General features: G+C 46.2%; 1 protein-coding gene across 4 annotated transcripts; it reads left to right on the forward strand.

Moving 5' to 3' along the window:
• Window positions 1-2,351: 2,351 nt before the first annotated feature.
• LOC142365630 (nuclear cap-binding protein subunit 1-like) lies at window positions 2,352-92,161 on the forward strand. 4 transcript variants are annotated; one of them, XM_075446611.1, is made up of 23 exons: window positions 2,352-2,525; window positions 3,964-4,049; window positions 4,848-4,948; window positions 6,553-6,709; window positions 8,265-8,372; window positions 9,169-9,290; window positions 9,786-9,855; window positions 13,231-13,446; window positions 27,521-27,618; window positions 31,147-31,210; window positions 33,938-34,048; window positions 35,352-35,416; window positions 36,180-36,242; window positions 44,567-44,641; window positions 45,698-45,801; window positions 46,561-46,683; window positions 47,950-48,052; window positions 58,203-58,296; window positions 64,367-64,470; window positions 65,219-65,333; window positions 87,689-87,832; window positions 88,214-88,327; window positions 90,691-92,161. In XM_075446611.1, exons 1-23 carry the CDS (start codon window positions 2,459-2,461, stop codon window positions 90,802-90,804), a joined length of 2,418 nt encoding a protein of 805 aa, XP_075302726.1. In that variant the 5' UTR covers window positions 2,352-2,458; the 3' UTR covers window positions 90,805-92,161. The 4 variants fall into 4 exon arrangements, with proteins under 4 accessions (XP_075302726.1, XP_075302727.1, XP_075302730.1 ...); XM_075446612.1 differs by lacking the exons at window positions 31,147-31,210; window positions 33,938-34,048; window positions 35,352-35,416; window positions 36,180-36,242; XM_075446615.1 differs by lacking the exons at window positions 2,352-2,525; window positions 3,964-4,049; window positions 4,848-4,948; ... (5 more) ...; window positions 27,521-27,618; window positions 31,147-31,210 and adding an exon at window positions 32,693-32,811.
• The last annotated feature ends 52,018 nt before the right edge of the window (window positions 92,162-144,179 follow it).

A 144,179-nucleotide genomic window follows, 5' to 3' on the forward strand; every position in this document is an offset into this window, starting at 1 on the left:
GGAGACCATATCAGGCTAAATATCGGGGGGAAGATTTGAGCCAGTTGGGAAATCAGTATCTACAAAATTATGTTATATCCTTAGGAAAACAATTAGAAAGGATTAGTAAAAATGTTTTGGGTACCAGGGCTAAAGGGTTAGATCACTCGATCCATCCATTTCGCCCTGGAGATTGGGTTTATGTTAAGAATTTTTCAGGTGATCCACTGAGAGAGAAGTGGAATGGACCTTACCAGGTATTGCTGACTACCTTCACTGCAATCAAGATTAGAGAACAACCGGCCTGGATCCATTATTCCCGAGTGAAGAAGGCTCCTAAACCAGGATGGATGGTCAAAAAGGCTGGCGGTTTGAAACTATGATTGCGGTGGTAACTTTGTTAAACCTAGGCTTTTTAGTATACCGCGATCATGACAACTCAAGCTACATGACTGGACCAAGATGTGACCTACAGATATTAGATAAAAACACCCAGATATTGGTCAGCAATAATAGCTGCCTATGGAAAGCAAGATCCAACACTTGTTCGTGCTGACCCCCTTCCATACACACAAAAATTGTACTTGCAGAGATGGGTGGAATGATTATTTGATCAACAAAACTACAGTAGAAGTAGGAACTTGGGATTTGAAAGGGACAGGCGCGATATATATAGATTTTTGTAACAGAACCCAATTAGAAACCTATAGCCCCTCGAACTGGGATTATTTTAGGAATGCACCAATTGGCTGGGTAAACCGCGGAGCATTTTGCAGAGCTAATCTCACAGCCACTGACAGGGCCCTGTAAATTACACAATACGTATTGGTGGCTATGTGGTGATGGCATTAGCAGAAAGCGACTCCCTGCGGGTTGGAAGGGAATGTGTACCATAGGTCATCTAGTCAGCCAGGACCGAATATATAATCAGTCCCAAATACCTAAAGGCATATTAAGAACATCATGGAGACAAGCCAAACGGGAAGACAACCCACTTGTAAGTAGGGGAACAAAATTTAACCTCTTGGCTCCCCAATTTAGAGTGATTGAAACAATTGTTCATGGGAATGATCACACTGGTGGTTTTGGGAATACTTGTTTGCATGTCTCTCAAATGTTTCCTTTGGTGTTGTCAGGGCTCAGTTGAGACATACAGTGACTGGAAAAGGAACAAGATTAGGCACCAAGTAGAAACTGGAAAATACTTTTCCCAGAGCCTTGGCGTGAAAGACTAAAGGAATTTGAAAATAATACCTACAAAAAAGAATAGTGAGGATTCATAGCTTTCTAGCTACAAATCCTCAAAAGAAAAGGAGGGATTGATAGTGTAAATGTAACAAATGTAACATGTAGGGGATGTTATCACTTCAGGTGGTCAGAAACAAGTCTTGGTTCTTTGTGAATATTGGGATGGTTGCAAGACAAGAGACTCCTGAATAATCCCTTTAGGCCCTGGGCCTTGGGAGAACAGGTATGCAAACTACAGAGATAAGGAGGCTGCAGGATAATCTGAAGACCCCTGCTGAGAGACGCCAAACAAACATGTGCGATGGACATTACCATATATTAATGAATTCTTGGAAAAGCCATTACTATGATAAACATTTCTTGGAAATGTAATGAATATGTATGTTAACATAGCATAAATACCTAGTAACTGTGTCTCTTCGGTGCACACGTTTGGAGGAGAGATCCCCCGTGTGCCCGGCGCCGCAATAAAGAATACCTGCTTAATAGTCTGCCGACTATTGAGTCTTCAATTCCGGCTTTTCACGGCATCAACACCAAACGATCAATTCAAGCTTTTTATTTATGACAGAGGTAGCTTGGAAAACATGGAAAGCATTGTCAACATGGGTTCTTATCATTTTCATTTTAAAAAAAGAGAAATTTGAACTTGTGCTAGATGATGTGAGGTGTGAGCCAGATGCAAACCTGCTTATAGCAAGTAACTTTTTCAAATTGTCAAGGGATTTTCTCACCTTGTTACCTTGTTAGATCATCAAAGTTAATGTGGCTTGTGTCTGGGAGCCTACCAGAAACCTTGGGATGTCACCAGACATCAGTAAGGTATCCCAGGGACGGGGCCCACAGAGTGCAACTCACATGTGCAGTGGGCAAAATATAAGCCTTCAAAAGAGACCAGGCACAAGTGAAAGTAAATAAAACTTTTTAATTTAATGAAAAATTCACTAACTTTGTGTCTATTCCTTCCCCTGTCTTAGAAATCATCCGAGTTCTTTGTACTATAGAGAAACAGGTAGAATAGTACTAGCTCTCAGAGAGTCGCAGGAAGTCACGAAAGAGAAGGCAGTAGTTTTTTCCTATTGCTCTTTTACCCCGGAAGAAGATTGAGACGAACAGGAAGTAGGGAAGGGGCAAGCAGAGGAAAATATTCTGATCCCTGTTGTATGGTCTTTACATAGTGCTCTTCCTTCTCCTACTGTGGGTATAGCGTTCCTGCTTTTTTCTCTTTCACATGCAGATTTCTCGCAGGGGCGGTGCTAGTATGTCGCGGCGGCGGCGGCACAGCGACGAGAGCGATGGTAAGCATGGATGGAGCAAGTGAGTTAGTTTCAGGGTCTGGACTCCGCACGCCCTGCGCTCGGGGCCGTGCTATCCTTAGGGCTGGGGGAGGGGCAGGTCTCGGCTGACTCCCCGCGGCGCTGCCTCGCCTTTGGCTCCGGGTGGTGGCGGCTCACCCTGTTGCTCTGTCAGGACTTGTAGGGCGCTCTGGTGCAAGGAATCGGCTTATGTAACTGGGGCTAAAGACTGTCCTGAGCCGTTGCTTTGGTCTCCCTCAAATACAGGGCGCTCCCTGGGTGGAAGTAAACTGATCAGAGCACTCAGCTCTGCATACGTAGTCAGAAGGATGTGTTCTCGCATCTTGTACAGGCTTAATGGAAAACTTTCAGAAAAGATTGAGAGTGTCTCCACAAATGCTGTTTCTCTTAATAATGTAAATCTGTGTGAGCAGAGAGTTGGACAGTTTTGCGACTAGCTTTTTCAGCTTTTGATTGCAAAGATAAACTGGTTTTTAATCACACTTTTATTTTTTTTAATTGCTTTGATGTGCAGTTTTTTCTAAGCTTATAAAAGCCCTAAAAATATAAGCAATATCTTTTTTTTTATGTATGCTGAAGAAGGTGTTATAAAGCACTAAAAAAATACACAGTAACCAGTAACTGTAAAGTATGTTAAGTTTATCTTGCATATACTGTCTTATGCTGTAGCAGAAATGCAGAATTATTTCTAAATAAAATTTGAGACAGCTACAATGTTAGCTGTTTCTACTTCATGGATTAGGTCATCAGTAATATGGCTATACTTTTTTGTTGTTTATTGGGTCAATTTTGAATGCTTTGTCATGACTTTTCTTAGAAGTATGTTGCTGGAATGGTATAAGTATCTAGAGAGTTCTTTTAGAATAAGCAGGTGTACTGGGTCTGGCTGGGATGGAATTAACTTTCTTCATAGCAGCCCATATGGTGCTGTGCTTTGAATTTGTGACCAAAACAGTGTTGATAACACACCAATGTTTTGGCTATTGCTGAGCAGTGCTTGCACAGCGTCAGGGCCTTTTCTTTTTCCCACTTTGCCCCTCCAGTGAGTAGGCTGGGGGTGGATGAGATGTTGGGAGGGGACACAGCTGAGGCAGCTGACCTCAACTGACTAAAGGGATATTCCGTGCCATATAACATCATGCTCAGCAATAAGACTGAGGGGTAGTCTTTCCAAGGTGGTTGTCACTCAGAGACTGGGTAGGCATTGGTCTGCTGGTGGGAGGTGGTGAGTAACTGCCTTGGTATCACTGCCTGCCCCCCTTCTTCATTTATTAAACTGCCTTTTATCTCAGTCCATGAGTTTTCTCACTGTTACTCTTCCTATTATCTCCCCCAATGGGGGGAGTGAGCAAGTGGCTGCATGCGTGCTTGGGTCAAACCATCACAGCAGGCAAATAACATATTTAATGTACTGAAACAGGGCAACCACACAAAAGGAGGAGAACATCTGAGCCATCTGAAATTGAAGAGAGAATTGAATCTTTAATATGCAGAGTGGGAGAGAAGGTACAAATACTATTTCCATATTGTTTTGTGACAGGGTCCTTGAACATAATACATTGTTTTCTTTGTTTTATATGATTTTATGTGTTAATAGAACATTAGTGGTCCAAAAAAAGAAAATCCATTAGAAACTTCCTAGCTGGAAAATTGTTGGCCTCTGCAAAACATGTTTTTTAAAAGAAAATTCTTAATTGCTATCCCTGTGATACAGTGCTGAAGTATAATTAGTGAAGAGGTATCATTCCAACTCTGAACTTTATCATTACTTCCATTTTTTTCAAGGAGTAGAGGGAAACTAATGAGATGTGTACCAAAACCACCCACCCAAACAAACAAACAACAGAAGACCCCACCAGTGTCACAACTGATCTTGGGGCTTGGCTGGGTTTGGTGCTTGTAACAAGCGTAGAAAAAAGGATGACAACAAATATGATGGGTCTTATACATTAATTTAAGCCACATACAAGCTATGTAGTTGTTTCACTCCCCCTGATGTCATTAATATAATGTTTAATTCAGTTACTGAGAGACTTCTGAAGCTGTGCTAACTCTTACTTCCTAGGAAAACACTAGAGCTCCTTGCTGTGGAAAAGTCACAACTGAAGCTCCTCTTAGTCATTTTTGCTTCTTACTTCTAGCAAATGAGAGAAATTGTGAATTCCTAATGGAATTTGAATTACTTCTAATAGCAAGAAAATGAGAAGTAATATTTTGTTTTATCCTATTTGCTTGTCTTCCACTTGTTACTGTGAGGATAGTTGATATACCTGATTGATGAGAAGACACTCTTTTCTTTCTTAGAGTACTTCTTCTCTGGAGAGCAACTTGGAGGGTCTAGCTGGTGTATTGGAAGCTGATCTACCAAACTATAAAAGCAAGATATTAAGAATTCTTTGTACTGTGTACGTATGCAGAAGATTTGGGAGGTGCTCTGTTATCTGTGCTAAATAGAAAAGTTTAAGTATTTGAAGTACTTTAAATGCTGTGAACAGCTTTTAGTTCTTGAACACTGTTATTGCTTAGGGTTTGTCTTATTCCAGGCAAAAGAAATCTGAGGAGAAGCTTAGTCTATTGACTTAGGCATAAATCAAGGCAAATATCCATGTACAGTACTCTCACTTGAAATGTGTATGCAAGGTCATAAGCAGAGTAGATCCCAGAGCTGCTTTCTCATTGCCATGGGATATATGCTGGGTAGCATCTTGTTTCCGAATTGAATGGTCACTAAAGAATACAAAAATCTGTTGGGTGCCACTTCTTATCTGTATATTCCTACTTTTCCTATTCCCCTTTTTAGGGGCTGAGGTGCTCCTCTCTCCATGAACCTACACTCTAGTAGTGGAGAGATGAAGGGACCAGAGGTAGGCTTCTCCCTTGGCTAGCAGCACTTCCTTCCTCTCCCTAGCAAAGTATTGGAACAGAGTTGCTTTGTCTGTTGGGTCACTGGGGATGTGTCCCAGGAGGGGATTGTGTGGGGTCTGCAATAGTATACTGCAATAGTATACCACATTTGGGGGTGTGTGTGGGGGGTGGGGTGGGGTGGTGATGTTTCAGTGCCAGCTTGTGCTATAGCTGTAAGGAAACTTTAAATCCATTTTGTAGTACTGTTCATAAACATAAGTCAAACAGTACATCTGTTTCCCACAACAGCTGAATGCCTTTGAAGGCATGGAGTTAGCTTACACATTTACAAAACATTTTAAGAAAATATGTGGTTACAATAGGACCTAACCTGTCTATTTCTTTAAGACATTATACTGAAAATTGCTTACTTAAGTTTGAGATACTTACAATCAAATTTAACTTTTAAGTGATATAAAATGTTTACATCTCTTATGTAATCTTGTTCTAGTATAATAGAATGACTAACATGCTACACTGAACAAGTTGTCTTAAATGGTATTATTCAGCCATATTCCCATAGAGTATATAAAACACTGGAAAATGAAGCAGAATAGTCAGAATGGTTTCTAATATATATATTTAATTAACAGATTTTTTTAAAAATGACTGATACTTTCAAAACTTGCTGTTAAATTATATATTTTGTCAGTACTTTAAATTATATTTCTAGAAGCTTTTGTCAAATGTCATTCCAATCTGATACCTTATGCCTTTTGCTTCAATAACAGCTTTTGTCCAGATTGAAAGTTTTGCTGAGTTGGATACTGCAGCTGAAAATGTCTTAAAGTGTAGTTGCTATAGATTTTAGAACCTACTATAATCCTAAATGCTTACGAGTTAAAAATAATTAAAGAGAAAATATATTGAAATGTAGTTAAAAGTAGTTTATATGTTCCTAAAGGATTCTAGTCCTAAAAAGGATGTTCTGTAATCTTTTGTCCACAGGACATATAACTAATGTCAGGTTAGCAGTTTACCTTGCTTAAACACAAGAGAAGTGTAACCTATAAAAAGCAGGTTCAAAGATGCTGTGTAAATGCAGTGGTTGGCATGTGATAAATGAACATCTAACAAAATGCTTGTTTTTCTTCATTTAAATCAGTGCACGGCTATTACCAGAAAAGCTTACTATTTACACAACGTTAGTTGGGCTGCTGAATGCCAGGAACTACAACTTTGGTGGGGAATTTGTAGAAGCCATGATTTGTCAGCTCAAAGAATGTTTGAAAGTCAACATGTATAATGAAGCTGAGTACTTAGTAAGTGGAATCTTTCACATCGCTTTTTCTCTTAGTCTTCCTCTCCCCGTCCCCACCCAATATTACTTAGTCTTCCTTTTGACATCCAGAGGTGCTGGAGGTTTTCTGTATGCAACATGGTCTTTTCTGGCATCCCCATGTAGTGCTCCATAGACATGCCAGGAGAAAACGTGTGATATTCCTTCCTAAGGAGATGAAAAATTAGATTATGATTGCAAAACTCACCTCCAAACTATGTGTGAAATTTCCCACAGCCAAATTAACTCTCAGGAAATCAGAGGTTTTCTTTCTCCTCCCCCCCCCCCCCCCCCCCCAGTTTGTTCAGTTTGTTCTGCAGGAGAATCTAGAAGGTGAATGAAAGCTATTCATTTCTACTGTGCTCAGAGACAAATACCATTCCTGTTGGGTCCCTTTATTTATTTATTTTAAAGGCAGCTTATTCCCTTGTGGATAGGTTATATTGGATGGCTGTAATCAGTCCTGTATGCTTATCCTGCTTGTGAGTAATGAAGACCAAGTGGGTAATTTTCAGTGCTGGCTCTTTTTGAAACCACTTCAATTTGATTAGCAGCATACTATTAGTTTGGTGCCTTGTTAAAATCTGACAACAGCAATGTTTTTAAGGGTCTGTCTGTATGAAACTAGTTCAAGTTATGGATAAGTGACCATAGAAATATATTTTGTATGAAAGTCATGTATGAGCAGCATACCGAGATAACACTGATGTGTACTGTTACTCTTTGGATACATGCAAAAAGTGAATTTCCATCTTCGGTCTTGCATTCTCTGTGTGTGTTACTCTGTATCTCTCACCCCCAACAGCTCCCCTGCCCCACCCCTTGCCCACTCCCCATGTCTCTGTCTCTCTGACTCTTGCCCCTGCCCGATGTCATGCTCTCTTGCTCACAGGACCCTGCCCTGTGTCTCATGCATGCTCTTTCCAGCCACTGCCTCATGTCTTGCTGGCTATTTCTTTTTCTGGCTTTTGCTCTGTGTCTCACTCTCTTGCTTGTTCTTTCTCCAGCTACCACTCTGTAATGCACTCTGGCTTGCATCTCACTCATTCTTAGGCTCACGCCCTCTGGCTCGCTCTCATGCTCCTGCTTTCTCCAGTTCCCTCCCTGTGATGTGCTCTAACTATCATGCACTGGATTGCGTTCTCTGTGTCTCTCTTGTTCTTTCTTCAGCTGTCAACTGTTGGTGCCCTCTGGCTTGTTCTTTCTCGAGCTTCCTACCCTGTCATGCGCTCTAGCTAATGCATTTTGGCTTGCACGTTCTTGCTGCTGCTTCTCATGCTCCCACCCTGTGACACATTCTGGCTTGTGCCCTGTGTCTCCCTCTCACTTCTTTCTCCAGCTGTCACTGTGTGTCATATCCATTTCCTCCCCTTCTCTGTTGTGCCCTCTTCTCCCCTTCCCCCTCCCCCTGTGTGTCCATCCCTCTCCCCCCCCACCTCCTTTGAAGTTGAATTAATGCTTATTTCTTTTTGTGTAGATGAATGCAAGAGTATTAATTTAAATATAATTAAAATAACATTTTTCTTGTTATTCAATAGGTTCATTTTCTGTCTGATCTTGTGAATTGTCACGTAATAGCTGCACCTTCAATGGTAGCCATGTTTGAGAACTTTGTGAGTGTGACACAGGAAGAAGACATACCGCAAGTAAGCACAGTAACTGCCATATCAAGTGTTGTGCTGTTTTAAACAATTTCACTTTAACTTTTCCTTTGCTTCTGGCAAGTATATAATACTCAGTGAGTTTTGCCAAGATTATTGAACAACTGTAATATATAGTTAATTTTCAGAAAGATTCTAAAAGTAATATTTCTTCTTTTATGTGTGCACGTCATGTTCCAAATAAAATATAGCATCTTTCAGGTAAGGATATTTTTTTTCCTTGGCTGCCAATCCAGCTAACGCACCATGGACTGTGGTAATTTGGTTTAGCTCTTTCTTTGCTGATGAGTGCATTGCAGTAGCCTAAAGAACTCATAGATCACGTTAAGGTCACTGTAACAGTGATGCACCTTATGGGTTGCATATGCCTACTTTATGGAAGGGTCAATTATTAAATCATTCTGCTGGTAGCTTAGTTCAACTTCAATTTCACTTTTTTTCTTTGTTAAGAGTTTCAAAAGAAATTCTTCAGGAAACTTGGCATTGGTAACTTTGTGATTTAAGTAAAGAGGCTCTGTAGAAGGGTTTTTGTGTGGGTCTCCAAATATACTGTATGTCTAAATGTCTGCCTCTTGAATTATACATTCCTGTTTTCAAACAGCCTCTTGACAGGTCTTCAGGAACTTGAACTGACACACAGTTGTAATCCCAAGTATTGATTGCTGATTTAACTGGAGTTGATCTCTATATCCCCTTAAATACTCCTGGGTTTGCTACTTTTTGCATTGAGACAAATTCAATAAGTTTTTCAAAGAAATCCTTTTAAATTCATTTCCTTTAGGTACGATGTGATTGGTATGTGTTTGCATTTCTGTCATCTTTGCCTTGGGTTGGAAAGGAGTTGTATGAGAAGAAAGATGCTGAAATAGATCGCCTCTTGTCCCACACAGAAAGCTATCTGAAGTAAGCTATAACCAGTAAAAATATACTCTTTCTGATACCTATTCAAGTATAGATCAATAACTTTGGTTATTGTTAATTTAGAAAGGCTCTAAATTCTTAGACCCAAACAACTGAGAGGAAAAGACCCTGAAAAATAAAATAAATGGAGAGGTTTATGAATCTAAACAACTTAAGTGTCACTCTCAACTTCTGTGTGTGTTAAAGATAATATTTTTTGATGCATATACATCTGCATTGTTATGACTAAGCTGCTGATCACCTGTGTCTGTGTGGCTGTCTGTCTGTTTTGTGTGTGTCTTTTTCTGTAAGTGATTTGAGTTAACACTGCCATTGAGACTAGGTGTTAGTGATAATTTAAATGTTCACAAACCTGTTTTTATACTACTGCAGACCTCATCAGCTCAATAGACCAAATAGTAGTACACTCACAATAAGAAAACATTACTTTCTTAGATCAGCTTTTTAAGTGTTAGGTTTTCTTTCCTGTATGAACAGGCGTCGCCAGAAGATTCATGTACCCATGTTACAAGTTTGGACTGCTGATAAACCACATCCACAAGAAGAGGCAAGTAGGCTTTATTTATTTTGTATTGTTTAAAAGAATTATTTGGCTGAAGCGTTCTTTGGAAATTTAAAATTAAAGGTGATTTAAGAAAAAATTAATTCTTTTGAATCGTCTTTATTCCAAATGGATTCTAGGTAAGAAGTTCTCTTCCAAGTCTTGGGTTAAAACTTAGAGCTGCACTGGGTGAGTGGGAGAGCATTTTGTTGTTTGGTGACAGTCCCCTTTAGGAAATGCTGCTAAACAAAGAACAGTCACTGAACATAATATTCTTGGGAAATGGGGTTACAAGGCTCTGTACTAAAAGTACCTTTTGGAGAAGGAAGATGTAATTTACCCATTAAAACGTTTCCCTTCTGCAAAAAGAAAACTTTCAGAGTGTTCTTCCTGCAGTGGCTTTGTTTTTTACAGCTCTAGAAAGTGCTAAACAGATACACACAAATATTATGCAGCACTAATTGCATGCACTTTTGTAATTAAACCAAAACTATTAAAGGGGAGAGGTGGCTGATATGGGGTGTTTTTTCTTTTTACTGAGCTTTTACTTTTTCACTCCAGTATATATCAATGTCTGCCTTGTACTGAGGAGCCCAATACTGGACACAGCACTTCAGATGTGGCCTTACAATTACTGAATAGAGGGGAAGGATCACTTCCCTTGACCTGCTGGCTATGCTCTTGCTGATAAAGCCCAGAATGTGATTAGTTTTCTTTGCTGCAAGGGCACACTGCTGGCTCACGTTTAACTTGTTCACCAGGACCCCCAGGTCCTTTTCTGTAAAGCTGCTTTATGGCTAGTTAGCCTCCAACATATACTGGTGCCTGGGGTTGTTCCTCCCCAGGTGTAGGGTTTGGCATTTGCCTTTCTTGAACTGCATGAGATTCCTGTCAGCACATTTCTCCAGCCTGTCCAGGTCCCTCTGAACATCAGCCCTGCTCTACTTCTATTAACCGCTCCCCCCACAATTTGGCATCTCTTAGACTGTATTTAAATCTTTAATTGTAATATTGAAATAATGTGGGTCTTTTTGTAGGTGGAATGACTGTTGACTGAATTAATATTGATGCAGTGAATTTCTGTATCGCACTTGGACTCCTGGACTGCACTCTGGTGTTTATTTTACTAGTAATAAGGTACTAAAATTCCTTAATCAGGCAAGGAATGGAAGAGACCAGCATGGCTGAGTCAAGACCTGCTGGTCAAACTAAAGGGCAAGAGGGAACTGCACAGGCAGTGGAAGCAGGGACAGGTATCCTGGGAAGAGTATAGGGATGCTGCCCAGTTGTGTAGGGAGGGGGTCAGGAGGGCCAAGGCACAGCTGGAGCTGAACTTCGCAAGGGATGCTAAGAATAACAAGAAGGGCTTCTACAGGTATGTCAGCCAGAAAAGGAAAGTCAAAGAAAGCGTACCTTCCCGATGAACAAGAACGGTGACCTTGTATCAACAGATGAGGAGAAGGCTGAGATACTCCACAACTTTTTTGCCTCAGTCTTCACTGGCAACCTCTCTCCTTGCCCCTCCCCAGTCGATGGACCACAAGATGGGGACCAGGGGGGTAAAACCCCTCCCACTGTAAGGGAAGACCAGGTTCGGGACCACCTGAGGAACCTGAACATACATAAGTCTATGGGACCTGATGAGATGCATCCCAGAGTCCTGAGGGAATTGGCTGATGGAGTTGCCAAGCCATTCTCCATCATATTTGAAAGGTCATGGCAGTCAGGCGAAGTCCCTGGTGACTGGAAGAAGGGAAACATTGGGCCCATTTTTAAAAAGGGTAGGAAGGAGGACCCTGGGAACTACCGACCTGTCAGCCTCACCTCTGTGCCTGGGAAGATCATGGAACAGATCCTTCTAGAAGCTATGCTAAGGCACATGGAGGCCAGGGAGGTGATTCGAGACAGCCAGCATGGCTTCACCAAGGACAAGTCCTGCCTGACCAACCTAGTGGCTTTCTATGATGGAGTGACTGCATCAGTGGACAAGGGAAGAGCAACGGATGTTATCTGGTCTTCTGTAAGGCCTTCGACACAGTCCCTCACAACATCCTTCTCTCTAAATTGGGGAGATATGGATTTGATGGGTGGACTGTTTGGTGGCTAAGGAATTGGTTGGAAGGTTGCAGCCAGAGGGTAGTGGTCAATGGCTCGATGTCCAAATGGAGATTGGTGATGAGTGGTGTCTCTCAGGAGTCCATACTGGGACTGGTGCTGTTTAATATTTTCATCAATGACATAGCGAGACTGAGTGCACCCTCAGAAAGTTTGCAGATGGCACCAAGCTGAGTGATGCAGTTGACACATCAGAAGGCTGGGATGCCATCCAGAGGGACCTGGACAAGCTCATAAAGTGGGCCTGTGTGAACCTTGTGAGGTTCAACAAGGCCAAGTGCAAGGTCCTGCACCTGGGTCGGGGCAACCCCCACTATCAATACAGGCTGGGTGGAGAAGGGATTGAGAGCAGCCCTGCTGAGAAGGACTTGGGGGTACTGGTGGATGAAAAGCTGGACGTGAGCCACCAATGTGCGCTCGCAGCCCGGAAGACCAACTGTTTCCTGGGCTGCATCAAGAGAAGCATGGCCAGCAGGTTGAGGGAGGTGATTTTGCCCCTCTGCTCTGTTCTGGTGAGACCCCACCTGGAGTCCTGCGTCCAGCTCTGGAGCCCCCAGAACAAGAAGGACATGGAGCTGTTGGAGCAGGTCCAGAGGAGGGTCACAAAGATGATCGGAGGGCTGGAGCACCTCTCCTATGAGGAAAGGCTGAGAGAGTTGGGACTGTTCAGCCTGGAGAAGTGAAGGCTGCGGGGAGACCTTATAGCGGGCTTTCAGTACCTGAAGGGGGTCTATAGGAAAGATGGAGAAAATCTTTTCAGCAGGGCTTGTTGCAATAGGACAGGGAGTAATGGCTTTAAACTAAGGGAGGGTAGATTTAGACTGGATATAAGGAAGAAATTTTTTACAGTGAGGGTGGTGAAACACTGAAACGGATTGCCCAGAGAGGTATTGGAGTCTCCATCCCTGGAAACATTCAAGGCCAGGTTGGACGGGGCTGTGGTCTGGTTGAAGATGTCCCTGCTCACTGCAGGAGGGTTGGGCTAGATGACCTCTAAAGGTCCCTTCCAACCCAAAGCATTCTATGATTCTCTGCCTTTAATGTGTGAAATTAGGAGCAAGATTGCTGTTCAGTGTTGTTAAGTTGTCTCTTGGTTTACTGAATCATTCAATGGCTTCTAATAAGCAATTTAAGTAGCTGCTTGGTGTTTTTTTTCTGAATGCAGTAAGGAATTTACCTAAATTTTTGAGAGTCCATATGTCACAGGGAGCTACAAGTTCAGTTATAAAATTCAGCATATCTGATATTTTGTGTCTTTTTCTTCAGTACTTGGACTGCCTTTGGGCCCAGATTCAGAAGTTGAGAAAAGACCGTTGGCAAGAAAGACACATTCTGAGGCCTTACCTTGCCTTTGACAGTATTCTTTGTGAAGCATTGCAGCATAACCTGCCTCCATTCACTCTTCCACCTCACACTGAAGATTCAGTGTACCCAATGCCAAGGGTTATTTTTCGGATGTTTGACTACACAGATGACCCAGAGGTATGTATTTGCTAGGGTGGAACTGAATGTGCAATGAGGGGGGTTGCAAGGCAGTGCTGGTCAAGACGCAGTATCATCTCTCCTAGAATGGTTTTCAGTGTGAAAGTCAGCAGTAATTACATTTTGATACTGCTGGAGAGATTAACTAGATGACAGAGTTAATGCTGACATGTAGATTTTTGAGGTTTAGAATTTAATAAGTGATTTTCAGATGTTTTTGTTAAGGATATGTGTTGAACAGATTCTCTGATGTCTAATAACTGTGTTCCGGTAGTAGCCTCTTCTTCTGTGAGGATGGTGGTTTGGGTTTCCTCAGCCTAGCTGCTTATAGGAACTTTATATGTTGAAGACTATCCTCTACCCATCTGTTCAAATTGATTTACATAGATCATGGAACATAGTGGTTGACATGAGTTAGATCAAAATTCCATCTAGCCCGGTTTCTGTCTCCAGCAGTGGCCAAGAGTAGATGTTTTGACAAGAGAATTTAGGCATAGGGGAAGAAAAAAACAATGCTTTCCCCAATCACTTTTCCACCTGTTAGTTTCATTTGGTGGCCCCCAGTTCTTGCACTAGAAGAGACAACAAACATTTGTTCTCTCCAACCTCTCTAGGCAATTAATCATTTACAAAAATCTCTATCATATCCTGGCTCAACTGTGTGTTTTCTAGGTTGAATGATAGTAGCCTGTCTAATTTTTCCTTATACAGAAGCTGTTCTATACCCTAGGTCACTGCCATCACCTTTTTCGGAAACTTTTCCAGTTCTGCTATACTGCTATATCCTGTTGGGGGAGGGGAGAGTGGCGAGTATGACTAGAACTGCATACGGAATGGAAGATGTGGATGCACTATGAACCTATACAGTGGCACAGTGTTCAGTGTTGTTCCCTATTCCTTTTCTGATAAGTCCAGTCTGTTATTGAATACTGAGATAAGGTTTGTATAGAACTATGTCACAACCAAGTTTGCTTTCCTAAACAACAGAGGGCAGTTCAGTGCTCATCACCACTTTATATGTGAAGCTGGTCTATTTTTCCAATCTGTAGACAAAAATCAACCAGTCATTTTATCGTTATCTTCTGCTTCAACACCCAGACATCAAGTTTCTCAAGTTTTTTTTTTTTTATCTGCAGTTTTTCATTGATGGCCCTTGTTGTTACCAAGTTATTTAAAAGTAGTGTTATAGTTTGGCTGTGGCCAGCAACAAAAGGGCCACACGGCTGATCTGACGCCCCTCCCCTCGCTGGGGTGCGGAGGAGAATAGAAAGAAAACAGGCAAAAATTGGTGGGTCGGGATAAGGGCAGTTTAACAGAACAGCAAACAAAGGGAACAGTAACAACAACGATACAGAAAAAGGGGAATACACAAAACAAAACAGCAGAATGCAGAGAGCAACTCTCAACTCCCGCCCGCCGCCACTGCGTGCTCCCGAGCCGCGACTGCCTTCCCTCCACCCAGCTCCCCCCAACCAGAACCTGGCATGATGGCACATGGTATGGAATACCCTGTTCTGTTTGGCCAGGTTGAGTCAGCCCGCCTGGCTGTGTTCCCTCCTGGCTCCTGGTGAAAATTAACCCTGTCCTGGCCAAACCCAGGACAATATCCACCCCTTCTATACCATCTACGTCATGCCCAGGTCCCCCATTGTCCAGTTGATCACCACCACTTCTCCTGTCTCCAGATATCATTCCCTTAGTCTATGGATCATCACTCTAAAGTGTCCATTGTGTTCATTTAATCCATGACTTCAGGCTCCATCTGTCGTAACGGTCTTCCGTGGCAGGAGAGGTGATGTGTGGTGATGGGCAGTCGCTTGTTGCATCCGGAGCTCATGGCTGATGTATCTGGTGCGGCCCGTGCCCACAGTCTGCAGGTTGGAGATGTCGATCTCAATGAAGTTGCTGGGTGCCAGTTGTTGAAAACCAGGTCCAGTCCCATCATCGCTGTGCTCTGCTAGGTGTTCATCAAAAAGTCCATCCTTCTTTAATCTGGACGATTCTTACTATGATACTACTGGTATAACATGTAACAATTATAATAGTGATAACAGACAGTGACAGGGCTATTTAACAATTAACTTTATACAATTTATTTATGGACTATTCTCGCCCAAAATCAAATCCCCATGAGGTACACATCGGACTTCCCCCATCCTTCTGCATTACCCACCAGGAACACCCAGGTCCTTGAGCAAAAGCAATCCCGCAGGCGGGCTTGCCTTTGCCCGAGGCAGGACTAACCCAGACTGTCTTCCCTAAGATGTTCCGCATGTGCACTACAGGGACTTTATCCCCTTCTACTGGGCGCTGAGGTTTTGACTGGGCAGGACCAGCCCGGTTGGTGGACCCTCTGGTGTTAACCAACCAGGTGGCCTTTGCTAAAGGAGTATCCCAGTTTTTGAAAGTCCCACCCCCCATTGCCCTCAAAGTGGTTTTTAGCAGCCCATTGTACCTTTCAATTTTTCCAGAGGCTGGTGCATGGTAGGGGATGCGATACACCCACTCGATACCGTGTTCTTTGGCCCAGGTGTCTATGAGGCTGTTACGAAAGTGAGTCCCGTTGTCCGACTCAATTCTTTCTGGGGTGCCATGTCACCACAGGACTTGTTTTTCAAGGCCCAGGATGGTATTCCGGGTGGTGGCATGGGGCACAGGGTAGGTTTCCAGCCATCTGGTGGTGGCCTCCACCATTGTGAGCACATAGCGCTTGCCTTGGCGGGTTTGTGGCAGTGTGATGTAGTCAATCTGCCAAGCCTCCCCATATTTATATTTTAGGCATCGTCCTCCATACCACTGAGGCTTTACCCGCTTGGCTTGCTTGATTGCAGCGCATGTTTCACATTCATGGATAACCTGTGCGATGGTATCCATGGTCAAGTCCACCCCTCGGTCACGAGCCCATCTGTATGTTGCGTCTCTTCCTTGGTGGCCCGAGGTGTCATGGGCCCACCGAGCTATAAAGAGTTCACCCTTATGTTGCCAGTCCAGATCCACCTGCGCCACTTCAATCTTAGCAGCCTGATCCACCTGGTGGTTGTTTTGATGTTCTTCAGTGGCCTGACTCTTAGGGACGTGGGCGTCCACGTGACGGACTTTTACAACCAACTGCTCCAGCCGGGCAGCAATATCTTGCCACAATGGGGCAGCCCAGATAGGTTTGCCTCTGCGCTGTCAGTTGTTCTTCTTCCATTGCTGCAGCCACCCCCACAAGGCATTGGCCACCATCCAAGGGTCGGTGTAAAGACAGAGCACTGGCCACTTCTCTCGACTGGCAGTGTCTAAAGCCAGCTGGATGGCTTTCCCCTCTGCAAACTGGCTTGACTCACCTTCTCCCTCTGCAGTTTCCGCGACTTGTCGTGTAGGGCTCCATACAGCAGCCTTCTACCTCCGCTGCTTCCCCACAATGCGACAGGACCCGTCTGTGAGCAGGGCATACTGCTTCTTATCTTCTGGCAGCTGCTTATACAGTGAGGCCTCTTCAGCACGTGTCACCTCCTCCTCTGGCGATGCTCCAAAATTTTTGCCTTCTGGCCAGTCCATGATTACCTCCAGAATTCCTGGGCGACTGCGGTTTCCCATTCGGGCGCGCTGGGTGATCAGCGCGACCCACTTACTCCACGTAGCATCTGTGGCATGATGCGTAGAGGGGACCCTCTCTTTGAACATCCAGCCCAGGACCGGCAATCGTGGTGCTAGGAGGAGCTGTGCTTCAGTGCCGACCACTTCTGAAGCAGCTCGAATGCCTTCATATGCTGCCAGAATCTCTTTGTCAGTGGGAGTATAGCGGGCCTCAGATCCTTTGTATTCCCGGCTCCAAAACCCCAGGGGTCGACCTCGAGTCTCCCCTGGTGCTTTCTGCCAGAGACTCCAGGTTGGGCCATTCTCCCCGGCTGCGGTGTAGAGCACGTTTTTAACATCTTGCCCTGACCGGACCGGACCAAGGGCTACGGCATGAACTGTCTCCCATTTAATTTGTTCAAATGCCTGTCGTTGCTCAGGGCCCCATTCAAAATCATTCTTCTTCCGGGTCACGTGGTACAGAGGACTTACAATCTGGCTGTAATTTGGGATGCGCATCCTCCAAAAACCCACAACACCCAGGAAGCCTTGTGCTTCCTTTTTGCTGGTTGGTGGGGACATAGCTGCTATTTTGTTGATGACATCCATTGGGATTTGACGGCGCCCATCCTGCCATTTTATTCCCAAAAACTAGATCTCTTGCACAGGTCCCTTGACTTTACTTCGCTTAATGGCGAAACCAGCTGTCAGAAGGATCTGAACTATTTTCTCCCCTTTCTCAAAAACTTCCTCCGCTGTGTCACCCCATATAATGATGTCATCGATGTACTGCAGATGTTCTGGAGCTTCACCCTGTTCCAGTGCAGTCTGGATTAGTCCATGGCAAATGGTGGGACTGTGTTTCCACCCCTGGGGCAGTCGATTCCAGGTGTACTGGACGCCCCTCCAGGTGAAAGCAAACTGTGGCCTGCACTCTGCTGCCAAAGGGATGGAGAAGAATGCATTAGCGATGTCAATTGTAGCGTACCACTTGGCTGCCTTTGACTCCAGCTGATACTGAAGTTCTAGCATGTCTGGAACGGCAGCACTCAGTGGTGGTGTGACTTCATTCAGGCCACAGTAGTCTATTGTCAGTCTCCACTCTCCAGTAGATTTTCTCACTGGCCATATGGGACTATTAAAGGGTGAGCGAGTTTTGCTGATCACTCCTTGACTCTCCAGCTGGTGGATCAGCTGATGAATGGGGAGAAGGGAGTCTCGGTTGGTACGATATTGTCGCCTGTGCACTGTTGTGGTAGCGACTGGCACCTGCTGTTCTTCAACCCCCTGCAGCCCCACAACGGAAGGATCCTCCGAGACCAGGCAAAATGGACAGCTGTTTAGTTTCTTCTGTCTCCAAAGCAGCTATGCCAAAAGCCCACTGATACCCCTTTGGGTCCTTGAAATACCCTCTCCTAAGATAGTCTATACCAAGGATGCACGGAGCCTCGGGGCCAGTTACAATGGGGTGCTTCTGCCACTCCTGCCCAGTGAGGCTCACTTCAGTCTCCAACACAGTCAGCTCTTGGGACCCTCCTGTCACTCCAGAAATACAAATGGACTCTGACCCTTTGAAATCTGATGGCATTAAAATACACTGTGCACCAGTGTCCACTAGAGCTTTATACTCTTGTGGATCTGACGTGCCAGGCCACCGAATCCACAGCGTCCAATAAACACGGTTGTCCCTTTCCTCCACCTGGGTGGAGGCAGGGCTTCTCTAATCCTGATCAGAGAAATTGCTGCTCACCTGCTGTAAAAATGACTTGGAGGTCCCTTCCAGAGGATCGGAATCAAGATCAAACTGCCTACCTGGCCAGGAGAGCTGGCTGCTGGAAACTGGAGCAGCATTTTTCCTAACAGAATCCCCTTTTGTGATTGTTTTACCTCGCAACCCATGCACTCGTGCCTCTAGGGTTGAGGTAGGTTTTCCATCCCACTTCCTCATGTCCTCTCCGTGGTCACGCAGGTAAAACCACAGGGTGCCCCGTGGTGTGTAGTCTCTGTATCCTCTCTCCTGAGCAGAGGAACGCTTGCCCCTAATAGCTGAGATGCGGGCCCGCACAGGTGGGGAGTAGGACATATTCTCTTTGATTTGCTGGACCTCCCGGGCCAGTTTTTCCACAGCTGAGACAAGGGAAGAAGAGAGTTTCCTCATATTGCCGGAGTCAGACAGCCACCTCATGCACTGTTGGTGCCTCCTCACCTTTCCAGTTTACAACTGCCAGTGAGTTGGCATATGAGGATGGTGCGCTCTGCACAAACTTCCTCCACATAGATGCTGTGCACTGGACTTCATCTGGGTCTGTGGGTACCTGCTCATCGTCTGTGTCATGGTAAACGAGCTCCCACACAGCTAATTCCCTCAAGTACTGAATACCCCTCTCCATATTGGTCCACTTGCCAGGATAGCATACAAAATCGTCACTGAAGGGGTACCTCTCCCTCACGCCTGACAGAAGTCTCCTCCAGAGGCTGAGGACTTGTTCCTTTTTCCCAATGGCCTTGTCAATGCCCCATTCCCTGGCCAGAGATCCCAGCTGCTTGGCTTCGTTGCCCTCTAATTCCAAGCTGCTGGCCCCGTTATCCCAGCACCGCAGCAGCCAGGTGACAATGTGTTTGCCTGGGTGGCAGCTGAAATCTTTCCGCATGTCTCGCAGCTCGCTCAGGGACAGGGACCGGGTGATGATCTCTGTCTCTGTCTCACACGATGACCCTGGCTCATTGTTATCCTTCCCGGACCGATCTGATTTCTTTGCGTCTTTCTTTAGTTTTACAGGGGCAAGTGCAACCAGCACAGGTTAGTCATTGGGCTCAGTTGCGATGCCTGTGGCTGGAGCTGGAGCAGCTGCCATGCCAGCTGGGGAAACCGAGGCAGACCATACAGCCGTGGCAGTGGCAGTGGTGTTGCTGGTCGGGGTGGCTGTGACTGCCTGCTGGGCTGGATGGGCTCAGGGCCGGCTGGGGGGGGCAGCGCCAGTTGCAGTGCCTGCCGCTTCATTTCCCCCCCTTTCCCCTTTAAGGCACTGAACAGTGTTGAACATGGCTCGGTAGGCATGGGCCAGACCCCAGCACGTGGCGGTGATTTGTGTCTCTCTGGAGTTCCCAGGGTGGCAGCACACTTTTTGCAGATATTTTACTAGTTTGTCCGGATTCTGTACTTGCTCAGGGGTGAATTTAAATAACATAGGGGGTGTCCACTGCCATAGGTACTTACCCATGCCATCCCACACACCCACTTGCTCAGAGGTATCCAGCCCCGGGGCAGGTCTCTGCACGAAGTTGTTAACTACTTGTTTAACCCTAAACAAGACCCAAAACTCATTCAGGAGGCAGAACAATAGGAGCGTGCTGGCCTGAGCATCCCACGGGTACTCGAAATTCTCAAAAGCCCTTAGGACCAGCCTGAAGGAGAGAGGGGGGGTGAAAGAGTGGGGGAAGGTATCCCCTCTGGTTTTCCCCATAGAGTGGGTTCTATTATTAACAGATTCTAAGAAATAGGATCCAAGGTACGGAAATGACCGCAGTGCTGCATGCAAATACAAGCCTAATTTCATGCACAGTGATGTTATCATGTCATAAGTTGGTATCATACAGTACAGCAAAACTGTCATCCTAATCCTTTTCCCCGAGGTAATGAACATCACCACAGGGAACATGTACAGCAAGTACGGATTCAAATACCAGAGCCATTTGATCAAAGACAGAAACTTTTTTGCCGGTGACTATTTAACTAACACAATAAATGCGTATAACAAAAACTAAGAAAGCCGTTTTAAAACACGCTGCCATAATCCCCGCCCCATGCTTCGGCACCAAATTTAATGTTATGATTCACCTGTGGCCAGTAACAAAAGCGCCATGCGGCCACCCCTTCCCCCGCTGGGGTGCGGAGGAGAATGGAAAGAAACAGGCAGAAACTGGTGGGTCGGGACAAGGGCAGTTTAACAGAACAGCAAAAAAAGGGAACAGGAACAACAACTATACAGATAAGGGGAATACACAAAACAAAACAGACCGCAGAACAGAGCCGCTCTCCCGAACCACCGCCGCCGCGCGCTCCCGAGCTGCGAGTGAGTTCCTTCTGCCCAGCTCCCCCCCCACCAGAACCCAGCATGATGGCACATGGTATGGAATACCCTGCTCTGTTTGGCCAGGTTGGGTCAGCCCATCCGGCTGTGCCCCTTCCTGGATTCTGGTGAAAATTAACCCTGTCCTGACTGAACCCAGGACATGTAGGTTCTGCACAAACAGACAGCTGTCCAGGTCTCCGGCTGCAGGGAGTGCCTGAGCTTTGCACTCGTACCGGAGGTCAGCAAAGACAACAGCTGTGTTCGGTGCGACCAGGTAAATGATATGCTCAGCCTGTTGGCAGAGCTGAAAGAGGAAGTGGAGAGGTTAAGGAGCATCCGGGAGTGTGAGAGGGAGATTGACTGGTGGAGCCACACCCTGCCATCCCTGAGGCCAAGGCAGCAGGAGGCGGCTCCACAAGAAGCAGAGGACCCCCTACAGTCTTTCCACCAAGCAGAAAGAGTGGACCCAAGAGACAGGGGGGAATGGAAACAGGTCCCTGCTCGGGGCGGCAGGTGAATCCCCTCCTGGCCTCCGTCATCTCCCCAGTTGTCCTTAAGCAACAGATATGGGGCTCTGGAACGTGAGGGCCAGGCAAATTAGGATCCAGGGGGTTGCCTAGGACGAGTCAGTCAGCCCCACACATTACGACTGCCCCTGTTAAGAAAAAAAGGAGGGTAACTGTCATAGGCGATTCCCTTCTGAGGGAAACAGAGGGCCCGATATGCCAACCAGACCCATCCCACAGGGAAGTCTGCTGCCTCCCTGGGGCCCGGGTTAGGGATGTTGCTAGGAAACTCCCCGGTCTGGCGCAGCCCTCTGATTATTACCCACTATTGGTAATGCAGGTTGGCGGTGATGAGGTCACGGAAAGAAGTCCCAAGGCCATCAAAAGGGACTTCAGGGCACTGGGGTGACTGGTTGAAGGATCAGGGGCACAGGTGGTGTTTTCCTCCATCCCATCAGAGGCAGGGAAGAGCACTGAAAGGGGCAGGAAAACTCACCTGATTAACAGGTGGCTCAGAGACTGGTGCCATTGGTGGAATTTTGGTTTCTTTGATCGTGGGGAGGTTTACATGGCACCGGGCCTGCTGGCGACAGATGGAGTCCAGCTGTCTCAAAGGGGAAAAAGGATTCTTGCCCATGAGCTGGCAGGGCTCATCGAGACGGCTTTAAAACAGATTCGAAGGGGGAAGGGGCCATCACCCAGCTTACTAGAGATGAGCCCAGGTGTGGCATGCCGGGATTGGGGGTGAGATCGACAGCCCAGCTCAAGTGCATCTACACCAATGCACGAAGCATGGGCAATAAACAGGAGGAGCTGGAAGCCATTGTACAGCAGGACAGCTACGACTTGGTTGCCATCACAGAAACATGATGGGTTGACTCATGACTGCAGTGCTGCACTGGATGGCTATAAGCTCTTCAGAAGGGATAGGCAAGGAAAGAGAGGTGGTGGGGTGGCACTGTATGTTAGGGACTGCTTTGATTGTATAGAGCTCGACGATTGTGATGACAAGGTCGAATGCCTATGGGTAAAGATGAGGGGGAAAGCCAACAAGGCAGACATCCTGCTGAGGGTCTGTTATAGGTCATCCAACCAGGATGAAGAGGCAGATGAAGTTGTCTACAAGAGGCTGGCAGAAGTCTCACAATCACTAGCCCTTGTTCTCGTGGGGGATTTCAACTTACCAGACATCTGCTGGAAATACAACACAGCAGAGAGGAAACAGTCTAGGAGGTTCCTGGAGTGTGTGGAAGATAACTTCCTGATGCAGCTGGTAAGTGAGTCGACCAGGGGAGGTGCCTCGCTAGACCTGCTGTTTACTAACAGAGAAGGACTGGTGGGAGATGTGGTGGTTGGAGGCCGTCTTGGGCTTAGCAACCACGAAATGACAGAGTTCTCGGTTTCTGGTGAAGAGGGGGGGTCAGCAAAACCACCACCATGGACTTTCTGAGGGCAGACTTTGTCCTGTTCAGGATGCTGGTTGAGAGGATCCCTTGAGAGAGAGTCCTGAAGGCAAAAGGGGTTCAGGAAGGGTGGACATTCTTCAAGGAGGAAGTCTTAAAGGCACAGGAGCAGGCTGTCCCCATGTGCCGCAAGACGAACCGGCGGGGAAGACGACCAGCTTGGCTGAACAGGGAGCTCTTGCTGGTACTCAGGAAAAAAAGGAGGGTCTACCACCTATGGAAGAAAGGGCAGGTGACTCAAGAGGAGTACATGGGTCTCGTTAGGTCATGCAGAGAAGAAATTAGAAAGGCAAAAGCCCAGCTAGAACTCAGGGTGGCCACTGTTGTAAGGGACAACAAAAAATGTTTTTACAAATACATCAACAACAAAAAGAGGGCCAAGGAGAGTCTCCATCCCTTATTGGATGTGGAGGGCGATATTGCCAACAAGGATGAAGAAAAGGCTGAGGTACTGCCTTCTTCGCTTCATCTGTCCACCTGGACACTTACAAGTCTATGGGGCCGCATGGGATCCACCCAAGAGTGCTGAGGGAACTGACGGAGGAGCTGGCCAAGCCACTCTCCATCATCTATCAGCAGTCCTGCCTAACAGGGGAGGTCCCAGAGGACTGTAGGATTGTCAATGTAACACCCATCTACAAGAAGGGCCGGAAGGAGGATCTCAGGAACTACAGGCCTGTCAGCCTGACCTCGGTGCCGGGGAAGATTATGGAGCAGTTTGTCTTGAGTGCGCTCACGGGGCATGTGAAGGACAGCCAGGGGATCAGGTCCAGCCAGCATGGCTTTATGAAAGGCAGGTCCTGCTTGACCAACCTAATCTCCTTCTGTGACCAGGTGACCTGCCTAGTGGATGAGGGAAAGGCTGTGGATGTCATCTACCTGGACTTTAGTAAGGTCTTTGACAGCGTTTCCCACAGTATCCTACTGGAGAAACTGGTTGCCCATGGCTTGGATGGGTGTACTCTTTGCTGGGTAAAGAACTGGCTGAATGGCCGAGCCCAGAGAGCTGTGGTGAATGGAGTTAAATCCAGCTGGCGGCCAGTCACAAGTGGTGTTCCCCAGGGCTCAGTTCTGGGTCTGGTCTTGTTTAATCTCTTTATCAATGATCTGGGTGAGGGGATTGAGTGCTCCCTCAGTAAGTTTGCAGATGACACCAAGCTGGGCGAGAGTGTCGATCTGCTTGAGGGTAGGAAAGCTCTGCAGAGGGATCTGGACAGACTGGATCGATGGGCTGAGGTCAGCTGTATGAGTTTCAACCAGGCCAAATGCTGGGTCCTGCACTTGGGTCACAACAACCCCATGCAATGCTACAGGCTTGGGGAGGAGTGGATGGAAAGCTGTCTGGTGGAAAAGGACCTTGGGGTGTTGGTCGACAGCCAGCTGAACGTGAGCCAGCAATGTGCCCAGGTGGCTAAGAAGGCCAATGGCATCCTGGCTTGTATCAGGAATAGTGTGGCCAGCAGGAGTGGGGAGGTGATCGTGCCCCTGTACTCAGCCCTGGTGAGGCCACACCTCAAGTGTGTTCACTTTTGGGCCCCTCACTACAAGAAGAACATTGAGTTTCTGGAGCATGTCCAAAGAAGAAAAATGAGGCTGCTGAAGGGTCTAGAGAACAAGTCTTATGAGGAGCGTCTGAGGGAACTGGGGCTGTTTAGTCTGGAGAAGAGGAGGCTGAGGGGGGACCTTATCGCTCTCTACAACTACCTGAAAGGAGGTTGTAGTGAGGCAGGTGTTGGTTTCTTCTCCCAGGTAACTAGCGATAGGATAGGCAATGGCCGTTAGCTGCATCAGGGGAGGTTTAGATTGGATATTACTAAAAATTTCTTCACTGAAAGAGTGGTCAGACTTTGGAATAGGCTTCCCAGGCAAGTGGTTGAGTCCCCATCCCTGGAGGTTTTAAAAAAACATGTAGATATTGCACTTCGGGACATGGTTTAGCAGGAATGGTGGTGTTGGGTGGATGGTTGGACATGATGATCTTAGAGGTCTTTTCCAACCTATGTGCCCTGGGTTCGGCCAGGACAGGGTTAATTTTCACCGGAATCCCGGAAAGGGGCACAGCCGGACGGGCTGACCCCACCTGGCCAAACAGAGAAGGGTATTCCATGGGTTGTGCGGTTTGTGTTGTGTTTTCTCCTTATCTGTATCATTGTTGTTCCTGTTCCCTTTTTTTGCTGTTGTGTTAAACTGCCCTTATCTCGACCCACCAGTTTCTGCCTGTTTCTTTCCATTCTCCTCCGCACCCCGGTGGGGGGAGGGGCGGCCGCATGGCGCTTTAATTGCCGGCCGCAGCCAAACCATAACACTATGATTCTATGATTCACTTGCTCAGAGATGACATCTGGAATGAGCTGCTCCATCACCTTTCCCAGGATGGAGGTGAGGCTGACCGGCCTGTAGTTCCCTGGGTCCTCCTTCTTGCCCTTTTTGAAGATTGGATGGACACTGGCCTTTCTTCAGTCCTCGGGCACCTCTCCTGTCCTCCAGGACCTCTCAAAGATGATGGAGAGTGGCTCAGCAATGACATTTGCGAGCTCCCTCAGCACTCGTGGGTGCATTCCATTGGCGCCCATGGATTTGTGGGCATCCAGATCGCTTAAGCGATCCCTCACACAGTCCTCCTCCACCAAGGAAGGTCATCCTCTCTGCAGGCTTCCTCTCTTACCTCCAGGGCATGGGATGCCTGAGAGCCAGCCGTAGCACTGAAGACTGAATCAAAGAAGGCATTCAGTAACTCTGCCTTCTCTGCATCCTCTGGCACCAGGACACCCACCTTGTTCAGCAGCGGCCCCACATTATCCCTGGTCTTCCTTTTGCTGCTGATGTAGTTGAAGAAGTCCTTCTTGTTGTCTTTGACATCCCTTGCCAGATTCAATTCCAGATGGACCGTAGCCTTCCTCGTTGCATCCCTGCATGCTCTGACCACATTCCTGTACTCTTCCCAAGTGGCCTGTCCCTCTTTCCATATTCCATAGACCTTTCTCTTCCATCTGAGTTCGCTAGAAGCTCCTTGCTCATTCATGTGGGTCTCCTGCCTCCTTTGCTAGATTTCTTGCTCAGAGGGATGCACCTATCCCGAGCATGGAGTAAATGGTGTCTGAATAGCAACCAGCTCTCTTGGAGTTCCCTGCCTTCGAGAACCCTGACCCACGGGATTCCTCCAAGTAGGTCCTTGAAGAGGCAAAGTTAGCCCTCCTGAGGTCCAAGGTTGTGATCCTTTCAATTCATCAGGGTTCTGTTATTTATTTACATGTTTAGCTTGTTGATGTGATTTGCATCTGTGCTCCCTTTTACATGCAACACCACTCCTCTGCCAGTATGCCCTATAGTCGCTCCTGCATGCTGTATACCTTTATGGTTCTTCAGTTTTATGGTGAGATTGCTCTTGCCTAGTCAAAATTTCCACCTTTCTGTGAACAGAGCTGTTATGATAGCCACAATGGGAAGAGCAAATAAATACAGTAATCTCAGGGCCATTTAGTTGTGTTTTCTGGAACATTGATACATAAATGTGAGCACATTGCAAAGAATTAACAGTGTGCTTATGAAATCATTTTATCCTACTTTTTAGGATGTTTCTGGAACTATTTCTTTTGGGTTTTTGGAAGATCATTCTCAGAGCTAATGAAATAGTTATCTTTTGCAAGTATTGTACTTGCTATAAATGTAGGTTTCTGATGCTTTGGGTCTAGTTTTGCAAGGCTGTAAAGGATAATAGGGTACTGGTATGCAATCAAGTTCTTGCAGCTTGAGTTCTTGCATCAGCTGATGCATAGTAACAGACAGTGAATATACAGCTAAGCCACACTGTGGACTAATTATGAAGTAATGCATGTTTGCTAAGCTAGCTATTAAACTATGTTTTTATAACCAGCATAAAGGTAGAACATTGAGATGATTAAAGCTGCAGTGTTTCCACTTTGCAACTGGAACAGGCTGCATTGTCATTTCCCAGATCGCTCTGATCTTCTGTGCTGTAACTGGAAAAGATGAAGTGTGTATTAATACACTCACGATGTATAATAATTTTGTGTAACTTCAAGAAACAAAAGATGCAAAATGTCAATTGTTTAGCATGGTCCTAGCTGCCTAAATATAGAAATACTTAAATCTTGTACATGAAATTAACAAACTATAAATTGCACAAAAACTGTTTCACTCTAAATATGGGTGCAGTTGAAATCATAGCTGGCTCTTTGTTTATAAGATTTTTACATGATTCATGTACAAATCTGGTACGAAAGTCCAAAATATTTTCTTATGATAATGTTGTATTTGGTAACTTTGTACTGAAGTTTGAATCCTGTCTTTTAGCTCTTGACTCTAAAACTTGCTGGTGTTAAATCTCTATGAGTGTCTAATTCAATCTGTTAAGTTTTTTTTTTTATATATATATATGTGTGTGTGTGCATATTAAAAAAATGTGTTTTTCTACAGTGATCTTTCATCAATCTTGATTCCATTTTAATAGGGCCCTATCATGCCTGGCAGTCATTCTGTTGAAAGATTTGTAATAGAAGAAAACCTCCACTGCATCATCAAATCCCACTGGAAAGAGAGAAAGACTTGGTAAGATGCTGCTTATTGTTATGGGTTCCCAGCACTATTTATATACAACCATGGCTTCCCCTAACATCAGGGACCTTCAAAGCCCAGCAGCGTTTAAGTAAAAGTTTGAAGTTCACCATTTCCTGAAGTGTTCAGTGAACTATGGTTGATGGTGTTATCTGGAATAACGTGAGGCTGGAGTATCCTGATCATGGTTTGTTCATGTAATTCAGTAGGGCTGAGGCACCCTGATGATTGCATCCTGGATTATCCAGGATTTCTCTACAGAGGATGGCACAGACCCACTCTTTGCAATGCTGCAGAGACTCTCAATGTGTTTGTACCGTGCTTTCCTGGAGGTATTCAGAAAATGTGTAGATATGGCACTTCGGGACATGGTTTAGCAGGCATGGTGGTGTTGGGTGGATGGTTGGACTTGATGATCTTAGAAGTCTTTTCCAACCTGAATGATTCTATGATTCTATGATTCCAGCACATGCATGATGAGTGTTAAACTGGCTCTGTCTGTAGGTTTCCTGCTGCTCCTGCTTCTTCTTCATCCTATTCTTTTTTCCTCTTTTTGTAATTATATGGAAGAGATAATTGAGCTAGGTCTGCATGGGAGCCAGTACAGTGTCAACAAAGTTTATTATTTAAAGTTCTATGCAGCCATAGGAAATGATGTTGCAACAATGTAGCAAATCTCAATGAGAGACCTTATGGGGAGGGAAGATGGTTTAATTTTAAAATAAAATTGAAGTAAAGCTCATTCACGCTTACCCTCTCAGGCATCAAAACATGAGTGAGTCCCAAGTGGTCTGTCCAGCAGTCGGGCACCAAGATGACTGTATCTGGGTAACCTGTTCAAGATTATTTTAATTGATAAGGGATTCCCACCAGCTACTGAGTCCTCCTCATGTCTCCTGGGTTGTTCTTCATTTGGCAGCTGTGTGCTGGTTTGGGGCCTTTTTGTATGCTTAAGCAGTTGACAAGTGTTTACAATCTTTTGTCTGTCCATCCTGTGTTGGACATCTCTGAGAGTCAGTAGGATTTGCTCACTGTTTCTGTTCTGTATCTCTTTATCTGAGTGTCTTGTGGCTCCTACTCTCTTCTGTTTTCCCACCATTATCTCTTAATGGCTTGAATCTTTTAGTCTGGATGTGGGCTATCACTTCTTTTAGGTTGCCCTTCTTTTCTGCAAGTTGGGTATCCTGATAAGCTGCAGGTAGGGGTGTGCTAGGATCTCGATGACCTGTAAATCTAGGTGATGTTAACATATGCTCTTATAGCCTGTCAGGGAGCCAAAAGAGTAGGGTGCCCTGCAAGGAAAGGGGAGCCAAGGGTGACCCCAGCACAGGCAGGGCAGTGGCACAGTCTGGTGATCGCCAGGCAAGTCTGTAGTGATGAGACAGGGCTGAGATTGAGTCAGTGGGTCAGAACTGGGGAGGTAAAAGCTCATGTGTAGGCATAGCCGCAACACAACTGCAGTGTATGTAGCTCATGCAGGGCCAGGTGCAAGAACCTCGGCTTAAAAGCAGCTCTCAAGGAAAAAGGGTTGGGGGAAACTTCTGCTGAGCATTCTTCTAAGTCATTATTTTAAGGCCACATAATGGATCTGGCTGGGATGGAGTTAATTTTCTTCATAGCAGTCCGTATGGTGCTGTGCTTTGGGTTCGTGACCAAAACAGTGTTGATAACACACTGATATTTTAGCTGTTGCTGAACAGTGATTGCACAGTGTCAAGGCCTTCTCTGTTACTCACTACTGCCCCCTCAGCAAGTAGGCTGGGGGTAGGCAAGAGGCTGGGACACATCCAGGACAGCTGACCCCAACTAACTAAAGGGATAGTCCATACCATATGACATTGTGCTCAGCAATAAACGTTTGGGAAAAGGAGGAGGAAGGGGGAGACGTTCATGGTTATGGTATTTGTTTTCCCAAGCAGCCATTACATGTGCTAAGGCCCCACTTTCCAGGAAGCGGCTGGACATCCTCCTGCTAATGGGAAGTAGTGAATTAAATCCTTATTTTGCTTTGCTTGTGTGTGCAGCTTTTACTTTCCCTATTAAACTGTCATTAACTTGATCCATGAGTCTTTTCATCTTCCTTTGGTTTTCTCCCCATCTCGTGGGAGAGGGGAGTGAGTGAGCAGCTGAGGGTGGAGTGGGGCGTGTGTGGTGTTGGCTGTTAGCCAAGGCTAACCCACCATAGTCCAGCAGCTAAACCTTGTGGGGGGGATGTACTCAGGGCCTTCCTTCCCTCTTTTTCTGGTGATTTCACACCCAGACATTCCTACTAATTTTCCATTGAGGCCAATCTTAACACTTCTCTTGCAATTCTTTTTGCTGCCAGGCAACAACATTCCAGTTAGATTTCTTCATTTCTGCTGAAATAATATCTGATATGGGTAATTGGTAAGCCAGATAATTTACCACAGATATTTAGTTCTCTTGTGCTCCCAAGTAAGAGCCAGAAAACTTGGTATACTGTGCAAAAATTAGGCAGGAATAGTGTTTTTGGTGCAGATATGTGTTGTAGGTTTTTGGTTACAGCTTTTTTGACTCAGCAGAGACTAGAAATCCAGCACTGTTGTTGCAGTTTGGCCCTGGCCAGCAGCAAAGGGCCATGCAGTCACTCTATTGCCCCTCCCCCTGCTGGGGTGGGGAGGAGAATAGAAAGAAAAAGGCAAAACTCGTGGGCAGTTTAACAGAACAGCAAAGGAAGTGAACAATAACAACAACAATACTAATAAGAAGAATATACAAAACAAACAGCAGAACACATGGAGCAACACTCACCGCCCACTCTGGAGCCGAGATTAACTTCCCCCCAGCCAGTTCCCCCCCTCAGAACTGAGCATAGTTTTGTTTGGCCAGTTTGGGTCAGCTGACCTGGCTGTGTCCCCTCCTGGCTTCTTGTGAAAATTAACCCTGTCCTGGCTGAACCCAGGACAACTATTGAAGGAGGGGACTTCTTTATTTCCCCAAAGAAAGTAACACTAGAGGGAGGTTATAAGAAGTGCTAGAGAGCTAAAATTTGAAAAATAACACTTTTTTGCTTTCTATAAGTAGTGGGTGGTGCTGTATTTTTTAATCAATTCATTTGTAACACTAATATATCTTCTGTAGTCCATTAGTTTGATGAGTTGAGAATGACTGGAAAGCAAATCTATTGTTTGGATTTTTTTTTATTTTTCCTGATATACCAATGTAGTTTGTCCTTTAGTGGACAGATGACAGCATCACAGGTCACCATGAGGGTTTATGTAAAACTGTGTTTTGTTTAGCAGTCTGTGTTCAAGCATTGCTTGGGTATGGAGATGAAATATGTCTCTCTCAACCATGGTTCGGGTACTGCTGTTAAGAGCTTGTGCCAGATTTTTTGTATGTGTTCTGTGGATAAATAGACAATTTCAGTCTTTGAGGTCTGCTTATTTTACCTGCTTCATAAGGGTAAACTTACAAAGAATTAAGTATTTCATGTCTGTTCAGTATCTATATCATTTTTGCTGTGTTTCAGTTTGAACTAAATGCATCTGTTATTTGCAGTGCTGCACAGTTGTTGAGCTATCCAGGAAATAATAAGATCCCCTTGAACTACCACATAGTAGAGGTATGTGTTTTACAGATAACCTCTTTATTTCCGCAGTAACAAACACCAATTAACTCCATGATAGATCTATTAAATTTCAGTATTATTTAGGAGTCTGCAGTCTTATCCTGTTGACTTAAAGTGCAGTGGCTTTGAACAGGTTAGATAATAATAATAAATTCAACTATTTTTATTATTACTATTGTTATTTATTTATGTGATGTTTAGGACCCTTGTTCAGGAATCAGGGTCTTATGGTGCAACAGCATTCCAAGTCGTGGTATTTCTCAAGCTGTTCTTGAATGTTTCTCTGTGTTAATCACTCTGATGTGCTAGACTGTCTTGGAGATGACTGCACTTAAAAGATCTTGCAAATAAAAGTTACTTAAGGTAGTCTTTTTTAGTGATCTTGTAAGTTACTTGGATGAATTGTATACCAGTGCCCCTGAAAGGCATTTGTTGTGAAATAGTGGTATGTTTTCTCCTTCAAGTTGGAGGATTTTAAATAACCATAAATATATATTGGAATAGGAATGTAGTTTTCCTCTTGCCGCCTCCATTCAGTGGACTGCTAACAAGATGCAGAGCAGTATAAAACTTGATTCAAAAACTCTTGTCTAAAGTTAAAAGATAAAAAGTGATTGCAGTAATAACAGAAAATTGTCATGTGAAAAACTTAAAAAGAGGTAACTAGAAATGAAATTCAGAGTTAATTGCAAGAAGTCATAAGATTGTGGAATGCTTACCTTAATCAAGATGGGATTAACAATTCAACTTTGCACCAAAACTCCAAATATACTGAATGCCCTGAAGCTTAGTTTTGGTCAGCTTGAGACACTTTCTGTACTCCAAGTTCAGTCAAGAGAAATCTTAGAGTTAGTAAAGTTTTTCTGCCATTAACATCTAAGTACTTTCAGGGACCTTAAAACCTCAGGTGTTTGTACAACTGTTTTACAGAATATTACTTTATGCTCAGTTACACGCTACTTCCAAAAACAGTTATCGTAGATCATGATTAAGCAGACTACTTAAAGGCCTTGAAAAATTATTTGATTCAAAAACTCATCAAGTTTGAAAATAATCAAAGTTTGTAGAGATAAATTTTTTAGAATCATAGAATGGTTTGAGTCGGAAGGGACCTTTAAAGATCACCTAGTACAACCCCACTGCCATGGGCAGGCATATCTTTCACTTCATCAGGTTGCTGAAAGCCCCATCGAACCTGGCCTTCAATGTTTCCAGGGATGGGGCATCCACAACCTCTCTGGGCAACCTGTTCCAGGGCCTCACCACGCTCATTGTAAAAAATTTCTTCCTTATATCTCATCTAAATCCACCCTCTTTCAGTTTAAAGCCATTACCCCTTGTTCTATCACTACATGCCCTTGTAAAAAGTCCCTCTCCAGCTTTCTTGTAGGCCCCTTCAGATACTGGAAGGCTGCTATAAGGTCTCCCCGCAGCCTTCTCTTCTCCAGGCTGAACAGTCCCAACTCTCTCAGTCTGTCCTCAAAGCAGAGGTACTCCAGCCCTCCGATCATCTTTGTGGCCCTCCTCTGGACCCACTCCAACAGCTCCATGTCCTTCTTGCGCTGGGCGCTCCAGAGCTGGACACAGGACTCCAGGTAGGGTCTCACCAGAGCGGAGCAGAGGGGCAGAATGACCTCCCTCGATCTGCTGGCCACGCTTCTCTTGATGCAGCCCAGAATCCCGTCCACTAGTTCTTTAAACACCTGCAAGTTTACTCTCCTAAAATTCAGGGTCTTGACCTTACTCTTCTCCTGGCCCATGTCCCTTGAGATCATGAATTCCACCAGTGCACGGTTATTGCAGCCCAGGCTGCCACCTCTCTAATTAGCTCATCTGTGTTGGTAAGCAACAGGTCCAGTAGTGCTTCTCCTCTGGTTGGGCTGTCTATCACCTGGATGAAAAAGTTATCCTCAATGCACTCCAAGAGTCTTCTGGACTGTGTACAGCTTGCTGCACTGCTTTACAGAGTGTGGGTATGTCATTAGTGCCCTGATCTTCCAGGTAGCCAGGTGGTTTCTCCCCCCCCCACCAAATATGATATGCCAGTATGAAACTTGTATTTGAACATTTGATAATGAACACTTGATGAATTTCAAAAACATGGTCCTATGTAATGTCTCAAGTAGATCAGTCCTTATCTTTTTTTTTTTTTGCTGTTTTGTATCCTGAGGATGGGAGCAGTTTTTGCCTAACAGAGATGCAAATACCCTTATATAACTTTTTAGGTGGGAGTAAAGTAAACACAGTGCTATAAGAAAGGTACAGATGTCACTTTCATGCAACTGTTTTTTCATGTTAAATGATTATCTTTCATTTAATACTTTCCTAGGTCAGGAGCAGATGAATTCAGCTAGCTTGCTCGCTTCCTTCCTTCCTGAGATTCTGCTATAATATTGCATTAGCTCATGCTATAACTCAGTGCAAATTTCTACGCTGTTCATTGTATTTACTAGACATAACAGAATTGTTGCATATTGCTAGTCTTACGCATGGCATTAATCTAAAATGACAGGGGTAATTAAGGAGGCTTAGATTAGTATGGTGAAGAGTTTGCACTATCTTTTGAAGTTCCTCTCTTATTCCTAGAACATGAGTTTGACAGAATAAAATGGCCCTTGTTTTGGTATATAATTGCTGAATGTGTGCATTGCTGTTCTCAAGTTCAGGACTGTGCAGGCCGAGTCTGACTGTGCTCTGATTCTGTGCTTTCCTCCCACATAGGTAATATTTGCAGAGTTGTTTCAGCTTCCATCTCCACCACATATTGAGGTTATGTACACAGCACTCCTCATTGAACTGTGCAAACTCCAGCCTGGCTCTTTACCACAAGTTGTACCCTTTTCATGCTGCACGGAGTATTTTTTTCTTTTGTTCTGTACAAGATGGAATAGCAATAAATGTCAGAAGTAATAAATTTTCCTTCTTTGCATATTTAGCTGTATGAAACTTTGCCAATAACACTGCTCACATGAAGGAATAACACAGCTCAACAGTCATAAATAAAGCCTGCATTCACATCTAAGCCTGTTCTTTAGCTTGCAGACCAGGCAAACTGAGAGACCTTGTTCCAGTTCTTCCCGATTCTTTCTCAGATCTTTCTGAGGAGCCTTCTTGTAGCCAAGGGATGGAATAAATACCTTGCATGATTCTGAGCCCTGTTTTTACATCAGGACAGCTTGTGGAATGGTTATAGTCACATTAAAACCTGGAAAAGGAAAGGAAATTATTAATTTCTTAGATCTTTTGTTTTAACAGTGGTATGAGTGCTCCTAGTCCATTTCACTGCAAATTGTAGTAGATAATTTAAATTAACCTGTTTAAGTTTGCACTGAAATGGACTGGGAGTATTCATAAAGTCAATAATAATCTCTCAGGTCAGAGAGTAGCTAATGGTGAGGAAAGAAGTATCAGCTCCTAGCTAATTCCGAGTGTTGCATTGGCCCCTTTTCATTGTAGTTTTAGACTGTGGCTAATGAGCTGCAGTCACTGAGAACGGAGGACTAACAGACATACCTACTGGTAATTCCATTCCCAAATTTTTATTCTACTGCTTGGAATCACCTAGTAATTGTAACCACGTAGCCTAAACTCTCACGGAGACTACCCCTAAAATTGTGGGGACCTGCTTGCAGTAAGTATCAATAGGGATACAGCAACAAAGGATCAGGGTTGGCTGGCCGTGGTCTTTGGGTCAGGCCAGTGTGGACTTACTTTCTTGAGCTGGAATAATGAGCAAAGATGGTCCATTGATTAGGCAGCAACAGGAGCATGTGAAGCTAAAACTGTGAGATCATAAAAATGTGGTCCCTAATGAGGTTGATGTCCATTCATATCATCAGTGTGCAGTTTTTGTTGTCTCATGGTTGGGATTCTGGCTTCCAGTAAAAGCAGCTAATGGTCTCACTGTAATTAATGGAAGAAAAACAGACTTGGATTAGAGAATAGATGTTACTTATTGGAGAAACCTGCATGCTTCATTATTTATTTATTCCTGTGGCTTTTTCAAAATTGGGTAAGTCATGATATAGAGACAGGGAGCTGTCAGTAGAGAGTTGATGAAATCATCTCTGAAAAATGGAGAGAGTAACTTATGATTTCAGATGCTTCTCTGTTAACCTTAATAAGAAACTTTCAGCTTGCACAAGCCACAGAAATGCTTTACATGCGCTTGGATACAATGAATACTACATGTATAGACAGGTAAGTATATATTTTGGGGACAACAGAAAATGTTTCTCATTTTTCTTGTGCATTGGATATTGATGCATTTTTTAAAAGGATCATCTGAAAACCTTTATAAACAGTTTGGTTCTGTACAAAATGTTTTGGGGGCTCTAGACTTGAGCCATCTAAAGAGAAGGTAAGGGACGGACTGACCACTTGCCTTTCTTCCCCCAGAAATTCTTTCCTTCAAGTCACTAGTCTGATTAGCTACACAGTGCAGCTGTAAAAACTATGACAACTCTTCCACATCCATACCTCCTTCTGTTATGTACTACTTTCTCCTCCCTATTGGCCTGAGGAAAGAAAAGGTTAGAAGTGGGTTTATGGGAAGGTTGTCTAGCTGGAAAAGAGCAGTGGTGTTTCTGTGCTTTGAGTGGTCTGCATTATGTAGAACTAAAATTACTGTGCAAAAATGTGAAAACCTGTAGACTTGCACTAAGTTTTTTTCACTTCTTATTTTAGTAAGTCATTAGTCTCGCATATGCACCAGAACAAGAGAGACTGCACATTCATCTGTAATGGCTGGCTTTTGACTCTCAGTTCAGTCTTTTTGTATGAGTCAACATCTATATCTATTTAATGCATTAATGACTACAGATTGGAGAGTTTGGGCTTACCTTTGAGATTTTCTTATAGATGTATTCTACTTGTCAATTAGGAGGTTTGCGGGGACTTTTTTTGTTTGTAATTTTTCTTTGCAGTTCTGGCATTTAATAGAGCTTTCTTCTTTTAAAAAAAGGTTTATTAACTGGTTTTCCCACCACCTGAGTAACTTTCAGTTCCGTTGGAGCTGGGGAGATTGGTAAGTCAGTCTTTGTCTCCCATCAGAACTTAAACCTTCAAACTTATCCAGCAAATGTCACAACACAGTGGTTCTGTTAACTGCTTTCCACTAACACTTTTGACCCCTCCCCCCCACCTATTTACTATCATTCCTCTGGTAGACAAGGTTGGTAACCTTTAGTCACTATGAAAACGATCCCAGTTTTCTGTAATGAATATCCAAGCAGTACTGTGTTCTGTAAACAATGGAAACCTGATTTGCTTGTAGATTTTTGTCCTTATCATCTCAGTGAGCTGTTTGCAAGCTTTTCAGAAGGGTTCTTCTACTTATCAGTAATTTGCCTTGACCCTCCTTCCCTTTGGCTCCCTGTGTAACCTCACTCTCTGAGTGCCATCCTAACATGATGCCCCTTCCCCTGAATCTTTTGGCTTCTAGCAGGAGCTCCCTGCACACCTTCAGTGCCTAACCATAGCTTTCCCAAAGCCTTGTATTACAGGTACCATGCCTTTTGCTTACTCCCATCCTGTCCTGCTCCCACATATAAAGAAAGATTACTTGGGGACTTAGTCCTCCCTACAGTCTAATTTGTGCAGCCTTCCACCATACCTGCATCCCACAGCCAATGTGCCTAGGTGTCCCTGGGAAGAGGGGTGCAGCCCTGTATGTGATGTGTTACTTCAGATTTACTTATGTCCCCTGTATTGTGCCAATTGGGAGTTGTGCCTTTGCTGCTTATCATGTTTGTTCATGTTGACTGACCAAGTGGGAGCCTCCAAATAGATGTTTTTTCATTGCCTGCATTCCCCTTGTTGGGAACACTGATGTGGATATCTCTCTACCAAGCTGCTAGTTTTCACAAAACTTTTGAGGATATAACTGTCTTTGAGACTTCTCTTTCTCTGAAATGTATTTAATATCAGCTAAGAACCCAAAAATTGTTTGGAGGGAGGAACTTAGTGAAATCATACAAGCTTTGTTTCCTCGGGAAAGCAGTCTAACCAACAGAGCAAACACTGCTTTAATTTTTCAGAGTAGTCATTCAAAAAGTTACCTTATGAAGATGGGATTCCTAAGATTGCTAATGGCCAATAAGGAAATAGTGATAGACTGACTCCTTGTCTTCAAATTGTGTACACTGTAAAACATGAAAGTCTAAAACAATCATCTGCTGACTAGGGAGTAATCTGCTGGTCAGCTGCTGTGGGTGACACCTGTTTAGCTGGTAAGCAGAAATGCAGCTCCCAGAGTACAGAAAACAGAAGCGGTTAGCAGGGCAGTCAGCACACTAGGGAGCTCCAGACAGTGTGGGGCTGTACAGCAATGGTGGTGATGTGCCACAGGGCTCTGTCCCCAGCACTGGTTGGAAACGACACCCCTGGTAAAATTAAAAGCCTTATTCCAGATGGAGCTTTAGAGGAAGAATGTCGCTGTCAAGGTCTGGAGCTGCAGGAATTGCCTGAAGCAGGAGGTAGTGGTGCTTTTGCTTGTGGGAGGTGTGCGCTGGTCAAAAAGCAGAGTCGCCAGGTAAAGGAGCTGTGTAAGGAGGTGAGCAGGCTGTTGCAGCATTAGGGAAGGCAAACGGATCAACAGGGTCTGCGCAGAGACCTTGCAAAGACCAGAGCCTGAGCCATATAGTGCAAGGAAGAAGGGACAGCAAGAAGCTACACTTAAACCAGTGGTGGATGGAGATAGCCAAGATGGGTGAGGTCAGAGACTTGTAACATCTGGAGCAGGAGAAAGGCTCCTTCTCTTCCCTTAGATTTGAACTTGTAGAATCAGTACAGTCCTGTAATAGCTAATGCATGGGAACAGGCTCTGTAAGGGAGGCTTCAAAGCCAGCTGGGCGTGAATTGTGTGTTAGCACCAGGAGGAACCAGTGGATGACAGTGGTTGGAGATCCCTTTCTGCAGGGGATGGAAGCACCCATCTGCTGATCAGACATACGGTTATGGAAGGTTTGTTTCTTGCTAAGGGCCCATATCCAGGATGGTTGTGGAGAGACTGTTAAGACTTGTCTGGCCCTTGGACTATTACCTCTTGCTGCTCATCTACGTGGGCACCAATAACACTGTTGGGGAGACCTGGAATATATCAAGAGTAACTACAGAGCTCTGGGGACAAAGGTGAAGGACATGGGTGGTATTCTCAAACCTACATGAAGAGTGGATGCATTCTGTGAGTTGACATCTGGCTGCATGGCTGGTGTTGCAGGCAGCACTTTGGCTTTTATGACTATGAGACCCTCTGAGGAATAAGGATTGCTAGGGAGAGCCAGGATCCATCTGACAAGGTGAGGCAAGAGCATCTTTACCAACAGGCTTGTCAACCTGGTGAGAATGGCTTTCAACTAGGTATGGTGGGTGATGGAATTCATACCATGAAGTGACACGAGAGAATGAAAAATGGGGTGGAAAGTATGTGGGGCGGGGTGATGGGAGTGAGAAAGCACTTGGAAGAATAAAGCAGGACAAAAGGGTCCCCTTCAAGTGCCTGTGCACAAATGCACACAGCCTGGGAAACAAGCAAAGTGCTAGAGCTCTGTGTGCAGATGGAGAACTGTGATGAGTAGCTGAGCTGTGGTGGGAGAGCTCATATAATCACAGTTCTGTAATGGTTGGATTCAGACTGTTCAGAAAAGACAGGCAGGGAAGAAGAGGAGGGGACTTGCCCTCTATGTGAAGAACCAGATTGAATACATGGACTTCTTCTATGGAATAGGCAACAGGCTGATTGAAAGCTTGTCCGTCAAGATGGGAGGAGAGGCTAGTGAGGGTGACATCATGGTGGGAGTTACAAACTGCCTGATCAGAATCACGAGTGCTGAGGGAGCTGGCAGATGTCCTTGTTGAGCCACTCTCCATCATCTTTGAAAGGTCCTGGAGGACAGGAGAGGTGCCCGAGGACTGGAGAAAGGCCAATGTCACTCCAATCTTCCAAAAGGACAAGAAGGAGGACCCAGGGAACTACAGGCCGGTCAGCCTCACCTCCATCCCGGGAAAGGTGATGGAGTAGCTCATTCTAGAGGTCATCATCAAGCAAGTGGAGGAAAAGAAGGTTATCAGGAGTAGTCAGCATGGATTCACCAAGGGGAAATCATGCTTGCCCAATCTGATAGCTTTCTACAATGACATGACAGGCTGGGTAGATGAGGGGAGAGCCGTGGATGTTGTCTACCTAGACTTCAGCAAGGCTTTCGACACTGTCTCCCCTAACATCCTCCTAGGGAAGCTCAGGAAGTGTGGGCTGGATGAGTGGTCGGTGAGGTGGATTGAGAACTGGCTGAATGGCAGAGCTCAGAGGGTTGTCGTCAGCGGCACTGAGTCTAGTTGGAGGCCGGTAACTAGTGGTGTCCCCCAGGGATCAGTACTGGGCCCAGTCTTGTTCAACTTCTTCATCAATGACCTGGATGAAGAGTCAGAATGTACCCTCAGCAAGTTTGCTGATGACACAAAACTGTGAGGAGTGGCTGATACACCGGAAGGCTGTGCTGCCATTCAGCGAGACCTGGACAGGCTGGGAAGTTGGGCAGAGAGGAACCTGATGAGGTTCAACAAGGGCAAGTGCAGGGTCCTGCACCTGGGGAGGAACAACCTCATGCATCAGTACAGGCTTGTGGCGGACCTGCTGGAGAGCAGCTCTGCGGAGAGGGACTTGGGTGTGCTGGTGGATGACAAGTTGACCATGAGCCAGCAGTGTGCCCTGGCTGCCAAGAAGGCCAATGGGATCCTGGGGTACATTAAGAGGAGTGTTGCCAGCAGGTCGAGGGAGGTTCTCCTCCCCATCTACTCTGCCCTAGTGAGGCCCCATCTGGAGTACTGTTTCCAGTTCTGGGCTGCCCAGTTCAAGAAAGATGAGGAGCTACTGGAGAGAGTCCAGCGGAGGGCGACGAGGATGATGAGGGGCCTGGAGCAACTGACTTCTCTAGTGGGAGATGTATGATTCCTCGCTTCAGTTAGTTTCCACAATATAAGTACCCTGAATACGTATGTGGTTACAATATATAAGTACCATGAATACGTCTGTGGTTAGCTAACAATGTTATTCCTATTTACCATTGCTTAATAGTTAATGATTGGAAACTTAATTGTTCGTTCCTACTAATGTCCAGATAGGTAGGGCTGTGCAAGGGACATAGCAGCATTGTTCATGTTTATGGTTAACTGATTTCACCACCTTGGTTACAGGATCCTGGGATGCATTAGGAGGAGTATGACCAGTAGGTCGAGGGAGGTTCTTCTCCCCCTCTGCACTGCCCTAGTGAGGCCCCATCTCGAGTACTCTGTGTAGTTCTGGGCTCCCCAGTTCAAGAAAGATGAGGAGCTACTGGAGAGAGTCCAGCGGAGGTCTACGAGGATGATGAGGGGCCTGGAGCATCTCTCCTACGAGGAAAGGCTGAGGGAGCTGGGCTTGTTTAGCCTGAAGAAGAGAAGGCTGAGAGGGGACCTTATAAATGCCTGTAAATATCTGAAGGTTGGGTGTCAGGAGGATGGGGCCAGACTCTTTTCAGTGGTGCCCAGAGACAGGACAAGGGGCAATGGGCACAAACTGAAGCAGAGGAAATTCCATCTGAACATGAGGAAGAACTTCTTCCCTCTGAGGGTGACGGAGCAGTGGAACAGGCTGCCCAGAGAGGTTGTGGAGTCTCCTTCTCTGGAGATATTCAAGACCTGCCTGGACAAGGTCCTATGCAGCCTGCTCTAGGTGACCCTGCTTTGGCAGGGGGGTTGGACTAGATGACCCACAGAGGTCCCTTCCAACCCCTAACATCCTGTGATTCTGTAATTAGAAAGCAGTCAGTCATCTTTAAACAACTGGAAGAATTCTCCGAATGACAGGCCCTGTTCTTTGTGGAGGACTTAAACATCCCTGACATCTGCTGGAAGGGCAACACAGAGGGATGCAAGTAGTCAAGGAGATTTCTGGAGTTTGTCAGGAATAACTTCTTGACACAGGTACCGTACGGGCCAACCAGGAGTGACACACAGATTAATCTGCTGTTCACTAACAAGAAAGAATAGGCTTGGCTGTAGCGACCATGAAATAGTGGAGCTCAAGATCCTGAGGGGAGTGAGGAAGGAGAGTAGCAGAGTACAGATCCTAGACTTCAGGAGAGCAGATGTGGTCTTATTCAGGGGACTGGTAGGGAGGATCCCATGACAGACAGCTCTGAAGGGCAAAGGAACTCCAAAGAGCAGCCAAGTCTTTAAGGACACCCTCGTTCAAGTACATGAATGGTCTATCCTGATACTCAGGAAACCAAGTAGGCCAGCTTGGCTAATCAGGGAGATCATAACTGAGGTCCAATGCAAAAGGATGTGCACAGGAGGTGGAAGCAAGGACAGTCTACAAAGGAGGAATTTAGAAACATTTCTTGGGCATGCAGGAACGGTATTAGGAAAACCAAAGCTCAACTTGAATTGAGATCTGCAAAGGACATAAAGGGCAATGAGAGCTTCTGTTGCTACATTATCAGTAAAAGAATAAACAAGGAAAATGCAGGCCTGCAGCTGAATGGGGCAGGTGATTTAGTGACAGCAGAGGTTGCTAAGGTACTGTACTGGGTTTGCATGGCAAGGTTTTGGTAGCAGGGGGGCTACAGGGGTAGATTCTGTGAGAAGCTGCTAGAAGCTTCCCCAGTGTCTGATAGAGCCAATGCCAGACAGCTCCAAATGGACCCGCTGCTGGCCAAGGCCGAGCCCATCAGTGATGGTGGTAGCGCCTCTGTGATAACGTATTTAAGAAGGGGGAAAAAAATCTGCATAACAGCAATTTGTAGCAGGAGAGAGAGGAGTGAGAATATATGAGAGAAACAACTCTGCAGACGCCAAGGTCAGCGAAGAAGGAGGGGGAGGAGGTGCTCCAGGCACTGGAGCAGAGATTCACCTGCAACCTGTGGAGAAGGCCATGGTGAGGCAGGCTATCCCCCTGCAGCTTGTGGAGGACCCCACGCCAGAGCAGGTGGATGTACCCTGAAAGAGGATGAGACCCTGTGGAGAGCCTGTGCTGGAGCAGGCTCCTGCCAGGACCTGTGGACCCATGGAGAGAGAAGCCCACGCTGAAGCAGGTTTGCTGGCAGGACTTGTGACCCCGTGTGGGACCCACGCTGGAGCATGGTGTTCCTGAAGGAAGTTCCGTGGAAAGGGCCCATGTTGGAGCAGTTCGTGGAGGACTGTCTCCCATGGGAGGGACCCCATGCTGGAGCAGGGGAAGAGGAAAGAGCAGCAGAGGCAATGTGTGAGGAATTGACTGCAACCCCCATTCCCCATCCCCCTGTACCGCTCGGGTGGAGGAGGTAGAGAATTCGGGAGTAAAGTTGAGCCCAGGAAAAAGGAAGGGGTGGGAGGAAGGTGTTTTTAAGATTTGATTTTATTTCTCATCCTGCTCTGATTTGATTGGCAATAAATTAAATTAATTTCCCCGAGTTGAGTCTGTTTTGCCCGTGATGGTAGTTGCTGAGTGATCTCTCCCTATCCTTATCTTGACCCACGAGCCTTTCATCATATTTTTTCTCTCCCCTGTCCAGCTGAGGAGGGGGAGTGATAGAATGGCTTTTGTGGGCATCTAGCATCCAGCCAGGCTAAACCACGTCAGGTACTCAATGCCTTTTTTGCCTCAGCTTTCACAAACATGGTCTCCTGAGTCTCTGTGCTTAGAGATAGTGTTCAAGGAGGAGAAGAATTACCAGTAGTGGAAGAGGATCAAGTCAGGAATCTCTTCAGAAATCTCAACCCATACAAATTCATGGGACCAAATGGGATGCATCTGAGGGTGCTGGGAGAGCTGGGCGATTTCATTGTGAAGCTGCTCTCTGTTGTCTTTGAAAGGCTGTGTAGATCAGGAGACGCCCCCGATAATTGAAGAAAGGCAAATGTTGCACCCATTTTCAGAAAAGGCCAACAGAACAATCTGTGGAACTCTAAGCCTGTCAGTCTCGTTTTGGTCCCTGGGAAAATCATGGAGTGAGTCTTCTTGGAACGCATTTCTGAGCACAAGGGATAAGAAGGTGACTGGGAACAGTCAGTATGAGTTTACCAAGGGTAAATCATGCCTGACCAACCTCATTGCCTTGTATAATAAAAGGACTAAATTTGTGGATGAGGGGAGAGCAGTGAGTGTCGTCCACCTTGACTTCATAAAAGCTTTTTATGTGGTCTCCTACAGAAACCTTGTATCCAAATTGGATTGTTATGGTGTAGATGGATGAAAACCTGTCTGGTTTGTCAGGCTCAGAGAGTAGTGGTTAATGGTTTATACTCTACCTGGAGCCTGGTTACAAGTGGAGTACTACAGGGGTCAATCCTGGGACCTGTCCTGTATAAGATCTTTATCAATGACCTGGAGGAGACAGAATGCACCCTCATCAAGCTTGCAGATGACATTGCATTTGGGAGTGCAGTTGATATGCTTGAGGACAGGGCTGTCATTCAGAGGGACCTATTCAGGCTGGAGAAATGGCCTCAGAGGAACCTCCCAAAATTCTACAAGGACAAACACAGAGTCCTGTACTTGGAATGAACTAACTCCCTGCAATGTTGCAGGGTTGCAGGTGGGGGACTGACTGGCTGGGGAGCAGCTCTGCTGAAAAGGACTTGGGGATCCTGCTGGACAATAGGCTAAACAAAAGCCAGCAGTGTGCCTTGGCAGTGACAAAGGCCAAACAGTATCCTGGGCAGTGTCAACAGGAGCGCATCCAGTAGATTGAGGGAAGTGATTATTCCCCTTTACTTGGCACTTGTTAGACCTCATCTAGAGCACTGTGTCCAGTTTTAGCCCCCCCAATACAAGACAGACATTGAGAAACTGGTGGGAGTTAATCAGATGACCACCAAGCTGAGGGCTGCAGCACATGCTCTGTGAGGAGGGGCTGAGGGAACTGTGCTTGTTCAGCCTGGAGGAAAGAAGGCTTCAGGGGGACCTAACAGCAGCCTTCTAATACCTACAAGGAGGTTACTGAGAGGACAAGGCCAGTCTCCTTACTGAGGTGCATGACAGGAGGACGAGAGACAGTGGCCACAAATTTAAACAGGGGAGGTTCCATCTGGATATAAAGCAAAATAATTCATTGTGAGGATAAGCACTAGAGCAGGGGCCCAGAGAAGTTGTGGCATCTCCATCCTTGGAGGTTTTCAGAACTGGTTGGACAAAACCTTGAGTGACCTAGTTTGAATTAATTGTTGACCATGCTTTGAGCAGGAAGTTGGAGTATGTAGCCTCCTGAGATTCTTTCCAACCTGAATGATTTTATGAATTGTGGTTTTCCAGTGAATGTTCCCTACCTGTTGTATTAGAACACAAATACATTTGTTAGAAATTACCATGTGGGTTTTTTTTTTCTTTGATAGGTCAGACTGTCTTACTCAGGACCTTGAGAAGCCCAAATCCAAATTTGTGAGAGAGGTTTTGGAAAAATGCATGAGGTAAGTAAGACTTCCGAACATCTTGCTTTTGTAGTTACGTTGAATTGAAGTTCGGCTATTGCTTCCAGGTAATGATGCATTCCTTTTAATGTGTCTCTTGTCTTAAGCATACATATTTTCTCAGTTAACTTTTTTAGCTGAAGTCTGTTCTGTTGTCTTGCTCAGTTTTGTTCTAGTGTATCTGTTGTAGGGCACTGCTTTTCCTAGTGGACTGGGGGACAAATAGGTGGAGCAAGTGGAGGTGACATCCTTCTAGGTACAAATTAAGAAGGCTTTACTTTTTCTGCCTGGGGATAGGTAAAAAGAGTTGATAACAGGGCAGTCGGGGAAGGAAAAAGAGTTCATGTAATTTGCCGGAAAACAGTGGTTATTTACAGAAATAGGGGGGTTTATTATATCCCTAGTTTAAGATAAATAAGTATCTTGATTGTTCTGGGCATCTCCGATTCTCATGGACATTAAAAAGAAGCTGCAAAAGCACAACAGCTGTCAGGATTAGGCTAATGATTGTGGAAATGGGGGGTATAGGAGAGTGCAAGAGCAAAATGTTCATAGAACCTATGTAATTCAGTATTTTACATGGAACAAGCTTACCTGTTGTTTTGTGAGAGTTTAATATATGAAGTGTGAAATTGTCATGCTGCAAAAAGATTTCATTTTGTCTGTGGCTCCTTTTGATTTTACTGCGAATTTAGTAGAGGAATTCAGTGTTTGTAAGGTAAGTAAGATGGAAGGTAAAATGAAGCCATTTGGTTTAATCTTCCCCGCCCCCCCCCGTCCTGCTTTTAATACCAGTATTTTACCACATGTCCCCGTAGCATCTTAGACTTGTGTGAGGATGAAATTCTAGTATTAAGCATCTACTAGAAAGTTTTGATCGTTAGCTCTTACTATATGTCAGGAACTACCATTGCAATGAGTAAACATTTTGATTTTATATTTTTTTTGCACAGTCCAAATTAAAAAATAGGAAAAATACTTTAAATTAGTGAGTTGAGTTAGCCCTGATGATGATATGCCGTAATAATTCTACTGCTGTGAAACTTACTTTTGTAGGCTTTCCTACCGTCAGCGAATAATAGACATCGTTCCTCCAAGCTTTTCTGTCCTCAGTCCTGCAAAACCAGCGTGTCTTTACAAATATGGAGATGAAGGCAACAGTAAGTATTTAAGTTACTGAAACTTTAATTCCAAGCAAATTGTTTCAAAGCAAGAGAATGTCCTAGCTTGAGTGTCAAGTCACTTAACTTCATGAAGGAGAACTGAACTGAAATAAATATGCTTGATTTTGATCTAGTGCTACGTCTGGATCTTTCTAATCTAAACCTTTTTTTAAGAAACAAAAAAAAGTCTAGCTGTATGAAGTTAAATCACGCTGAGGTGACTGCAGTCTAGGTGCTACAGCATTGCTTTGGTTTGCCAGGAGTATGAAAAAAGAAAATTTCGTTTATTTCCATCATTCAGGCAGAATGAATGTAGCAAGAAATAATATGGACTTGTTTTTGAATGAATGGGGCACTTAATAAAAAATTTTACTCAACAAATTTGGTTTAATGACGCAAGCAGAGATGCAGCAAATCATGTGAAGAATCTGTCATTATCAAAGGCAGAGATAAGTGAGAAAATGCAGGTAAGTATTGTATTTTTGAGAAGCTGATGGAAATTAGAATGGAGTTTTAATCAGGGGAGTTATTTGCCCCTCAACTCTGAAGGTGCTAGAAAAGGGCTTGAATTTGTGAAGAACAGGAAATCCGTTGACGGATTTTATGGAATGGTCATGTGGACAGTGGTATTGGGAGCAGCAAGTTTTGGGGGTAGCTGGGAAGTGTGCATGCTTCTCTGAGTAACACACTGATGTAAAAATACTCATTCCATCCTAGACTTGAAAAGGATTATATGAATTTTCTGTTTTCATTTAGGGTCTCTTCCTGGGTATGCTGTAGCACTCTGTTTAACGATTGCAATTAAAAATAAGGCCAGTAACGATGAAATCTTCAACATTTTAAAAGATGTGCCTAATCCAAATAAGGATGATGACGATGGTAAGGACATCTGATATTAGGGATTGCAAGGTTGTCATTAGTTTTGCATCTAAACCATTTTGCTGTCCTGTAGTTATGGTTTCTGCTGCTAATTGAACTGTATGCTTTCCTTTCTAGTAGTTGGTTTCAATTTAACAAAAAATGGAAGTAACATACAATTGTCAGTGTTTCTTCTGTTCTTGTCATGTACAGAGACAGGTCTGTTCTAGTTAATAGAAGCAACCTGGCCCTTGATGTGGGTTCTGCTAATTATCCACAGAGGTGACATGAAGGATATTTAACATTTTTCTTTGCCTTCAGCATTAGAGCTCATTTCATGGTGTCAGCTTTGTCCCAAAGATCCAGTGCCTTTGTCCCACTTGAGAGCTTGATATAGACCCATAGCAGTTAAAGCTAGCACCCTGGCTATCTTAGCTTTCCCTAGGTCTAAATTAAACTGGCATTCTCACAATAGGACTTTGCTCGAGTTCTTTCCAGCTTTGCTGTTGGTCCAGCCACACCTAATGCTCGACTTCCAAAGCAAATGTGCTCTTGGGGTCTGAAAGGAGTGTGAGCTACAGGTTTGAGAAGTGATCTTTAAAACATAGGGACAGTTTGGGTAATACTGCAATTCTTGTAAGTGTTCTGTTATGCAGGCACAGAGCAGAAGTGAGCCCTTTTTTGCTTGAGAGATAGTATTGTTTTCCTTGATTTGCTATAAAGACCACGTAGTAATTGATGTTCCTTTTCTTACCCGTTGTTGCCAGCAGGTCTACAGCATTGTCCAGGGGATTCAGAACCATTCACCTCAAGTGTCCCGCATCCCCTACACACAATTGGTGCCCCCCTTCCCCAACCATTACAAATACCCAACCTCTGTATTATAATCATCTGTGGCTTCCTCTCTTCTCATCCATTCCCCCTTTCCCATGCTCTATGGCCTGCCTTGTCTCCAACCCAATGCAGACTTCTGCAGCGTCTTCAGCTGTTGTTCCCTGCTTCTCTCCATCAGTGCCGTTTGATTCCACTAGCATGGCTGTCTCTCTGCTGTTATTTCTCATTAACCTGGAACTATTTCTACATGTTTTCTCCATGACAGGTGGAAGTCCCAAGAACTGCACCTTTTAGAAGATATTTACTAACTCCCTGTTCAGCCTTGCAAAATCCAGTCGCTGAAACTTAATTTATTGTTTTAATTAATTTTACAAAAATTATCTTTAAAGATTTTGGAGCAACTTAAAACCTCTACTTGAAGTACTTACTGTTTTAACTTTAAATAACTTGCAGATGAAGGATTCACCTTCAATCCTTTGAAAATAGAAGTTTTTGTACAGACTCTGCTCCATCTAGCTGCGAAGTCTTTCAGCCACTCCTTCAGTGCTCTTGCTAAGTAAGTGTGGTATGCGCGTTATTTTGGGCTTACAGAACCATTTCATTCCGACAGTGAAGTGCCTGATAAAATAACTAATCTACAAGCTTCAGTAACATTTTAGATGCTACACAATGTGATGTGACGGTGTGTTTTGGGCAGAGGCAGTAACACTACTAGTTCAAGACCCGCCTGGACAAGGTCCTATGCAGCCTGCTGTAGGCGACCCTGCTTCGGCAGGGGGTTTGGACTAGATGACCCACAGAGGTCCCTTCCAACCCCTACCATTCTGTGATTCTGTGTGATTCTGTGAAAATTAGGTTACATAGCTGAATGGAGTTATTAACAAGACCATACACATTTTAAGCATGTTGATTGCATTAAGGTGAGGGTTCTGTCTGCTTTAAGTCTCTTGCAAGTACAAAGATACATATCAATTTGAGGTTTTCCTTTCGTCACATCTGGGGATATCAGTGTTCTTCACCTGAGCATGACTCTGAGCACGACTCTGAGCACATCCTTGAATATCTGATTCTACCAGTAGCCCTGTAGGGGTTCTAAAATAGAGACTATTTGGTACTCAGTCACTGCACAGAAGCAATTAGGCCTTTCCTGGAGTTTAATGTTGGCAGAAAGTGCGAGAGGAAACATACATCTGTGCAGTGGAGAATGCTGTAAATGCCTGTTATTGAAATAAAAAACCCAAAATCTTTGTAGCTTTCTCAAATGCAAATGCTACTCTTGAAATTGAGCTGAAATAAATCCCCTTGTAGCCTACAAAGATGTCCTTCAGCCCAACTCTCATCTTGCTTTTGTTTCTAACAAAAGGTATTGCACCATGAGTTAGTTGCTTGCACAAGCATACTGCTGTTGGGTTGTGCTGTTGTGTTTAAATCAATCAGTAACATGCAGATTAGTCAGTTGGTTAAAAAAAACCAAAACAAACAAACAAAAAACGAACGGAGGGGAAATAATTTGTGTGACAATTCATCAACTCACTAAGTGTGTAGATATTTCTGTATGTGACTCCTAATTATGAAAATTTAATCCAGCTAAAATATGAACAGGACATTGAGTTGCTGGACTGTGTCCAAAGAAGAGCAACGAAGCTGGTGAAGGGTCTAGAGAACAAGTCCTATGAGGAGCAGCTGAAGGAGCTGGGGCTGTTTAGTCTGGAGAAGAGGAGGCTCAGGGGAGACCCTATTGCTGTCTACAGCTACCTGAAAGGAGGTTGTAGTGAGGCAGGTGTTGGTCTCCTCTCCCAAGTAACTAGCGACAGGATGAGAGGCAATGGCCCCAAGTTGCGTCAGGGGAGGTTTAGATTGGACATTAGGAAAACTTTCTTTACTGAAAGAGCGGTCAGGCATTGGAACAGGCTGCCCAGGGAAGTGGTGGAGTCACCATCCCTGGAGGCGTTAAAAAACCGTGTAGATATGGTACTTCGGGACATGGTTTAGTAGGCATGATGATGTTGGGGTGACAGTTGGACTTGATGATCTTAGAGGTCTTTTCCAACCTTAATGATTCTATTCTGTGATTCTGTTCTATTCTATGAAGAGAGTTGATAGGAAGTCTTAAGTAATCTTTCTAACAAGCGTGGTGTGTTATGATTCTTTGTGCATACTATTGCAAAGTCTTGAGAAACACCCACTGTGTAATAAAAAATATCCTGGCTAGTGTCCGGATTAGCTACTTGCAAATCTATTACATCCTCATAATGATAGTTTCTAAATCAAACAAATGAGGCACTCTGTCTATACTTTCCTTTGAAAGAGGAAAGTTATTGCTCAAGCCATGGGTTCTCTGTTTTTGGTTTTATTTGAATTACTGAACTTTATTTAGACTTATGAAGTCCACGAGACAAAGAGCTATTACCTGACTGGAAGAAAAGTTGGAGCTGAAAATGGTCACAGTGCAGTGGAGAGCTTATTGCCTGTCCTGGAGGTGCTTGCAAGTGCTTGACTGCTTTGTGATGCTAATGAATTTTATGTTTAGAAGACCCCAAAGAATAATGGGAGAGGAGTACTGCTGCAGCTGGCTTTAAAACATACTTACTATAGTTTGCCCTGCTTTTTTTCTCTCTCATCAAGCCTTACTTATTCTTCCTTAACTGTCCAACAGCACATTATGCTACTAGTATCTGAAGTGCTGGGAAGCCACCGTAGAGTGGATCAGGTGGTTTGTTTCTTTGCTGTGTGTTCTGTATTCCAGAGACTGATGCATATTTTAATGTACAAAGCCATATAGTGTATGCATGGGGGGAACCTTTCCGAAACCCCTTTGGCTGGCTCCATCTGTGAGTTCACAAGCATAATATACTTCAGAGCATCACAGAGACGGAACAACTGGTAGATCAGTTCATTTTAAAATTAGTCATTTGCTGAGCGTCCTGAGGAGCAAGTGATATTGCTTCACGTTGAGTGACTGCATACCTCCCATGAAAGTATCATATCTACTACAGTGTGTTGCAACAACCAGTATGACTCAAAATCAGTTAAGTAGGTGTTTTAAAAAAAATAAAAAAGAATTAAAAAAAAAAATCAACCCACAACTTCCTAAATACACCTAAGCAATATAAAATTAATTCTAGAATATTTTTGGAGTGCATGCTCTTAAAGACGTGCTTTAACTTCTAGAGGACTGACTGCAACTGTTTAAGCAAAATGAGATGAAAATAACTTATTTTTGACACTGCATACTTCATGCTGTTAAACTGTCTCAGTATGAAAGAGGTGGTCATGTGTCTTACTGAATTATCTTTCTATTTATACAACTTCATATACTTTACAAATGTAAAAGCTTGATTTTTGTCTGCACATGGAAGATTTATAATGACGGTTTATAACAAATGATGGTCACTAGCCTATAGTCAGTAACATAAGGAGCAGGACTCTGTGTATTCAGAGCTATAGTGGTTTCACTGCTGCATATCAACAGTGATATCCATAAGGTCAAAAAGAGCCATTTAAACTTTATAGCTACATTACATAAACTGTACTGTGAACGCTGACATAGAAGTCAACTCTACTGGAGTAGATGCTCTCAGTGCTTTCCTCGGTAGAGGGGGGATTGAATAATGGTCTATGGTTATGGAAACACCTATCAACAAAGTCCAAGGCACAAAAAGCAGCAAATTTCACTCTGCCTGCATATAGATAAGCACACCAAGCAGCAGAGTTCTCCCCTGCATTTAAAAACATGAGAACTGTAGCCTAGCTCTGAGGAGTAAGGTTGCCCCTGATGCCGTGAAAAGCCGGAATTGAAGACTCAATAGTAGGCAGACTATTAAGCAGGTATTCTTTATTGCGGCGCCGGGCACACGGGGGATCTCTCCTCCAAACGTGTGCACCGAAGAGACACAGTTACTAGGTATTTATGCTATGTTAACATACATATTAATTACATTTCCAAGAAATGTTTATCATAGTAATGGCTTTTCCGAGAATTCATTAATATATGGTAATATCCGTCGCACATGTTTGTTTGGCGTCTCTCGGCAGGGGTCTTCAGATTATCCTGCAGCCTCCTTATCTCTGTAGTTTGCATACCTGTTCTCCCAAGGCCCAGGCGCCTAAAGGGATTATTCAGGAGTCCCTTGTCTTGCAACCGTCCCAATATTCACAAAGAACCAAGACTTGTTTCTGACAACCTGAAGTGATAACATCCCCTACATGTTACATTTGTTACATTTACAGTTATCAATCCCTCCTTTTCTTTTGAGGATTTGTAGCTAGAAAGCTATGAATCCTCACTATTCTATTTTGTAGGTATTATTTTCAAATTCCTTTAGTCTTTCACGCCAAGGCTCTGGGAAAAGTATTTTCCAGTTTCTACTTGGTGCCTGATCTTGTTCCTTTTCCTGTCACTGTATGTCTCAACTGAGCCCTGACAACACCAAAGGAAACATTTGAGAGACATGCAAACAAGTATTCCCAAAACCACCAGTGTGATCATTCCCATGAATAATTGTTTCAACCACTCTAAATTGGGGAGCCAAGAGGTTAAATTTTGTTCCCCTACTTACAAGTGGGTTGTCTTCCCGTTTGGCTCGTCTCCATGATGTTCTTAATATGCCTTTAGGTATTTGGGACTGATTATATATTCGGTCCTGGCTGACTAGATGACCTATGGTACACATTCCCTTCCAACCCGCAGGGAGCTGCTTTCTGCTAATGCCATCACCACATCGCCACCAATACCCGTCAGGTATATTTACAGGGCCCATCAGTGGCTGTGAGATTAGCTCCGTAAAATGTTTCGCAGTTTACCCAGCCAATTGGTACATTCCTCAAAAAATCCCAGTTCGAGGGGCTATAGGTTTCTAATTGGGTTCTGCTACAAAAATCCATATATATCATGCCTGTCCCTTTCAAATTGCAAGTTCCTACTTCTACTGCAGTTTTGTTGATCAAATAATCATTCCACCCATCCCTGCAAGTACAATTTTTGTGTGTATGGAAGGGGGTCAGCACGAACAAGTGTTGGATCTTGCTTTCCATAGGCAGCTATTATTGCTGACCAATATCTGGGATTGTCACAATTCCAATGAGTGGATCATACCCCGTATAAAGGGAGTCTCATGTCACCTTTTGGTAAGGCAGTACAAATCCAACAATCAAATCTTGGTCCAGTTATGTAGTTCGAGTTGTCGTGATCACAGTATACTAAAAAGCCTAGGTTTAACAAAGTTACCACCGCAATCATAGTTTCAAACCGCCAGCCTTTTTGACCATCCATCCTGGTTTAGGAGCCTTCTTCACTCGGGAATAATGGATCCAGGCCGGTTGTTCTCTAATCTTGATTGCAGTGAAGGTAGTCAGCAATACCTGGTAAGGTCCATTCCACTTCTCTCTCAGTGGATCACCTGAAAAATTCTTAACATAAACCCAATCTCCAGGGCGAAATGGATGGATCGAGTGATCTAACCCTTTAGCCCTGGTACCCAAAACATTTTTACTAATCCTTTCTAATTGTTTTCCTAAGGATATAACATAATTTTGTAGATACTGATTTCCCAACTGGTTCAAATCTTCCCCCTGATGTTTAGCCTGATATGGTCTCCCATATACTATCTCAAAAGGGCTCAAATTTTCTTTGGCCCTAGGTTTTACACGTATCCGAAGTAGTGCAATAGGCAATGCTTGGTACCAATATAGATTCGCTTTTTGGCATATTTTTGCATCTTTTCTACTTGCCCACTGGCTTGTGGTCTGTAGGGCGTATGTAACTGCCAATTGATTCCTAACAGTTTGCTGACCTGTTGCACTACTTCTGCACAAAAATGCGTCCCCCTATCTGAGGAGATAATTGTCGGTACCCCAAATCGAGGTATTATTTCATTTAATAATACCTTCGTTACTTCCCTTGCTTTATTTGTTCTACAAGGGAATGCTTCTGGCCAACCTGAAAAGGTATCCGTAAGTACTAATAAGTACTTGTACCCTCCTTTTCTTGGAAGTTCAGAGAAATCAATTTGCCAATGTTGTCCTGGTATACTTCCCTTCCCAATACCTCCTAATTGTACCCGGTTACCTGTATTGGGGTTATTTTTAAACATGTTTCCCATTGTTGGGTTACTTGTCAGACTGTAGTATACAAATTTTTCCCTATTAATTTCTGATTTAAAAATTTGTACAGGGAGTCCGCTCTCCAGTGTGTCCTATTGTGTTCTTCTTTAACCACCCCCCAGATCTGTTTAGCAGGGATTATAATTCTGCCATCACTTAAGTAGGCCCACCCCTGGGATGGAACTTGGCCCCCTAATCCCTCTATTAATTCTTCATCAGCTTTAGAATACTCAACATTTTCTTGGTCACTCAGGTTTCTATTTCTATAATCTGGAATTAAGGCTAAAATCTCTTGCATTCTCTCTGCTGCCTGTTTAGCTTCAGAGTCAGCCAACCTGTTACCTCTTTCCTGGTCAGTGTTACCCTTCAGGTGTCCTCGGCAGTACATGATGGCAACTTTTGCTGGTAGTTGAACAGCTTCTAATAGTCGAAGGATTTCCTCAGCGTATTTAATCTGCTTCCCTTGCGCAGTTAGTAGTCCTCGCTCCTTCCAAATTGTCCCATGAGTGTGGACAACTCCAAAGGCATATTTGGAATCTGTCCATATATTTATCTTTTTCCTTTTGTTAACTCCAGAGCCCTAGTTAGGGCAATAGTTTCAGCCTTTTGAGCTGATGTTCTAGCAGGTAGTGATTGAGAACAAACTACTTCGTCTGCTGTTGTCACCGCATACCTGGCCTTTCGAATACCTTGTCCGACAATGCTGCTTCCATCAGTGAACCAGGAGTCCTGTGCATCTTCCAGGGGTTCCTCTTTCAGATCTGGTCTGCTGGAGTACACAGTCTCTATGGTTTCTAAGCAATCATGTACCGATGGTTCAGAGATTGATCCGCTGAGAAAAGAAGCTGGGTTCGTAATATTAGTTACTACAATATTAATATTCTCTGATTCAATTAGAATGGAAATTGGGATGGGGAAAGCCAGTAGTTCCCTTTTTGTTGCAGTACAGCTGATATTCTGTGTGAGATCGGTACTGTGATCTTTTGGCCCAAGGTGAATTTTCGGGCTTCCTGAATACTCAAGACCACCGCCGCCACAGCTTGCAGACATCCTGGCCATCCTTTGCTTACTCCATCCAGCTGTTTAGCAAAATAGGCCACAGCTCTTTTGTAGGGTCCCAGCTGTTGAGCTAGAATCCCCAGAGCTATGCCTTGTGTCTCATGAGAAAACAGCCAAAAGGGTTTGGTAACATTAGGCAGGCCCAGAGCGGGGGCCTTCATTAGATCTTGCTTAAGTGTCTGAAATGCATTTTGAGCTTCTTTGGACCAGATCAATCGGGTGGGGTTGTTTTTCAGAAGTTCACATAAGGGTCTCACTATTATTCCGTAATTATAAATCCATAACCAGCACCAACCTGTCAGTCCCAGAAAGGTCCTGAGCTCTTTTACCATCTGACGGAGGGGAGTCCTGCAGATGGCTTCATTCTGTTCTGTTCCTAGTTCTCTTTGTCCAGACAGCTCGCATCCAAGGTAGGTTACCCGTTGCCGCACCATCTGAGTTTTCTGTTGAGAGACTTGATACCCATTTAATCTCAAAAACTTTAACAAACTGATAGTCTACTGTATACAGTCAGGTTTTGTTTCAGTTGCTATTAATGTCATCTACATGCTGTAAAAGGGTTCCATCTCTGGAGGGTGCGTTCCATGCTTCAAGTTCTCGTGCTAGTTGATTTTCAAAGATCGTTGGGCTATGCTTAAAACCTTGGGGTAACACTGTCCAGGCAAGCTGGGGTTTTTTACCCGTGGTAGGATTTTCCCACTCAAATGCAAATAAATTCAGACTTTCTTTGGCTAAAGGCAGACAGAAGAATGCATCATTTAAATCCAATACCGTAAACCATACTTGCTACCACAGGGTGTATGCCCCTAACAATCTTATTCACTTCTCTTAAATCCTGTACTACCCAGTAAGTTCCACCTGTTTTTGTTTTTTTTTTTACTGGTAACACAGGAGTATTGTATTCTGATTCACACTCCACTAGTAGTCCATACTGTAAAAAGTTACCTTGTTTCCCCTCTTTTTCATTTTGTTTTTCTGTTGCTTAACTTCTAAGAACTTTGCTGCTTTTTTTTTTTTTTTTTTCATTTAGAGCAGCAGCTAGCAAAGCAGCTTGTAACTTGATACCTTTCTGTTCTAATCACTTTACACAAGCCTCTGTAAAATCCAGAGGGGTTTTCCTTTGGATTTTTTTTTTTTCTTTTCAATACCGCGTGAAACTTTTCATCTCCAATACTTTTTAACTGTCCACAAAACCGCATCAATTCTAACAACATATCATAATTCAATTAATTGTTTGTGAGGGCATCACCTCCCTCCGAAGCTCATGTTACAATAAAATAACTTCTCAACTTCTCCACCAATCGGTTAACACAACACACACACACACACACAACCTAGAAGCGATCTTTTAAAATGCTTCTGTTTACAAACTGTATCACCTAAGTACAACAATATATACAGGCAAACCACTTCAGTTAACATGTTTATATACATAGAGCTCTTTCAAAACAATATATACAGTATATTGAATACATACCCCAAAACTAGAGTCCCTAAATGATCGATCAATGCCAAATAACTAGAGAACTTGTAACCCCACAATATGTACCAACTTCTAAGTATTTTAAAACCTATCCCCAAATTCCCAATTCAATTCCTAAATCATGCCTATTTTCTTTAAGCAAACCAAACCCCATACATTATTAAGATGTTGTCAAGTGAGGGGTCTCCCCCTACTTTTCCCAATGTTGCCATCTAGATCCTGGGAGAGACTCTCAAAATCCCCCCCCCGGGAAGAACCTGCACTGATACTTAAGAAATCAGAAACCACGGCCCCGATGAATCAGAGTTCAAATACAACAGTCCCAAGTCAAAAACCGGAAATCAGCAGAACGGACCAAACGTTTTTTTCCTATTTTTTTCCTCTTTCTTTTTCCTCTTTTTTTTTTCTTTCTTTCTTTTTTTTTTTTTTTTTTTTTTGACTTATTTGTCTTTCACACAGAGGCTTCATACACAGTCACACAAGCTTTCCAATGTGTTAGAGTACATCCTAAGGGGCTTTTCTTTAAAATACCACTGCTTTGCTGTCCCCCATTTTACTTTGTTGATTCTGTACCTCTGTTAGTCTTTATCTTAACAATTTTAATCTGTCGTCCCCTTCTGTCCCGCTCTGACCACGTTCCAAAAATGTCACAATTAATATTCTGGTCACAAGAAAAGAGGTTCACCGTGCAAGGTGGGTTTTTTTTGGTGGTGTTTTTTTTTGGTTTTTTTTTTGGTTTTACGATGCCTGATGGGTATGTTAACAAGCCAGTATCCGAGATATCCGATATCCGAGTTCAATACCAACAAATCCGTATCGCCAGAAGTACAACTTAAGCAGGTTTCCTAAGCGTACCATACCGAATGTACATTATTACAGAAGTACAAAGCTTAACCTGTGCCTGTACCAACGCACAACTACCAAAAGCACGTTATTACAGAAGTGCAGAGCACAACCCGTGCCTGCACCAACGCACCAATACCCAAAAGTACGTTATTACAGAAGTACAAAGCTTAACCCATGCTTGTACCAACGCACAATTACCAAAAGCACGTTATTACAGAAGTGCAAAGCTTAACCCGTGCCTGCACCAACGTACCAAGACGTACACCCTCAGGCACTAGTAGCCTGGTGTACAGCGCTCAGCGTAGGACGTCTCCTACGACTTACGAGAACTCTCCAAATGACCGGTCTCACATACCAAAACAGAGAAAGAAAGTAAAAAAAAGAATACCTTTACTCGTTTAGATGGTCCTTGTCTGCTCCCGCAGTGATCCGAGTGAGGCGAGGAGTCCCTCCGGGAAATCCCGGGGGTACCCTAGGGAGTCCTGTTCTCAGCGGGTCCTGCAGCCGAGCAGAGCGGGTCCCATCTGGGGTGCCAGAAATGATGCCGTGAAAAGCCAGAATTGAAGACTCAATAGTCGGCAGACTATTAAGCAGGTATTCTTTATTGCGGCGCCGGGCACACGGGGGATCTCTCCTCCAAACGTGTGCACCGAAGAGACACAGTTACTAGGTATTTATGCTATGTTAACATACATATTCATTACATTTCCAAGAAATGTTTATCATAGTAATGGCTTTTCCAAGAATTCATTAATATATGGTAATGTCTGTCGCACATGTTTGTTTGGCGTCTCTCGGCAGGGGTCTTCAGATTATCCTGCAGCCTCCTTATCTCTGTAGTTTGCATACCTGTTCTCCCAAGGCCCAGGCGCCTAAAGGGATTATTCAGGAGTCCCTTGTCTTGCAACCGTCCCAATATTCACAAAGAACCAAGACTTGTTTCTGACAACCTGAAGTGATAACATCCCCTACATGTTACATTTGTTACATTTACAGTTATCACCCCTGAGGCAGGGTTACATTGCTTTTAGAAGTTGTCTTGTCTCTGCAACCTTTTAAACTCAGGACAGCTCTATTTGTGAGAGGGTAGCCTTTCCAGAATTGTTGCAGATTGGCCAAAAGAAAATGTTGGGACCATCTAAACCACTTGCTATGTGTCTTTTGCTTCATTGCCCTGGTCCTAACCCCTCCATTGACAACTTATATTTCTTTAAAGGTTTCATGAAGTCTTCAAAGTACTTGCTGAAAGTGATGAGGGTAAACTCCATGTCCTGAGAGTTGTATACGAGGGTTGGAAGAATCATCCACAGGTAAGAGCATCAATGGGAGATATTTGTTGAAGTTTCAACAGAAAGTCGTGTTAAAATATAAAGCATTACAATTTCCTTTACTTAAAAATGCATTCTGTTGTCTATTTGTATTTAAAAGAATCGAAGTTGTTTTTACTACTGTTAAGTGCCTTAAACTGGACATCAAATTTATTCTCTATCAATGAGGCTTTCACCTTAAAAGTTCAGTGTAGAAGATTTGCAGCTTTGTGCCATACTCTGGTTTACAAGAGAATAACTTAAAAACCAAACGAAACCCAACCCAATCTTGTTTTTCTTCAAAATTTCAGTACTAGAACAGTGTTCTCATGCTTTGTGCTTTTTAAGATGTAGATCTTGTAACACAGAAGTAGGCTGAAGAGAGAACCTGGTTAGAAGGTTAGAAGGCAAAAAGAGAGAACCTGATTATTTAGCACTTCTGTGGTTTTTCACTAGCAATCACAATGACCCACAAAGACCAGATTGGAATCAGTGTTATGCACAGACAGAGCAAGTAAATCTGCTCTCAACCAACGTTCAGAACAAGAAGAATTTGTCTGTGACACTACCATGGTTAAAGTTCATACCGGAGTCTGATGAAATAATGTGCTGAAAGAACTATGAAAAATACCTCAGTTGTTTAAAACGTGCAATTTCTTCACAGCGGTTGTTGTTTCCCCATGTTGTCATCATTTAATAAATGGAGCTCAGTAAGAAACTTGTGTTCAGTTTTTCTGCATTGGTTATTTGGATATTTCTCGCTGGTCTGTTTGTAATATATGGTATTATATATGTATATATATGTGTGTATACATAGAATCATAGAATCATAGAAAGTTTTGGGTTGGAAGGGACCCCTAGAGGTCATCTAGTCCAACCCCCCCGCAGCGAGCAGGGACACCACTAACTAGACCAGGTTGCTCAGAGCCCTGTCCAACCTGGTCTTGAATGTTTCCAGTGATGGGGCCTCCACTACCTCTCTGGGCAACCCGTTCCAGTGTTTCACCACCCTCATTGTAAAGAATTTCTTCCTTATATCTAGCCTAAATCTACCCTGTTTTAGTTTAAAACCATTACCCCTCGTCCTATCACTGTTGTCTCTACTAAACAGATTGTCCCCATCTTTCCTATAGGCTCCCTTTAAGTACTGAAATGCTGCAATCAGGTCTCCCCACAGCCTTCTCTTCTCCAGGCTGAACAAGCCCAACTCTCTCAGCCTGTCCTCACAGGAGAGGTGCTCCAGCCCTCGGATCATTTTTGTAGCCCTCCTTTGGACCTGCTCCAACAGTTCCATGTCCTTCTTGTGCTGAGGGCTCCAGAGCTGAACGCAGGTCTCACCAGAGCAGAGTAGAGGGGCAGAATCACCTCTCTCGACCTGCTGGCCACGCTTCTCTTGATGCAGCCCAGGACACGGTTGGCCCTCTGGGCTGCCAGCGCACGTTGCCGGCTCATGTCCAGCCTTTCGTCTATCAGTACCCCCAAGTCCCTCTCAGCAGGGCTGCTCTCGATCCTTTCATCCCCCAGCCTGTATTGGTACCGGGGATTACCCCGACCCAGGTGTAGGACCTTGCACTTGGCCTTGTTGAACCTCATGAGGTTCACACAGGCCCACCTCTCCAGCTTGTCCAGGTCCCTCTGGATGGCATCCCGTCCTTCTGGTGTCTCAACCGTACCACTCAGCTTGGTGTCATCTGCAAACTTGCTGAGGGTACACTCGATGTTGCTGTCCATGTCATTGATAAATATATTGAACAGCACCGGTCCCAGTACGGACCCCTGAGGGACTCCACTCGTCACTGGTCTCCATCTGGACATTGAGCCGTTGACCACTACCCTTTGGCTGCGACCATCCAACCAATTCCTTATCCACCGAACGGTCCACCCATCAAATCCATGGCTCTCCAATTTAGAGAGAAGGATGTTGTGGGGGACCGTGTCAAAGGCTTTACAAAAATCCAGATAGATGACATCCATAGGTTTTCCCTTGTCCACCCTTGTTGTTACACCATCATAGAAAGCCACTAGGTTGGTCAGGCAGGACTTGTCCTTGGTGAAGCCATGCTGGCTGTCTCGAATCACCTCCCTGGCCTCCATGTGCCTTAGCATATCTTCTAGGAGGATCTGTTCCATGATCTTCCCAGGCACAGAGGTGAGGCTGACAGGTCGGTAGTTCCCAGGGTCCTCCTTCCTACCCTTTTTAAAAAGGGGCACAATGTTTCCCTTTTTCCAGTCACCAGGGACTTCCCCTGACTGCCATGACTTTTCAAATATGATGGAGAGTGGCTTGGCAACTACATCAGCCAGTTCCCTCAGGACTCTGGGATGCATCTCATCAGGTCCCATGGACTTCTGTATGTTTAGGTTCTTCAGGAGGTCCCGAACCTGGTCTTCACTTACAGCTGGAGGGATTTTACCCTCCTGGTCTCCTTTATGCCATCCATCGACTCGGGAGGGGTGAGGAGAGAGGTTGCCAGTGAAGACTGAGGAAAAAAAGTTGTTGAGTACCTCAGCTTTCTCCTCATCTGCTGTTGCCAGTTTGCCGGTCTCGCTCATGAGCGGGGGTACGCTTTCTTTGACCATCTTTTTCCGGCTGACATACCTGTAGAAGCCCTTCTTGTTATTTTTCGCATCCCTTGCCAAGTTCAGCTCCAGCTGTGCCTTGGCCTTCCTGACCCCATCCCTACACAACCGGGCAGCTTCCTTATACTCTTCCCAGGAAGCCAGTCCCTGCTTCCACTGCCTGTGCAGTTCCCTCTTCTTCCTTAGTTTGACCAGCATCTCTTGTCTCAGCCATGCCGGTCTCTTCCCTTCTCTGCCCGACTTCTTACACTTGGGGATCGAGAGCTCTTGCGCTCTCTGGAATACATCCTTAAAGACCTGCCAGCTCTGTTCTGTTCCCCTGTCCCTGAGGACCGTTCCCCAGGGAGTCCTTCTGACTGTCTCCTTGAAGAGCTGGAAATTTGCCCTCCTAAAATTTAGGGTCCTGACTATGCTCTTCGTTATTCCCATTTCCCTCAGTAGCGTTAGTTCCACCAGCATGTGGTCACTGCAGCCCGGGCTACCTCCGATCTTGACATCCCCAACGAGCTCACTCGCATTGGTGACCACCGGGTCTAGTATTGCATCCCCTCGGGTAGGAGTGCTTATTACCTGGCTTAAGAAGTTGTCTTCAATGCATTCTAGGAACCTGCTGGATTGCCTACAGCTTGCCGTGTTGCTTTTCCAGCAGATGTCGGGGTGGTTGAAGTCCCCCAGTAGGATGAGAGCCTGCGAGCGCGAAGCCTCCTGGAGTTGGAGGAAGAACGCTTCGTCTATCAGCTCCTCTTGATCTGGCGGCCTGTAGTAGACACCAACCACTAGGTTCCCTTTGTTGCCTCTCTCTCTGATTCTTACCCATAAGCTTTCGACCTGGTCGTGGTTATTCTTCAGGGACAGCTCTTCACTCTGTAGTGTTTTCTTGATGTAAAGGGCAACGCCCCCGACCCTCCTTCCTCACCTGTCCCTTCTGAACAGCCTGTAGCCATCAAGAGCTACATTCCAGTCGTGGGATTCACCTCACCAAGTTTCCGTGATGGCAATCAGGTCGTAGCTTTCCAGCAGCACGATTGCGTCCAACTCCTCCTGTTTGTTTCCCATGCTGCGTGCGTTTGTATAGAGGCATTTCATCTGAGCTGTCGGCCTCGTTACCTTCATAGCAGAGCACCCCTTTTTTCCCTTGAGATGTTTCATGGGTATTTTCTTGTTGGCACCTGATACCTCAGGCGCCTCCAGCTCCCTTCCGCAAGACTTCCACATTGCTGCAGTGTCCCTCGCATGCTGCTGGGCAACGGGTTGAGGGCTCCTACTAGCCCCCCGTCCCTCTAACCATTGTGTATCCTCCCCTAGCCTGTCGCTGGCAAGCCTCATAGGTTCCCCTTCCCCCTTCACCTCTAGTTTAAAGCCCTATGTGCATATATATTTTATATATTGCATTTATATTATATTATATATATATATCAGACATCACCAAGCTGAGTGGTGCAGTTGACACACCAGAAGGATGGGATGCCATCCAGGGGGACCTGGACAAGCTCATAAAGTCACCAATGTGCGCTCGCAGCCCGGAAGGCCAACTGTTTCCTGGGCTGCATCAAGAGAATTATGGCCAGCAGGTTGAGGGAGGTCATTCTGCCCCTCTGCTCTGCTCTGGTGAGACCCCACCTGGAGTCCTGCGTCCAGCTCTGGAGGCACCAGCACAAGAAGGACATGGAGCTGTTGGAGTGGGTCCAGAGGAGGGCCACAAAGATGATCGGAGGGCTGGAGCACCTCTCCTATGAGGAAAGGCTGAGAGAGTTGGGCTTGTTCAGCCTGGAGAAGTGAGGGCTGCGGGGAGACCTTATAGCGGGCTTTCAGTACCTGAAGGGGGCCTATAGGAAAGAGGGGGAAAATATTTTCAGCCGGGCTTGTTGTGACAGGACAAGGACTAACGGTTTTAAATTAAGGGAGGGTAGATTTAGACTGGATATAAGGAAGAAATTTTTTACAGTGAGGGTGGTGAAACACTGGAACAGATTGCCCAGAGAGGCAGTGGAGGCCCCATCCCTGGAAACATTCAAGGCCAGGTTGGATGGGGCTGTAAGCAACGCGGTCTAGTTGAAGATATCCCTGCTCACTGCAGGGGGGCTGAGCTAGATGACCTCTAAATGTCTCTTCCAACCCAAAGCATTCTATGATTCTATGATTCTATGATATTATGTCTGGAAGTGATTGGTGCCTCAGTTGCATGAGCCAGACTTCCAAAAGTAATCTCATTGAGTGCTGGAGAATCCTTGCATCTTCTACTGGGCCTAAGGCCCATTTTCTAGCGTTACTAAAAGATTACTTTTAATATTCTTAAAAGTCATGTCCTGAAAGAGAGGCAACATATTGTAAAATAGCTTCTTAAATAAAAGGAACAAAAAAAGCATAGATTAAATATATATATAAAATCCTACCTGAAATATCAGCCTTTAAATTCTGGATGGTCACAGCCTCAACTGTTTTCTGGGGCCACAAAGGCTTTAATGTCCTAAAGGGAAACTTTAGCATCAGGATTGAATACGTTCACAAATTCCTATGTCTGTGTTACATGAAGGCTCAAACGACGTAATCTGGATAATGCCAGGAAGAATTTCTTAAGACAAATGCATATAGGAAGCAATCTTCGAAATTGAGAAATGAGTCATGCATTCTCTGATTCGTTCCGTTAATTTAGTTTTCTACCTGAAACTGAGCTTTGTTACATTTCCCTATTCTATTTGAGAATGGATGATTATGAGAATAAATATGTTGCAGGTTGAGTTTCTTGGGTATTTCGGTATGGAGTACACGAATAATTAAGATGGGCCCTTTCTTCTGAATGGCACAAAGCTGTTCTAATCACAGGATAGTTTTTGTAGCTGCCTGCTTGATTTTCCCACAAGCCTCATCGAGATAGGGTCCTGTAGTAAACACTTGTATACAGTGCTGGTTTCATTCTAAAATGAAGAGGTACTGAAGGAAAGAGCAGATGGTTGTGGTTGGGGACTGTTGCAGTCCAAGGAGAGTAGGCTAGCAGTTGCTGCTACCTTATAGTTATGTAACAGGAACGTGTCTTCTGATTGGCTACTCCAATGTTGACTATTGGGACTTGCTTCTCTGATACCTTGCCTCAAAATTCAGTTCTTGTATTTTTGCTCTTGGGAATAGCAGAAGTACTCACTTGAATGAAAAGTGAAGTCATCACTCTCATGAGGAGTAAAGACAGTTTGTTAAAATGTGAATGCATACTTGGCGTGATTGATACAGCTCCCCTAGTCTGAGCATTTTTAGGTTCAGCAAATGAGATGTCTGCTTTAAGCAGTACTAGCTTCCTAAAGTGTTTGAAATCACTCATTAGTTTGACTAATGTATTTGCAAAGCTGCGTAAAACCAAACTTGACTCTAATACCTTTTCATACAACCCAGCACTGGTTGTACCTTAGCCTACAATAATTTCACAGACTCCATGTTGCAGCAGGTAAACTTGACCATTTCTTGTGGTAGGAATGACCATCTTGTCTTTCTCAAAATGTAGATGATTGCTGTTCTTGTGGATAAGATGATTCGAACACAGATTGTTGATTGCGCTGCAGTAGCAAACTGGATCTTCTCTTCAGAACTTGCACATGATTTTACTAGGTAACAAGTGTGGAATTTCTGTCTTCAGTTGCTTTTTATCTGATCTTTTATTTTAAACAGAATCCATTTTTTTTCACTTAAAATAATTGTAGTTTTTACTTTCATTATTTTGCTTTAAACTCTACATAAAATTCTGTTGCTTCCCTAAAACGCATGCTTTAGTATTTTCTGTTGAGCCACAGCGTGCATTTCTATGTCCTGCAAAAGCTATGCTAGGAAGATTCGTGCAAGTAGCCTGTAAGTTTGCCAAAGTGGAAGGAGAAGCTCTAGGACCATTTCTGTACAAGAACTGTTAACCCTGTTGTATAGCTGCTAGCCATGGTGGAGTCTTGGCTTGCACCTAGGACATGTATCCTGCATCACCCTCAGATATATTGTTTATTGAGAGCGGGGAAAATGCTCAGGCCTGGCAGTTTGATGCTAGTAGTGTTGCAGAATGATTCTGAAATAAAGTGCTGGTTTGGTAATTCATTGCAAAGTACAGGTAAGAAGTGAGTGATATGCTTTCTTAATATTGAATGTTTGCTCACTGCAGTAGATGTCCTAGGTAATAATGACGAAATGTTATAAATTTCCCCCAGATCAGTGTCGTGCACTTCTCTATTTGTTTATTAATTTGCTCTGTAGCAATAGAAAGTTGCCCTGTTTCTGGTGGTTTGAATAAGAGTTGAGAGTTATAGCAGACCTGTGCATTTTCTGTCTTGGAACAGTGTGCAATTTACTGTTTTGGGGTCTGCATCTTTCCTAGGTTCTATGTCTGGGAAATCTTACATTCCACAATTCGTAAAATGAACAAGCATGTACTGAAGATTCACAAAGAACTGGAGGAGACTAAGGCAAGATTGGCAAGACAGCACAAAAGAGTAATTTGTTTATTTTCTTTTATACATATATTTGACACTAAGTAACCTGCAGGCTGTCACGTTTCAGACTGACATGAAATTGGTTCTTGGAGAGGCTGAATAAAAACACTGTCAGGAGGCATATCTACGCGTGTTGCCATCTCTGTTACCAGGACACTAAAGCGGACACATTTTTCATATGTTTTTCTAAAGGCTGTTGGAGCCTGAGGATTCAATGAAGTCTTTAAAGAAGTTCACGTGCATTTGTACCATTCAAGGTTATTCTTGTAAGTTTTTGTTCCAACGTGAGCTTCTTTCACTCTGTTTTTTTGAGTCTTGGTTCCTGTTACATTATTGGGTAGCAAAAGGAACAGTCAAAATTCATACGCAAGTTCATAGAATGAATCATAGAAGAATAGAATTCTTTGAGTTGGAAGGGACCTTTAGAGGTCATCTAGCTCAACCTCCCTGCAGTTGGCAGGGACATCTTCAACTAGACCAGGTTGCTTACAGCCCCGTCCAACCTGGCCTTGAATGTTTCCAGGGATGGGGCCTCCACTACTTCTCTGGGCAACCCGTTCCAGTGTTTCACCACCCTCACTGTAAAAAATTTCTTCCTTATACCCAGTCTAAATCTACCCTCCCTTAATTTAAAACCATTACTCCTTGTCCTATCACAACGGGCCTTGCTAAAAAGATTGTCCCCATCTTTCCTATGGGCCCCCTTCAGGTACTGAAAGGCTGCTATAAGGTCTCCCCGCAGCTTTCTCTTCTCCAGGCTGAACAGTCCCAACTCTCTCAGCCTTTCCTCACAGGAGAGGTGCTCCAGCCCTCCGATCATCTTTGTGATCCTCCTCCGGACCCACTCCAACAGCTCCATGTCCTTCTTGTGCTGGGGGCTCCAGAGCTGGACGCAGGACTCCAGGTGGGGTCTCACCAGAGCAGAGCAGAGGGGCAGAATGACCTCCCTCAACCTGCTGGCCATGATTCTCTTGATGCAGCCCAGGAAACAGTTGGCCTTCCGGGCTGCGAGCACACATTGGTGGCTCACGTCCAGCTTTTCATCCACCAGTACCCCCAAGTCCTTCTCAGCAGGGCTGCTCTCAATCCCTTCTCCACCCAGCCTGTATTGATAGCAGGGGGTTGCCCCGACCCAGGTGCAGGACCTTGCACTTGGCCTTGTTGAACCTCACGAGGTTCACACAGGCCCACTTTATGAGCTTGTCCAGGTCCCTCTGGATGGCATCCCAGCCTTCTGGTGTGTCATCTGCACCACTCAGCTTGGTGCCATCTGTAAACTTTCTGAGGGTGCACTCGATCTTGCTATGTCATTGATGAAAATGTTAAACAGCACCGGTCCCAGTACGGACCCCTAAGGGACACCACTCCTCACCGGCGTCCATTTCGACATGGAACCGTTGACCACTAGCCTCTGGCTGCAACCTTCTAAACAATTCCTTAGCCACCAAACAGTCCACCCATCAAATCCATGGCTCTCCAATTTAGAGAGAAGGATGTTGTGAGGGACTGTGTCGAAGGCTTTACAGAAGTCCAGATAGATCAAATCCATAGTTCTTCCCTTGTCCACTGATCTAGTCACGCCATCATAGAAAGCCACTAGGTTGGTCAGGCAGGACTTGTCCTTGGTGAAGCCATGCTGGCTGTCTCGATTCACCTCCCTGTCGTCAATGTGCCTTAGCAGAGCTTCTAGGAGGATCTGTTCCATGATCTTCCCAGGCACAGAGGTGAGGCTGACAGGTCGGTAGTTCCCAGGGTCCTCCTTCCTACCCTTTTTAAAAATGGGCCCAATGTTTCCCTTCTTCCAGTCACCAGGGACTTCACCTGACTGCCATGACCTTTCAAATATCATAGAGAGTGGCTTGGCAACTCCATCAGCTAATTCCCTCAGGACTCTGGGATGCATCTTGTCAGGTCCCATACACTTATGTGTGTTCAGGTTCCTCAGGTGGTCCCGAACCTGGTCTTCACTTACAGCTGGAGGGATTTTACCCCCCTGGTCCCCATCTTGTGGTCCATCAATTGGGGAGGGGCAAGGAGAGAGGTTGCCAGTGAAGACTGAGGCAAAAAAGTTGTGGAGTACCTCAGCTTTCTCCTCATCTGTTGGTACGAGGTCGCCATTCTTGTTCATTGGGAGGGTACGCTTTCTTTGACTTTCTTTTTGTGGTTGACATACCTGTAGAAGCCCTTCTTGTTATTCTTAGCATCCCTTGCGAAGTTCAGCTCCAGCTGTGCCTTGGCCCTCCTGACCCCCTCCCTACACAACTGGGCAGCATCCCTATACTCTTCCCAGGATACCTGTCCCTGCTTCCACTGCCTGTGCAGTTCCCTCTTGCCCTTTAGTTTGACCAGCAGGTCTTGACTCAGCCATGCTGGTCTCTTCCATTCCTTGCCTGATTTCTTACACCTGGGGACTGAGAGCTCCTGCACTCAATGGAAAGCATCCTTAAAGATCTGCCAGCTCTGATCTGCTCCCCTGTCCCTGAGGACCATTTCCCAGGGGGTCCTACTGACAAACTCCTTGAAGAGCTGGAAGTTGGCTTTCCTACAGTTTAGGGTCCTGACTATACTCCTCATCCCAACTCTTTCAGCTCTTTTCCTTGCTCATTCCCAGCAACAGCCATGGTAGTTGCTTACCTCCTCAATCTATGTTCATCAGCAATCAAAAAAATGTTTGTGAGTATTGAAGAGCTATTCATTTATTTCACTGTGGAGCAAAGACATTGTCTGGTATCATGCAATGGACATGCCTATGTTTTTGTTTCTGTACTGTCTCCTAGCTGCAGCTCTTGAGTACTAAGTTCTCAGTCACCCTCACAGTAAAAAAAAGTGTTTCCTTATGTTGAGACACCACCTTCTGTGTTTCATTTTGTGCCCATTGCCTCTTGTCCTGTCACTAGACACCAATGGAAAGAGCCTGGCTCCTCTTCCCTCCCTTCGGGTATTCACAGAATCACAGAATCACAGAATAGTAGGGGTTGGAAGGGACCTCTGTGGGTCATCTAGTCCAACCCCCCTGCCAAAGCAGGGTCACCTACAGCAGGCTGCACAGGACCTTGTCCAGGTAGGTCTTGAATATCTCCAGAGAAGGAGACTCCACAACCTCCCTGGGCAGCCTGTTCCAGTGCTCCGTCACCCTCAGAGGGAAGAAGTTCTTCCTCATGTTCAGATGGAACTTCCTGTGCCTCAGTTTGTGCCCATTGCCCCTTGTCCTGTCGCTGAGCACCACTGAAAAGAGCTTTGCCCCATCCTCCTGACACCCACCCTTGAGATATTTATAGGCATTTATAAGGTCCCCTCGCAGCCTTCTCTTCTTCAGGCTGAACAAGCCCAGTTCCCTCAGCCTTTCCTCGTAGGGGAGATGCTCCAGTCCCCTCACCATCCTTGTAGCCCTCCACTGGACTCTCTCCAGTAGCTCTTCATCTTTCTTGAACTGGGGAGCCCAGAACTGGACACAGTACTCCAGATGAGGCCTCACCAGGGCAGTGTAGAGGGGAAGGAGAACCTCCCTCGTCCTGCTGGCCACACTCTTCTTGATGCACCCCAGGATCCCATTGGCTTTCTTGGCAGCCAGGGCACACTGCTGGCTCATGGTTAACCTGTCGTCCACCAGGACACCCAGGTCCCTCTCCGCAGAGCTGCTCTCCAACAGGTCCACCCCAAGCCTGTACTGGTGCATGAGGTTGTTCCTCCCCAGGTGCAGGACCCTGCACTTGCCCTTGTTGAACCTCATCAGGTTCCTCTCTGCCCAGCTTTCCAGCCTATCCAGGTCATGCTGAATGGCAGCACAGCCTTCCGGTGTATCTACCACACCTCCCAGTTTGGTGTCATCAGCAAACTTGCTGAGGGTACATTCTGACTCTTCATCCAGGTCGTTGATGAAGAAGTTAAACAAGACTGGGCCCAGTACTGACCCCTGGGGGACACCACTTGTTACCAGCCTCCAACTAGACTCAGCGCCGCTGATGACAACCATCTGAGTTCTGCCATTCAGCCAGTTCTCTATCCACCTCACCGACCACTCATCCAGCCCACACTTCCTGAGCTTCCCTAGGAGGATATCTTGGGAGACTGTGTCGAAAGCCTTCCTGAAGTCTAGGTAGACAACATCCACGGCTCTCCCTTCGTCTACCCAGCCAGTCATGCCATCGTAGAAAGCTATCAGATTGGTCAGGCATGATTTCCCCTTGGTGAATCCATGCTGACTACTCCTGATAACCTTCTTTTCTTCCACTTGCTTCATGATGGCCTCCAGGATAAGCTGCTCCATCACCTTTCCCGGGATGGAGGTGAGGCTGACCGGCCTGTAGTTCCCTGGGTCCTCCTTCTTGCCCTTTTGGAAGATTGGAGTGACATTGGTCTTTCTCCAGTCCTCGGGCACCTCTCCTGTCCTCCAGGACCTCTCAAAGATGATGGAGAGTGGCTCAGCAATGACATCCACCAGCTCCCTCAGCACTCGTGGGTGCATTCCATCGGGGCCCATGGATTTGTGGACATCCAGATCACTTAAGTGATCCCTCACGCAGTCCTCCTCGACCAAGGGAAAGTCGTCCTCTTTGTAGGCTTCTTTTCTTACCTCCGGGGCCTGGAATTCCTGAGGGCCAGTCTTAGCACTGAAGACTGAAGCAAAGAAGGCATTCAGTAGCTCTGCCTTCTCTGCACCCTCCGGCACCAGGACACCCGCCTCATTCAGCAGCGGTCCCACATTGTCCCTAGCCTTCCTTTTGCTGCTGATGTAGTTGAAGAAGCCCTTCTTGTTGTTTTTGACATCCCTTGCCAGCTTCAATTCCAGGTGAGCCTTGGCCTTCCTCGTCGCATCCCTGCATGCTCTCACCACGTTTCTGTACTCTTCCCAAGTGGCCTGTCCCTCTTTCCACATTCCATGGACCTTTCTCTTCTGCCTGATCTCCGCTAGAAGCTCCTTGTTTAACCATGCAGGTCTCCTGCCTCCTTTGCTAGATTTCTTTCTCAGGGGGATGCATTGCTCCTGTGCATGGAAGAAGTGTTTTTTAAAGAGCGACCAGCACTCATGGACCCCCCTGCCTTCGAGAGCCCTGGCCCACGGGATTCCTCCCAGTAGCTCCTTGAAGAGGGCAAAGTCAGCCCTCCTGAGGTCCAGGGTTTTGATCCTGCTTATCGCCCTGCTTCCTCCACGCAGGATCCTGAACTCGACCATTTCATGGTCACTACAGCTGAGTCTACCTCCAACCTTCACATCCTCCACCAGTCCCTCCTTGTTTGTTAACACGAGGTCCAGCAGAGCGCCTTTCCTTGTTGGTTCCTCCACCACTTGCATCAGAATATATATTGATATATATACTTGCATTCATATATATTGATAAGATCCCCTCTGAGCCTCCTCTTCTCTAGGCTAAACAGTCTCAGCTGTCTCAGCCTTTCCTCAGGAGAGATGCTCCAGCCCCTTCATCATCTACATGGCCCTTCACTGGACTCTCTCTACTATGTCCATCTCTCTCTTGTACTGAGGAGCCCAGAACTGGACACAGCACTCCAGGTGTGGCCTCACCAATGCTGAGTAGAGGGAAAGGATCACTTCCCTTGATCTTCTGGCAATACCTTGCCTAATTCATCCCAGGGTACCATTAGCCTTCTTTGCAGCAAGGGCATATTGCTGGCTCATGTTCAACTTGGTGTCCACCAGGACCACCAAGTTCTTTTCTGCAAAGCTGCTTTTCAACTGGTTGGCTCCCAGCATATACTGGTGCATAGGGTTGTTCCTCCCCAGGCGCGGGACTTTGCACTTCCCCTTGTTGAACTGCATGAGGCTCCTGCCTGCCCATTTCTCCAGCCTGTCAAGGTCCCTCTGGATGGCAGCACAACCCTCTGGGGTATCAGCCACTCCTCCCAGTTTGGTGTTATCTGAAACATGCATCCTGGGAAGAATATAGGGATGATTCCCAGGTGTGTAGGGATGGGATCAGGACAGCTAAGGCACAGCTGGAGCTGAATTTGGCAAGGGGTGTGGAGAATCATAAGAAGGGCTTCTACAGGTGCATTGGTCAGAAAAGGAAGACTACAGAAAATGTACCCGCCCTGATAAATAAGTCAGGAGATGTAGTGACAACCGACATGGAGAAGGCTGAGGTACTCGACAATTTTTTTTTCCTCCATTTTCACTGTTCCCACATCTCTCAAGTCCCTAAACCTCCAGGCAGGGACTAGGGGAATGAAGTCCCTCCTGTTGTAGGAGAAGATCAGGTTTGAGACCACCTGAGGAGCCTGAACATATACAAGTCCGTGGGACCTGATGAGATGCATCCCAGGGTCCTGAGGGAACTGGCAGATGTAGTTGCTAAGCCACTCTCCATCATATTTGAAAAGTCATGGCAGTCAAGCAAAGTCCCTACTGACCGGAAAAAGGAAAGCATCACCCCCATTTTTAAAAAGGCAGACCCTGGGAATGATGGACCAGTCAACCTCACCTCTGTGCCCGGTAAAATCCTGGAGCAGATCCTCCTGGAAGCTATGTTGAAGCATATGGAAGACAGCAAGGTGATTTGAGACAGCCAACATGGCTTCACCAAGGCCAAATCGTGCCTGACTACTCTAGTGGCCTTCTACAATGGAGTGGCTGCATCAGTGGACAAGGGAAGAGCTATGGATGTCATCTACCTGGACTTCTGTAAGGGTGGTCCAACTTGATACTTGCTACAAGCTACTCACATACTCGTTTCACAGGCACTCCACACTCATGGATCCCCCCCAGATACCAGCACGGACCCTCCGCCCCACCTGATACCCGTGCCTGGACTGAGGGTCTCCTCCTCTCCAGCTAGTCCAGCTCTGGCCACTGGCTCTGAGCTTCTCACTTGCCTCACTCCAGTCCTTCCCAGTAGCTGGTTGTGGGGGCACACACTGTTCCCACCCCAGTGGCTGGCAGATGAAATACCCCCTCCCCACTCCAATAGCTGGCACTGGGACCCCACTCATTCCAGTAGTTGACACCACAGGCTGCGGGGCACCTACACCCCTGGTCTGACTCCAGTTACTGGCACCCAGTCCACTCACACACACAGAAAGGTCTCACCAGGAGCTGGTACTTACTCCTTGCAGCACACACACACGGGATAGAGAGTGAGATTATTCAGAGATAGTTAAGAAAAGATTTAATAAGAAAATAAGACAGATGTGATCAGGCACAGGGCTCAGTCAGACAAGCATACTGGCTGGCCCCATTTTACATGTTACCAGCCCCTTTTATACTCCTTTCTGTCTATGCCTTCTTTGTTCCTCCTCGATTCCCTTCCCCTGCACATTGCCTCATCACTTGGCATAGTTCCACTGACCCACTCCAACATCCTGAACCCTGAGCTTTGCATCCTTATCAGTCACAAAGGCTCAGTTTTCCTGCAATTTATTGATTGTCCAACAGTTAGTGTGACTGACCAGGTTTGTTTCTGGTTATTATCTTTGTTAATGCTAATTGGTCAGGTTTTATGTCTCTGTGTGTTTGCCTCCCTCCTTTTCCTTATCCTCCCAGCTGAGAAAATGAACATTCTCACAATCCACATAGCCTTACCAATTAGTGCAACTGACAAGGTTTGTTCTCATCACGACCTCCTTTGCCATGTTGTCATCGAAAATCCAGGAATAAAACCTCGTAACACCAATGTAGTGTTAAAAGGCAGGCATTCTTTATTGCAGCGCTGGATGCAAGGGGGATAATTCCACCAAACGTGCATACCTCATACCTTTTCCGTGCAGTTTATATAGATCAAAAATATACATATTTATTTTATTCATGCATATTCAGTATTATTCTCTTTGGCGATTGGTGTAAACTTTTCACGCTTCCTACGTAAATGGTTGCGCAGACTCAGTCACCCTCTTCCATTGTTCCTTTTTGAGTAGGTGGTATTACTTGAGTAGGGGGTCAGTGAGTCGGTGGTCGTGATCTCCCCCTGCCATAATTACCTTTTACCTATTAGGCTCGCAAGCTTGGCAGTTCTGGTGAATTTCTTCAGTCCGCTTCACAAAACCACACTCCATCATTTCTCTTGACAGAAACACAATTACCTACCATTATTAGCATTAATAGTTACGTAGAGACTAGACTCTCTGTTCCCAGACCTAATGTCCAGGTGCGTAGGGCTGTACAAGGGACATAGCAACATTGTTCATGTTTATGGTTAACTGATTCTGTCACCCTGGTTACAATGTGTCAGTCAGGTTTGTGTCTCTGTATGTTCTTGCGTATGGCTCCTTTGAGCAGACACCACTCCTACATACCCTTACAATGAAGTGGTCAAGGAATCTGAGTCATACTTTGTTTTGCACAGACCATTAATGAAATGAGTATATTTCTACTAAAAATGTATCAATCAAGGCTCTAGTGTTACAAAAGTTAATGCTAACACAAATGTATAAAAACATGACAAATACTGTGGATCAGGGTTTATACTTTAGGCAATAAGTAGTTTAGCTAGGGTACATATACACAAGATGCAGTAACAGTTTACTTCAGTGTAGACACACTCTAATTATTAGCAAGTGGAAGAAGCTGTTCATGAGGGTAAGGGACAGTTATCCTTGGAGATACTGAAAATTTCACTGGACAAGGCCCTGAACAACCTGATCTGATTGGACCGGCTTTGAGTAAGAGCCTCCATCAGTGGAGCTATTCAAAACCCGATTGGACAATGACCTGAGCAACCTGCTCTGGTTGACCCTGCTTGAGCAGGGGTGGTGGTGGTGAACTAGATGATCTCAAGAGATTCCTTCTAACCTCAATGATTCTGTGATACCATGTGATTCTGAGCAGCATGTTGGACCAGAGACCTCTAGATATCCTTTCCAAACTACATTATTCTATGATCTTTCAGCTCCACCCATGACTCATTCAACGGCACCCCCATCCCCCAGTGCTGTTTTGTTCTTAAGAAGATCAGCTAAAGGGTCCTCTGTGAGTCATCTCTCTTAATCCTCAATTGCTCCAGGATGTGCTGACAGAACAGAGATGTCTCAGCTGCTGCAGAATCTCACCTGGTTCAGGTGGACTGAGAGCTTTTCTGATGCTTTGCATCTGACAAAACCAAAGACAAAGCACTGTATGATCATGCCTCTCTGCTGGCCAGAGGTTTCAGTACCATCTTTGTCCATCACCATCTTGAAACTGTTGTCACTGTGTTATTCTCCAGCTTCAAGGATAGAGACACTGAGCAATCTCATCAGTAAGAGCCACTGTAAAATGCGTTGCTGCCTGAAGTGTTACATTCCTTTTTAGTACCTGACTTTCCTGGCACATATTCTTTGTCAGACTCTCTATTGGGATAAGGCTGCAGCAAAACCCTTTCTGTCCCTGGCACGCACGCCTCCTTGTTGGGTCACTGGAGTCTAAGCCTTCCACTCTGTGATTAGAGGGCTGGTGCCCTCTGCCATTTCACAGCATCAGCTTGAGCAACCTTTCTCACTTGTATGAATCTTATTGGTCTTTCTGGGACTCGTTGTCCCTGGAGCTTTTGAGGAGGACCACCAGCTTGTGCTTACATCTTCATGTGGTTGCAGAAGCTTGCCACAGCCTAGTGGACGTTTTCCATTATCTAAGTCCATCAAAGGGTTCCTTGCCCATCAGTAGGCCTTGCTGGAGCCAGCCTTGGTCGTACAAACACCATATTTTGTTGCCCTTAGGTGAAGCATGTAGAATGACACTGTCGGGTTGTATTGGGCAAATTAGAAATGATGTCCAGTAATGGAGATCAGATTGGTATTGTGATTGAACCGTATATTGTAATTGCTATATTGTGCTAAGTGTAGCTCACATTTGTATTGTGATTTCAGTACATTTTGTGTCACTGTTAAATTAGAAATCCTGTGCAACATCAACTATCTTCAGATAAGTAGATTTGATATCAAACATTATACCCTCCACCCATGGAATAGCTAATAGAACCTGGTCAAAGAATATTGGACTCTGACATCTGGTCATAGGGGATGTGCAAGGAAACTGAGCTCCCATTAAAACTGATTCTGTCACAGTTTCCCTGTGTAACGTCATGCAAGTTATTTCACTCCTTAACCTTCCATTGATCACAAAAGTAATAACACTGCTCTGCCTTTGCAGGACTTGGTCATGACAGGAACCTGAACATGTGCACTGGAAGTGCAGGCCTCATAGCTGTGAGGGCTCTGAACTTTGCAATTGCCCAGTCTCTGCAAAGCAAACCCTCAGTTGGAACTTCTTCATTCCTGACACCTGACAGATTGTATTTTTTTGCCAACTGCCTCTGATTTTCTCCCTACAACTCCAATCCTTGACCCCACATGCTTTCACACCTAATTTTAATTTTTGGGTGGTAGGCACTCAGATACGTCAAAGCCATTTGACAGGCTTGCTTGCCTGTATTTTGGCACTTTCTCCTTCACTTTCGTCTGTTTTCTGTTGTCTTGGATCTTACTTTGCTTGTGGATTTCCTCCAGTGGCATCCTTCCTCTCCAGTCATGGTACTGGCTTGTGTCTGGTTTTCTGGAATGTCTCTTACCCAAGAAATTGTGGCAAGGAATTCACAGTTCTAGAGCCTGATCTCAAGCATAGCAGAAAAGGCCCTACAAAGGGAAGTAGGCAGCTGTTTAGCACTCACAGAGGCCATTGAAAAACCAGCATTAAACAATGCATTAAGAAATCGGGAGTGGAAAGTATTAAAGCACTTGACTGGGAAGATTTCTGGAGTTTATTCACTGTGGGGAATTGTGGCATATGATGGCACAGACTCTGCTTGTGGTGCAAGTGACACAAAGTTTATTTTGCAAGCAGTGCTTTATACATCTTTACCCAGACGTTAGTTCCCCAGGAACTTTCTATCCCGATAAGGCAGCTATTTGCATGAGGTTCTCTATTCTACTTCTGTCCAATCCATTGTCATATCACACACCAGGTCAGCCAATAAGGTTGCTGATCACACGCTGTCCACGCGCTGGCTGACAGTACACAACCGCTGTTTTTTAAATCCTTATTCATGTACTCAGCTCCTTCAGCACATCGTCAAGTTCTGTTTACTTCAGCATTTTTCTCTTCCGTTTATTACAGCAATCTACTTTTGTCCCCGTCCTCTACAGGGACTATTTCAGCTATTAAATCATTTTTGTTTATATCTATAATTTTTATCCATCTCATTTTCCTCCTTGCTTGTTTCCCTGGAAGTTAATGGACCCAAGAACTAACAGCATCTTACACAAACACTTGACAACCGAAAAAGGTTGGGGCTGCTCTCCACATGCCAGCCTTTATTAATTCCATTCAGCTACTTCTGTGCTCTCGGTACTGGCTGGACTCCAGTAGCCAGGGGGTAGATGTATCCCTGGTATGATTCCAACCACAAACAAATAGGAAATCCAGAGTCACATCAGACACTAGTTACAGTTAGGATTGGCACCATGCTTAGGAGCACGGCAGAGGAAATAACTTTTTGTATCTTGGTTTGATAAGTGTACCACAAACATTTACCAGCACTGACACAAAATTTTCTCACCTGCCCTGAGCTTCCCTCCTCCTGATCTAAATCACTGCTTGGAAGAAGAGAATTTTAAAGGTCTATTTTAATTCATTTCAGTAAGGCTTTTACACATACAGACAACATATTGGGAGATAGGTAACGTGCCCCTTGTTAATACAATGGATACAAAGGATTGGCACAAGCCACAAATCATCAGCCCGTCTGAAATGAATTGGTTCAAGGAATAACATTTGAGGAACACACACAGCCTGCTCACTTCTGTTGCAGTTTGGCCGTGGCCGGTAACAAAAGGGCCATGCGGTCGCTCTACCACCCCTCCCCCTGCTGGGGTGGGGAGGAGGATAGAAAGAAAAAGACAAAAAAACTTGTGGGTCGGGATAAGGGCAGTTTAACAGAACAACAAACAAAACGAACAGTAACAACAACAATACAGATAAGGAGAATATATAAAACAAACAGCAGGACGGACAGAGCAACTCTCACCACACAGTGCCCCACACGCTCCCAAGCCACAACTGCCTTCCCTCCCTGGCCAGCTGCCCCACCAGAGCCGAGCACATGGTATCCAATACCCTGTTTTGTTTGGCCAGTTTAGGTCAGCCTGCCCAGCTGTGTCCCCTCCTGGCATCTGGTGAAAATTAACCCTGTCCTAGCCAAACCCAGGACATCTTATTACCATAATTCTTCCAGTAGGCAACACAGCTCCTCCAAGACAGCACACCTCCTGCAGAACAGAGTGCCTTCTCTCCTGGTATGAGAGAGAGGCCCCACGCACTCCCTGCAGTTTGGGACTTGGAAAGGTGCTTTTATCATCCGAAGCTCTGTCTGTGTTAAAACCTCTGCCCTGGCAGGGGCAGCTGCTCCAACAACTTCTGGGGAATCTGCCTTGTGGCATATTACCACCACACCCAAGACTGTGACACTGGTACAAATTCAGCTGAGATGCACTTCTGCACAGACTACTGTACCTGTTGGATGTGTCTATTAGCTACCACCCAGAAGCTGTCTTCTAGGCCTGGCTCTTATATTGGCCTCTCCTGAGCACCTGCTAAAAGTGTGCTTGACCCTCCCTAATCAGGGGACAGCTGCAACAAAGGCTCCATGCACCTTGGAGCCTTTTATAGGACTTTCCTTCTGCAGGACTTTTCCTTATCCAATTACTAGATAGCAGATCTGATAGAATGTACTCTTTTTCTGAAGGGGAACTAGCGTGGTATTTTTATTGTTATGAGGTTGGCTGCCTTTCTGGCCCTTTTTAATTGGAGAGCATCCACTTAAGCTTCATATGTAGTCTTCCAACTTGAACACGCTGGGCTCCAGTCCCTTTCCTCTAGCTGTGCTAACCCACCATATCCATCTGAGTTCTGGCACAAAATATATTTGGTTTTGGCAGTCCTGTGACATCAGTCAGGTTCTTCAATGAAATCTGAGTCCTGGAACAGGTAAATGACCTGCTCAGCCTGGTGACAGAGCTGAAAGAGGAAGTGGAGAGGTTAAGGAGCATCAGGAAGTGTGAGAGTGTGGCCTTCTGATTATTACCCCCTCTTGGTAATGCAGGTTGGCGGGGACGAGATCGCAGAGAGAAGTCCCAAGGCCATCAAAAGGGACTTCAGGGCACTGGGGTGACTGGTTGAGGGATCAGGGGCACAGGTGGTGTTTTCCTCCATCCCATCAGTGGCAGGGGACAGCACTGAAAGGGGCAGGAAAACTCACCTGGTTAACAGGTGGCTCAGGGACTGGTGCCATCGGTCAAATTTTGGCTTCTTTGATCATGGGGAGGTGTACACAGCACCAGGCCTGCTGGCAACAGGTGGATCGCAGCTATCTCAAAGCGGAAAAAGGATTCTTGGCCACGAGGTGGCGGGGCTCATTGAGAGGGCTTTAAACTAGGTTCGAAGGGGGAAGGGGACATCGCCCAGCTCACTAGGGATGAGCCCAGGCATGGCATGCCAAGGCCAGGGGTGAGATTGACAGCCCAGCTCAAGTGTGTCTATACCAACGCACGTAGCATGGGCAATAAACAGGAGGAGCTGGAAGCCATTATGCAGCAGGACGGCTAAGACTTGGTCGCCATCACAGAAACATGGTGGGACAACTCGCATGACTGGCATGCTGTCATGGATGGCTACAGACTCTTTAGGAAAGACAGGCCAAGAAGGCGAGGTGGTGGAGTTTCTCTGTATGTGAGGGAGCAACTGGAATGCATTGAGCTTGGCCTGGGGACGGATGAAGACCAAGGTGAGAGCTTGTGGGTTAGAATTAAGGGACAGGCTCACATGGGTGACACTGTTGTGGATGTGTACTACAGGCCACCTGACCAGGAGGAGGAAATTAATGAGGCCTTCTACAGGCAGCTGAAAGTAGCCTCACAGTCACAGGACCTGGTTCTCACGGGGGACTTCACCCTGACATCAGCTGGGAAGACCATACCGCTAGGCAGGCGCAATCCAGGAGGTTCCTGCAGAGCATCGATGATAACTTTGTGATGCAAGTGGTGGAGGAACCAACAAGGAAAGGCGCTCTGCTGGACCTTGTACTAACAAACAAGGAGGGACTGGTGGAGGATGTGAAGGTTGGAGGTAGACTCGGCTGCAGTGACCATGAAATGGTGGAGTTCAGGATCCTGCGTGGAGGAAGCAGGGCGGTAAGCAGGATCAAAACCTTGGACCTCAGGAGGGCTAACTTTGCCCTCTTCAAGGAGCTACTGGGAGGAATCCCGTGGGCCAGGGCTCTCGAAGGCAGGGTGGTCCAAGACAGCTGGTCGCTCTTTAAATGTCACTTCCTCCATGCTCAGGAGCGGTGCATCCCCCTGAGAAAGAAATTGAGCAAAGGAGGCAGGAGACCCGCATGGTTGAACAAGGAGCTTCTATCAGAGCTCAGGTGGAAGAGAAAGGTCCATGGAATGTGGAAAGAGGGGCAGGTCACTTGGGAAGAGTACAGGAATGTGGTCAGAGCATGCAGGGATGTGACAAGGAAGGACAAATCCCACCTGGAACGGAATCTGGCAAGGGATGTCAAAAACAACAAGAAGGGCTTCTTCATCTACATCAGCAGCAAACGGAAGGCTAGGGACAATGTGGGGCCGCTGCTGAATGAGGCGGGTGTCCTGGTGCCGGAGGGTGCAGAGAAGGCAGAGCTACTGAATGCCTTCTTTGCTTCAATCTTCAGTGCCACGGCTGGCCCTCAGGAATTCTAGGACCCGGAGGTAAGAGAGGAAGCCTGCAGAGAGGATGACCTTCCCTTGGTCGAGGAGGACTGTGTGAGGGATTGCTTAAGCGCTCTGGACTTCCACAAATCCATGGGCCCTGATGGAATGCACCCACGAGTGCTGAGGGAGCTGGCGGATGTCATTGCTGAGCCACTCTCCATCATCTTTGAGAGGTCCTGGAGGACAGGAGAGGTGCCCGAGGACTGGAGAAAGGCCAATGTCACTCCAATCTTCCAAAAGGGCAAGAAGGAGGACCCAGGGAACTACAGGCCGGTCAGCCTCACCTCCATCCCGGGAAAGGTGATGGAGTAGCTCATTCTAGAGGTCATCATCAAGCAAGTGGAGGAAAAGAAGGTTATCAGGAGTAGTCAGCATGGATTCACCAAGGGGAAATCATGCCTGACCAATCTGATAGCTTTCTACGATGGCATGACTGGCCGGGTAGATGAAGGGAGACCCGTGGATGTTGTCTACCTAGACTTCAGGAAGGCTTTCGACACAGTCTCCCAAGATATCCTCCTAGGGAAGCTCAGGAAGTGTGGGCTGGATGAGTGGTCGGTGACATGGATTGAGAACTGGCTGAATGGCAGAACTCAGAGGGTTGTCATCAGCGGCGCTGAGTCTAGTTGGAGGCCGGTAACAAGTGGTGTCCCCCAGGGGTCAGTACTGGGCCCAGCCTTGTTTAACTTCTTCATCAATGACCTGGATGAAGAGTCAGAATGTACCCTCAGCAAGTTTGCTGATGACACCAAACTGGGAGGAGTGGCTGATACACTGGAAGGCTGTGCTGCCATTCAGCGTGACCTGGACAGGCTGGAAAGTTGGGCAGAGAGGAACCTGATGAGGTTCAACAAAGGCAAATGCAGGGTCCTGCACCTGGGGAGGAACAACCCCATGCACCAGTACAGGCTTGGGGTGGACCTGCTGGAGAGCAGCTCTGCGGAGAGGGACCTGGGTGTCCTGGTGGATGACAGGTTGACCATGAGCCAGCAGTGTGCCCTGGCTGCCAAGAAGGCCAATGGTATTCTGGGGTGCATTACGAAGAGTGTTGCCAGCAGGTCGAGGGAGGTTCTCCTTCCCCTCTACACTGCCCTAGTGAGACCCCATCTGGAGTACTGTGTCCAGTTCTGGGCTCCCCATTTCAAGAAAGATGAAGAGCTACTGGAGAGAGTCCAGTGGAGGGCTACAAGGATGGTGAGGGGACTGGAGCATCTCCCCTACGAGGACAGGCTGAGGGAGCTGGGCTTGTTCAGCCTGAAGAAGAGAAGGCTGCGAGGGGACCTAATATATACTTACAAATATCTGAAGGGTGGGTGTGAGGAGGATGGGGCCAAGCTCTTTTCAGTGGTGCCCAGCGACAGGACAAGGGGCAACGGGCACAAACTGAGGCACAGGAAGTTCCATCTCAATATGAGGAAGAACTTCTTCCCTCTGAGGGTGACGGAGTACTGGAACAGGCTGCCCAGGGAGGTTGTGGAGTCTCCTTCTCTGGAGATATTCAAGACCTACCTGGACAAGGTCCTGTGCAGCCTGCTGTAGGTGACCCTGCTTTGGCAGGGGGGTTGGACTAGATGACCCACAGAGGTCCCTTCCAACCCCTACCATTATGTGATTCTGTGATTCTGTGAGAGGGAGATTGACTGGTGGAGCCACACCCTGCCATCCCTGAGGCCAAGGCAGCAGGAGGCGGCTCCACAAGAAGCAGAGGACCCCCTACCCTCTTGCCACCAAGCATAAGGAGGGGACCTAAGAGACAGAGGGGAATGGAAACACGTCCCTGCTCGGGGCAGCAGGTGAATCCCCTCCTGGCCTTCCTCAACTCCCCAGTTGCCCTTAAGCAACAGATATGGGGCTCTGGAATGTGAGGGCCTGGCAAATGAGGATGGGGGTGAAGGTCCATCCAGGGGGTTGCCTAGGACAAGTCGGTCAGCCCCATGTATTGTGACTGCCTTGGCTAAGAAAAAAAGGAGGGTAATTGTCATAGGTGATTCCCTTCTGAGGGGAACAGAGGGCCCGATATGCTGACCGGACCCATCCCACAGGGAAGTCTGCTGCCTCCCTGGGGCCCAGGTTAGGGATGTTGCTTGGAAACTCCCCGGTCTGGTGCAGCCCTCTGATTATTACCCGCTCTTGGTAATGCAGGTTGGCGGGGACGGGATCGCAGAGAGAAGTCCCAAGGCCATCAAAAGGGACTTCAGGGCACTGGGGTGACTGGCTGAAGGATCAGGGGCACAGGTGGTGTTTTCCTCAATCCGATCAGTGGCAGGGAAGAGCACTGAAAGGGGCAGGAAAACTCACCTGATTAACAGGTGGCTCAGAGACTGGTGCCATCGGTCAAATTTTGGCTTCTTTGATCATGGGGAGGTGTACACAGCACCGGGCCTGCTGGAAACACATGGAGTCCAGCTGTCTCAAAGGGGAAAATGATTCTTGCCCACGAGCTGGCAGGGCTCATTGAGAGGGCTTTAGACTAGGTTCGAAGGGGGAAGGGGACATCGCCCAGCTCACTAGGGATGAGCCCAGGCTTGGCATGCCAGGGTCAGGGGTGAGATCGACAGCCCAGCTCAAGTGCATCTACACCAATGCAAGCAGCACAGGCAATAAGCAGAAGGAGCTGGAAGCCATTGTACAGCAGGACAGCTATGACTTGGTCACCATCAGAGAAATGTGGTGGGACAACTCGCATGACTGGAATGCTGTCATGGATGGCTACACACTCTTTAGGAAAGACAGGCCAACACGACGAGGTGGTGGAGTTTCTCTGTATGTGAGGGAGCAACTGGAATGCATTGAGCTTTGCCTGGGGACGGATGAAGAAGGAGTTGAGAGCTTATGGGTTAGAATTCAGGGACAGCCTCATATGGGTGATGTTATTGTGGATGTGTAGTACATGCCACCTGACCAGGAGGAAGAAGTTGATGAGGCCTTCTACAGGCAGCTGCAAGCAGCCTCACAGTCACAGGCCCTGGTTCTCATGGGGGACTTCAACCACCCTGACATCAGCTGGGAAGACCACACAGCTAGGCACATGCAGTCCAGGACTTTTCTACAGAGCATCGATGATAACTTTGTGATGCAAGTGGTGGAGGAACCAACAAGGAAAGGTGCTCTGCTGGACCTTGTACTAACAAACAAGGAGGGACTGGTGGAGGAAGTGAAGGTTGGAGGTAGAATCGGCTGCAGTGACCATGAAATGGTGGAGTTCAGGATCCTGCATGGAGGAAGCAGGGCGATAAGTAGGATCAAAACCTTGGCCTTCAGGAGGGCTAACTTTGGCCTCTTCAAGGAGCTACTTGGAGGAATCCCATGGGCCAGGACTCTCGAAGGCAGGGGGGTCCAAGACAGCTGGTCGCTGTTTATACATCACTTCCTCCATACTCAGGATCAGTGCATCCCCCTGAGAAAGAAATCGAGCAAAGGAGGCAGGAGACCCGCATGGATGAACAAGGAGCTTCTAGTGGAGCTCAGGTGGAAGAGAAAGGTCCATGGAATGTGGAAAGAGGGGCAGGCCACTTGGGAGGAGTACAGGAATGTTGTCAGAGCATGCAGGGATGCGACGAGGAAGGCCAAGGCCCACCTGGAACGGAATCTGGCAAGGGATGTCAAAGACAACAAGAAGGGCTCCTTCAAGTACATCAGCAGCAAATGTAAGACCGGGGATAATGTGGGGCCACTGCTGAACGAGGTGGGTGTCCTGGTGCCGGAGGATGCAGAGAAGGCAGAGTTACTGAATGCCGCCTTTGCTTCAATCTTCAGTGCCAAGGCCGGCCCTCAGGCATCCCATGCCCTGGAGGTAAGAGAAGAAGCCTGCAGAGAGGATGACCTTCCCTTGGTGGAGGAGGACTGTGTGAGGGATCACTTAAGCAAGCTGGATGTCCACAAATCCATGGGCCCTGATGGAATGCACCCACGAGTGCTGAGGGAGCTGGTGGATGTCATTGCTGAGCCACTCTCCATCATCTTGGAAAGGTCCTGGAGGACAGGAGAGGTGCCCGAGGACTAGAGGAAAGCCAGTGTCCCTCCAATCTTCAAAAAGGGCAAGAAGGAGGACCCAGGGAACTACAGGCCGGTCAGCAAAGAGTACACCCATCCAAACCATTGGCATCTAGTTTCTCCAGGAGGATACTGTGGGGAACAGTGTCAAAGGCCTTACTAAAGTCCAGGTAGATGACATCCATAGCCTTATCTTCATCCACTAGGTCGGTCACCTGGTCCTAGAAGGAGATCAGGTTAGTCAAGCAGGACCTGCCTTTCATGAACCCATGCTGGCTGGGCCTGATCCCCTGGCTGTCCTTCACATGCCCCGTGAGCGCACTCAGGATGAATCGCTCCATAATCTTTCCCAGCACTGAGGTCAGGCTGACAGGCCTGTAGTTCCCTGGATCCTCCTTCTGGCCCTTCTTGTAGATGGGTGTGACATTGGGGATCCTCCAGTCCTCTTGGACGTCCCCTGTTAGGCAGGACTGCTGATAGATGATGGAGAGTGGCTTGGCCAGCTCCTCCGCCAGCTCCCTCAGCACTCTTGGATGGATCCCATGCAGCCCCATAGACTTGTGAGTGTCCAGGTGGCCTAGCATGTCGTTAACTGCTTCCTCCTGGATTATGGGAGGTTTGTTCCACACTCTTTCCCTATCTTCCAGCACTGGGGGCTGACTACCCTGGGAATAACTAGTCTGACTATTAAAGGCTGAGGCGAAGAAGGCATTAAGTACCTCAGCCTTTTCCTCATCCTTGTTGGCAATATTCCCCCTCGCATCCAATAAGGGATGGAGACTCTCCTTGGCCCTCTTTTTGTTGTTGATGTATTTGTAAAAACATTTTTTGTTGTCCCTTACAACAGTGGGCAGCCTGAGTTCTAGCTGGGCTTTTGCCTTTCTTATTTCCTCTCTGCACGACCTAACGAGACCCATGTACTCCTCTTGAGTCACCTGCCCTTTCTTCCATAGGTGGTAGACCCTCCTTGTATTCCTGAGTCCCAGCATGAACTCCCTGTTTAGCCAAGCTGGTCGTCTTCCCTGCCAGTTCGTCTTGCGGCACATGGGGACAGCCTGCTCCTGTGCCTTTAAGACTTCCTCCTTGAGGAATGTCCAGCCCTCCTGGACTCCTTTGCCCTTCAGGACTCTCTCCCAAGGGATCCTCTCAACCAGCATCCTGAACAGGACAAAGTCTGCCCTCAGAAAGTCCATGGTGGTGGTTTTTCTGGCCCCCCTCTTAACTTCACCACAAACCGAGAACTCTATCATTTCGTGGTTGCTAAGCCCAAGACGGCCTCCAACCACCACATCTCCCACCAGTCCTTCTCTGTTAGTAAACAGCAGGTCTAGCGAGGCACCTCCCCTGGTCGACTCACTTACCAGCTGCGTCAGGAAGTTATGTTATCTTCCACCCACTCCAGGAACCTCCTAGACTGTTTCCTCTCTGCTGTGTTGTATTTCCAGCAGATGTCTGGTAAGTTGAAATCCCCCATGAGAACAAGGGCTAGTGATTGTGAGACTTCTGCCAGCCTCTTGTAGACAACTTCATCTGCCTCTTCATCCTGGTTGGGTGGTCTATAACAGACTCCCAGCAGGATGTCTGCCTTGTTGGCTTTCCCCCTCATCTTTACCTATAAGCATTTGACCTTGTCATCACAATCGTTGAGCTGTACACAATCAAAGCAGTCCCTAACATACAGTGTGTATTATATCAGTGTGTTGTCGTGGTGGGTTGACCTTGGCTGGCAGTCAGATGCCCACCTAGCCACTCTTTCACTCCCCGTCCTCAACAGGACAGAAGGATAAAAGAGATGGAAAATCTCATGGGTCAGGATAATTACAGGTGATTCGAAGACCTGGTAATAACCTAACAGTACAATGTACACTGTTAAGCAGGTATCCTTTATTACAGCGCCAGGCTCATGGGGGATCTCTCCTCCAAACATGTGTGCCAAACACCCTTTTCATTCCAGGTCAAATAAAATCACAGTACATATATTCATTACATTTCGGAGAAATGCTTAGCCTATTCATGGATTTTTCGAGAACTAATTAGCATATGTTAATGTCTTTCACGCATGTCTGTTGGCGCCTGTGGGTGGTCATCGGGGGTCCTCAGATGAAGACTCCTACTCTTAATCACAGTGTCTGCTGGTTGACCTTTGTTTCTGTGCAAACTCAGTTCTAAGATCACGTATATCACGTCCTTCAAGGTTGATTTGTTCCGGTCTTGTTGTCCTCTTGGTGCCTCTTTATCTCTGTAGCTCAGCGCATCTGCTCTCCCAAGGCCGAGCTGTCTAAGTGGGATTATTCAGGAGTCTCTTACAACCTTCCCAATTATTCACAAAGAACCAAGACTTGCTTTGGTTTTAATTAATCTGTGTGCAATGGTTCTGATGACCTAAAGTGATAACTTCTATCTACATCTGTAACATTCGCTATATTCCCAGGTAGCAATCCCTCTTTTTCTTTTGAGGGCTTGTAGCTTACATACTACAGTTCTCAGCAGTTACAGCATTGGATTATTATGCATGCAAGAATGCAAACTGCAATAATAAAAAGTACTAACAACTGGAAAATATCATTAAAGCTACTTCATTAAAGTTTCATGTTTCTTATTATCCCTTCTATCACAGAGAGATAACTTACCAACTACCGTTATGGGCAAAACAGACTCGACTTGGGGAAAATTAAATTTATTGCCAATTAAAATAGATTTGGGTAGTGAAAAACAAAGACAAAATTAAAACAACACCTTCTCCCCAACATTTATCCAAGACTCAACTTCACTCTGTCATTCCCGACTTCTCTACCTCCTGCCCCTCAGCGTTGCAGGAGGGATGGGGAATGGGGGGTTGCGGTTAGTTCATAACAGTTCCTCTCTGCTGCTCCTTCCTCCTCCCACTTTTCCTCTACTCCAGCATGGGTCCTCTCCATAGGCAGTCCTTCAGGGAATATATACCTGATCCACCATGATCTCTCCATGGGCTGCAGGGGAATCTCTGCTTCAGTGACTGGAGCACCTCCTCCCCCTCCTTCTTCTCTGAACTTGGTGTCTGCAGGATTGTTTCTCATATTTTTTTTTCCCTCAGTTCTCTCTGCTGTGTAGCATTTTGCCCTTTCTTAAATATGTTTCACAGAGGTGCCACCAGCTTCTCTGATGTGCTCAGCATTGTCCAATGGTGGGCCTGTTTTGGAGCTGGCTGGCACCAGCTGTGTCCAGCACAGGGTGGCTCCCGTCTCTTCTCACAGAGATCACCCCTGCAGCCCTCCTGCTGTCAAAACCTTGCCACATAAACCCAATACAGTTTTGAACACTGTTTTAGTCACAAATCCAAAACACAGCACCATATGGGCTGCTGTGAAGAAAATTAAATCCACCTGAGCCAGACCCAGTACATCCTGCCATGGTTCTTCTGTTTGGTTTTGTTTGTTTCTTTCCAGGCCTTTTCCATCCTGGCATTGTCTCAAGTTGATTCAACTTAAGCTTCTAATTCTCCTTCCTTCCAAATTTCCTTCTTGAATTGTATTTATAAAGTAACCAGCCCTCAACAAATAGTACTTGAAAGGCTACAGAGCAGCTTAGGTTGTGCTGCAGACTTTGTCTTTGGTCAATCAAGAGGCCTGTTTATCATTCCAATGGATACTAGCAGAATCCACAGGTAGTCACATCTCCAGTTAGTCGTGTTTCATTTTTATTTACAGCGAGAAAGTGATGAAGATGATGGTGACAATGACCGAAGCAGTGATAGGGAAGATGGACCTCTAGAAGAGCAAATAGAAGGCTTGCAGGAGAGAGTAGAATCAGCCCAGAGTGAACAGAAGAATCTTTTCCTTGTTATATTCCAGGTAATGATGGGTGATGTCTTTGCAGTATCATTTGTATCTTAATCATTTTCTTGGGGTGAGTACATGGGAAGGGATAGATGGGCTTATTCTGGATAAGAATCAAAGAACTGCCTAACTCCCTTAAACAAGAATTGTTTCAGTGTCAATAGCCTGAGAAAACAAGTTCTTTTGATAGCATGCAATTTCCTAAACAAACAAAAGGAATTTTGAATATAAGAAGTTACTCTACTTAGTGTCTCCTAAGTGAAATATTCATTCTGACATTGCCGTTCAAAGCTTCTGTCTGACAAATGTCCCATGGATTCTCTCATCTGAGGCTAGTAACTTATTTTCATCTGAAAAGATTTACTGAACCAACATTCTATTTGTGTTCTTCTACAGCGTTTCATTATGTTGTTAACTGAACACTTAGTGCGATGTGAAACTGGCGGGATTGACATATTTACACCTTGGTACAAAAGCTGTATAGAGAGGTTGCAGCAAATCTTCCTACAGGTAAGTTTCACTTCTTGGTTTGGAAGGCTTTGGGTGGTTGCTGGAAAGAAAAGTTTACATGATTTGAGAGCTGAGCTTGGTCACTTATTTTTACCAGCTCCATTAGAACAGACATGGCTGGCATCACCAGTCTTTTTCAGGGACTAATGTGAGTTTGGGCTGTGTCTGTCTCTGGTTTTGACCCCATCTTTGCTACAGACTTGCTAAATGACTGGAGGGTGAGCTCCTTGATTTGTTTCTTGCACTGTGAATATAGTGCAAAACAATACTGAGATGTGGTTGTAAAAGTAGCTGAGATTTTAGAATCATAGAATCATAGAATGGTTTGGGTTGGAAGGGACCTTAAAGATCATCTAGTTTCAAACCCCCCTGCCATGGTCAGGGACTCCTTCCACTAGACCAGGTTGCTCAAAGGCCCATCCAACCTGGCCTTGAACACTTCCAATGATGGGGCATCCACAACTTCTCTGGGCAACCTGTTCCAGTGCCTCACCACCCTCACAGGAAAGAATTTCTTCCTTATATCTCATCTGAATCCACCCTCTTTCAGTTTAAAGCCATTACCCCTTGTCCTATCCCTGCATGCCCTTGTGAAAATTCCCTCTCCAGCTTTCTTGTAGGCCCCCTTCAGGTACTGGAAGGCCACAATAAGGTCTCCCCGCAGCCTTCTCTTCTCCAGGCTGAATAGCCCCAACTCTCTCAGCCTTTCATCATAGGAGAGGTGTTCCATCCCTCTGATCTTTTTTGTAGCCCTCCTCTGGACCCACTCCAACAGGTCTGTGTCTTTCCTGTGCTGAGGGCTCCAGAGCTGGATGCAGGACTCCAGGTGGGGTCTCACCAGAGCGGAGCAGAGGGGCACAATCCCCTCCATTGCCCTGCTGGCCATGTTTCTTTTTATGCAGCCCAGGATACAGTTGGACTTCTGGGCTGCAAGCGCACACTGCTGGCTCATGTTGAGCTTCTTGTCAACCAGTATCCTGTTCAGGTTCGGCTGCAGCCAGCAACAAAAGCGCCACGCGGCCGCCCCTCCCCCCGCCGCGGTGCGGAGGAGAATGGAAAGAAACAGGCAGAAACTGGTGGGTCGGGATAAGGGCAGTTTAACAGAACAGCAAACTAAGGGAACAGCAACAACAATGATACAGAAAAGGGGAATACACAAAACAAACCAGCAGAACAGAACCGCTCTCTCGGACTGAACCGCCGCTGTGCCCTCCCGAGCCGCGAGTGAGTTCCTGCCGCGCTGCCCCCCCCCACCGGAACCCAGCATGACGGCACATGGTATGGAATACCCTGCTCTGTTTGGCCAGGTGGGGTCAGCCCACCCGGCTGTGTCCCTTCCTGGATTCCCTTCCTGGATTCTGGTGAAAATTAACCCTGTCCTGGCCGAACCCAGGACAATCCCCAAGTCCTTCTCCTCAGGGCTGCTCTCAATCCATTCTCTGCCTGGCCTGTATTTGTGCTTGGGATTGCCCCGACCCAGATGCAGGACCTCACACTTGGCCTTGTTGAACTTCATGGGGTTTGCACAGGCCCACCTCTCAAGCCTGTCCATGTCCCTCTGGATGGTATCCCTTCCCTCCAGCGTGTTGACAGCACCACACAGCTTGGTGTTGTTGGCAAACTTGCTGAGGGTTCCCTCAATCCCACTGTCCATGTCACTGGCAAAGATGTTAAACAGCACCGGTCCCAGTACCGACCCCTGAGGAATGCCACTCGTCACTGCTCTGCACTTGGAGTTTTCTTACCACATGTTATAGTAAGGGTAGGGTCTTGAGAGAACAAGTATACCAAAAGAAGTGCCTCACAAGTGGATGAAAATGTTTGAAATTTATGCATCTGATTATAATGAATAGCTTTTTAGAAATATAATTTGGAACTCTTAGCTCTATACTAAATCTGGCAACAGATGTAAAAAGCCAGTTAAGTAACTGCCTGAAAGCAACAGCCAGAGTAATAGAAAATTATTTGTGTTTACATGAACATAAATTGTGTTTGAGGATGAGAAGCTGCATGGGATTAATGACATAATTCCCCCTATGGGTTAGTCTCTACCCTGATCATAAAAATGACAATGCTAAAGCAAACGTCCTGAGTCCTGGCGTATCGGTGCAGTTGCCTCTACACACTATTCAGAATCAGGATTAGAACTGAGTAACTACAGGGAACCCAGTACTTCTCAAAACAGGATTTCAATGTACACTCTATTCTTGCAGTCAACAGTGATTAATGTATTGTGGAAATTAGATGTGCTTGTTATTCTGGTGAAAACATTTGATCTGTGATACAATATGCTTTGACTCTTCTGCCTGTTCTTGTGTATGAACATGAATGAAAACAACAAAGGTTTATCTTTTTATCTGCAGCATCACCAGATAATTCAGCAGTACATGGTGACCCTGGAGAACCTCCTATTTACAGCTGAACTGGACCATCACATACTGGCTGTATTTCAGCAATTTTGTGCTCTGCAGGCCTGAGGTTTTTCACGTGTTGTTTTATCTGTAAGACTTAAAACCATTTTTCTTTAATAAGAGAAGCTCACCATGGGGAAAGAGGAAGCTCTCTAATTCAGAACAGCTTTCATGTGTTCCTATATAAAGCAATACAGTACTCTAACTAACAGTAACTGGTTTAGCATCATAAATCTTATTAGCTAAGACTGATAGAAGATTGGTGTGGAATAATGTAGGTACTCTTTTAATTTGTCCTTTAATTTGGTTTGAATCTTTACTTTATGATAGTATTTTTGCTTCTTCCCTCTGTCATTTATATGACAACAACAAATAGGTCAAAAATTACAGAATTTATTACCTGTGACTGTTTGTTAAAGTAAATAAATTGCAGAAATCTGAAACAAGATTTGTGGATGTGGCAGAAATGCACCTCTTCAGTGAGCAGTTTGATAAGATCTTGGTAGTATTGCACAAGAAAAATGACTTAACTCTGGGCATGTGAGACACTGAGCTTTCAAAATAGTCTAGAGCATGTGGGTTTGTCTGTCAAACTGACTAGATTATCACAATTTGAAAGAACATGGTTGACAAACAATTGAAATATGTTTTTCAAATGTACTGTCTGGTGTATTATTACAGTAGCTGCAAACAGCCAGTAGAGAAATTTCATGAAAAACTTTTTAAGACTCTGATTCTTTTCCTAGTGTGTCTGAAAAAACATTAATAGCCCCAAAACTGCTCCCAGCTGGTAAATAATTGAGACCTGTTGGCGTGGGTTACGGATCCGTTGTAACGATGTCACCCCAATATGAGTATAGATTGTTCACCTTTATTAGTCAGCAAAACAAGGTTTATATAGCAAAGCAATTACAGCATCTGATTGGTTAGACCCCTAACCATATATAGGCAAAACTACTGCAACTCGTTGTGATTAGAGCAGAGCTGCATCTCGATGCGGAAGCAGTGCTGTGGCAGGAAACGACAGCGTGGCAGGAAGTGACAGTACGGGAAGTGACAGTGCGGCAGGAAACGGCGACGTGACGGTCCCCCTGCTCCAGTGTCCCGAGCTCGTCGCTCTACCTTCCCAACAGGGTTCCGTGTTCGCCGCTCTCAAGGCTCACCTCCGGATCGGAACCTGGGTTGCTCAACAGCACCAAACTATGTCCCCTCTCATCCAGCCAGGACTCCACAACTCCCCCTTTTTGTTTTTTGAGCAAGCCAGATATAGTTGATGAGGTTGTTGATGATGATGAGAGCTGACATAATTTTGGTCTTCAGCTTGCTACCACTTTTTCAGAGGCCCACACAAACTACAATACTAACAGATATAAGAACACAAATGCTAACTGAAGACATAGAGATGTGAAGTGCATACCATAACCTGCTGGATAAAAAGAAAGATTAAATTAACTTGAGAATGATACATACTGATGGTAAATCTGTTACCTAGCATATGGGTGTAGATTGATTTACTTGTATTCAATTCTCTTGTTGGATTTACTTGTATCCAATTTTCTTCCTGTGTGGATGGTGGGACTAAAGTACCGCTTGACCACAACATATCATTATTGTCAATTGGAGGGGATGCATCTCACCGCGTCAGGCATCGAAATAGCAGTGTATCAATAATATGAGCTCAGTAAATTTGCACTTGGGTTATAGGTATACTTATCACATATACAAACATCCATAATATTTAGTATTGGCTATCCATATTAATTACCTAGGTTAAGATCAATGTATTTAGAACTATGACTCATTAACTATATAGGCTAAAATTAATGTACATAAAAGCATAAAGCTGCAAACTTTAGCCCATCTATACCCTGTTGCATCAAATGCTTCTGCAGCCCCGAGAAATCAGAATCCAGATACAACAATCTAAAGTCAAAACCAGAAATAGTCAATACCTGCAGAACTTACCAAACCAGAAGACACAAAACAGTTACTTAGTCCAGACAAATCCATTAGATCACAGAAACCAAATAAATCCATGAGAACACAGAAATACAAACACGGTAACATAAAATCACACGTTCATGGTCGCGACCACACACACACACGCAGGCACACCAAGTTTTCAGCATAAATCCAAATATTGCAAAGACAGGACTTACGATAATATTCAACGTTTAACAGACAAATTCCCAAGCTTCAGTTTCAGGAAGAGTACTCTCTTTTCAATTCTGGATTAGAAAGGACACTTTCCCTTCTCGTCAGGGATATAGCTCAATGCTGTGAAGCTTTTACTATGACTAACAAATAGGCAACAAGAAACAATACTGGAAGAATGCCTTTGCCTTATTAATGGTTCACGCTCAGAACTTTTTGGTCCAGTGATCAGAGGTTCTCCCCGAGAATCCCTCGGTGCCGGCTGGAGGTCCTGCAATCCCTCGGACCATTGAAGTTCAAGAGCAGCGTCCTACCTGGGTACCCAAAATCTATTACTAGAAAGCAGCAAAATAATTAACTTCCTAAAACTTAATGTTGGAGTTCTAGAAAGCAGGCATTCTTTACTGCAGTACTGAACGCACAGGGAATAGTTCTACTCAAATGTGTGTACCGAAAAGACACTCTTACTAGATATTTATGCCATGTTAACATACATAATCATTACATTTCAGCGAAGTACTTATCATTCTCCATTTCTCCCCCCCCCCCTTTTTTTTTTTTCTTTTTTTTTTATATTAATGTCTTTTGTACATGCATATTGGCACCTCTGGGCAGTTGTCGGGAGCCCTCAGGTGAAGGTTCATACTTTTCCTCATGGTGTCTGCTAGTTGACCTTTGCTCTTGTGCAGACGCAGTTCTGAAATCACGTATACCGTGTCCTCCAAGATTGCTTCGTTATACAAAAGCTGTTGTGGGAGATAATTGCCAAATATGCAAGGAATGTATTAATTGGTGTGGGTGGTGCACCCACTGCAGTCATCAGAGTACTTGTGTTCGCTGTAATTTTTTTCAGTGTTCCCTGTGTAATAGGATCATCCAGAGTGGGTCTCTTCTGCTTCCACGTCAGAGGTTGCTCCCTGAGAATGAGCGTGGTCACCTCTGGCATCGGATTCTGCGTTACGTTCTTTCAGCTCATGATATAGCTTCACATATTTTGCTGGTAACCATCGAGGGCCTGTTGAAAGAAGAACACACGCATACCCTCTTCCCCACGTTATTAGTTCTACAGGACCTGTCCATTGCGATTCTCCAAATTCTTTATACCATACCTTTGGTCGAACCACAAATGGAGGGACCATCCCGAATTGACGGTCAGCTGCTGTTGTAAATAATTGATCATCAGAACGATTTTAAAAAAGTAAGTACATATAATGCTTTGTCTAACTGTTCCTGTGGGGTAACACTGCCCATAGGATTCCCCCTTTTTTGTTTATTTAGCATAGCTTTGAGGGTCCCGTGGACACTTTCGACAATGGCTTGTGCAGTAGAAGAATGTGGTATACCTGTAACATGTTGTATACTCCAGTCCTGTAGGAAAACAGAAATTGTCCGTGAAACGTTCCTTTTCTCCCGTATGTGCCGTGGCTACCAGAAATCCTGAGAAAGTATCCACATTAACATGTACACAACGCAGTCGACCAAACATTGATATATATATGTGTAACATCACTTTGCCACAACTCATCAGCTCGTAAACCACGAGGGTTCCCTCCTGCACACGATGATACGGGTGTAATACATTGACAATCAGGGCATGCATGAACATTTTTTTGTGGCTTGCCCCTGGGGCAAAGCAAATTGTTTATGCAAGGAAGAGGCATTTTGATGAAAGAAGTCATGAGATAATCGGGCTTGCTTGAAACTGTGTGGCAGTACTGCTGCCATTGTCAATTTATCTGCTACAGCTTTTTCTTCAGTTATTGGTTTTGGTAGAGTAGTATGTGACTATATATGCATTATAAAATATAAACGTACACGATTTTCTAATTTCAATAGCAAGGAAAAAAAATTGTTTGTTATTGACTTCTCTTATCATTGCATCTACAATGTGTTAAACAATACTCACAACATATGCAGAATCTGCGACAGCATTGAGTGGTTCAGTCGAAAACAATTCAAAGACGTGCAAGGCCACTGATAGCTTAACAATTTGTGTGGATCCTTCAACGACTAAAATAGATGATTGCTAATCTGATGAATGTGTTTGTTTCCACACAACTACAGCTTTATGCATTTTTTCCTTGATCCGTCCAGAAACACTGTTCGTGCTCCTTTAATAGGAACAGGAACACATCGGTGTTTTGGCTGCAATGAAATTTGAGAGAGGGAATGTAACAGCTTATGTTGTGGAAGGGTATAACGTATGTCATTGAAATAATCAGCTAGAGCGGCTTGCAGCAATAAGGATTCACTGTTTAATACCACAAAGTCATCTTTAGCCAGCAGCAGGCAAACAGTATCAACTTGCTGACAGTGATTCCAACCTCGTGCTATTAAGGACACTATCATGTCTACCTTTGTGGTCAATGTTTTCATGGGACTATGAGACAAAAAGATCTATTCCAGAGTCTTCAACTCCTGCGTGTTAACACACCACTGATCGAAATGAGGATAAGGCTGGAAAACAAAACCCTCATAAATTATATACAAATTTGTTGGCAATTCGACATTAATTCTGAAGGTAAAGGCAATTGCAATTCTATCTGAAATCTTTTGTAAAACAGTTTTTGCTTTTGTCATTGATCTTCAGGAAAATAATAAATCTGAGTCCTTTTTGACAAAGTAAATAGAGGGGGCAAGTCTTCAGCTGTAAAGTCAATATTTTCACCTTTCAGCAGAGTGAATAACATCATCTAGATAGAGCATCTGAACCCTGGAAAGATAATAAAGTCCAGCTGTTTGTTCACAAGGAATTCTACTGCAGTAATTGAATTGTATACATTTTTTGTAACCAAGTCCTTGAATGTCAGAAAGATGGTTCTCACCGCGCCACTTCTGGGCTGGCGCGCTGGGATCGAGGGAATGGGGCAGGGGGAGGTGGGGTGGGGGTAAACCGTGCCGCCGGTTGCCTGGGGGGGGGCCATGTGCCCCACCAGGTGTAAGGTTTGCTGACCCGTTCGATGCGGTGACTGCTGGCACGGTGGCTGTACAGCGTCTGAGGGACTGTGCAGTTTTATGTTGGAATTCACCTCATTTTGATCTCAGGTCGGGTATGCCAATTGCTGTAGAGAGACCCTGTCGTACACTTTCGGGATGCCAGATTTTTGCACCCCACTTCCCATTTCTCTGGATTCAAAGGATCGTCAGGTTTTGGCAGATTTACTTCCTGCATTTCTCATGTTCGGTAGGAATTTCGTCATATGCAGGGTTAAATTTCAACAGACTGCTGCTCTGTCCTTGCTTTTGGGATAACAGTGGAGGAGTAGCAGCTGCTTCTAAGACAGTCTCTGTAAGTTTTAGAGCATTTAAAGCTGTATGCGCTGATTCCCAAGTAATGATTTTCTCAGGGATTTTAAACTGCAAGACTGTTCTTTCAAACTTCACTGTAAAAATTTTTTGATGGAGCTTTCGCTCCTTTCTAGGTGACTATCCCATCCTCCAGCGAGCCGGGGGGGGGGGGAAACAGACCTGATTCCTGCTCAGGGTCTGTTGGACCCAGCCCCTGCTCACGGCTTTCTTCAGGTGGTACATTTGCAACAAAAGGACTTTTCTGAATGACACTGGCCATCTTTTCCTCTGCTGTTATTTCATAATAAGGGTCCAGATGTCGCATTGCCTCATCTACCGCCCGTTGTATCCACGCTGATCCCCACAACAAGAACTGAGTAGGAGTTAGCAACAATCGCATTAAGCTCTGACAGTTATATGGGCACATTAAGTCAGCAGAATAAATCCAGGTAACAATTTGTCGAGTGGCCTCAGCTTTCACCCCATATTGAGATATGGTATTATGGGCCTGTTGTAAAATTTTCCAGTCATGTGGTTCCCATTTGCCTTGACCATTAACCTGTACCACAGGACAGACTAACGCCTGTGTACCTCCCATAGTGGTGGCAACGTTCCAGTGTCCATCTAGGATGGCATCCCTTATAACACCGCTCCAGCGGGCAGGTGTGATCGATGCTGGAGGCCCAGCTAAACATTTCGGAGAGGAAGCCTCATTTTCCCGGTGTGGGGGGGTTGGCAACGATTGACATATGCTGGAACTGCAAGCTCATGTCTTGAAGACGCTGCAAAACTGACTGCAACAGATCGCACGCTGTTTTTCCTTGCAATTCGCTCTGGCCGCCATCAGAGGGAGTCGGGAGTGGAGACGCCTCGCTGGAGGGCGGCAACGGAGGATAGAGAGGAGGGGCCGATGTTGCAAGCTGCACCCCAGGAGGGGCCGATGTTGTAAGCCGTGCCCCTTCTCCCGCGCCCTCTGGGGGTGGTACTAGCCGCAGAGGAGGGGCCGATGTTGCAGGACGCGCCCCAGGAGGGGCCGATGTTGTAAGCCGTGCCCCTTCTCCCTCCCCCTCTGGGGGTGGTACCAGCCGCTCCTCCCCTCTTCCGGAAGACAGTCGCACTTCCGCGCCCGACTCCTCCCCTCTCCCCGGGGGCGGTTGTACTACCGCATCCGGCTCACATTTCCACTTGATTTCTTTAGCAGTAACTTCCGGTGGACCACCCCCCTCTTTGCCCGGACCAGAATCACTCTCCGCACTCTCCCGAATCTCGGCAATTGTATTACAGGTGATCCCAGTCATCCCTCTAACGGCAGGTAGCCCGAAAACCCGTGCTAATGTCCCAGGCTTAGGCGCGTGATCTTTCCCGGGCTCCGGAGCTAGCATCTGAGCTGCAGCACACGCCACCTCTCGTTCAGCTTTCATGGCTTTTAAGGTGTGTAATACTGTTCGCCAGAGCTCGCGGACGCCTTTTATCTCCTTTTCTTCCTTTTCCTCCCCCGTTATTGTCCTTTCCCACATTGTCTCTCCTAACTCTTGCCATTCCGAGATGGAAAACAGTAGCGGGGTATCCGCAAAGTGACCCCATCGTTGTCCCAGTTTAATCAACTTCATGAGTTGCTTTGCTGTTGCGTCTATTCCTCTCTTAGAGAGAATACCGACGAGCAATGTTGTCGCAGCCTCTATCTCCATGCCTGCGACCACAGCCTCCACGTTAAAATTTAGCTGCGCCAGGCAGCCCCAGTGTGGCTTAATTAATTCCTGGGAGTCGGCCGTCCGTGTCTGCCCTGCGCCTCTGCGCACAGGCAGGACCCTCCCAGCCATTGTTCCCACGCCCCCCGTCTAGCTGCTCACCGCAGTGTCAGGGATTCCTGCAGGGAAAACCGTCCATCCTCTGCTACCAAATGTTGGTGTGAGTTACGGATCCGTTGTAACGATGTCACCCCAATATGAGTATAGATTGTTCACCTTTATTAGTCAGCAAAACAAGGTTTATATAGCAAAGCAATTACAGCATCTGATTGGTTAGACCCCTAACCATATATAGGCAAAACTACTGCAACTCGTTGTGATTAGAGCAGAGCTGCATCTCGATGCGGAAGCAGTGCTGTGGCAGGAAACGACAGCGTGGCAGGAAGTGACAGTACGGGAAGTGACAGTGCGGCAGGAAACGGCGACGTGACGGTCCCCCTGCTCCAGTGTCCCGAGCTCGTCGCTCTACCTTCCCAACAGGGTTCCGTGTTCGCCGCTCTCAAGGCTCACCTCCGGATTGGAACTTGGGTTGCTCAACAGCACCAAACTATGTCCCCTCTCGTCCAGCCAGGACTCCACAGAGACCAATCAGAGGAAATCTGTCCCGAATGGGGCAGAGTTTCCACTTCAGTATTGCAAAGTACATAAGCTTTGGATACCTTGCACACACATTACTGAGGGTGTTTATCCTGTTATTTTGTTTTAGCTTGTAACTCCTTGGGTAGCTGAGCTTACACTGGATTGGACATATGGGTCAGCAGTGATGCTAAAACCTTTTTTGATGTGGATTGTGGATAAACCAAGTGCCCATCTCCTGTGATTCAGTAACAACTGCTCCATGTCAGTTGAATTTTCTTGCTTTTTAATCTCTATAAATGTGAAGGCAGTGTCTGGCTCCTACACTTTCAAAGAGCATTTCAGAGCTGAAGTTGGTGTGACTTTGCAAGAAACTTAAATTGGGGACATGTACAACCTGCAAATGTAGTAGCCTTTTGTTTGATAAGTTTGAGTTATGCAAATAACATTACTTACATAAGCACTAAGATGGTTGGTATCAGGGCAAGCAATAAGAAAGGCAGAGTGGAGGCATTATCTTAGGTGCTCAGTTCTCTGCAGTAATTCTGGTGTATTTACAAACTCTTTACAGTCTCTGTCAGGTAGGCATTCATACTCAGTGCTATTCAATACTTGAACTAGAAAATGGTGAGCTTTGAAGGATTTTGTTCTATACTGGTTGTTTTTTCCCCCCAAATAAGTACCAAGTAATGCATAATCACTTTCATTCCTACATTAATCAATTGGCATGATACTCAAGTGCAGAAGGCAAAAATTAATTGCTTGAGCATAGATGTAAAGCTTTTGTGTGGTCTGCAGCGATTGGGCACATCTTCAGAATCTTGAATCTGCTACTTTTTTCTTTACCTGTTCTGTGTTCTTTGACTAATTCCTCTACTCTTCTGGAGTCAACCTTAGTATGTTTGTAAATTTGTTTTATACAACGTGTTTGTCAGTCATGCACAGACACTTGCTTCTGTCAATGTAATGGATGCCCTCACTCTGACTGAGTGAACAGTACTTTGGTTCAGGCATCGCCAACAAGTAGGCCTGACTGATATCAGCCCTGCTGTGCAAACCTTGTAAATTGTACTAGGCCGTATCTTCTCAGGAACTAAGGAATCTAGGCCACATCTTATCAGGAGCTAAGAGTACCAGCTTGAGTTGGGACTAGGTAAAACTACAACTGCTACAGCTGCACAGTTGCACATACGCCAAAGAGGGGTTTGACTACAAGTCCATCACTTCACACTATAAATATCTGTAGCCCCCTCAAGCCCGTTGAGCTCTCCTGTATGGCATCAGGCTGCACAGCAATGATCTCCCCCTTGAGCAGGGATGCCTCTCAAGGTTACTCCTTGAGGTTTAGAGACCCCTTACCTGGCATCTGATATCTATAACGAGGTACGCAACATTTTACATTAGGCCTAAAGGTATATTGTACGCTAGCGACATTTATATATCCAGCTATAGCTCAATTATTAGAAATGTAGTAAGTAGCAGAGCGTTTCATGGCTGTCTAATCACCATCTAAATTATTGTTTAAATCATCATTTAATTCATTGTCAAATCATTGTCATATCACTGTTTAATTACCATTTAATTATTGCTTAATTGTCATTTGATTGCCATTTAATTTTCATTCAATCATCAATTAATTATCATTTGATCATCGTTTAATCATTAATAAAACCCTGTTAGTTAACCCCACAACGATGACTTCTCTCAATAATTCACCTGTGACAAAAATTGACGTAGTCGTCAGGATGGTAGATTCAATCACTGACTATTTACAGAGGCACGGACTTAACCGTTCACCTAAATTTTTGGATGATTTGGCAAGTGAAAAGTGGGATAATTGGAATAAGATAAAAGAACAGTTAAACCTCATAAGACGGAAACTGAAAGAGAAGAGAATAACGATGTTCTGGTTTTGGCTACCGCCGGCAACAAAAGCGCCACGCGGCCGCCCCTCCCCCCGCCGCGGTGCGGAGGAGAATGGAAAGAAACAGGCAGAAAACTGGTGGGTCGGGATAAGGGCAGTTTAACAGAACAGCAAACAAAAGGGAACAGGAACAACAACGATACAGAAAAGGGGAATATACAAAACAAACCAGCAGAACAGAACCGCTCTCTCGGACCGAACCACCGCTGTGCCCTCCCGAGCCGCGAGTGAGTTCCCGCTGCGCTGCCCCCCCCACCGGAACCCAGCATGACGGCACATGGTATGGAATACCTGGCTCTGTTTGGCCAGGTTGGGGTTGGGCCAGCCCACCCGGCTGTGCCCCTTCCTGGATTCCAGTGAAAATTAACCCTGTCCTGGCCGAACCCAGGACATTATCCACCCCTTATTCCATACCATCTACGTCATGCCCAGGTCCCCCATTGTCCAGTTGATCACCACCACTTCTCCTGTCTCCAGATATCATTCCCTTAGTCTATGGATCATCACTCTAAAGTGTCCATTCAGTTCATTTAATCCATGACTTCAGGCTCCATCTGTCGTTATGGTCTTCCCTGGCAGGAGAGGTGATGTGTGGTGATGGGCGGTCACTTGTTGCATCTGGAGCTCACGGCTGATGTATCTGGTGCGGTCTGTGCCCACAGTCTGCAGGAGATGTTGATCTTGATGAAGTAGCTGGGTGCCAGTTGTTGAAAACCAGGTCCAGTCCCATCATCGCTGTGCTCTGCTAGGTGTTCATCAAAAAGCCCATCCTTCTTTAATCTGGACGATTCTTACTATGCTACTACTGGTATAACGTATAACAATTATAACAGTGATAACAGACAGTGACAGGGTTATTTAACAACTAACTTTATACAATTTATTTATGGACTATTCTCACCCAAAATCAAATCCCCATGAGGTACACATCGGACTTCCCCCATCCTTCTGCATTACCCGCCAGGTACACCCAGGTCCTTGAGCAAAAGCAATCCCGCGGACGGGCTTGCCTTTGCCCGAGGCAGGACTAACCCAGACTGTCTTCCCTAAGATGTTCCGCATGTGCACTACAGGGACTTTATCCCCTTCTACGGGGCGCTGAGGTTTTGACTGGGCAGGACCAGCCCGGTTGGTGGATCCTCTGGTGTTAAGCAACCAGGTGGCCTTTGCTAAATGAGTATCCCAATTTTTGAAAGTCCCACCCCCCATTGCCCTCAAAGTGGTTTTTAGCAGCCCATTGTACCTTTCAATTTTTCCAGAGGCTGGTGCATGGTAGGGGATGCGATACACCCACTCGATACCATGTTCTTTGGCCCAGGTGTCTATGAGGCTGTTACGAAAGTGAGTCCCGTTGTCCGACTCAATTCTTTCGGGAGTGCCATGTCACCACAGGACTTGTTTTTCAAGGCCCAGGATGGTATTCCGTGCGGTGGCATGGGGCACAGGGTAGGTTTCCAGCCATCCGGTGGTGGCCTCCACCACTGTGAGCACATAGCGCTTGCCTTGGCGGGTTTGTGGCAGTGCGATGTAGTCAATCTGCCAAGCCTCCCCATATTTATATTTTAGGCATCGTCCTCCATACCACTGAGGCTTTACCCGCTTGGCTTGCTTGATTGCAGCGCATGTTTCACATTCATGGATAACCTGTGCGATGGTGTCCATGGTCAAGTCCACCCCTCGGTCACGAGCCCATCGGTATGTCGCGTCTCTTCCTTGGTGGCCCGAGGTGTCATGGGCCCACCGAGCTATAAAGAGTTCACCCTTATGTTGCCAGTCCAGATCCACCTGAGCCACTTCAATCTTGGCAGCCTGATCCACCTGGTGGTTGTTTTGATGTTCTTCAGTGGCCTGACTCTTAGGGACGTGGGCGTCCACGTGACGGACTTTTACAACCAACTGCTCCAGCCGGGCAGCAATATCTTGCCACAATGGGGCAGCCGAGATAGGTTTACCTCTGCGCTGCCAGTTGTTCTTCTTCCATTGCTGCAGCCACCCCCACAAGGCATTGGCCACCATCCAAGGGTCGGTGTAAAGACAGAGCACTGGCCACTTCTCTCGACTGGCAATGTCTAAAGCCAGCTCGATGGCTTTCACCTCTGCAAACTGGCTGGACTCACCTTCTCCCTCGGCAGTTTCCGCAACTTGTCGTGTAGGGCTCCATACAGCAGCCTTCCACCTCCGCTGCTTCCCCACAATGCAACAGGACCCATCCGTGAACAGGGCATACTGCTTCTTATCTTCTGGCAGCTGGTTATACAGTGGGGCCTCTTCAGCAAATGTCACCTCCTCCTCTGGCGATGCTCCAAAATCTTTGCCTTCTGGCCAGTCCATGATTACCTCCAGAATTCCTGGGCGACTGCGGTTTCCCATTCGGGCGCGCTGGGTGATCAGCGCGACCCACTTACTCCACGTAGCATTTGTGGCATGATGCGTAGAGGGGACCCTCTCTTTGAACATCCAGCCCAGGACCGGCAATCGTGGTGCTAGGAGGAGCTGTGCTTCAGTGCCGACCACTTCTGAAGCAGCTCGAACGCCTTCATATGCTGCCAGAATCTCTTTGTCAGTGGGAGCATAGCGGGCCTCCGATCCTTTGTATCCCCGGCTCCAAAACCCCAGGGGTCGACCTCGAGTCTCCCCTGGTGCTTTCTGCCAGAGACTCCAGGTTGGGCCATTCTCCCCGGCTGCGGTGTAGAGCACGTTTTTAACATCTTGCCCTGACCGGACTGGACCAAGGGCTACGGCATGGACTATCTCCCATTTAATTTGTTCAAATGCCTGTCGTTGCTCAGGGCCCCATTCAAAATCATTCTTCTTCCGGGTCACGTGGTACAGAGGACTTACAATCTGGCTGTAATTTTGGATGTGCATCCTCCAAAAACCCACAACACGCAGGAAGGCCTGTGCTTCCTTTTTGCTGGTTGGTGGGGACATAGCTGCTATTTTGTTGTGATTCGAAGATCCGGTAAGAAAAACCTAACAGTACAATGTATACTGTTAAGCAGGTATTCTTTATTGCGGCGCCGGGCACACGGGGGATTTCTCCTCCAAGCGTGCGCGCCAGACACCCTGTTGCTTCAGGTTAAATACAATCACACAGGTAATTATTCATTATATTTCTAGGAACTAATTAGCATATGTAAATATCTTTCACGCATGTCTGTTAGTATCTTTGGGTGGTCTTCGGGGGTCCCAAGATGAAGGCCCATCCTCTTCATCACGCTGTTCACTGATTGACATTTGTTTCTGCGCAAACTCAGTTCTAGCATCACGTATATCATGTCCTTCAGGTTGTTTTGCTCCAGTCTTGTTGCTCTCTTGGTGCCTCCTTATCTCTGTAGCTTAGCGCATTTGCCCTCCCAAGGCTGAGCTGTCTGGAGTAGAGTTATTTAGGAGTCTCTTTTATCCCACAATTATCCCAATTATTTGCTGAGAATCAAGACCACTTTTGTTTCACTTAATTATTTTGTCTAACGACTAAGTGATAGCTTGTGCCCATGTCCTTCCACTACATTCCTTAATGAGAAAACAAGGATTAGTGTAACAGTTATATTGTTAGATCACTATGCATGCAGAAATACAAGTTACAGTACTAAAGACTACTAAAAACTAGAAAATATTAAGGCTTTTTATTATAGTTTCACATTTCTTACAATCCCCTCTATCAGTTGAGGACATCCATTGGGATTTGACGGCGCCCATCCTGCCATTTTATTCCCAAAAACTGGATCTCTTGCACAGGTCCCTTGACTTTACTTCGCTTAATGGCGAAACCGGCTGTCAGAAGGATCTGAACTATTTTCTCCCCTTTCTCAAAAACTTCCTCCACTGTGTCACCCCATACAATGATGTCATCGATGTACTGCAGATGTTCTGGAGCTTCACCCTTTTCCAGTGCAGTCTGGATTAGTCCATGGCAAATGGTGGGACTGTGTTTCCACCCCTGGGGCAGTCGATTCCAGGTGTACTGGATGCCCCTCCAGGTGAAAGCAAAGTGCAGCCTGCACTCTGCTGCCAAAGGGATGGAGAAGAATGCATTAGCGATGTCAATTGTAGCGTACCCCTTGTCTGCCTTTGACTCCAGCTGATGTTGAAGTTCTAGCATGTCTGGCACTGCAGCAATCAGTGGTGGTGTGATTTCATTCAGGCCACGGTTGCCTACTGTCAGTCTCCACTCTCCAGTAGATTTTCTCACTGGCCATATGGGACTATTAAAGGGTGAGCGAGTTTTGCTGATCACTCCTTGACTCTCCAGCTGGCGGATCAGCTGATGAATGGGGATAAGGGAGTCTCAGTTGGTACGATACTGTCGCCGGTGCACCGTTGTGGTTGTGATTGGCACCTGTTGTTCTTCAACCCCCTGCAACCCCACAACAGAAGGATCCTCCGAGAGACCAGGCAAAATGGACAGCTGTTTAGTTTCTTCCTTCTCCAAAGCAGCTATGCCAAAAGCCCACCGATACCCCTTTGGGTCCTTGAAATACCCTCTCCTAAGATAGTCTATACCAAGGATGCACGGAGCCTCGGGGCCAGTTACAATGGGGTGCTTCTGCCACTCCTGCCCAGTGAGGCTCACTTCAGCCTCCAATACACTCAGCTCTTGGGACCCTCCTGTCACTCCAGAAATACAAATGGACTCTGACCCTTTGAAATCTGATGGCATTAAAGTACACTGTGCACCAGTGTCCACTAGAGCTTTATACTCTTGTGGATCTGACGTGCCAGGCCACCGAATCCACACCGGCCAATAAACACGGTTGTCCCTTTCCTCCACCTGGCTGGAGGCAGGACCCCTCTAATCCTGGTCAGAGAAATTGCTGCTCACCTGCTGTAAAAATGACTTGGAGGTCCCCTCCAGAGGATCGGAATCAAGATCAAACTGTCTACCTGGTCTGGAGAGCTGGCTGCTGGAAACTGGAATGGCATTTTTCCTAACAGAATCGCTTTTGTGATTGTTTTACCTTGCAACTCACGTACTCGTGCCTCTAGACTTGAGGTGGGTTTTCCATCCCACTTCCTCATGTCCTCTCCGTGGTCACGCAGGTAGAACCACAGGGTGCCCCGTGGTGTGTAGCCTCTGTACTCTCTCTCCTGAGCAGAGAAATGCTTGCCCCTAATAGCTGAGATGTCTTCGCTCAAGGACCTGCGTGTACTTGGTGGGTAATGCGGAAGTGTGGGGAGACCCAGTGTATGCCCCAAGGAGATTTAACCTTGGGGGAAAAATAATCTGTGATGTGAGTTCTATGTTGTAGGAAGTAATGCAGCAGTAACTACCTGAACCAATGAAGAGTGAGTTTCATTACAAACCAGACGAGTGCAATGATGACCCAAACCAAGCCAGTGTTGGTGCCCAACAATCGCACATACTGCTTCTCCTGTCCTGAGCACCTGTCTTGACAGACGAGGCCCAAGTCATAGCCTGTTTCTGTGAACATCTGGAGAAGTGGAAGAAGCCCATGGAATGGGAGAATAATATCTATCTGTTAAATGATATGGGATAGTAGTCAGCGAGAATGTAGAAATCTGAATGTTGGGTATAAAGATGGTTTAAGTATGTAGTTAAAGTTGTAAGTGTTGTTAAGAAGGGATTTCAGTAATGAGAATTAAATATAATGGGATGATTAGAAGATATGTATTAAATTATATGGGACCTGACATGCAGAAACAAACTTCACAACTCAGAGTTATAAAGCAGGTATGTTTATTGCGGCGCCAGGTGCAAGGGGGATCGCTCCTCCTAACTTGCACACCGAGTCACAAAGCATGAACCTATTTATTACAAAGCTTATCTAGTAGGCTGGACTATTGTAATTATTTCTAGGAATTCATTATCATACTCCACCCCCCCTTTAGCACTTGCGCAGTGTCGTCTGGCGGTCGTCTGTGGGGGTCTTCTGGATGAAGGCTCGTAGTCTTCCTCGCTGTGTGCTTTCACCTTTGACTCAAAAATTCCCGAGTTGTCTGTGTTGGCTGAGTCCCAAACCATAGAACCAGTTTCAGCTAGAGAGTTGCTTCTTACAGACAACACAGTTCTGGTTATCAGTCCTTGTTTCTCTTCGTTTGTCTCCAAGTAGTCCTTGTTAGCTACATTTGAGCTCACAGCAGTCTTTGTTAGCAAGGTTACAAAGAACAGAACTAAACTAAATAACAGTGTTTAACTCTTACCTTAACATAGATGCAAAGTTATATAACAAAATTAAACTAAAGCTATAGCAAAATGGAACTAATCATCAATTTCCCACATCAGACCTGAGTATGATGCAAACGGTATAGAACAAGGGGTGGAGATTGTACTGGGTCTGGCTGGAATGGAGTTAATTTTCCCGATCGCAGCCCTCACAGTGCTGTGCTTTGCACTTGTAGCTAGAAGGGTGTTGGTAACACACCAATGTTTTGGCTACTGCTGAGCAGTGCTCCCACAGCATGGAGGCTCTCTCTCCAACCACCCCCAAACTCCAGAAAGCTGGGGGTGGGCAAGATGTTTGGAGGAGACAGAGCCAGGACAGCTGACTCAAAGTGACCAGTGGGATATTCCATACCATATGATGTCTGCTCAGCAATAAAGGCTGGGAGAGAGGAGGAGGAAGTGGGGGGTATTTGTTATTTATGACATTTGTCTTCTGGAGCAACAGCTATGTGTACTGAAGCCCTACTTCCTGGGAAGTGGCTGGGCATCATCTGCTGATGGGAAGCAGAGACTAAATCTTTTGTTTTCCTTTGCTTCCACACATGGCCTTTGCTTTTGCTTTATTAAACTGCCTTTATCTCGACCCACGAGGGGTTTTTTACTGTCTTATTTTCCTCCCCCCTGTCCTGCTGAGGATGGGAGTGATAGAGCGGCTTGGTGGGCACCTGGTGTCCAGCCAACATCAACCCACCACAGGTGCAGAATGTACTACAGTTACCATATTGATTAACACAAATAAAAGAAGTGAGAGCCTCCACCCTGTGCATTGGGCTTGTCAAGCTGTAAACCAGATCTGGTTAATGTTGGCGATGATTGCTCCTGTGAGAAGGATGAATATTCCTCTGATGATCAATCTGATCTCCAAGGGAGGCATTCTGATGTCATTCCCCATACCATTCCTGGAAAGAGAGTAAATAACACAAGTCTCGGCAGGGTGACTCTGGACTGGTTATCTCTTTTAGTTATTACCTAGGCTATATCCATCTAGCACTAATGTGATGTTTAGCTCTGCTGAGCTATAGTGGGTGAATGCTTATAGCCCTGAGGAAGTCTGTTAAAAATAAATTGTATCCCATCCCAGGTAAAAGCAAATTTTCTTTTATCCTCCTCCTACAGTGGCACCATAAAGAACATATCTTTTACACCCAGTACTGCCATCCAGGGGTGAGAAGCAGCTTGAAGGGGGTGGCGGCCATAAAAGGAGCAGTGTTTGCATTTAACTTTCTATAGTCTATGGTTAGGTGCCACCTCCCATCTGGGTTTTTAACTGGCCATGCTGGACAGTTGTATGGGGATTGCGTTTGAGAGATAGTGTATCTTTCTTCTAAGTCAGTCAGCTATAACTTCCACAGTACCCATCGGGGCAGTAGCAGAGATAGGATCCTGAGGGACATTATTTTTGAGTCAGGCAGTGTAGGTGCAGCTCACAGCAAGAAAACTATGCCAGTTAACTGACGCCCATAGGCAGCTTCTAATTTTCTCTCAGCTAACCAAGGGTGGCCAAAAGACCAAACACTACTGTCCAGCAATTTCCAAATTCGTCCTTGTAATACATCAAAGCCTAAAACATTTTCCTTCCCTGAAACTACTAATTGGTGCCTTGGTATCCTTGTCTCCCTTGGCAATAACAAGTTTACTTTAGCTATGGGGCATATTTCGCTTTTTCTGGTAAATCCAGTTATTTTAACCCTTTGTCAGCCAGGCTTAATGTTAATTCTTTGAGCATTCAAATTTGAAATTATTGAAATTTGAGTTCCTTTGTCAATTAAAAATTTTATTAGTTGTCTTTGGGGGCCGATTGGAACATAAATGTGAGGACCGTCTGTGTTATCCCATTGATAAGCTTCCATAAGGGGGTTTATGAGATGGGGGAAAGTGTCAGGGGTTCTGGGGAGTCTGTCTTACTTACCGGATCCATCTGCTGTCTGTATCAGCTCAGGATCGCCCTGCTGGTGTTGGTTCATCCCACCCCATTTCTCAACTATGATTTACAATGCTATGCATCAAGTCTACCCAGGTCGGGATGTGTCCTGACCCTCCTGATCATTCTGTTCTATGTTTTGTCTTATTTCATCCCTTTTTGCAATGAGGTAGGATTTTAAAACAGCAGGGCTCCCCTTATCAGTGGTCTCATGGCTTGGGGCTCAATGGGGCAGAGATAGAGTAATCACCACGTGCACCCCTGTTGTTCATAGCCTGTTGTTCAGGCTGCTTTTGTAACATCAGTAGAAAGTTCACTGTATCCTGAGGGTTTATGCCCCCTGCCAATACACTACTCAGTGTGTAATATAGGGGCTGGTCCCTCATTCAAGAACACTCCTGGTCCCCAAAAGCCATCTGTTTCACCTTGATCTAACATAATAGGACCTCCTCCAGTTAAGGAGACACTCCACAGATATTCAGTCTCATTTTCACCAGGCTTCCACCCGTATTTTTTGTGCAGATTGGCCAGTTGAAGGGACCCCCATAGAATGGTCTTTCTGGTATTTATCCGGTTTCCCCCTTGAGGCTCAGCAGATACCTCAGTTTTAACAGTAGGGGATACCTTAAATTCATATAATTCAATCTCATTACTAAATTCTTGGTCGGGGTCCTCCCAAATATCTCCATCCCAATATCACAGGGAAATGATTAGCTTACAAATTTTTAGAGGATCTGGGGGGTTGGGGGCCCAAATTATCATGAGTTCTAGTTTATCCTCTACCTTCCTGCGTTTTTCTTTTTCCTCCCCCCGTTTTTTCTGCAATTGTTCTATTTGCAGAGAAACAACATTTCTTGTCAATTTCTTTGTTCAGCCTCATCTTGTAACATTCACATTTCCTTTTCTTTATATTTCTTATACTGACATGTTGCTTCTAAATAATTTTTCAACATCTTGTGTATCGTTTGTCCTGGGTTCGGCCAGGACAGGGTTAATTTTCACTGGAATCCAGGAAGGGGCACAGCCGGGTGGGCTGGCCCAACCCCAACCTCACCAAACAGAGCCGGGTATTCCATACCATGTGCCATCATGCTGGGTTCCGGTGGGGGGGGCGGCGCAGCGGGAACTCACTCGTGGCTCGGGAGGGCACAGCGGTGGTTCGGTCCGAGAGAGCGGTTCTGTTCTGCTGGTTTGTTTTGTATATTCCCCTTTTCTGTATCGTTGTTGTTCCTGTTCCCTTTTGTTTGCTGTTCTGTTAAACTGCCCTTATCCCGACCCACCAGTTTTCTGCCTGTTTCTTTCCATTCTCCTCCACACCCCGGCGGGGGGAGGGGCGGCCGCGTAGCGCTTTTGTTGCCGGCGGCAGCCAAAACCAGAACATTAAATTTGGCGCCCAAGCGTGGGGCGGGGATAATGGCAGGGCTGAGCAGTGGGTGTTAAAACAGCTTTCTTAGGTTTTGTTATAATTTGTTGTACATATTTACTGTGTTAGTTAAACAGTCGCTGGTAAAAATGTTTTTGTTTTTGATCACATGGTTGTGGTTTTTGAATCCATACTTGCTGTACTTGTTCCCTGTGGAAATGTTCATTACCTCGGGGAAAAGGATCAGGATTATGATTTTACTGTACTGTACGATATCGACTTATGACATGATAGCATCACTGTGCATGAAATTAGGCTTGTATCTGCATGCGGCACTGTGGTCATTTCCGAACCTCGGGTACTATGTCTTACAATTTGTTAATAATCAAACCCAATCTGTGGGGAAAACCAGAGGGGATACCTTCCCCCACTCTTTTGCCCCCCCTCTTTCCCTCAGGCTAGTCCTAACTGCTTTTGAGAATTTCGAGTACCCGTGGGATGCTCAGGCCAGCTCGCTCCTATTGTTATGCCTCCTGAATGGGTTTTGGGTCTTGTTTAGGGTTAAACAAGTAGTTAAGAACATTGTGCAGAGACCTGCCCCGGGGCTGCATAGCTGTGAGTGGCTGGGTGTGTGGGACAGCATGGGCAGATGTCTAGGGCAGTGGGCACCCCCGGTGTGTTTTAAACTCACCCCTGAACAAATACATAATCCGGACAATCTAGTAAAATATCTGAAAAAAGTGTGCTGCCACCCTGGGAACTCCAGAGAGACACAAATCACCGCAATGTGCTGGGGTCTGGCCCACGCCTACCGAGCCCTGTTCAACCTGATTCAGTGCTCTAAAGGGAAAGGGGGGGGGAACGAAGTGGCAGGCACTGCGACTGGCGCTGCCCCCCCAGCCGGCCCTGCAGTCCCTCCAGCCCAGCAGGCAGTCACAGCCCCCCCGACCGGCACCACCGCTGCCACTGTCACTGTCGTTGTCCCGGCTTCCCCGGCGGGCACGGCAGCTGCTGCAGCCCCAGCTCCAGCAGCAGGCAATGCGGCTGAGCCCAATGACCAACCTGTGCAGGTAGCAGTCGCCCCTGTAAAACTAAAGAAAGTTGCAAAGAAATCAGATCGCTCCAGGAGGGATGACAATGAGCCAGGGTCATCGTGTGAGACAGAGACAGAGATCATCACCTGGTCCCTGTCCCTGAGCGAGCTGCGAGACATGCGGAAAGATTTCAGCCGCCACCCAGGTGAACACATTGCTACCTGGCTGCTGAGGTGCTGGGATAATGGGGCCAGCAGCTTGGAATTAGAGGGCAAGGAAGCCAAGCAGCTGGGATCCCTGGCCAGGGAAGGGGGCATTGACAGGCCATTGGGAAAAAGGAACAAGTCCTCAGCCTCTGGAGGCGACTTCTGTCAGGCGTGAGGGAGAGGTACCCCTTCGGTGACGATTTTGTATGCTGTCCTGGCAAGTGGACCAATATGGAGAGGGGTATTCAGTACTTGAGGGAATTAGCTGTGCGGGAGCTGGTTTACTATGAACCAGACGATGAGCAGTTACCCACAGACCCAGATGAAGTCCAGTGCATAGCATCTATGTGGAGGAAGTTTGTGCGGAGTGCACCATCCTCATATGCCAACTCACTGGCAATAGCAGACTGGAAAGGTGAGGAGGCACCAACAGTGGATGAGGTGGCTGTCAGACTCCGGCAATATGAGGAAAGTGTCTCTTCCTCCCTTGTCTCAGCTGTGAATAAATTGTCCCGGCAGTTCCAGCAATTCAAAGAGGATATGTCCTACTCCCCACCTGTACGGGCCAGCATCTCAGCTATTAGGGGCAAGCATTTCTCTGCTCAAGAGAGAGAGTAAAGAGGCTATACACCACGGGGCACCCTGTGGTTTTACCTGCGTGACCACGGAGAGGACATGAGGAAGTGGGATGCAAAAACCTACCTCAAGTCTAGAGGCACGAGTGCGTGAGTTGCAAGGTAAAACAATCACAAAAGCGATTCTGTTAGGAAAAATGCCATTCCAGTTTCCAGCAGCCAGCTCTCCAGACCAGGTAGACAGTTTGATCTTGATTCCGATCCTCTGGAGGGGACCTCCAAGTCATTTTTACAGCAGGTGAGCAGCAATTTCTCTGACCAGGATTAGAGGGGCCCTGCCTCCAGCCAGGTGGAGGAAAGGGACAACCGTGTTTATTGGCCGGTGTGGATTCAGTGGCCTGGCACGTCAGATCCACAAGAGTATAAAGCTCTAGTGGACACTGGTGCACAGTGTACTTTAATGCCATCAGATTTCAAAGGGTCAGAGTCCATTTGTATTTCTGGAGTGACAGGAGGGTCCCAAGAGCTGAGTGTATTGGAGGCTGAAGTGAGCCTCACTGGGCAGGAGTGGCAGAAGCACCCCATTGTAACTGGCCCCGAGGCTCCGTGCATCCTTGGTATAGACTATCTTAGGAGAGGGTATTTCAAGGACCCAAAGGGGTATCGGTGGGCTTTTGGCATAGCTGCTTTGGAGAAGGAAGAAACTAAACAGCTGTCCATTTTGCCTGGTCTCTCGGAGGATCCTTCTGTTGTGGGGTTGCAGGGGGTTGAAGAACAACAGGTGCCAATCACAACCACAACGGTGCACCGGCGACAGTATCGTACCAACTGAGACTCCCTTATCCCCATTCATCAGCTGATCCGCCAGCTGGAGAGTCAAGGAGTGATCAGCAAAACTCGCTCACCCTTTAATAGTCCCATATGGCCAGTGAGAAAATCTACTGGAGAGTGGAGACTGACAGTAGGCAACCGTGGCCTGAATGAAGTCACACCACCACTGATTGCTGCAGTGCCAGACATGCTAGAACTTCAACATCAGCTGGAGTCAAAGGCAGACAAGGGGTACGCTACAATTGACATCGCTAATGCATTCTTCTCCATCCCTTTGGCAGCAGAGTGCAGGCTGCACTTTGCTTTCACCTGGAGGGGCATCCAGTACACCTGGAATCGACTGCCCCAGGGGTGGAAACACAGTCCCACCATTTGCCATGGACTAATCCAGACTGCACTGGAAAAGGGTGAAGCTCCAGAACATCTGCAGTACATCGATGACATCATTGTATGGGGTGACACAGTGGAGGAAGTTTTTGAGAAAGGGGAGAAAATAGTTCAGATCCTTCTGAAAGCCGGTTTCGCCATTAAGCGAAGTAAAGTCAAGGGACCTGTGCAAGAGATCTAGTTTTTGGGAATAAAATGGCAGGATGGGCGCCGTCAAATCCCAATGGATGTCATCAACAAAATAGCAGCTATGTCCCCACCAACCAGCAAAAAGGAAGCACAGGCCTTCCTGGGTGTTGTGGGTTTTTGGAGGATGCACATCCCAAATTGCAGCCAGATTGTAAGTCCTCTGTACCACGTGACCCGGAAGAAGAATGATTTTGAATGGGGCCCTGAGCAACGACAGGCATTTGAACAAATTAAATGGGAGATAGTTCATGCCGTAGCCCTTGGTCCAGTCCGGTCAGGGCAAGATGTTAAAAACGTGCTCTACACCGCAGCCGGGGAGAATGGCCCAACCTAGAGTCTCTGGCAGAAAGCACCAGGGGAGGCTCGAGGTCGACCCCTGGGGTTTTGGAGCCGGGGATACAAAGGACCGGAGGCCCGCTATACTCCCACTGACAAAGAGATTCTGGCAGCATATGAAGGCGTTCGAGCTGCTTCAGAAGTGGTCGGCACTGAAGCACAGCTCCTCCTAGCACCACGATTGCCGGTCCTGGGCTGGATGTTCAAAGAGAGGGTCCCCTCTACGCATCATGCCACAGATGCTACGTGGAGTAAGTGGGTCACGCTGATCACCCAGCGCGCCCGAATGGGAAACCGCAGTCGCCCAGGAATTCTGGAGGTAATCATGGACTGGCCAGAAGGCAAAGATTTTGGAGCATCGCCAGAGGAGGAGGTGACATTTGCTGAAGAGGCCCCACTGTATAACCAGCTGCCAGAAGATAAGAAGCAGTATGCCCTGTTCATGGATGGGTCCTGTTGCATTGTGGGGAAGCAGCGGAGGTGGAAGGCTGCTGTATGGAGCCCTACACGACAAGTTGCGGAAACTGCCGAGGGAGAAGGTGAGTCCAGCCAGTTTGCAGAGGTGAAAGCCATCGAGCTGGCTTTAGACATTGCCAGTCGAGAGAAGTGGCCAGTGCTCTGTCTTTACACCGACCCTTGGATGGTGGCCAATGCCTTGTGGGGGTGGCTGCAGCAATGGAAGAAGAACAACTGGCAGCGCAGAGGCAAACCTATCTCGGCTGCCCCATTGTGGCAAGATATTGCTGCCCGGCTAGAGCAGTGGGCTGTAAAAGTCCGTCACGTGGACGCCCACATCCCTAAGAGTCGGGCCACTGAAGAACATCAAAACAACCAGCAGGTGGATCAGGCTGCTAAGATTGAAGTGGCTCAGGTGGATCTGGACTGGCAACATAAGGGTGAACTGTTTATAGCTCGGTGGGCCCATGACACCTCGGGCCACCAAGGAAGAGACGCAACATACCGATGGGCTCGTGACCGAGGGGTGGACTTGACCATGGATACCATCGCACAGGTTATCCATGAATGTGAAACATGCGCTGCAATCAAGCAAGCCAAGCGGGTAAAGCCTCAGTGGTCTGGAGGACGATGGCTAAAATATAAATATGGGGAGGCTTGGCAGATTGACTACATCAGACTGCCACAAACCCACCAAGGCAAGCGCTATGTGCTCACAGTGGTGGAGGCCACCACCGGATGGCTGGAAACCTACCCTGTGCCCCATGCCACCACCCGGAATACCATCCTGGGCCTTGAAAAACAAGTCCTGTGGTGACATGGCACTCCCGAAAGAATTGAGTCGGACAACGGGACTCACTTTCGTAACAGCCTCATAGACACCTGGGCCAAAGAACACGGTATCAAGTGGGTGTATCACATCCCCTATCATGCACCTGCCTCTGGAAAAATTGAAAGGTACAATGGGCTGCTAAAAACCACTTTGAGGGCAATGGGGGGTGGAACTTTCAAAAATTGGGATACTCATTTAGCAAAGGCCACCTGGTTGGTTAACACCAGGGGATCCACCAACCGGGCTGGTCCTGCCCAGTCAAAACCTCAGCGCCCCGTAGAAGGGGATAAAGTCCCTGTAGTGCACATGCGGAACATCTTAGGGAAGACAGTTTGGGTTAGTCCTGCCTCGGGCAAAGGCAAGCCCGTCCGCGGGATTGCTTTTGCTCAAGGACCTGGGTGTACCTGGCGGGTAATGCAGAAGGATGGGGGAAGTCCGATGTGTACCTCATGGGGATTTGATTTTGGGTGAGAATAGTCCATAAATAAATTGTATAAAGTTAGTTGTTAAATAACCCTGTCACTGTCTGTTATCACTGTTATAATTGTTATACGTTATACCAGTAGTAGCATAGTAAGAATCGTCCAGATTAAAGAAGGATGGGCTTTTTGATGAACACCTAGCAGAGCACAGCGATGATGGGACTGGACCTGGTTTTCAACAACTGGCACCCAGCAACTTCATCAAGATCAACATCTCCTGCAGACTGTGAGCTCCAGATGCAGCAAGTGACCGCCCATCACCACACATCACCTCTCCTGCCAGGGAAGACCATAACGACAGATGGAGCCTGAAGTCATGGATTAAATGAACTGAATGGACACTTTAGAGTGATGATCCATAGACTAAGGGAATGATATCTGGAGACAGGAGAAGTGGTGGTGATCAACTGGACAATGGGGGACCTGGGCATGACGTAGATGGTATGGAATAAGGGGTGGATAATGTCCTGGGTTCGGCCAGGACAGGGTTAATTTTCACTGGAATCCAGGAAGGGGCACAGCCGGGTGGGCTGGCCCAACCCCAACCTGGCCAAACAGAGCCAGGTATTCCATACCATGTGCCGTCATGCTGGGTTCCGGTGGGGGGGCGCGGCACGGCTGGAACTCTCTCGCGGCTCGGGAGCGTGCGGCGCCGGTCCTGTTCGGGAGAGCGGCTCTGTGGCTCGTGCGGTTCGTGTTGTGTTTTTCTGCTTATCTGTATCGTTATTGTTCCTGTTCCCTTTGTTTGCTGTTCTGTTAAACTGCCCTTATCCCGACCCACCAGTTTCTGCCTGTTTCTTTCCATTGTCCTCCGCACCGCAGCGGGGGGAGGGGCGGCCGCGTGGCACTTTTGTTGCCAGCGGCAGCTGAAACCAAAACAGGATACAAGGAATTTTACTGCAGTAATTGAAGTATACACACTTTTTCCAACCAAGTCCTTGAATGTCAGGAAGATGGTTCTTGCCGCACCGCTTGTGGGTTAGGCCGGGCTGGGTTGGCGTGCTGGGATCGGGGGGGGGGGGGGGGGGGGCCAGGCCGTGCCACCAGTTGCCTGGGGGGGGGGGGGGGGGCCATGTGCCCAACCAGGTGTAAGGTTTGCTGACCCGTCCGATGGGGTGGCTGCTGGTGCGGCAGCTGTACTGCGTCTGAGGGACTGTGCAGTTTTATGCTGGAATTCACCTTGTTTTAATCTCAGGTTGGGTACGCCAATTGTTGTAGAGGGACCCTGTCGTACACTTTCGGGGTGCCAGATTTTGCACCCCACTTCCCATTTCTCTGGATTTAAAGGATCGTCAGGTTTTGGCAGATTTACCTCCCGCATTTCTTGTGTTGGGTTAGGAATTTCATCGTATGTGGGGTTAAATATTTCAAAAGACTGCGGCTCTGTCCTTGCTTTTGAGATAATGGTGAAGGAGTAGCAGCCGCTTGTAAGATAGTTTCTGCGGGTTTTAGAGCATTTGAAGCTGTATGCACTGATTTCCAAGTAATGATTTCCTCAGGTATTTTAAACTTCAACACTTTGTTCTTTCAGACTTCTCTGTAAAATCTTTTAATGGAGCTTTCATTCCTTTCAGCTGATCATGCTTTTGACAGCTCGAAAAACAGGGGCTAATTGTCGCTCCTCTTTGTTGCCGACCTGCACAGAGTCCCCGATTCTCTGCCACACATCCAAGTCGAACAACCGATCTGTCATTGCTATCAGCTTTCGTCGGTGGTACCACAATAATAGTCCCAATATCTCTCCTTCAGTTAACTTCACATTGGCTCGATCCGCCAATTCCGGCAGGCTTTTCTGCGCCGCCTTTCCAACACTGATACAGTGGAACCCATACTGCTGATATTCACGCCCCCCCGGCGTGCCGCGGATCCGCTCCTGCCTCTCTCGGGCAGCCCGGCTTACCTCGCCAGCCGGCAATCCCCTGCCTTCTTCGGCTGTGGTATCAACATCGGGGTCACCACAATGCCGAGTTTCAGCATCCGTGCAGGGACAGGAATGACTCTCACACATTGATGCAATGCACAGTCAGTTCCCTTTGTTGCTCTGCTTGCATGGTTATATACATTTTTCCATATCTGTACACGCGATCACGCTGATTCTGATAGGCTACAGACATAAATCACGCGCTGTTCACGCACCCCATATTCCCTTATGATTGGTAACTATGCACTAGCACTAATAGCAACAGACCGTCTCCATGTCCTTGAACACATCTTGTTTTTGCTAACCCACATCATGTGCACTATGAGAACTTTCTCAATTGTTGTTCTTAGCTGTCCTTTCCAGCGGCCTGTTCAGTTATGCTAACTGTTTTGCTTAAGCGGCCTAGTCATGCTAACTCTCAAACTACATCGACCCCAACACTCTCCCTAGATGTCCCAGTGTTTCGTGGGCCCATCAAGCTACAAATAGCTCACCCTTACACTCCCAGTCCAGGTCCACCTGAGCTACTTCAATTTTGGCAGCCTTGTCTACCTGTTCATTGTTTCGATGTTCTTCAGTAGCGTGGCTTATGGGCATGTAGGCATCTACATGACGTACCTTTAGAGCCATGTTTTCTACCTGGGCAGCGATGTCCTGCAACAATGCTGCAGCCGAGATGGGTTTACCCCTGCACTGCCAATTGGTCTTCTTCCACTACTGTAGCCCATAGGGCTACATGACAGAGTACTGGCCACTTTTCTCATTCAGCAATCTCTAGGGCTATTTGGATGGTTTTCAGTTCTGCAAACTGACTTGACTCACCTTCTCCTTCAGTGGCCTCAATGACTTGTCGTGTGGCAGCTTTCCACTTCTGATGGTTTCCTACCACACGACAGGATCCATCAGTCAACAAAGCATAATGCCTTTCATCTTCTGATAACTCATCATATGGTGGTGCCTCTTGGGCACATGCCACCTCCTCAGACAATGCTCCAAAATCTCTGCCTTCTGGTCAGTCCATGATCTCTTCCAGGATTTCTGGGCAGTTGAGTTTCCCCAGTTAACCTCGTTGCGTGATCAATGCTACCCACTTACTTCATGTAGTGCTGGTTGCATGATGTGTAGAGGGAGTGTTTCCTTTGAACATCCAGTGTAGCATGGGCAATCATGGTACCAAGAGTTGCTGTGCTTCTGTATCAACAACTTCTGAAGCAACTCTAAACCCCTCATGTGTTGACAGGACCTCTTTTTCAGTCAGGGTGTAGTGGGCTTCTGATCCTCGATACTCCCGGCTCCAAAATCCTAATGGTCAACCTCAGGTTTCTCTTGATGTTTTCTGACAGAGGCTCAAGGTGAGAGCATGCTCCCCAGATGCAGTGTAGATGTACATTTTGCACAGCTGGTCTTGTCTGGACACGCCCAAGAGCTACTGCATGAGCTATTTCCTGTTTGATATGCTCAAAGGCTTGCTGTTGCTCAAGGCCCCACTCAAAATAGTTCTTCTTTCGGGTTACTTGATAGAGAGGGCTCACAAGCTGACTATAATCTGGAATATTCCTCCTCCAGAATCCCAGAAGGCCTAGGAAAGATTGTGTTTCCTTCTTGTTAGTTGGTGGGGACAAAGTTTCTATCTTGTTGATCACGTCCATAGGCGCATGACAGTGTCCATCCTGCCATTTTATTCCCAAGAACTGAATCTCCTGTGCAGGTCTTTTGACCTTGCCTCTTTTTATGGCAAAACCAGCTTTCAGAAGAATCTGAATTATTCTTTTTCCCTTCTCAAGCACTTCCTCTGCTTTGTTGTGCCACACAATGATGTCATCGATGTACTGTAGATGTTCACGGGCATCACCCTTTTCCAGTGCAGTTTGGATTAGTCCATGCCAGATGGTAGGGCTGTGCTTCCACCCCTGGTGGCAATCAATTCCAGGTGTATTGGACACCTCTCCACCACATGAAAGCAAACTGTGGCCTGCAATCTGCTGTCAAAGTAATTGAAAAAAAATGCATTGGCAATGTCAGTTGTAGCACACCACTTGGCTGCCTTTGACTCCAGTCCATATAGGGGCTCTAACATGTCTAGTACAGCAGCACTCAGTGGTGGTGTCACTTCGTTCAGGTCACAATAGTCCACTGTTAACCTCCACCCTCCATCAGACTTTTACACTGGCCATATGGGGCTATTAAAAGGTGAGTGAGTCTTTCTGATGTCTCCTTGACTCTCCAGTTGGTGAATCAGCTCATAGATGGGAGCCAGGGAGTCTTAGTTTGTGCGATATTGCCGCTGGTGCACCGTCCTGGTAGCAATTGACACCTGCTGTTCTTCGACTCGCTGCAATCCCATAACAAAGGGATCTTCCGAGAAGCCAGGCAGGGTAGATGGCTGTTTAATCTTCTCTATGTTCACGGTGGCTACACCAAAAGCCCATCGGCACCCCTTTGGGTCCTTGAAATACCCTCTCCTGAGGTAGTCTATGCCGAAGATACAAGGGGCCTCTGGGCCGGTCACAATGGTGTGCTTTTCCCATTTGTCCTCTGTCAAACTCACCTCAGCCTCCAACACAGACAATTCTTGGCATTCCCCTGTGTCGTAGTTTAACCCATCAGCTGGCAACTAAGCATTAGACAGCCACTCGCTCATCCCTCCCCTTCCCCTCCACTGGGATGGGGAAGAGAAACGGACAAAAGGTAAAACTCGTGGGTTGAGATAAAGACAGTTTAGTAAGACAACAAAGGAAATACTACTACTACAACTACTAATAATTATAATAATGAATATGCAAAACTATATACAATACAATTTTACTCACCCACCAACGACCAATTCACAGTCAGTCCCTGAGTAACAATAACGGAAACCCTGGAAATCGTGAATTTTTTAAATTCCTGAAAAAGTTAGACCTCCCGGACAAGAGAGTATTCAAAATCACGGAAACAAGAAGAGCAGATAGCTTCCTGCCCCCCTGGGGGCATAAACGGAGCATGACATCTGTGGTATGGAGTATTTGGGCCCCTCACTACAAGAGAGACGTTGAGTTGCGGGAGCGTGTCCAGAGAAGGGCAACGAGGCTGGTGAGGGGTCTAGAGAACAAGTCCTATGAGGAGTGACTGAAGGAACTGGGGCTGTTTAGTCTGGAGAAGAGGAGGCTGAGGGAGGACCTTATTGCTCTCTACAACTACCTGAAAGGAGGTTGTAGTGAGGCAGGCGTTGGTCTCTTCTCCCAGGTAACTAGCTACAGGATGAGAGGCAACGGCCCCAAGTTGCATCAGGGGAGGTTTAGATTGGATATTAGGAAAACTTTCTTTACTGAAAGAGTGGTCAGGCACTGGAACAGGCTGCCCAGGGAGGTGGTGGAGTCACCATCCCTGGATGTGTTTAAAAAACATGTAGATGTGGTACTTCTAGCGTGGTATGCCAGTGTCAGGGGTGAGATCGACAGACCAGCTCAAGTGCATCTACACCAATGCACGTAGCATGGGCACTAAACAGGAGGAGCTGGAAGCCATTGTACAGCAGGACAGCTATGACTTGGTTGCCATCACAGAAACGTGATGGGACAGCTCGCATGACTGGAATGCTGTCATGGATGGCTACACACTCTTTAGGAAAGACAGGCCAACAAGGAGAGGTGGTGGAGTTTCTCTGTATGTGAGGGAGCAACTGGAATGCACTGAGCTTTGCCTGGGGACGGATGAAGAACAAGTCGAGAGCTTATGGGTTAGAATTAAGGGACAGCCTCATGTGGGTGATGTTATGGTGGGTGTGTACTACAGGCCACCTGACCAGGAGGAGGAACTTGATGAGGCCTTCTACAGGCAGCTGAAAGTAGCCTCATAGTCACAGGCCCTGGTTCTCATGGGGGACTTCACCCTGACATCAGCTGGGAAGACCACACAGCCAGGCACATGCAGTCCAGGAGGTTCCTGCAGAGCATCGATGATAACTTTGTGATGCAAGTGGTGGAGGAACCAACAAGGAAAGGCGCTCTGCTGGACCTTGTGCTATAAACAAGGAGGGACTGGTGGAGGAAGTGAAGGTTGGAGGTAGACTCGGCTACAGTGACCATGAAATGGTGCAGTTCAGGATCCTGCATGGAGGAAGCAGGGCAATAAGTAGGATCAAAACCTTGGCCTTCAGGAGGGCTAAATTTGGCCTCTTCAAGGAGCTACTGGGAGGAATCCCGTGGGCCAGGACTCTCGAAGGCAGGGGGGTCCAAGACAGCTGGTCACTGTTTAAATATCACTTCCTCCATGCTCAGGAGCAGTGCATCCCCCTGAGAAAGAAATCGAGCAAAGGAGGCAGGAGACCCGCATGGATGAGCAAGGAGATTCTAGTGGAGCTCAGGTGGAAGAGAAAGGTCCATGGAATGTGGAAAGAGGCGCAGGCCACTTGGGAAGAGTACAGGAATGTTGTCAGAGCGTGCAGGGATGCAACCAGGAAGGCTAAGGCCCACCTGGAATGGAATCTGGCAAGGGATGTCAAAAACAACAAGAAGGGCTTCTTCAAGTACATCAGCAGCAAATGGAAGACTAGGGATAATGTGGGGCCGCTGCTGAACGAGGTGGGTGTCCTGGTGCCGGAGGATGCAGAGAAGGCAGAGTTACTGAATGCCTTCTTTGTTTCAGTCTTCAGTGCCAAGGCTGGCCCTCAGGAATCCCATGCCCTGGAGATAAGAGAGGAAGGGAACTACAGGCTGGTCAGCCTCACCTCCATCCCGGGAAAGGTGATGGAGTAGCTCATTCTAGAGGTCATCATCAAGCAAGTGGAGGAAAAGAAGGTTACCATCAGGAGTAGTCAGCACGGATTCACCAAGGGGAAATCATGCTTGCCCAATATGATAGCTTTCTACAATGGCATGACTGGCTGGGTAGATGAGGGGAGAGCAGTGGATGTTGTCTACCTCGACTTCAGGAAGGCTTTCGACACAGTCTCCCCTAACATCCTCCTAGGGAAGCTGAGGAAGTGTGGGCTGGATGAGTGGTCGGTGAGGTGGATGGAGAACTGGCTGAATGGCAGAGCTCAGAGGGTTGTCATCAGCGGCACTGAGTCTAGTTGGAGGCCTGTAACTAGTGGTGTCCCCCAGGGGTCAGTACTCAGCCCAGTCTTGTTCAGCTTCTTCATCAATGACCTGGATGAAGAGTTAGAGTGTACCCTCAGCAAATTTGCTGATGACACAAAACTGGGAGGAGTGGCTGATACACTGGAAGGCTGCGCTGCCTTCTAGTGCAACCTGGACAGGCTGGAGAGTTGTGCAGAGAGGAACCTGATGAAGTTCAACAAGGGCAAGTGCAGGGTCCTGCACCTGGGGAGGAACAACCCCATGCATCAGTACAGGCTCAGGGCTGACCTGTTGGAGAGCAGCTCTGCGGAGAGGGACCTGGGTGTCCTGGTGGATGACAGGTTGACCATGAGCCAGCAGTGTGCCCTGGCTGCCAAGAAGGCCAATGGGATCCTGGGGTGCATCAAGAAGAGTGTTGCCAGCAGGTCGAGGGAGGTTCTCCTTCCCCTCTACACTGCCCTAGTGAGGCCTCATCTGGAGTACTGTTTCCATTTCTGGGCTCCCCAGTTCAAGAAGACACGGAACTACTGGAGAGAGTCCAGCGGAGGGCTACGAGGATTATGAGGGGCCTGGAGCATCTCTCCTATGAGGAAAGGCTGAGGGAGCTGGGCTTGTTTAGCCTGAAGAAGAGAAGGCTGAGAGGGGATCTTCTAAATGCCTATAAATATCTGAAGGGTGGGTGTCAGGAGGATGGGGCCAGACTCTTTTCAGTGGTGCCCAGAGAGAGGACAAGGGGCAATGGGCACAAATTGAAGTATAGGCAGTTCCATCTGAACATGAGGAAGAACTTCTTCCCTCTGAGGGTGACAGAGCCCTGGAAAAGGTTTCCCAAAGGGGTTGTGGATTCTCCTTCTCTGGAGATATTCAAGACCTGCCTGGACGGGGTCCTGTGCAGCCTGCTCTAGGTGACCCTGCTTTGGCAGGGGGGTTGGACTAGATGACCCACAGAGGTCCCTTCCAACCTCTAACATTCTGTGATTCGGTGATTCTGTGATTCTGTGATTCAGGATACGGTTTAGTAGGAATGGTGATGTTGGGTGGACAGTTGGACTTGATGATCTTAGAGGTCTTTTCCAACCTATGGTTCTATGATTCTATGATTTCCATTGGCCAGCTTGGGCTATCTGTCTGACTGTGCTCCCTCCCAGCTCCTGCATACCTGCTTATTCGCTGAATATGCGAGACTGGAAAAAGTCCTTGATTTCATAGGAACAAATGAAAACATCCATGTTATCAACATTCTTGTACTAAATCCAAAACATAGCAACTACTGAGAATAAAATTAACTATCATCTCAGCCGAAACCAGGACACCCTGTCACTCCAGAGATCCAGATGGGTTCTGTGCCCCTATACCCTCATGGCACCAGTGTACACTGTGCGCCAGTGTCTACAAAAGCCTTATACCTCTGTGGGTCTGATGTGCCAGGCCATTGAATCCACACAGTCCAGTATACTTGGTCATCCCTTTCCTCCTCCTGGCTGTAGGCAGGGGCCCTCTGTTCCTCTTCCTGTTCAGAATATTCGCTGTCTGACCCTTGCAGTGCCAGACCAGAAGTCCCCTCTCCAGGATCAAGGGAGGTGATCTCAGTCCTTCTTCTATGTCTGGGAGATTGCTGATTGCCTTCTTGTGTCTCTGCAGCAATTACACTGACAGCCTTCTTGGGTGGCCCCTTCTGTCCTGGGTTTGGCCAGGACAGGGTTAATTTTCACCGGACTCCAGGAATGGGCACAGCCTGGGGGTGGGGGCTGACCCCACCTGGCCAAACAGAGCCGGGTATTCCATGCCATGTGCCGTCATGCTGGGTTCCGGTGGGGAGGAGCGGGGGGCGGGAACTCACTTGCGGCTCGGGAGGGCACAGTGGCGGTTCGGTCCGGTCCGAGAGAGCGGGTCTGTTCTACGGGCTCTGTTCTGCGGTTTGTTTTGTGTATCCCCCTTTTCTGTATCGTTGTTGTTCCTGTTCCCTTTGTTTGCTGTTCTGTTAAACTGCCCTTATCCTGACCCACCAGTTTCTGCCTGTTTTTTTTTTTCCATTCTTCTCCGCACCGCGGCGGGGGGGAGGGGCGGCCACGTGGCGCTTTTGTTGCTGGCCGCACCAAACTATAACACCTTCTTAACAGCTGTCTTCCCCCTCGGTTCGCATACACAGGCTTCCAACTTAAAGGTGGGTTCACCATCCCACTTCCTCATGTCCTCCCCTGGTCATGCAGGAAGAACCAGAGTGCGCCATACAGCATGTGCCTGGGGCCCCCTTTCCCTCTGACTGGGGCAGGAGTGGATTGACTTCGTGGTCTCTGGCTTCATGTGCTGTGGGAAACACACAGATTCCATGATCACTGCTCGAGGACTGGCTACACAATTGGTCATCGGGCAGTGAAAAAAATCATATTGTGTATAGCTTGTTTTGCATATTCATTATTGATATTAATATTTCCTTTGTTGTCTTATTAAACTGTCTTTATCTCAACCCACAAGTTTTACCTTCTGTAAATTTCTCCTCCCCATCCCACTGGAGGAGGAGGAGCGAGTGAGCAGCTGCATGGTCCTAGTTGCCGGCCGCTGGGATAAAGAATAACAGTCCTTTTTGGCGCCCAATGTGTGGCTCGAATGTTAGAGATAATGGCAGATCTGACAAGAGTGTATTAAGGGATTTCTATCTGATAACAGTTGCGGGTCACGATATTGATTCATCTGTTCTCAATAGTAGTTTATTTGATCTGCATCATGCTCCTGTTTTTGCTGTACATATCAAAGACTGGTGTTGGCTTTTGCAAGTTGCTGTACTCTGCACTGACTAGTAATATTTGTTTGCAAGATTTGTTATTAGAGCACTGACCTTGGCTGTAATCTGGTATTTGTGTTTTGTACTGAAGTTATTACTTGTACTCGGGTACCAACTCGTGGAGACAATTAGCAGATATACTTTTTCTTTGCAGAGGTATTTTTTGGAGGAAGTACAGAATGGCACCTTTGCTACCCTCTTCCATGATGTTTCCTCCTTCCTTACAATAACTTTTCAGTACCTTGAACATACTTGGGTAGTTAAAATACTTCTATTGGTATTTCTTATGAATAGCATTTTGGTTTTGTCTAAGATTAGCAAGCACATTAAGAATATCATCTGGAGATCTGTCTCGAGGCTGGATAGTTATGAGTGGCATAGTGTGTGGAGTAGCATGGGCAGATGCCTAGGATAGTGGACACCTCCAGTGTTTTGGATCTTCACCCCTGAACAAGTGCAGAATCCCAAAAAATAGTAGAATATTTGGAAGAATTATGCTGTCACCCTGGCAATTCCAGGGAGACACAAATTATCACAATATGCTGGGGCCTGGCCCATGCCTAGAGAGTCCTGTTCAACACTGTTCAGGACCCTCAGTGGGTCTCTGGATCTGACAACAACATGATGGACACTGCAGATGCTCCAATCCCGGCGACAAGCATTGCAGCTGAACCAGAGAACCAATCTGTGCCGGTATCAGTCGCCCCTATACAGAAGAAGAAATAATAAAAAATTTGGTTCGCAGGGGTGAAGATGAACCAGGGTCATCACCAGAACAGGAGGAAGAACCAGAGGTAACCCGATCCTTATCTCTGAGTGAGCTGAGATCACCAAGGTGAGCACATTGTCACCTGGCTGCTCCGGTGCTGGGATAACGGGGCCAGTAGCTTGGAATTAGAGGGCAGGGAAGCCAAGCAACTGGGATCCCTGGCCAGGGAAGGGGGCATTGACAAGGCCATTGGAAAAAAGGCATAAGTCCTCAGCCTTTGGAGACGACTCCTGTTGGGTGTGAGAAACAGGTATCCCTTCAAGGAAGATATTATATGCCACCCAGGTGAGTGGACCACCATGGAGAGAGGAATTCAGTACCTGATGGAATTAGCTGTGCAGGAGCTGGTTTACTAAGACCCAGACGATGAGCAGTTACCCACAGACCCAGATGAAGTCCAGTGCGTACAACCCATGTGGTGGAAGTTTGCACAGAGTGCACCATTGTTGTATGCCAACTCATTGGCAGCAATGAGTTGGAAAGCAGAAGAGGCACCAATGGTGAATGTAGTGGCTGGTCAACTCTGTTAATATGAAGACAATCTCTTTTTTTCCCTATGGGCCTGTGTCTTGGCTGTGGAAAGGCTGTATGAAAAATCCAAACACCTGTTCGAAAAACTGTTCAAAAAAATTGGATAGGTCCTACTCCCCATGTGTACGGACCAGTGTCTCAACTATTAGGAGAAAGTGTTCCCCTGCTCAAGAGAGAGGCTACACACCATGAGGCACCCTGTGGTTTTACCTGCGTGACTATGGAGAGGACATGAGGAGGTAGGATGGAAATCTTCCTCAACCCTAGAGGCACGGGTACATGAGTTGCAAGGAAAAACAATCACAAATGTGGGCTCTCCCAGGAAAGTTGCTCCTCCAGTTTATAGTGGGCAGTTCCTCAAAGTAGAAGGGTTGATTTTACTTGTGATCCTAGGGGAGGAAGTTCTGATTGGTTTTTACAAGACGTGAGTACTAAGGATGTGATAACCTATGTGTGCACCACGAACCCATTTATCGATAACAATTACTATGACCAGAATTAGGGAGGCTGTGCCTCCAGTCAGGTGGAGGAGAGGGACAACCAGGTTTACTGCACTGTGTGGATTCGATGGCCTGGCACACCAGACCCCCAGGAGTATAAGGCTCTAGTAGACACCGATGCACAGTGGACTTTAATGTCATCAAGCTGTAAAGGGGCAGAACCCATTTGTATTTCTGGTGTATTTGAACTGTACAATGTCAATTGCTATATAATTCTGTATGTCATCACTTCTCTTAGTTGCTATATGTCATATCAAAGGTATTACAGTAAGAATCACCTAGATTAATGAAGAATGAATGTTGATGAAACCGAGAAAAGTGCAGCAGTAATAGAATCAGAACTGGCTTCAGCAGCTGGAGCCCAGCAACTTTCACAAGATCGACATCTTCAACCCACAGACCCTGGACATGGGCTGTGCCAGATACACCAGCTGTGAACTCCAGATACAGTGTGCAACAACCCAACACTACATACCTTCCTTCTGCCCGCCGCACCGCACTGAAGCCTGATCCTGCTCTGCCAACTGAGTGCACTTTGCATCATCTCTCCTTCCCTGAAAGACTGTTATGACAGATGGATCCCAAAGTCATAGACTAAATGAACTCACTGGACATTTTGAAGGATGGGCCATTGACATTGTGATATCTGTGTGTATGTATCTCAAAGACAGGAAAAATGGGGGCAATTTATTGGAAAGTGTGGGACCTGAGCATGACGTAGATGGTATAGAATAAGGGGTAGAATGAAGAACCACCCACTGTAGGAAAAGATCAGGTTCAAGACCATCTAAGGAACCTGAAGGTACACAAGTCCATGGGACCTGATGAGGTACATCCGCGGGTCATGAGGGAACTGGCGGATGAAGTTGCTAAGCCACTATCCATCATATTTGAGAAGTGATGTGTCCTGGGTTCGGCCAGGACAGGGTTAATTTTCACCGGAATCCAGGAAGGGACAGAGCCCGGTGGGCTGAACCAACCTGGCCAAACAGAGCAGGGCATTCCATATCATGTGCCGTTATGCTGGGTTCTGATGGGGGGGAGCGGAGCAGCAGGAACTCACTCGCGGCTTGGGAGTGCACAGCAGCGGGAGCGGATCTCTGGGTTGTGTGGTTTGTTTTGTGTATTCCCCTTATCTGTATCGTTGTTGTTACTGTTCCCTTTGTTTGCTGTTCTGTTAAACTGTCCTTATCCCGACCCACCAGTTTCTGCCTGTTTCTTTCCATTCACCTCTGCACCCTGGCGGGGGGAGGGGTGGCCGCGTGGCACTTTTGTTGCCGGCTGCAGCCAAACCATAACATGGTGGCAGTCTGATATCAGGCAGAAATATTTAGGTCGTAATAATGCTTAGGTCATAGTGATACATAGGGCAGAAATGCTTAGGTTGTAGTGACATTGTTTAATTTAGGCCTGACTAGTCTGCATAAACAATGCATGCCTTACTAACAATTATGCCTTTGAAGAGGAGCTAACAGACTGATAAAAGGGGAACATCCAGCCCAGAAGGTGCCAAAAGCTGGATGACTGCCAAAGAAGCATGAAGTTGACAAAGATCTAGGGTAACTAGGGAAAAGGTAAAGGCAGCAGGGGGAGATCGCAACCACCGACTCAATTCAGAACCAGAAAGACTGCAGCCCCCACCAGCATGCGAGCATGCGTAGCTAAATAAGGAAGGAATATACCTTTAAGATAAGTGTATAACGCAATGAACCAATCAGAATGTCATGAGTAATTTCTTTGTTTTTCTAAGAGTATATAGTTGCTGTGACTCTGCTAAGCGGTGTGCTAGCTTTGTGGAACTATCACCTAGCACCAGTATCTGCGCAAATATGTAATAAAGACAATACCTATGCTCTGTGTGTATATTGGCGTACTGTACACTGGGTAAATGATCCCACTTTTGGGACAACAGTCCGGTGAAGTTACCACTGACTGGAAAAGGGGAAACACTGCATTCATTTTTAGAAAAGGGAAAAAAAGAAGACCTGAGGAACTACAGGCCAGTCAGTCTCACCTCTGTGTCCAGCAACATCATGGAGCAGATCCTCCTGGAAACTATACTAAGGAACATAGAAAGCAGAAAGGTGATTGGTGGCAGCCAACATGGCTTCACTAAGGGCAAATCGTGCCTGACAAATTTGGTGATCTTCTACGATGGGGTTACAGCATTGGTGGATAAGGGAAGAGCAACTGCTGTCATCTGCCTTGACTTGAGCAAAGCATTTGACACTGTCCCGCATGACATCCTTGTCTCTATATTGGAGAGACGTGAATTTGATGGATGGACCACTCTGATGTGGGAAATTGACGTTTAGTTGGATTTTGTTATAGCTTTAGTTTAATTCTGTTATATAACTTTGCAGCTATGTAGAGGTAATGGTTAACCACTGACATTTAGTTTAGTTCTGTTCTTTGTAACCTCACTAACAAGGACTGTTGTGAGCTCAAATGTAGATAACAAGGACTGCTTGCAAGACAAATGAAAAGAAACAGGGACTGATAAGGGCTGATAACCAGAACTTTATTGTCTGTCAGAAGCAACTCTTGTTGCAGCGGCATCAAGGACTCGACCAATATGATCCATAACAGTCAACTTTATTAGCAGAGAATCTGGATTATATAGACAGCACTCAGTTATGATTAGTCACTATACATAAACACTCTATACAGCACTCAGTTATGACTGGTCACTATGCATAAAACATCTATCAATAAAACACCCCGATTACATAAGCAATACTCAAACTATGATTGGTCAATATTCATAGAACAACTGTTTACCTGCAGCTGGCCTGAGAACGATTGTCTTTCCCACAGCCAGCCTGAGAAAGGTCTGTTTTCCCACAGCCAGCCTGAGAAAGGCCTTGAGGCCTGTGCTGATTGAAGCCTGTGCTGCTACAAACCGATCGAGTCCATATTCAGAGTGTCTGGGTTGCTCACAATATGTCCCTGTTTCTCCAGAAACCCTACAAATCCCCATTTTTGTTTTTGAGCAACCCAGATACTGTTAAACGTCTTCTTAACCACCTTTATGGCACAACTTATCAAACATCCAAAAATGAATAGCATGATCCGAATCGTAACCAGCATCGCTATTCCCTGTTTGACCAGATCCAACACCCACTGATGCCCAGATGACTGAGCCAGCCTGTCAGTCTTGACTCTACCTTTATAACGTTCAAATTTTTGCATAGTTCACTCAATTGTTGATGTATCAACTTTGAGTGGTCATACAAATTCATACAACACATTCTTTCAAAATCTCCACACCCATGTCTTTGTGCTAAAAGCAAAAATCAATTGCCACATGATTTTGTAAAGTCGCATATCTAATCAAATCAACATCTAAAACCAAACTCCTTAAGGCCTAAGAAGTAACATTAGTCTTCTTGGTTAACCCACATCCCAATTCCTTCGGGGTAGCTAGAGCCTGAAAGTCTGCAGTCCTGGGAGCTAAAAATGATGTAAAGATTATTTCACCGCTATTCCAAAATTCGATATTATCTTTGCAATATGAGGTAAAAGCGTGAATTTTTCTTTTCTCTCGGTATCATGTATTTCGGTGGCTAATTATCATGATCTGATTTGGTGTTAAAAGCGTTTATCTCCCTAGACTACAGGGACCTTCCTTTATATGGGATGGGATAGACGGCTAAGCATGGTTCCTACAAATGATAAATACTCCATGGGGTAAAGCAAGTGGTTGATTAATCAATTTAAATATGCTCAATGTATTAACGCTCCATGCATGTGTTTGATTTGTCCTTGTATAGCTAAAAAACAAACAAAAGTCCTTTGGTATGGAGTCAAGTAACTCCGTCTCTTGAGGCTCTAACTGGGCCAACGGCGGTTGAACAGTCCATAGGTCCCACATATCAGTGACTGTGCCGTTGTTCGGGGGGACCACATTGGTCAGTGCCGGTAGTATGGGCCATGCATCCAAAGGGACACCGACAAGGCATGTGGGAAAGGGGGTTCCCTGGAGATGCTATGGACAGGCAAATCGAATCTGGTCTTGTCAGGTCTGCTGGCGTGACCCACACACTCATTTTGGTTATGGTGGCTCCCATACTGCTTGCATCCCCCCAATCAAGCTTAAGAGGATCGTTATCATTTCCATCTTATATACCGGTCTGTGTTACAGCAAAACAGTGGATTGAATAGATCTTACTTACGGTATCGATTCTTTTACAGCGAATGCACAATGGTGTTAAGGTACGATTCAGATAAATGTGTTGATTACCATTAAAATAAATCAAACACCTTTTGCGAAATATACAATGGGCGATAATATATCCACAACAGCGCTTACAGACCTAACATATAGACACCTGCGGCCTGGTGAGGCCTGACACACCACTCCTTACAGTCTCAAACGAATCACTTCCCATCAAACAGTGTGTTATCACTCAAAATGCCTTCTGACGGTTCAGCAGGCGCTTTAGAGTCTTTTGTGGTTGGCTGTTGCTTGTCTAGCGCCAGCTTAATGCACTTCGCTGGGAACCATTTGGGTCCTACATCTGTGGAAACACAAGCATACCCGTGCCCCCACATTAATAGTTCCCATGGAGCTGTCCAAGCTCCCGATTGCAAATCCCGTGCCAGCACCTTTGCCTCAGGTCGTATATCAGCATTCTGTAATGACAGAAAATGAGTTAGGATAGGAGGCAATTCTCGAGATGCCGGAAGTGTTAGGTGGTTCCAGCTGAACACGGTTTTGTGCAGACGATCATGTACCCGGACATTAGTTCCTGGGAACTTTCTATCCCGATCAGGCAGCTACTTGTACAAGGGTTTCTGTTCTACTTTTGTTCAGTCCGTAGCCAAATTACACGCCAGGTCAGCCGATGAGGTTGCTGATGATGATGAGAGCTGACATAATTTTGGCCTTCAGCTTGCTACCACTTTCTCAGAGGCCCACACAAACTACAATACTAAAAACAGACATAAGAACACAAATGCCAATTGAAGACACAGAGATGTGAAGTGCATACTATAACCTGCTGGGTATAAAGACAGATCAAATTAACCTGAGAATGGTACATACCGATGGTAAATCTGTTACCTAACATATGGGTGTAGATTGATTTACTTGCATCCAATTTTCTTTCTGGATTTACTTGCATCCAATTTTCTTCCTGTGTGGATGGTGGGACCGAAGCACCGCCTGACCACAGCATATCATTATTGTCAATTGGAGGGGATTCATCTCACCACATCAGGCGTCGAAATAACAGTGTATCAATAATATGAGCTCAGTAAATTTGCACTTGGGTTATAGGTATACTTATCACATATACAAACATCCCTAATGTTTAGTATTGGCTAACCATATTAGTCACATAGCGACTCATTAACTGTATAGGCTAAAATTAATGTACATAAAAGCACAAAGCTGCAAACATCAGCACATCTAACCCCTGTTGCAGCAAATGCTTGCAGAGTCCTGCTAAATCAGAGTCCAAACACAAGAGTCTAAAGTCAAAAAAAAAAAAGAAAACCAGAAAATAATCAATACCTGCAGAACTTACCAAACCGGAAGACACAAAACCTGTTACTTAGTCCAGACAAATCCATTAGATCACAGAAACCAAATAAATCCATCAGATCACAGAAATACAAACACTGTAACATAAAACCACACGTTCATGGTCGCGACGACACACACACAGAGGCACACCAAGTTTTCAGCATAAATCCAAATATTGCAAAGACTTATGAACAGACAAGGACTTACAATAATATTCAACATTTAACAGACAAATTCCCGAGCCTCGGTTTCAGGAAGAGTACTCTCTTTTCAGTTCTGTTTTAGGAAGGGCACTTTCCCTTCTCCCCAGGGATATAGCCCAATGCTGTGAAGCTTTCACTACGACTAGCAGGCAGGCAACAAGAAACAATACTGGAAGAATGCCTTTAACTTGCTGATGGTCCTTGCTGAGAACTTTTTGGTCCGGGGATCGGAGATTCTCCCCGAGAATCCCTCGGTGCCGGCTGGAGGTCCTGCGATCCCCCGGATCGTTGAGGTTCAGGAGCAGGGTCCCATCTGGGGTGCCAAAATCTGTTACCGGAAAGCGGCAAAATAATTAACTCTCTAAAACTTAATTTTGGATTTCTAGAAAGCAGGCATTCTTTACTGCAATGCTGGATGCACAGGGAATAGTTCCACCCAAATGTGTGTACCAAAAAGACACTCTTACTAGATATTTATGCCATATTAACGTACATAATCATTACATTTCCGAGAAGTGCTTATTATTTCCCCCCCTCCTTTTTTTTTTTTTCTTTCCTTTATTAATATCCTTTGTACATGTCCGTTGGCACCTCTGGGCAGTTGTCGGGGGCCCTCAGATGAAGGTTCGTACTTTTCCTCATGGTGTCTGCTGGTTGACCTTTGCTTCTGCGCAAACTCAGTTCTAAAATCACGTATACCGTGTCCTCCAAGATTGCTTCATTATAGAAAGAGCTGTTGTGGGAGATAACTGCCAAATATGCAAAAAATGTATTGATCGCAGTGGGTGATGCCCCCACTGCAGCCACCAGAGTACTTGCGTTTTGCTGTAATTTTTTCAGTGTTCCCTGTGTAATAGGATCATCCGGAGTGGATCTCTTCCACTTCCACATCAGAGGTTACTCCTTGAGTGTGAGCATGGTCATCTCTGGCATCGGATTCTGTGTTGCGTTCTTTGAGCTCATGATATGGTTTCACATATTTTGCCGGTAACCATCGAGGGCCTGTTGAGAGAACACACGCATACCCCCTTCCCCACGTTATTAGTTCTACAGGACCTGTCCATTGCGATTCCCCAAATTCTTTATACCATACTTTTGGTCGAGCCACAAATGGAGGGACCATCCATAATTGGCGGTCAGCTGCTGTTGTAAATAACTGATGATCAGAATGATTTAAAAAATTAAGGACATATAATGCTTTGTCTAACTGTTCCTGTGGGGTAACACTGCCCATAGGATTCCCCCTTTTTTTTTTTATTTAGCATATGGGTTAGGGACACCAGGTTGTAGTGGCTGCATTGGGCTCATTACTGCATTTATAGCCCGCAGATCTTGTAATAATCTCCATTTACCAGACTTTTTTGGAATGACAAATATAGGGGTGTTCCGTGGGCTAGTAGATGGCACTAGGTGACCTAATGCCAGCTGTTTGTCCACAAGGAGTTCTACTGCAGTAATTGAATTGTATACACTTTTTCCAACCAAGGGCTTGAATGTAAGCAAAATGGTTCTCGCTGTGCTGCTTCCGGGCCGGGCTGGGCGGACGCGCTGGGGGCGGGGGGGGGGGGGAGGGGCTGGGGCGGGCCGCTGGTTGCCAAGAGAGGGGAGCCCACCGGTGGGAAGGGGTGGCGCGTGGGGGGGCCGTGTGCCCCACCAGGTGTAAAGTTTGCTTACCCGTCCAGTGCGGTGACCGCTGGCTCTGGGAGTAAATCCAGTCCAGCGCTGCGGGCTGCACTGTGTCGGAGGGACTGCACGATTTTAGGCTGGAATTCACACTGCTTTGATCTCAGGTCGGGTATGCCGACTGTTGTAGAGTGACCCTGTTGTACTTTTTCAGTAGCAAGCTGAAATAGCAAGATCTCAGCGGCTTCCTCTTGTTCAATTTGTCTCATCATAGCAGTTTGTAACTGGTCTAAGAATTGAACATAGGGTTCCTGAGATCCCTGTTGAATTGATACTAAAGACATTTCTCGCTTGCCAAGATCTGGCACCTTTAGCAAGGCCTTGAGAGTTAAATCCATGGCTTGCACAAATACTGCTCTTGGTAGCGCCGCTTGCACTCCCCCTGTGGCATAATTATTTTGACCCAGCAACTCGTTTTCTCCAATACCTAATCCAGCAGCAATATTCTCCATAACTTGCACAATTACAAGTTCCTTATATTCTGATGCCCAGACGGTATATTATGCAGATGATAGAACCACTGTAAGTACTGATCGCCAATCAGAAGGGGTCATGACATAAGATTCTCCTATAGCCTGTATGAGGTTTATAGTAAATGAAGCCTGGAGACCATATTCTCATACGGATTTCCAAACTTCCTTAATAACCTCGTATGGTAAGTAAGCATGCTCTGGGTCTTGGTTAGGCTTATATACTAAAGGCATAGCTTAAAGGATAGAAACATCTCCTTTGAAGAGCACATCAATCCTGCATTTATCTAACAATACGTTTGACTGTCCGACAACATTCAATGGTCCCGTACGAGTCAGAGGCTGTGTAGGAGCCAAAGGGGGTGTGTGTAGGAGCAGAAGGGAGTGTTTTAGGAGCAAAAAGGGGGGGTTTAATAAGTGACATACGCGCTATTGATTTTTGTCGTTGTGCCTGTAAAATTTCATCTGCTGTGGGGGCAGAGGCTGCCGTAACCTTCACCGGAGTTAGTGGTGGGTATAAATCAGGTTCATCCTCGGTGTCTATTTATCCGGGATCAAAAGGACCATCAGGTTCTGGCGAATCTACCCCCTGCATCCCTTGTGTTGAGTTAGGGGTTTCATCGTATGCAGGACTAAATATTTCAAAAGACTGCAGCTCAGTCTGTTCCTGCTTTTGCAAGAACGGAGAAGGGGCAGCCAATGCTTGTAAGATAGTTTCTGCAGGTTTTAGAGCATTTAAAGCTGTATACACTGTTTTCCAAGTAATAATGATTTCATCGGGGACTTCAAGCTGCAAGTCCATTTTTGTCTGCAATTCCTCCCCCACCTTTGCCCACAACGAGCTATCCTATGAACCTGAGGAAGGGTACCACGAGCAATAGTCTCTTATCCAAACTAACAATTTAACCAGCTTTGTAACTGATGCCACAAACCCTTGTTCTCTCAAAATTCTCTGTAAAATCTCTTGATGGAGCTTTTTCTCCTTTGTAGCTGACTGTCCCATCTTATAAATCCGCAGCTGCTCACCTTAATCGTTCCAGCAAAGGGTGATGTGTCCTCTTGTGTGCGCACACGCGTGCATATGTCTCTCCTCTTGGTCCCAGCTGCGGTTCACCACCGGTAATAATCTCCAAGTCTGAATATCTTCATGTCCAAATATCTTTATATCCAAATATATTTATGTCCGAATATCTTCATGTCCGAAAACCCATGTTCGGGCACCATTTGTGGTGAATGATTGCACGGACCCCAATCTTGTGCTCGATCAGAATCATTTTATTGCTCAAGTGAATACCTTATATACTAATACAGTAGTTACTAGAGCCAATCAGTTTTGGATTCATGGCTTTGCGAATGCCAGTTCACAGTTGCTGTTTTCCAGGATCTTTTGCAGCTGGATGTGTGAAAACAGCTTATCTCCTGAGAACAGAGAAGGGAGGCACAGGATGCGCTGGTCCTTCAGGGTCATGAGACGGTGCTGTTCTGTCTCAAGTTATACGGGTTCCCACAAAGAGCTCTGCTATTTTTAACTAAAGACACCATTTCGCTCAGTGTCTCAAGATTCAGCATAGTTCATAATTGCATTGTGTTCTAAAAGCTACCACACCTCCTGTAACTGGAGCAAGTAAAAAAGAAGTTTTATTAAAAATGTTTACCCTTATTTTCCTTACAGAACATCACGATTATTTTCATGCAACTTCAGTTTTTTGTTTGGTTTGAGATTTTTTTTGTTGTTGGTTGTTTTGGCGGGGGGGGGTTTGCTACTCAGTGTGGCAGAACAGCTAACTCCCAAGTTACAGAAATATGAAAACTGGACAAAAAATTAATGTAATCCACCTTCCTTTCAAACTCTGTAAAAATTTTTCTCACTTTGAAATACACAAAGAGAAACCATAAATATTAGATTCCACTACTTAGGCTGGCCCTCAGGAATCCCAGGTCCTGGAGGTCAGAGAGGAAGGATGACCTTCCCTTGGTCGGGGAGGATTGAGTTAGAGATCATTTAAGCAATCAGGATGCCCACAAATCCATGGGCCCTGATGGAATGCACCCACAAGTGCTGAGGGAGCTGGCAGATGTCATTGCTGAGCCACTCTCCATCATCTTTGAAAGGTCCTGGAGGACAGAATAAGTGCCTGAGGACTGGAGGAAAGCCAATGTCACTCCAATCTTCAAAAAGGACAAGAAGGAGGACCCAGGGAACTACAGGCCGGTCAGCCTTACCTCCATCCCGGGAAAGGTGATGGAGTAGCTCATTCTAGAGGTCATCATAAAGCAAGTGGAGGAAAAGAAGGTTACCATCAGGAGTAGTCAGCATGGATTCACCAAGGGGAAATCATGCTTGCCCAATCTGATAGCTTTCTACGATGGCATGACAGGCTGGGTAGACGAAGGGAGAGCCATGGATGTTGTCTACCTCGACTTCAGGAAGGCTTTCGACACTGTCTCCCCTAACATCCTCCTAGGGAAGCTCAGGAAGTGTGGGCTGGATGAGTGGTCGGTGAGGTGGATGGAGAACTGGCTGAATGGCAGAACTCAGAGGGTTGTCATCAGCGGCACTGAGTCTAGTTGGAGGCCGGTAACTAGTGGTGTCCCCCAGGGGTCAGTACTCAGCCCAGTCTTGTTCAGCTTCTTCATCAATGACCTGGATGAAGAGTTAGAGTGTATCCTCAGCAAGTTTGCTGATGACACAAAACTGGGAGGAGTGGCTGATACACTGGAAGGCTGTGCTGCCATTCAGCGTGACCTGGACAGGCTGGAAAGTCGGGTGCAGAGAGGAACCTGATGAAGTTCAACAAGGGCAAGTGTAAGGTCCTGCACCTGGGGAGGAACAACCCCATGCACCAGTACAGGCTCAGGGCTGACCTGCTGGAGAGCAGCTCTGCGGAGAGGGACCTGGGTGTCCTGGTGGACGACAGGTTAACCATGAGCCAGCAGTGTGCCCTGGCTGCCAAGAAGGCCAATGGGATCCTGGGGTGCATCAAGAGGAGTGTTGCCAGCAGGTCGAGGGAGGTTCTCCTCCCCCTCTACTCTGGCCTAGTGAGGCCCCATCTGGAGTACTGTTTCCAGTTCTGGGCTCCCCAGTTCAAGAAAGATGAGGAGCTACTGGAGAGAGTCCAGTGGAGGGCGATGAGGATGATGAAAGGACTGGAGCATCTCTCCTATGAGGAAAGGCTGAGGGAGCTGGGCTTGTTTAGCCTGAAGAAGAGAAGGCTGAGAGGGGACCTTATAAATTCCTGTAAATATCTGAAGGGTGGGTGTCAGGAGGATGGGGCCAGACTCTTTTCAGTGGTGCCCAGAGACAGGACAAGGGGCAATGGGCACAAACTGAAGCATAGGAAGTTCCGTCTGAACATGAGGAAGATCTCCTTTACTTTGAGGGTGACAGAGCACTGGGACAGGCTTCCCAGGGAGGTTGTGGAGTCTCCTTCTCTGGAGATATTCAAGACCCGCCTGGACAAGGTCCTGTGCAGCCTGCTGTAGGTGACCCTGCTTCGGCAGGAGGGTTGGACTAGATGATCCACAGAGGTCCCTTCCAACCTCTACCATTCTGTGATTCTGTGATTTTCTTCAGTGGGATGGACAGAAAGAAGAAAGAAATGTATGTGTAAAAGTATAAAAACAACTAATTTTCAGTTTAGTTTTAAAAAATAGCACATTGATCAATGGAAAGTTTTGATCAAACCATCTGACATCCCTGTAACTTAAGGAAACACCTCCTTATTTTTTCCCTTTTTTGTCTGCTTATCACAGTAGCAAACATACCCCAGCCTGTCATTCATTTCGTACGACTTCAAATACAAGTCAGATTTGATGTCACCTGTGAATTAGGGCCTTCAAATCCATCGTTCTCTCCCTTTCTGCAGAATTAGTTCTAAGTGGCGGACTGACTTGGTATATATTACTCAGTCATGTGCAATCTATTGTGTTCTCTGTAAAGAAACTCAACATTGATATTTAGAAAGTTGATGCAGTCAAGCAATGAAGCCATTGGTTCCTGTCGAAGAAGTTAATCAACAGGACACATTTTCCTTAAATGGGAAGTCCCAATTAATGCAATTCAATATTGTCTTGTGTTGGATGTGTGCCTTGTTATGTACAGGTTAAAACCAAACACTTTCATCCTGAACACATTTTGGTCTAATAACCTAGAGCATGCTTAAACCAGTGCTTACTTGCTGAAAACAAAATCCCTTCTAATAAAGTCCATTTTGGGGGGGGGGGGGGGGGGAGGTCAAGAAGAGTAAACGCACTAAGTCAAGAGTATCTCAATTCCAAAAGCACAATGCCTTCTAGCTAGCTGGACTCTGTACTCCTAAGGTAAGATGAAAGCATAGTAAAACATGAAGCAACATCTTTTGTCAATCATGGATTCTATTTATTTTGCTGACTTAACTTTGTGAGAAATTCATGTAACCAGATGTATTTTCTGCTGAAATGGACACAAGACCAGAGAGAGGGATTTCCAGTTTTTCTATTTTTTCTAATTTTCACAACCTGCAGACTTGCCTGGTTTACCTCATATAAGAGGTAATTATCTCTAAAACTACCTAGTTTTTCATATGGTTTTTAAATTGTCATGGTTTAGCCTGACTGGATGGCAGATGCCCACAAAAGCCGTTCTATCACTCCTCCTCCTCAGCTGGACAGGGGAGAAAAAAATACGACAAAAGGCTCATGGGTCAAGATAAGGACAGGGAGACATCACTCAGCAATTACTGTCATGGGCAAAACAAATTCAACTTGGGGAAATTAGTTCAATTTATTACCAGTCAAATCAGAGTAGGATAACAAGAAATAAAACGAAATCTTAAAAACACCTTCCCCCCACCCCTCCCTTCTTCCCAGGCTCAACTTCACTCCCAAATTCTCTACCTCCTCCCTGTGAGCGGTGAAGGGGAACAGGGAATGGGGGTGGCGGTCAGTTTATCACATGCTGTCTCTGTTGCTCCTGACATTCGTCCCCTGCTCCAGCGTAGAGGTCCCTCTCATGGGAAACAGTCCTTCATGACCTTCTCCAACATGAGTCCTTCCCATGGGCTGCAGCTCTTCACGAACTGATCCAGAGTGGTCCTTCCCACGAGGTACAGTGCTTCAGGAACAGGCTGCTCCAGCGTGGATCCCTCATGGGGTCACAAGTCCTGCCAGCAAACCTGCTCTGGCGTGGGCTCCTCTCTCTCCACGGGTCCACAAGTCCTACCGGAAGCCTGCTCCAGCATGGGCTTCCCATGGGGTCACAGTCACCTTTGGGCATCTGCCTGCTCCGGTGTGGGGTCTTCCACCGGCTGCAGGTGGATATCTGCTCCACTGCGGACCTCCATGGACTGCAGGGGGGACAGCCTGCCTCACGATGGTCTTCATCACGGGCTGCAGGGGAAAAATCTCTGCTCTGGCATCTGGAGCACCTCCTCCCCCTCCTTCTTCACTGACCTTGGTGTCTGCAGAGTTGTTTCTCTCACATAGTCTCAATCCTCTCTCTCCTGCTGCAAATTGCCATTACGCAGGGTTTTTTTTTTCCCTTCTTAAATATGTTATCAATCACAGAGGCACTATCACCATCACTGATTGGCTTGGCCTTGGACAGCAGCGGGTCCGTCTTGGAGCTGGCTGGCATTGGCTCTATCGGACATAGGGGAATCTTCTAGCAGCTTCTCACAGAAGCCACCCCTATAGCCCCCCCCCCCCGCTACCAAAACCTTGCCACGCAAACCCAAAAAGTCAGCTACATGGCTGAAAGAATAGCATGCTCTAGGACATTCGTATTAGTTACAGAATTTGTGAAATACTTGACCTAAACAAGTATTTGAGAGACTAGGACTTTGGCTCAGTAGAATTTTGGAGTTCAGATGTATATACAAATACAGATAAAATAATTTTCCATATTTTGGACTCATATAAAATTAAAACTGTATGCTTCAGTGTATTCAAACTCAATTATCAAAGCAATATGTATTGCTTGTAAGCTATAGGCAGTATATTTGCTTGTCAAAGTTTTCAAATACATTCCAATAATGGTTTGCCAAATAGTATGACTTCAGTTTTGCCCAGAGCTAAGAATACCAACATTTGAAGTGTTTATTAAAAAAATTTGTTCTTTAGCAGAAAATATATTACCTTATTATCAATTGTTTTAGTCTTTTAAGCTGTGAGAAGTCTTTAAGATCTTATTGCATAATTTCTGCATATAATGGAAGGGGGAGGTAAAACATTAAGCCAGAAAAAAATCCAGGAAAAAAATAGTTTCATATTCAAAGGAATTGAATGTCATCTTCACTAATTAGATTTTATCTTTCCCCCTAAGATTGTATGTGATACTGTCTGAGTCACATTATCCCTACACAGTTCTTGTATTCTAGGATCTAAACTTAAACCACACAGGGTCTGGTTTGCAGTAGACTTGAGCAATGACTTTTACAGATGAAATCAAGAGTTCAACTTTTCAAAGGGCTATTAGATGCTAAACATTCTCAGAGTTACTGTTTTGTTATCACGAAGCTGCCAAGTCTTAATGAGTTCTGGGTTTAATGCTTTCCTACCCTATGAAAACTTCCACCTAACTTAGAATCATAGAATGGTTTGGTTTGGAAGGGACCTTTCAGAGATCATCCAGTTCCAACGCCCCTGCCATGGGCAGAGACATCTTTCACTTGATCAGGTTGCTCAAAGACCCATTCAACCTGACCTTGAACACTTCCAGGGAGGAGGCATCCACAACTTCTCTGGGGAACCTGTTTTCCAGTGTCTCGTCAACCCTTGTAGTAATGATTTTCTTCCTTATGTCCAATATAAATCTACCCTCTTTCAGTTTTAAACCATTGCCCCTTGCCCTGTCACTACAGGCCCTGGTAGAAAGTCTCTCTCCATCTTTCCTATAAGCCCCCTTTAAGTACCGAAAGGTTGAAATAAGATTTCCCCACAGCCTTCTCTTCTTCAGTCTGAACAACCCAAACACTCTCAGCCTTTCTTCACAGAAGAGGTGTTCCAGCCCTCTAACCATTTGCATGGCCCTCCTCTGGTCCTGCTCTAACAGGTCCATGTATTTCTCGTACTGGGGACCCCAGAGCTGGATGGGGTCTTACCAGAGCAGAGTAGAGGGGCAGAATCACTTCCCTTGACCTGCTGGCCACTCTTCTTTTGATGCAGCCCAGGATACGACTGGCTTTCTGGTCTGCAAGTGCACATTTCTGGCTCATGTCCAATTTTTCATCCCCTAGTATCCCCAAGTCCTTCTCTGCAGGACTGTTCTCAATCTGTTCATCCCCCACTCTGTACTGATGTTGGGGATTGCCCCAACCCATGTCCAAGACCTTGCACTTGGCCTTGTTGAACTTGAGATTCGCACGGGCCCACTTCTTCAGCCTGTCAAGCTCCCTCTGGGTGGCATCTCTTACCTCTAGAGTATCAACTGCACCACTCAGCTTGGTGTCATCTTCAAACTTGATGAGGGTGCACTCAATCCCATTAGCTATGTCATTAATGAAGATATTGAATAGTATTGGTCCCAGTACAGACCCTTGAGGGTCACACTCGTTAGTGATTTCCACTTGGACATTGAGCCATTGACTGTAACTCTTTGGATGCCTCCATCCAGCTAGTTCCTTATCCATCTAATAGTCCATCCGTCAAATCCATCTCTCTCCAATTTAGAGGCAAGACCATTGTGGGGGACCATGTCAAAGGCCTTACAGAAGTCCAGGTAGAGGGCGTCACTTTCTCTTCCCTTGTCCACTGATGCAGTCACTCCATCGTAGAAGGCCACTGTTGGCGTGGGTTACGGATCCGTTGTAACGATGTGACCCCAATATGATGAGTATGATCGTTCACCTTTATTAGTCAGCAAAAACAAGGTTTATATAGCAAAACTATTACAGCATCTGAATGGTTAAACCCCTAATCCATATACAGGCAAAACTACTGCAACTCCTTGTGATTGGTGCAGAGCTGCATCTCGAAGTGAAAACAGTACTGTGGCAGGAAACAGCAACGTGGCAGGAAGGAAGTGACGGTGTGGCAGGAAACGGTGACGTTCCCCCTGCTCCAGTGTCCCGAGCTTGTCGCTCTGCCTTCCCAACAGGGTTCCGTGTCAGCCGCTCCCAAGGCTCACTTCCGGATCGGAACCTGGGTTGCTCAACGCACCAAGCTATGTCCCCTCTCGTCCAGCCAGGAATCCACAATTCCCCCTTCTTGTTTTTGAGCAAGCCAGGTTTGCTTTGTCATCTTGGAGAGAGCCCTTTTAAGACAGCTAAAGCAAATACATATTATAATTCCAACAGCAAGTAACATGATACATATGCGCAAAATTTCTATAATTAAACTGTTAAGCCAAGCGGGCAGATTACCAAAGAGCGAGGTGAGAAATCCATCAAAAAATCCCTGGCTTTGTTGTATTTGATTGGCGTGCTGTTCGAGCCATTGTAATTGCTTGTGGATGGACTTACTATGATCGGACAAGTTCATACAGTACATGCCTTCGAAATCCTCACAACCATGTCCTTGGGCCAGCAGTAAAAAATCAATTGCGGCTCTATTTTGCAATACTGCATGTCGTAGACTACTCTGATCTTCTAGCAGGGATTGCAAGACTTCAGTGGTAACACTGCCTTGCTTCTCTGCCCAGCACGTCAATTTCCCTAGCTGGTTTAACACTGCGCTGGCGGCGGCACCGGGCACCAATAATGCCATAAATACTCGCTCGGTGGTACTTGGGAGAGTGATTCGATCATCGCAGTTAGGAGGAAGACCCGTAACACCTCGTTTGGGACGAGTTGTTTCCTTCTTCCACCACTGTTGATCTGGAGCTAGCAATGTCAGCTGACCTAAGTAACACGGGCCACCATAGACGTTACGAGGAATTCCTTGCCATGCCCTGTCACCACAGATTAAAAACACATCAGGAGGCAAGGCTTTAGGCGTAGCATTATTCCACAAGGGAGAACCACCTTCCATCCCGTAGGCGCCCAGACTTTGGGGGCTTCTTTTGTTCGTATCATTGGTGCCACAGAAGGTGACAGCTCTAGAGTGGCCCTGATAGTCATAATAAGAAGCAATTGGAGTGACATTGGCCCACCCTGACTGGTTGAAGAAATGGCGATGGTTAGGCCTAGCAATAGCAGGCCCTGCAAATACAAAACAAGTTTGAGTCCAGTTTTTGGTCGTGTTACCAATCCTCATCGATCCTAGGAAGTTCAACTCTTGAGGATCCCAGGGCAATGTGCGATTCAGACCTTGTATGAGCTTGGCACTGCAATTACTCACTTGAATCTCCTTTGTACATCTGCCTGCACTATAATTAGCAAAATGAGTAACATTGTAACTAGGTACTCCTATTAGACAGGTGCAAAAAGGTTCTGTTGCAGAAGCAAGAGACAAACAAAATGCTGATTGGCCCGTTTTGTTCGCCCAGGTAACCCATAGATTTTGTCGGGGCTCAATGCGGTAAAGGGTTTCTTCGCCTACTATAATCTGACAACATGTAAAGAGTACGGCTAACAGGGTAACCACTCGCT

Source organism: Opisthocomus hoazin, chromosome W (genome assembly GCF_030867145.1).
Source record: "Opisthocomus hoazin isolate bOpiHoa1 chromosome W, bOpiHoa1.hap1, whole genome shotgun sequence".
Lineage (NCBI taxonomy): Eukaryota > Metazoa > Chordata > Aves > Opisthocomiformes > Opisthocomidae > Opisthocomus > Opisthocomus hoazin.

What these genes read in the sequence shown, in the direction of transcription:
- LOC142365630 (XM_075446611.1), top strand. Translation starts at nt 2,459, where the DNA reads ATGCAGATTTCTCGCAGGGGCGGTGCTAGTATGTCGCGGCGGCGGCGG. An exon ending in CGTTGGAGCTGGGGAGATTG is followed by an intron (nt 36,243 to 44,566) that starts GTAAGTCAGTCT and finishes TTTCTTTGATAG; the next exon opens with GTCAGACTGTCTTACTCAGG. An exon ending in AAATAAGGATGATGACGATG is followed by an intron (nt 46,684 to 47,949) that starts GTAAGGACATCT and finishes AATAACTTGCAG; the next exon opens with ATGAAGGATTCACCTTCAAT.